At 48.2% G+C, this 137,102-nt stretch overlaps 3 protein-coding genes and 1 long non-coding RNA gene across 11 annotated transcripts; 2 read left to right on the top strand and 2 right to left on the bottom strand.

Moving 5' to 3' along the window:
* The first annotated feature begins 9,428 nt into the window (after positions 1-9,428).
* On the top strand, positions 9,429-21,186 carry CLNS1A (chloride nucleotide-sensitive channel 1A). Its single transcript, XM_062639214.1, has 7 exons — positions 9,429-9,611; positions 12,197-12,333; positions 14,793-14,906; positions 16,120-16,230; positions 16,654-16,827; positions 18,066-18,150; positions 20,563-21,186. Exons 1-6 carry the CDS (start codon positions 9,493-9,495, stop codon positions 18,131-18,133), a joined length of 723 nt encoding a protein of 240 aa, XP_062495198.1. The 5' UTR covers positions 9,429-9,492; the 3' UTR covers positions 18,134-18,150; positions 20,563-21,186.
* Positions 20,503-35,106, bottom strand: AQP11 (aquaporin 11). 4 transcript variants are annotated; one of them, XR_009968597.1, is made up of 5 exons: positions 34,753-35,106; positions 34,035-34,679; positions 27,673-27,789; positions 24,043-24,649; positions 20,503-21,304 (listed from the first exon to the last, which is right to left on the bottom strand). XR_009968597.1 is itself a non-coding variant. In XM_062639211.1 (3 exons), exons 1-3 carry the CDS (start codon positions 34,627-34,629, stop codon positions 24,597-24,599), a joined length of 765 nt encoding a protein of 254 aa, XP_062495195.1. In that variant the 5' UTR covers positions 34,630-35,106; the 3' UTR covers positions 23,322-24,596. The 4 variants fall into 4 exon arrangements, 1 of the variants encoding a protein (XP_062495195.1); XR_009968596.1 differs by having other exon boundaries at positions 34,784-35,106; XR_009968595.1 differs by having other exon boundaries at positions 34,035-35,106.
* A 20,224-nt stretch (positions 35,107-55,330) lies between these two features.
* LOC134174329 (uncharacterized) lies at positions 55,331-63,818 on the bottom strand. Its single transcript, XR_009968603.1, has 2 exons — positions 63,682-63,818; positions 55,331-55,678 (listed from the first exon to the last, which is right to left on the bottom strand). It is a non-coding gene; the product is annotated as an uncharacterized LOC134174329 (long non-coding RNA).
* Positions 62,001-131,962, top strand: PAK1 (p21 (RAC1) activated kinase 1). 5 transcript variants are annotated; one of them, XM_062639178.1, is made up of 16 exons: positions 62,001-62,249; positions 85,758-85,836; positions 102,240-102,450; positions 108,779-108,879; positions 110,446-110,593; positions 111,705-111,742; positions 113,354-113,470; positions 113,738-113,912; positions 117,258-117,321; positions 118,218-118,266; positions 120,005-120,117; positions 123,810-123,927; positions 124,403-124,502; positions 126,744-126,940; positions 128,327-128,464; positions 130,803-131,962. In XM_062639178.1, exons 3-16 carry the CDS (start codon positions 102,261-102,263, stop codon positions 130,887-130,889), a joined length of 1,635 nt encoding a protein of 544 aa, XP_062495162.1. In that variant the 5' UTR covers positions 62,001-62,249; positions 85,758-85,836; positions 102,240-102,260; the 3' UTR covers positions 130,890-131,962. The 5 variants fall into 5 exon arrangements, with proteins under 5 accessions (XP_062495162.1, XP_062495164.1, XP_062495160.1 ...); XM_062639177.1 differs by lacking the exon at positions 62,001-62,249 and adding an exon at positions 62,421-62,501; XM_062639180.1 differs by lacking the exon at positions 85,758-85,836.
* Positions 131,963-137,102: the final 5,140 nt, after the last annotated feature.

Below are 137,102 nucleotides of genomic sequence, written 5' to 3'. Positions count from 1 at the left end.
GCAGCTTCAGAGTCTTCTTTCATTTCTCTCTAAGGGAAATGTACATTCTCCTGTTTGGAAAGATGCCATTTTCAGGGTTCACCCTGTGATAGTGTGTGTATGTGATTCCAGAGTGGAAATGTCCTCCTGGGGTCCCCACAATCTGGTGCTCTTCTCTGTACTTACGAGATCAGAGGTTAAATGCTTTAGGTAATGATCTTCAGGTGGCTTTGGCCCAACAGAAGGCTCAAAACCCGTAAGAGAATTAGGGATTACTTTACCATAATGGATTTAAAAGTACAACAGCTCTCAGCTGAATGCACAAAGCATTTATTCCACACAGGTTGTCTACTAAAAGCTTTAACTACAAACTCTTTGTAGTGTAACCAAGGGGGGAGAAAGGGAATTGATGTCTCTGTGCAGGTTAAGTAGCACTGGTGAGGGGAAGAACCTGTACATTGAGTGGAGAAATGGACTTTTTTGTGTCACCAAGATAAACGATGGCCGTTCATGTGCAGCTCGTGTGACTGTGAGCAACAGTAATGAACGTGGTGTGTTCGTGTAACCAGAGGGTGGTAGAACAAGGAACTTGGTTTCACCACAGTTGCCTTCTAGTTATTGACTCTTCTAAACCTGAGCATCTTCTTGGTTTAAACATGGAGAGTGATGACACTGAACTACCAAAACCCCCCGTAGTGTTGGAATCCTATAGGAAGGTCAGTGCTGAACAATTAACTCGTTGCCAGTTGGACTTTGTACGGCTTGAATTGTGTTGTGAAATGACTGCATCTTCCTGGGGTTTATTCTTTAATGGAAGGGTTTGCTCTGTTCTGACAGCACCTGAGATGCTTTTCCCCTAAACTGCTTGCTTATGAAGTGTGCATTAACGTGTCTCAGTTCCTCTTCCTACACAGGGGGTAATGGCTGAGCTGGGCTTGTTTCCTGTTCGTTCCTGTTTCTGATGGCTGTGTCTAAACCCTTGGTTAGAGACCATACTCACAGAACCTCAAGGGGAAAACACTGTGTTCACAAAAGCATAAACCATATGGCAGAAGTGCTCTGCTTTGTCTTCACCTTGGTCATTTGGGCTACATCGGTATCCAGCTGCTGTTTAACAGCTTGGATAGTTCATTGTCAGGGTGTCCATTCTACACCTCTGCTTTCAGGTGCTTATAACTTGTGTTTTTCAGTGCTCTTCAATAGCAAATCCTGGTCTCAACTTTCAAATCATTGTTTCAAATGCCATTATTTTCACTCACTTCTTTTAGGAAAAGGAATTTTTTATGGCATCTGCTTTTTAAATTCACTCTGTACACAGGAATTCCAAGAAATGCTGGCAGTGATGCCAGCCTCAGCGTGCTCTGCTGAAGAGATTTGTATCATCTCATTCAAAAGGGCAATGCACAGGCCTTGAAAATGGGGTTTGGTACATGTGCAGGGACTACTGTTCACTATTGTCGTATGGATATGATGTGCAGTGAGCAGCCAAGGTGTGTATGTACATTTGACATAGGCTCCCAGTTCACTGGGTATAGGAAACCTTAACTATATATAAATATATATATATATAAAAGATCAAATATCTTCAACCAGAACAGTCACTTTCTGAATGTAGTAGGGGAAAACTCCAGCAATTCATGTGAAGGAGCCCAACTGCAATTCCTTCAGTGCTTAAAGGAAGGAATGCATTTAGGATGCATTCCTGCCTTAGGAAGAGAAGCATTTAGGATGTTGTGTGAAGGATTTGCAGGACCAAGCCCACATATCCCAGTAGCCTTTTCTTCCTCCCTTTCCCTAAAGCAATAGGGACCGTAGCTCACTTAGAATGTTGGAAGGCAGAAAACAGTAAATCCAGCAGAAGTTATCCTTATTTTTTTTCCATTATATACTGATGTAAGGAATTCTATGACTGATTTTTGGTGCTTCATAGTTGAGTACCCCAGTGTGAGACCTATTCTGGCTTCAGGAATAGTTCTCAGCTGAAGCTGGACATGCAGCAGTTGGGGTATGGAAGCTTACTAATCACTGCTGAAAACACTCATCACTTACGAAGCTCGCTCTTTAGGTGTAAGTAACTGAGATAGTTCCAAACAGCAAAACCCCCATGTGCTTGGGACTTGGTTGTCCCAGTGCTTGAGAGTAATTTAACTTATTTTGTATATTGCAAAAGATGTATATTGCTGTGTATGACACTTAGAAGATTGTGTACAGCTTCTGGGGGAAAGAATAGAACACTCTAAAGTAGAGAAGAGGGGTTTATAATTGACTATGTGGTGTAAAGGCTCCGGATTGAACTGCAATGAAAAGCAAGTCCTACACCTTGGGTTTATGACTATCATTTTGTAAGGGCTGGCACCCCACACCCCAGCTGAGGAGCAGGATTGGGGACAGTAGAGCAGTTGGAGGGGACACGTGCTCAAGGAAGGCACGTGTGTCTGTGGATAGATCTGCTACTGCTCCATAGAACCCCAAAGGTTTCTAAGGAGAGCTGAGCAGAGCTGCTCTGGCCGGTCAGTTGGTTTACTTGCGCACTTGGCAGCACTTTGTGTATAGTCAGTCTCACTGGTTCCCCAGGTGCAGACAGAGCTTGCTCCTGCTGTTGGACCAGCAGCAGGAGATGGGGAATGGATGGAGGGAAGTGGAATGGAAATATGTGTATGCAAACCCATGCCTTTTGCAAGACAGGTCTTGGATAGGCCTAACAATGACTTCTGACTCACCCTTTATAGACTGTGTTATCCACTGGAAGGTCTCTGTTTAGGAGAATCATCCCGATACCCTCCTTTTCTCATCCTGACCTTCACAGTAACAGGAAAATCTACTCGAGGTCTCCCTCCTTGTGGGAATCGGTGATGTCCCATCAGTGCAATGGGGATGTGGAAAAAACCAGGATCAGTCCACAGTGTGTTATGACAATGCTTGCCTCTGGGGACATGGTTGGAGTCTGCACAGTTTGCTTTGTTTGTTCTTCTTGCTGTGTCCCACACAACTAAACTTAGCTTAGTCTGTCAGAACTTCAGTGATTCAATGGGGATAAAGTCCTTCTACTAAAGCATACAATAGGCCTAATTACCAGTGCACCATTTGTTAGTTAGAGCAGTTAAAAGTCCTTAATGATAACTCATCTGCTACTCAAGGTAGTGGTAGAAAAGGAAATCAGCTCATAAAGCTATAAGCCTTGTTCAGTTTTCCACTTCATACTCGGTATATGGGCTCTAAACCTCTTGTACAGCATCTTACTCCTCTACTATACTTATTAAAGTGGTACTCCTCCCCCTAACTCACATGAAAACAGTCTGTTGGCAATGCCAATGTGGTTGCTTCTTCCTGCCTGTGTTTCACGACCCTCCTACAGCAGGCAGGAGATGGTGTGTGACACCGCTGTGGGTGCGTGCCACGGCTCTCACATCAGCACAGGTCCTGTACGTGACACACGGGGTATGTTCAATGTCCCCAGGTAACACGGGACAGGTTACTTGCTACTAACCCTTCTGTGAGAACTGGAGCAAACCTGCCAGAAAGGTCTCTTCAAACTTAAGATCTACTTACATGAAACATGCTTTTGTGTCATTCCTGTGTTTGCAAAGGAACCTGGAGCTGTTTAAACTAGTCTCACAGTTGGCCTCAGTTCTGTTTCCTTTAGGAGCGAACGTGTCAGGTGCCACTCTTTAGGTTGAGTTTAACCCTTGTGTTTCTTGAGTCCTGGAACCTTGGTTTTTCACAGTCTCTCTTTAATCATGACTACCTAAAGAGAAAGGACTGAGGGGACCCACGCTGTGTGTGTGTGTGTGTGTATGTGTGTGTGTGTGTGTGTGTGAGGAGGGGGAGATCCACTGAGCAAACTGGAAGCGTTATTCTTGTTGCACATAAATCGGGTGGTGCTTTCACTGTCTTTTCCCCCCTTGGCCACACCAGGGATACCACGTGCAGAACACGACGCGTTCCAACGCTTTCAGACGGAAGTCACGGCGGCCTCAGCACTCAAAGGGTTTAACTGCAGTCGATTAACAGCTCCTGGTTTGGGATTCGCAGCCCACCGCTGTTGAAATACTGTATTCCTTGTAAATGAAGTCAAAAGACATCCTCATGTTAAGGCTGGTGCCAATATTTTTGTTAATGACTCGTTCAGCGTTGTCTCTCACTACAGTCTGCTCAGAACTCTTTGTGTATAAGCTGGGCCTGAAGCCATTTTCTAGCTTGGGGGCCTCGTTGTGTAACTTTACTTTCATAATGGGTTGATTTTGTTTTGTTTTTTTTTTTGTTATAATCTCTACTGTCATTTCTTTCCTATAAATATGACATGTAAATTGTCATAATAAAACAAACGTTGAAATAACGCCGTGCAGAAAGTGTATTGAGGAAACAAGTGGGGTTTAGCGGTCACCGCACGAGTAGCTGCCCATTGCATCTCAGTCCTCTGCCTGCCATGGGAATGGGTCACTAACTCCTGGTTTATGTTGGGTTTGTTATGGCAGCTCAGTTGATGGAGCTTTCCCTTCTCTGACCAGCTCTGGGGAACAGCTGATGGATTTACTGCCGTTGTGATGACTTTTGTGTGTGTTCCATTCTCCTACACAGTTTTTACAGCTCATTTCATAGCGATGTTGCTCCAACCCAATAGCTTGACCGAGGTTCAGTGCTTGCCTTGTGCTACAGCATCCTTTATGCTTGCTGTTTGAGTTGTGTAATGGCTGAGTTAGTGGTGGGTTCTTACAACTAGGGAGGAATTCCACCTGGGTTGTTACCAGTGTTTGTTTGCAAGGGTCAGACCTGCAGCCAGCACCATCCCCAGCCATGCTGTTCCAGATACATTCATGTGGTGCTACTGGGAGAGGAGCGAGGTTCATTTGCTTAGGCTGAGATGTAAATCCATGATGTTTTAAGGCTTTAACAGGTAAAAAACAGGGAGAGAGAAATGAATCAAAGAAAATGTGCCCAGAGAAGCTGTGGGTGCCCCATCCCTGGCAGTGTTCAAGGCCAGGTTGGACACAGGGGCTTGGAGCAAGCTGCTCTAGTGGAAGGGGTCCCTGCATGTGGCAGGGGGTTGGAACTGGATGAGCTTTAAGGTCCCTTCCAACCCAAACCACTCTGATTCCATGACTATGAAAAGGGTGGCTTCACTCTTTATGTCTGTGGTCATAGTCAAGCTGCTGTGTGTTCCTGTAGTGATATTGCTGTGAAATCCATTTTACATTTGCTTTGCTGATGGATTCTGGGTGTTTCAGTCTGAATCAGCTCTGCGGTGGCATCACTGGAGAGAAACAAGCTCTCTTGGGTGGCAAGTCCTACCTCCTGTCCTGTGGTGACTCCTAACTCTGTGGAGGTACCTACTGCTCTGCTTTGCCTCTGAACACAGCTCTGGAGGACCACGTCGCTCTTGGACATCCAATATTCAGGCACTGGGGTGGATCCTAACTCACTGTTTAAAGCTCTTATAACTGAGGGAGAGAGCTTTGAAATGGTGCCGTTCTGTTCAGTTCATAAGCCCACCCCTCTAAACCTCTATGACATGCAACGCTCAGCACTGGGGGTGGAAGTATCTGGATCTTGTAAACAAGCTGGATGTGGATTTCTCCTCTCTAATCCCTCGGCCTCAAAACCAACTTCCCAGCCTGGGCTTAAACCACCTCTTTTCCTCTTCTCTTGCAGGAGTGGTATGTGACAGGAGGGATTCACTTCTGTGTGCAGTTGGGGCAATGAGCTCTGTATTGATTCACTGCAGCGGCTTAATTCATCTCCAACCACTTAAATCTTCATTTAGAACAACCCAAAGCAGCTGCTGCGTGATTTCCAGTGAGCTACAGAGATTGCGAGAGCTCTCCATGGCTGATACCACGCAGCCATGGGAGGTAACAGGGGCTGGAAATGAGCAGGAACAGCGAGTTCCCCCGCTAACTGGGGTGGGTGGGTGTTTCCGGGTGTTTCCATGTGTTTCCATCTCTTCCCACCCGCTGCTGTGGTCCAGTCTGTAATCATGGGTGAATTATGAATGCGGGTTTCCAGGTGAGCACTTGGTGTGGTGAACTTGGAAGGCAGTCAAGAAACTTCCTTTTTCTCATCTCCTCCTGATTAAGTGGATAAACTCCACAACTCGTTAAAGTTGTAAAGTAGGTATGCTTTATTCAGCGCTGAGGCGCATGGGGGATCGCTCCTCCAAAGCCATGTGCGCCTCAGTGTTGTTATACTTCTGTCGTGGTTTAAACCCAGCCAGACAGCTCATTCACTCACTCCCCCCCTTCTTTCCCTCCCCCTACTCCCGGAGGGACGGAGAGGAGAATCAAAAGAATGCAACTCCCATGGGTTAAGATAAGAACAGTTTAGTAACTAAGGTATAACACAAATCACTACTGCTACCACCAATAATAATAATGATAAAGGAAATAACAAAGGAAGAGAATACAACACCTCACCACCAGCCAACCGATAACTTGCCCCCCCCAGCAGGCATCAGCAAGGCACCTCAGGAGGACCAGGAGATTTTCCCCAAGGCTAGACAGTCATGAGTGGCAGGGTGTGTGGGACAGTATGGGCAAGTATCTAGTCCACTGGGCCCCTCCAGCACGCATCACCTCCTCCCTGGCAGAGCATGAGGCTCACAAAGTCCTTGACCAAACCAAAACATCATTGTTATCAGCTCTGTTCCCAGGCCGAAAGTCAAAACACTGCACTGCACCAGCTACCAAGAAGGAGAAAAATGACTACTACTGCTGAACCCAGAACAACTTCATATTTATCCTCTATTACATATTTATGAGGTTATGCAACACGCCTATACATATTCATGACCTATCCTCGCTTCATATTATAATGAGGTAAAAGGTCCTTGCTTGCGTAGTGTCTCCTGGTGGTCGTGGGCGAGGGTCTCAAGATGAAGTAAACGAGTCTTCCCTGACCTGTTCATCTCCAGTTGTCGCGCCTGTTCCCTGGTGATTCAGTCACTGTCCAAACCGCAAAGCTGATTTCAGCTCGTTTAGGGGTCCAGAGAACAGGAGTTCCTGTCCCTTCCTCCTATCAATAGCCTTGGTCCTCCCACCCTGTTACGGCAAGCAGGGTAAGTGTTGAGCATGCATTTGTTGAGCAAGCACCAGTAAGCAGTAACATTGTTAAGCAAGCGGCTTAACCCTAACCCCCTGTACATCAGTTAACCCTTCGCATCAGTCCTGCCTCTGCAATTCTTCCCAAGCTATTCCAGCAGTGTTTAAATACCACTTCCTTGTGGAATTCGCTTTGATTCTGGTCGGGGTGGTTATCTGTATGAATAATAGTTAACGTGCACAATTAAAACCCAAAATGGGATGGGTTTGAGGAGCTTCCTAAAGCCTTTTAGAAAGCTCAGCCTAAAAGAACCACTTCATCTTCTTGTTCCCCTGGTTTCTTCCCGTGTTTTCTATTCCCAATATGTGCTGCTTTGCTATTCAGGACCAGGAAGGAGAGATGAAGACCTCATTCTGTTAATACTCGGTTTATGGTTGTGAGAACCAACAGGTTTTACACACAGGTAGTGAATGACTCCGTAAGTGAATTCACACTGTTGAAAGGGAAGATTAAGAGCCATGGTGATACCCACTGGTGAGCATGGTGCTGCAGCAGGAGCACCTGTCAGCCTGGAAAGTCATGGAGAAGAGGTGTTTGCATTGAAGCTGATGGAGTTACTGGGAGCATCCCCTATGTACTTAACTTGCACAGACCGAACACTACCAGTTACTTACTCACCTTCTGGTGTGATCCCTGTTTCGTGGTGCACCAGCAGACGCCGTAAGAGAAACTCACTGCTCAAGTGGTGTCAATCCAGAGGGAGAAGCAGGAGCGGTGCTCAGGAGGGGACAGCAGTGTGCTGTCCCATGGCAGCTCACCGTCAGGATCAGCCCCCCGCTCCCACATCCATCCCTGCTGAGGGAAAACGGCCGGATGGCCCTTCAGGACCTGAGGTACTTCTGCCCTTCTGTTTCTTCCCCATGTGTAGCTCTCTGGACTTAGGGCCTGGCCATCCACCAGAACCCCCTTTCCAGCATCCCTTAATGGTCACCACAGAGCTGCTGCCTTCATCACCCCCAACAGAGCTCAAGGTGCCCGCACACGCTCACTGCTCCCCGCGGCCATCCCTTGGCGCTGTCCGCGCCCACCTCCGCGCTTTGCTGAGAACCAGGATCTCACCCGAAGCCCTCCGGAGGCAGCAGCGGCCGGAGCCAGCCCGCAGTGCTCTGAGGTAAACCCGCACGGACGCCATGGCCGCGGCGGGGCCGGGGCAGCGCGGCAGGGAGCAGGGGGATGGCGGTGGTGGCCTCTGCGCTCAGCCCCTTCCGGCTCCTCAGGCACGGGAGGGAACGGCCCCCGGCTGGGAAGAGTGAGGGGAGAGCTGGGGCGGCCATGGGGTGTGAGGGATGGCTGTGGGGGGAGATACTGAGGGGAGATGAGGGGCAGCCGTGAGGAGAGAGTATGAGGTGAAAGCAGGGGCAGCCATGGGGTGTGAGGGATGGCTGTGGGGGGAGATACTGAGGGGAGATGAGGGGCAGCCGTGAGGGGTGAGGAGAGAGTATGAGGGGAGAGCAGGGGTGGCCATGGGGTGTGAGAGATAGCCATGAGGGGAAGATACTGAGGGGAGATGAGGGGCAGCCATGAGGGGAGAGCAGGGGTGGCCATTGGGTGTGAGATATGGCTATGGGGGGAGATACTGAGGGGAGATGAGGGACAGCCGTGAGGAGAGAGCATGAGGTGAAAGCAGGGGTGGCCATGGGGTGTGAGGGATGGCTATGAGGGGAGACACTGAAGGGAGATGAGGGGCAGCCATGAGGGGAGAGCAGGGGCAGCCATAGGGTGTGAGGGATGGCCATGGGGGGAGATACTGAGGGGAGATGAGGGGCAGCCGTGAGGAGAGAGCATGAGGTGAAAGCAGGGGTGGCCATGGGGTGTGAGGGATGGCTATGGGGGGAGATACTGAGGGAGATGAGGGGTAGCCGTGAGGAGAGAGCATGAGGGGAGAGCAGGGGCAGCCATGGGGTGTGAGGGATGGCCATGGGGGGAGATACTGAGGGGAGATGAGGGGCAGCCATGAGGAAAGATCATGAGGGGCAGCCGTGAGGAGAGAGTATGAGGTGAAAGCAGGGGCAGCCATGGGGTGTGAGGGATGGCTATGAGGGGAGACACTGAAGGGAGATGAGGGGCGCGCAGGGGTGGCCATGAGGTGTGAGGTATGGCCATGAGGAGCGGCCATGAGGGGTAGGGGCAGCAGCTATACTATGGGGAGGGAGAAGCATGAGGGCTGTCTGTGAGCGGGAATCACGATGGAGAGCCATGAAGCGAGCTCAGTTCGCCCTCAGTGCCACGGGTCAGCGGCGGCCTTGGCAGCGCTGAGGAGCGGTTGGACCGGACGGGCTTAAAGGGCTTTCCCGCCACAGTAGGATCTAAGATGGCGGCGCCGCACCATCGAGACGCGCTCTAGAGAGGCGCCGGCAGCACGGGCGCTTCCGGTTCCGCCGCGGGCCGCTGGCGGAGGAGGGCGGCGGCGCCGCCATCATGAGCTTCCTCAAGCGGTTCCCGCCGCCGGCCGAGGGTGTCCGGCACCAGCAGCCCGACACCGAGGTGGTGCTGGCGGGGCGGTCGCTGGGCGCCGGCACCCTGTACATCGCCGAGAGGTGAGCGGGGGACTGGGGGTCTGTGGGGCGGGGGTGCGTGTGATGGTGCTCGGTACCCCCGTAGGCCGCGCCGTGAGGGGCCTCCCTGAGGGATGGTGGAGCACGGGGCGGGAGCGGTGTGCGTGTGTGTGTGTGTGTGTGTGTGTGTGTGGTGCGGGCGAGGCGCTGGAGGGAAAGGAAGGGATGCAGAGGGACGTGGACAGGGTGGAGAGATGGGAGCTTGTGAACCTCATGGAGTTCAACGAGGTCCTGCCCCTGGGTCGGGGCAATCCCAGCACAAACACAGGCGGGGGGAGACCAAATGGAGCAGCCTGAGAGAAGGACTTGGGGTGTTGGGTGAGGAGAAGCTCCCCATGACCCGGCTTCAGTGTGCGCTTGAGCCCAGAACCCCCCCGTGTGCTGGGCTGCACCCCCAGAGCGTGAGCAGCAGCTCAGGGAGGGGATCCTGCCCCTCTGCTGCGCGCTGGGGAGACCCCCCCTGCAGCCCTGATCCAGCTCTGGGGCAGCAGCACAAGAGGGACATGGAGCTGTTGGAGCGAGGCCAGAGGAGGCCATGGAGATGCTGCGAGGGCTGGAGCAGCTCTGCTCTGGAGCCAGGCTGGAGAAGAGAAGGCTCCTGAAGGGGAGACCTGAGAGCAGCTCCAGTGCCTAAAGGGGCTGCAGGAAAGCTGGAGAGGGGCTTTGGCCAAGGGCCTGTAGGGCCAGGCCAAGGGGAATGGCTTTAACCTGCCAGAGGGGAGACTGAGATGAGCTCTTAGGCAGAAGTTCTTCGCTGTGAGGGTGCTGAGGCGCTGGCACAGGGTGCCCAGAGAAGCTGTGGCTGCCCCATCCCTGGCAGTGTTCAAGGCCAGGTTGAAGGGGGGGTTCCACTGTTCCTGCTCTAAATGGTGTTTTAAACAACACAGGAGGGAACAACACAGCACGGAAGCCGATTGGCCAGTGCATCCAAACCACAGCACTCTTGTTCCCTTGACAGGGGAGCAGGTGGTGTGGCTGGGGGCTTTCTGCTGTTAGTAACTGCTGTGGTTCTGTCAAGTCTCTCTGGTCACATTAATCATGTGGACACTGAATGTTCTCAACATGCAGGAATCAGGCTGGTTATTCTGGAAAATGTTATCTGAGCACTTCAGAGTTTCCTTTAACTCCTCCTGCATTGTACAGTTGAAGAAGACGTTTTGTTGATTAAAGTAATTTTCCTTAATCATGGAAAACCACTCTAAATAGAATGTATTTCTGCAGCATAACAATGTTGTTAGAACAGAAACATTTAAAACATGCAGTGGGGACTGAATTGTCTTTTAGCACCTTTAGAATCCAAAGCATTTACACAATGTCTAATATTATTTGCGAGGCTTTTCCCCCACCTTAGCTTGTTGCTGATGTTCCTCTTGAGCAGGATCGCTCTGCGCTTGCAGTCTCTGTTCTGTTCAGTTGTTTGCTTGCAGTACAAGGGCTTCTGTTCATACAGCATCTCCTCTCACCATGTATAATGTTGAGCTGCCTTGTAACTTGCTTTCAGTGGAGTTTTGTGAGGCACACACGTCTGCCAGCTTCCTCCCAGCATGTTTCAGCACGTCACAGGGCTCTTACTGGAGGCATTTGCTGGTAATGAATAAAACCACTGGTGTTTGCAGGAGTGCTGTGCTGGAGGGGGAACTGGGCACCAGCACAAGAACTGGCCACCAGGGAGGACAATGTGGCTTTGAAGCTGTACTGACTCTGCATCAAGAGCTGTAAACACTGAGAGCTGCCCCATCGAGGCCAGGAAGGAAATTCCTTGCTCCCACTTCACTCTTGCTCTCAGTCTGACTTCCCGAGGCAAGGAATATTCTGTGATCTTTCCATGGGTTTTTGTCCTCAACAGAATCTTGTAAACACCAAGTTCTGCACATGGGGCAAGTCTCACTTCCTGCCCCTCAACACTTCCGTGCACTGTGTGAGTTCATCCATCACAGACACCCAGATTTAGATGGTGTTTGACTTCTGGGCTGCTGGAAGGACACTGATCTCTGGGATATGAAGGAAGAGGCAGCCCAGTTGTGACAACTTGTGCTGCCTCCTGCAGTGGTTAGAGTGAGAACAGGGGGAAGCACAGGCTATGGTACATAGGTTGTGAGGGGAGAAAACCCCATAGCCTGGCTATGTTAGCTCTGCTGATTATAGATCTGGTTGTGTTTCTACACACAGGCCATTGTAATCCTCCAGAAATTACACTAGTAATAGAAACCACAGAACATGTGGTAGTTTGAGTTACAAATCCCACTCTCAAGCTGCTGTAGTTCTCTTTGGAATGACAGATACCTACAGGGAGGAGAAAATGAAGTGGTGGGGGGGATATGCAGGGTTTAGTGCAAATGTGTTTTGGGTGCTGAGCTTCATGTCCTGTAAGAACAGGTTTCTTTTACCTCAGCCATCACTTACTGTATTAGGGCACGTCCAGGACCATGTGTTACCCAAGAGTGGACTAAATGGTGTGTCCATAATTACTCAGTGTTTTGGGGTTGCTTTGCAGGTATGACTCAGGTGCATCACCTTCCTCTGTTAGTTTCTAACTTGTCTCTTTTTTTCCCCTTTCTCCTTGTTAGTCGCCTGTCTTGGCTGGAAAACTCCGGAGTTGGCTTCTCCTTGGATTATCCCACCATAAGTTTACACGCTGTCTCCAGGGACCTGAGTGCCTTCCCATGGGAGCACTTGTACGTCATGGTGAATGCCAGATTTGAAGGTATGCCTGAAGCATTGCTTGGTGCTGCCACACGGTCCTGTATGGCATGATTTCCCCTTCAAAACCAGTGAATTTCAGGTTTAAAAATGTCATGCTGCGTTCAAGTATTTTCTGTTTCATTCTCTGAAGGATAAATGTTACAGTAGAGTTTTGCTCTTGTCGTGTCAGAGTCATGTTTTGCTCTCAGCACATGACTCTGTATGACTGGAGCTGCCTGGAATCTGTTCTCTGCTCCCTTACACTCACTTTAAACAGTTCATTTCCTCTGCCTTCCCCCTGTGATTCCAGCTTGAGTATCATTTCTGCTGTATTGAATGTATGTTAGTGGTGCTGCCAGCGCAAGGCTTGAGGAATTCCTACTGTTTCATGTTAGCCTGGAAGCTTTAACTCATTATCTCCCACAGCTTGCTTAAAAGCCATGGAATAGCTCATGTCACCAGGCTGAATGGATCTCTGTCTGTTTCCTCCAGAAGCATTGACTATTCTTGCTGTGAACTGGAGAAAACAAACTGTCTCTTTGATTATTTGTGTGAGGGTTTTCTATAGTTTTGATGTGTATTTGGTTTTTAATTGTCCTGGCAGACCTATTAATATCTTAAGTGTGTCATAAACTGCTGTGTCAATGGAAGAGTAATGAGTGTAGAGTCTTGAGCAGGTCTCTTTCCCCTTCATGCCTGTTAGTGATTATAGTTAAAGGTTCAAATCTGGCATTTTATTGTGCTTTAAATAATCTATATCCTGAAAGTTCTGCAATAGTGAGGAGGCAAAGGTGCTTTTACATTATTAATACTCTTCATTATTTCCTCCTCTTAGATTAATAATGTTCTCTGACAATCCATCACTGCAAATAATGAGGACTGCAACTAAGAGGACATTTATGTGTCCAACCTCGTGGTGGTTCTTCCCCATTTTCCTTTAACTGTGTTTAGTTTGAAGTAATCTGAGCCTAGTGTGACAGAAGATTTTGTTTTCTAGCTTTGAATTCATTCTGACAATGGTGGTTGAAAATATGGTTTCCTGAGACAGTTCGTATCTATAGATCATTAACAGTCTGATTATTGAGGGTGGGTTTTAAATATATGGGCTCTAGCTACAGTAAATCTTCTCCAGCAGGTAGATCTGTTTAGTTGTCAAGTCTGTGATCTTAAAGGTCTTTTCCATATGATTCCATCACTGCCCTGCAGTTCTCAACTGCTGAATCATCTCACACTCAAACCTCTCCACTTGTTTGGCTGCAGGAGTCTCCATTCTTTGTTGGACAGGGGACATTTAGTTCTTCCTCTGGAAGTTTTGGTTGTGCTCTGTATGTGTGTGTGCACACGCATCAGCCTCAGCCCTGGTTTGGGAAAAGGCACTCCGAGGTTGACTTCACTTGAGAACAAAGAGCTGGGCTCAGCTGTGACAAGCTGAGCCTGCGGGTGGCTGTTGGAAAAGGGTTGTGTAGCTTCCTTGGAGACTTCAGTTTTGGGGGCAGCTGCCTGGCAGCTTCTTGGCTTCTCCCTGGTCTTGGTGATGCCAGTTCTGTGTGGGATAAAAGCCACTCTCAGTGGAACAGCCTTGACTGTATTCCTCTTGTTCTGTAGCACATAATGCACTTCTGAGGCTGACAGTGCAGCGTCCCCAGCTTAGAGGGATCAGCTGCAGCCACATTTGTGAGGTTTATACTCGTGGAAAGTAAACTGTCAAGTTGTTGCTTACTTATCCATGTATGTAGTGCCCAGAGGCTGGGAAACAGGGTTTTGCACAGTTGGCATTGGCTCTGGGTGTATTTCCTACCTCTGACATCCTGCTGGCCTGCTAGGAGTGTCCGAAATCAAGTAGGGATGCTCTGTAAACCTCACAGTGCTCCAGGTGAGGCCATGCTGGGAGCTGTTGGTTTCATGACAGTGATGCTCAGGATCCCTCAAGTTCAGGTGATCTAGTATATGTACCTAGCATTGTGCAAGGAAATTATATAAGGAAGATATCCTTGGATACAAGGAAGAAGCTCTTCCCTGTGAGGGTGCTGAGGCGCTGGCACAGGGTGCCCAGAGAAGCTGTGGCTGCCCCATCCCTGGCAGTGTTCAAGGCCAGGTTGGACACAGGGGCTTGGAGCAAGCTGCTCTAGTGGAAGGTGTCCCTGCCTGTGGCAGCGGTTGGAACTGGATGAGCTTTAAGGCCCCTTCCAACCCAAACCAGTCTGAGATTCTGTGATAATCAGTGGGGATTGTGAGGGTTCAGAATCGGGCAGTTTTCCTGCAGTATGTGAATAATCCTGTGGCTATTCCCAAAATCTGAAATTGTAAGTGGAGAAGCTTCTGCATGACAAGTGGTGTTGAGGTGCTGTGGGAGGACCTTATGTATCATATCCATCCTGTGGGTGGGAGTGGGTTGGTTTGTGCCTCTCCAGGTTTCTGATGTGGTTATCTGTGTGTTTCAGAAATAAACATGTTTCTCTTAAATCTTTCCATTTCCTAAAGAGGCGGAGACAAAAGAGGCTTCTGTGGCTGAAGGGGAGGAGGAGGAAGAAGACAGCGATGATGATACTGAACCCATTGCAGAGTTCAGATTTGTACCTAGTGACAAATCAGCCTGTAAGTGAAGAGAAAACTGGTTTAATGTAAAGCCCTGGCTGTATGTGGAAGACAGTGGGGTACAGAGATGGGGATGATATCATCCTTCAGGGTCCTTCTCTAATAATTTGATTTCTGTGTGCTGAAAAGAGCAAAGTAAAGTGTTTTATCCTGCTTGAAGCTGGAATAATTCAGGCAGCTGCTTCTCAAGGAAAATTCCAATGCTCAGAAATAGAGACTTCAAATACACAACAAAGAACCTTATCGATGCACATTTGCAGAGAACCTGTATGGGAAACAGCTGATGAAATACAAATTCAGTGAGACTTGAGTCAGCAACAGTCTCATTAGGAACATGCTGATGCCCAGAGGCTCCCAGTGGGAAACAGTTGTGTCCCATCTGGTGTGGAGCATACCAGATCTAGGAGTCAAGAATCTTATGTGTTAAATATTGTGGGAATCTTGTGGTGGGTAACACGGACTGATTGTCCAGAGATACACCTTTATCAAGGTCTCCAACACAAGAGGGATGTGGAGCTGTTAGAGCCAGTCCAGAGGAGGCCATGGAGATGCTGTGAGGGCTGGAGCAGCTCTGCTCTGGAGCCAGGCTGAGAGAGCTGGGCTGGGTCAGCCTGAAGAAGAGAAGGCTCCTGAAGGGGAGACCTTAGAGCAGCTCCAGTGCCTAAAGGGGCTGCAGGAAAGCTGGAGAGGGGCTTTGGCCAAGGGCCTGTAGGGACAGGCCAAGGGGAATGGCTTTAACCTGCCCGAGGGGAGACTGAGATGAGCTCTTGGGCAGAAGCTCTTCCTTGTGAGGGTGCTGAGGCGCTGGCACAGGGTGCCCAGAGAAGCTGTGGCTGCCCCATCCCTGGCAGTGTTCAAGGCCAGGTTGGACACAGAGGCTTGGAGCAAGCTGCTCTAGTGGAAGATGTGCCTGCCTGTGGCAGGGGGTTGAGACTGGATGAGCTTTAAGTTCCCTTCCAGCACAAACCAGTCTGGGATTCTGTGAAATAACGGGAAAGTGCTGTTCAGAGGATAAAGCTCCAGGCTGGATCTGGAAAACCTGTTTTGTTTCTTGCCTGGCTGCAGCTTGTGGGGTGATGTTTCAAATACACATTCAGTGGGGTTCTCGTAAAGGAATGTTCTTAGTCTTTTTGCTCTTTCAGTCTCTCTTGCCTGCTGTGGTGGGTATTGATGGATAAACAAGGGAGTTTTGTGTGTGCTTGTGTCCCTGCAGTGGAAGCCATGTTTTCAGCTATGTGTGAATGCCAGGCTCTGCACCCAGACCCAGATGATGAAGATTCAGACAACGACTATGAAGGGGAGGAGTACGACGTTGAGGCCCATGGTTTGTAACACTTCTTCCTTTGAAATACCAGTCAGCACCTCCATACCTGCTGTCTGTGATGGTTTGGTCTCTTTAGAAGTTCCTTGTTTGTTGCTCCTCTTGCTGAAACATTAATTTGCGAGAGGCACATAAACCAACTTAAAATCTGAAGGAAATCTGTCACAAATCACTGGAATTCAGCAAAAACATTGTTCTCATGCTCAAAAGCCCCAAGACACCGATATCAGCCTTTGCTGGTCCCAGTGGATGTGTTTGCAGAGGTGTGTGCTCAATTCACATTGCCATGTATGTGCTGTAATTGATGTGAGCAGCCTTTTAGTCTCAGCTGGCTCATCTTAACATAATTTACCTGTCTTCTTGTTCCTCCTCCCCTGCTTGATGCAGGCTCCTGAACTCCTGATAAACACCAACTTGTCTCCACAGAGCTACAGCAAGGTGACATCCCCAGCTTCTACACCTATGAAGAAGGGTTGTCACATTTAACTGCAGAAGGACAGGCCACGCTGGAGAGGTTAGAAGGCATGTTAGCCCAGTCTGTCAGCAGCCAGTACAACATGGCTGGAGTCAGAACAGAAGACTCAATAAGGGAGTTTGAAGGTAAGAAATGCTTTTGTTTTCATACTATTGCAGAATTCCAGGTTGGAAGGGATCTGGAGGATTATCTGGTCCAATCTGTCTTAGGGAAAGCATGACCTAGACTAGATGGCCCAGCACCCTGTCCAGCCCTGTCTTAAGTGTCCAGTGTTGGGGAATCCACCACCTCCCTGGGGGGATTATTCCAATGGCTGGTTGGAATCTCCCCAGGAGTAACTTGTGCCCATCACCCCTGTCTTTTCCCTGAGACTCCGTGTAAAAAGGGAGTCTCCATTTCCTTAGTAGCCACCCTTTAAATACTGGAACATGGGGATAAGGTCCCCCCTGAGCCTTCTTTGCCACAGCTGCTCACTGTTCACTCCTATGGAGCTTGTTTCTGCCAGGTCCTTTTGCCAGAGCTGCTGTAGCCAGGCAGATCCCAGGCTGTGCTGCACTCTGGGACTGGGTTTTCCCAGGTGCCAGACCTGACACTTGGCCTTGCTGAGCTCCATCAGGTTCTTGTTATCCCACTCTTCAGCCTGTCCAGCTCATCCTGCAGGGTGGCTTCCCTTTTCCAAGTGTCTACTTCCTCACTTAGTTTGGTGTCATCAGCAGACTTCATCAGGGAACACTTGGTCCCATCACTCAGATCCCTTATGAAGACATTAAGCAGCATTGGACCCAATATCAGTCCCTGGGGTACCCCACTGGTGAGAGGTTCCCACTTGGAGAAGTAGCTGCTCATCACCACCCTTGGGGTGCAACCTATCAGCCAGATCCCACCCTCTGCATGGACCACTTGTCCAGACCATAACCCATCAGGTCCTTTAGGAGGAGGCTGTAGGAAACCCTGTCAAAAGCCTTGGAGAAGTCCAGGGAGACAACGTCCACCACTCACCCCACGTCAGCATTGTCATAGAAGTTCATGAGATTCATCAGGAAAGACAAACTGAAGCCTGTATGAGAGCAGTGGTTCTGCAGTCTGGCTCCTTCTGTTAGAGCACAATTAAAGCTATTCAAAGGAATCATGTAGCCATTTGCTACACCAAAACTTCATTTAAAGATGGAATAGTTTAACTCTGGGATTTAAGTCATTTTAGTAAGATGGGGTGAGATGAGGTGGTGGGAAGCAGCTATGGCTTTAATTGACCAGCCAGTTTCCTGTCCTGGCCATCTTCTGTCAACAGAGGGCCCTCGTTCCCTTTGCTGTTAATATCACCCGCTTGTGTGCAGTGTTGTGTAGCGTGGCTGTTCGTTTTCAGATGGGATGGAGGTGGACATAGCACCAGTAGTTGCGGGGCAGTTTGAAGATGCAGAAGTCGATCACTGAGGAGGCCACGTGCTGCTGTAAGTCCTGCTTTCCAATCCTTTTCAGTATGCAGAGCCTTCTGTCTTTGTGATGTATATAATGCATGTGATCCCAGATCTCCTGCAAGGAAGATATTGGGATGATGATGACTTAGAGAAGGAAAAGGTAGCTGTAGTTAGTGCAGATGTGGAAAGATGCTCAGTGATCTGTCCAAAATTGCCTGTTGGTGTAAACAGTCACCTGCATGGAGGTGCCTGTCTGGAAGTTCAGCCCTTCATTAAACTCTCCCATCTCAAAGGCTCTTAGATGCTGGAGTTGTTGCTAGGAAGTTATGTCTTTAGTGTCTATTATTTCACTCTGTGTGCAGGAATTCCGAGGCCTTCCAATGGGATGGAGCACTTGACAAGTGCTGTGAGTCCATCTCTTCCTTTACTGCAAGCAGAGCAGGAACAGTTGCTGCTAAAGCTACTGAGCAATCTGGATGGGGTTGTTGTTAGAGACAACACTCTGCTTAGGTGGCTGTGCCAGTGACCATCACCTGCACTGCTTTTCTCCTGTTGGTGGCATTACAAGACACGCCAGTGTTTCCTTGACACTGGGAGGAGATGGAGAGCAGCTCATTCTGGGACTGTATGGAGATGCACAGTCACAGCAGGATGGTGATTCCAGCCCTGCTGCAGCAGTGCTCACCAGTGCAGTGTTTGCCTGTGCTGCTGAAGCAGTGGTATGTTGTCCCAGTTCTTCTGCCTCTCTCAGGAGAGGCTGCTAGATCTTGCCTTGCAGCAGGCACAGAACTATCCCACTTGGAATGCTGGAGAAAATAGTTATGGGCAGTATCTGAAAGGTCAGGGAGGAAGAAGGAAAGGGCAGGGGAGGAAAGGGACACAGGAAAATGACATGCTGAAAAATTCAGTGGAAATTGGTTTGGGACTACGCTGGGAGAGAGGCTGCAGCCCCTAAGAGAGGCTGTTGTGGAGCAGTGATGCACATCTGCTTCCCTCCTCTGCTCTTCCTTTGCCTTTGCTGTTAATACTCATGCAGTAAGTCTGAGTAGCTCCGTGCTCACTGATCTCAACCACTGCTGTGGGTCCTGAGTTAGTGTTTATTGTTGAGTGCAAGAGCTCAAACCTTGCCCACCCTGGGAAGGACTTTGCAGTACAGGGAGTTCTCCCCATAAAAGTCAAGATACTTGTTGCCCCATTGGACTTAAGTTGATAAAGGAAAACTCTTCAGCTGTAGCTGAAGAGCCTCTTAGTGAATGGGAAGCTTGGCTCTGATAATTCCATCTCCAGGATGATTTTGGTTTGTGTTTTATGAAAAGAATAAGTAATTGTGCTGTTGAAAAGTCAAATTTGAATGTGTATTTGAATACTTGGCCAGGATTAAGGAGAGTTCATGGCTGGTGGCAGATCTCTAAGGAGCCTGAAGTGCTGGTGGAAGTGGTGTTGACTGATCTCCTAGCAAAGCACCAAATCCACTCTGTAAGAAGTTGTTTTGGTCAGAGAAGTTATTCCTGCTGCTTAATCTGTGCCTTCCGTGGGGCTGCAGGTGGCTGTGGGGGATTAATGCTGTGAGAGGTGACTGGATAGGGAGTCTGCTGTCCTGCTTGCCCTTGTCCTTACTGGTCAGAGCTGAGGAGCTGGTCCCTGCCAGGGCAGATCAAGTGATGTGCACGTGTAGTGATGCTGTTCCAGGTAGCAGCTCAGGAGCTGTGGGTGTGATGGGCCTTTCTAAACCAGCCTGAGTGCATTTATGATGTTATTTAAGTAAGTTCAGAACTCTGTGATGTACAGCAGCAATAAATAACTGAAGGTGCCAAGTGACAAGAACAGTTCTTAGAGACCTGTGCTAATGAGTTTGAGCATGAGGATGAGGGTAGCTTAGTTCTACACTCTGTAAACAGCAGAGAGGGAGCATGCTCTGATCTTCGTACTGAGTCACTGCTGTGATCTTGTCTATGGAGCAGCTGAGCCCATTTAACCTTCTGAACCACAAAACCACTGTGCAAGAACATGTTGTTGGTGACCTGTTATGGAGCAGAACACTGCCCTGCTGCTAAAGCGATGCCCTTGTGGGCTGCTCATGTTGCATATTCCTGCTCATTACCCAAATGAGATGTGGCAGTTGCCCACCAAAGCTCCTGGAGACGTGCTGCCGGTTCACGTGGGATGTTTCCACTGGTGTTTAACGAGCAGCTTTGTGTCTGGCACATCACGAGTTGCAGTTTGTTGTTCTGGAGTGGCTAGCATGGCTGTGTGTGGTGGTGCAGTGGGTTGTCCTTAGCTGACCCGAGCTTAGAGCTGCTGCCAAAGATGTTCAGCCCTTGTGAAGACCGGTGGGTTTGCAGTGAAGTGCTGTCCCCTGTGCTGCAAACAACGATTACCTATGACTTTGTAAAGATAAATAACCTTTATTTTAATCGTGTAAACTTGGTGTCTTGTATCTTTCAGATTCCTCTTGTGGCACTTGCAGAATAAGCTGTAAAACTGAAGGCATGGCAGTGACTATCAGGAGTTAACCTTTCTTTTAATGACCTAAGCTTCAGACATCTAAGGTCTAAAAATGCTTTTATAGATGTTTAAACCAGGGTTTGACATTTGTGACCACTATGGGGTTATTTAAGCAGCCAGAACCAACCAACCAACCCAATAAAACCTCTTTGCATCTAACACTTGAATGGGGCTAATCAGGGGGCATTCAGAGAAGCCTTTGTAGGAGTTCTGGGACTCGAGAAATCCAACTGTAAGTAGAACAATTTTAGATTGTCCTGGAATTCCCTGTATTTTTGTACCTGTTCATTGAGGTGGGTAAAATGGGACTAGAAACGTTTCAAAGCTGGACTAAAAGGACATAGGGTCAGCCAGGGACTGAAAGCAAAGCTACATGTAATGCCCCTTAAGTGACTGGGGTCAGTTCTGTGCTATCCCTTTTATTTCTCTGAGAGCAGGGTTTGGGTGGGAGAGGAGATGGACTAAGAGTGTAAAGTCCTGAAAGAGGGAACTGTTTTGTGTCTTTGTATCACACGTTAACAATGTTGTGAAATAAACTAAGATTTCTTTTGTATCTCACAACCAGCTCAGTGCTGCAGGTCTCAGTCCATTCCTTCAGCAACTGTGATTCTGAGCCCATGTCCTTTGGGTTTGGTGCATTCTTGTAGAGCACAAAGTCCAATGGAGCCATTTCCTGGGCCACCTGCATGTGAGGACAAAAAGGCAGAACATATTCAGAGGGCACCTGTAATACAGAATTAGTCTGACCCATCCCAAACTTGGGAACGCAGATTTAAATGGCCAAAGCTTGGTCCTGCTGCAGCTTTCCCTGCTTCATCTCTGGGTGCTGGTGGTTTTGCCATGGGGCAGTGTCAGCAAATTCAAGTGTTTCACCCCCCAGCATTCAAATGAAAGTTGTTCTTGATTTTCATTTGATTTGTTAGGTTGACTTGTGGATAGTTTTCAGTATTAATATGTTGGTAGATGAGCAGTTTTCTTTACCAGCCCTGCACTCTTGCAGTTAGTTACTTTGAATGGTCCTGCTCTGCTCAGCACATTAAGACATGGTGTGATTTCAAGGTACGTGAAAATTATAACTACCCTTGATGAGTATTCATTAAGAATTGCAGCCAAATTAGTGACGATTTAATAGTGGTGTGAACTTGACATTGCTGAATACATTGGGTATTAGTGTTATACAAGACATTCTAGAAGAATGTCTTCACTAGCCCCTTTGTATACATAAATTGGAATCATACAATGGTTTGGGTTGGAAGGGACCTTAAAGCTCATCCAGTTCCAACCTCCTGCCACGGGCAGGGACACCTTCCACTAGAGCAGCTTGCTCCAAGACCCTGTGTCCAACCTGGCCTTGAACACTGCCAGGGATGGGGCAGCCAAAGCTTCTCTGGGCACCCTGTGCCAGCGCCTCAGCACCCTCACAGGGAAGAGCTTCTGCTTAAGAGCTCATCTCAGTCTCCCCTCTGGCAGGTTAAAGCCATTCCCCTTGGTCTGTCCCTACAGGCCCTTGGCCAAAGCCCCTCTCCAGCTTTCTTGGAGCCCCTTTAGGCACTGGAGCTGCTCTAAGGTCTCCCCTTCAGGAGCCTTCTCTTCTTCAGGCTGACCCAGCCCAGCTCTCTCAGCCTGGCTCCAGAGCAGAGCTGCTCCAGCCCTTGCAGCATCTCCGTGGCCTCCTCTGGGCTCGCTCCAACAGCTCCACTTCCCTCTTGTGCTGCTGCCCCAGAGCTGGATCAGGGCTGCAGGGGGTTTTCCCCTTCACACAGCAGAGGGGCAGGATCCTCTCCCTGAGCTGCTGCTCACACTCTGGGGGTGCAGCCCAGCACACCAGGGGGGAGTTCTGGGCTCAAGCACACACTGAAGCCGGGTCATGGGGAGCTTCTCCTCACCCAACACCCCCAAGTCCTCCTCAGGGCTGCTTTCAGTCTGACTTCTGTGCTTTATGGACTTTGCTTTCACACGCTGTTATCAGTGAGGTGGAAGCTGGCCTCTAAGCCAGTAAATCCTGGCTGCCTGTGGGTTTGTATCTCTACTTTCTCTTTCCCCTGGCTGCCTGCTTTTATGCTTGATGACCTTTGTTCTCGAGACCTTTTCCCTGTGGGCCTCATGGGCTCAAGGGAGACATGCAAATCAGTTCATTATGTCAGGCCTATTTGTGCAAGAAATGAGGTTAATAACTGAGCCTGAGTAAGCCAATGAAGGCAAAGTCCCAGGGAGGGGGAAAAATTATGTCCAACGTATGGATCACTTTAAAATAGGTAAAAAAGCAGCAAAGCCATAGAGTGGGGAAGTAGAATCTTCCCAAAGCATCTGTTTAGAAGCCGTGGGTAATGTGTTAAAAGGACATGTTTTTTAGAGGTCTCACACGCTGGGTTCTGTTCTAGCATCTCTCCAGGGCTGAGCTACAAACAGGCAGATGAATGTAAAACCAGCTGAAAGATCGTGTCTGCTCGCGCTCACAGTGTGGTGTGTGTAGTCCCTGCTGTGAGGAGTTTTACTGAAGACAAGTAAGTCTCCTTTATTAGGCTTATGTTAGTACCCAAGAGCTGCTGACTGATCACCCAACAGTTGTCATCAGTGTATTAGCAGGCTGCTTTGGTTTAATGACTGAATACAGGGTTGTGGGTAAGACTCTTGTATGAAACCCAGTGTTTCAAGTTCAAACGGTTGATTTTGCAATACAACCTTAGAGGTACGTAGGATAATTAAAATGAGAGAAGATTTTATTGCCACAAGGAAGAAATGACATGAGAATGTTTACTTCCCCAGCTCTTGCCAGAAAAGGCAGCTGACAGCAGCAGCTGGTCAAGACTTGGTTCATCATTTGACTGCAGAATAAAACCCAACAAAGCCTGTCTGATTCCTTCCCTTTCTCTCAGGATCTGGGCTGTTACTACTGGTAGCTTTGTAGAACTGGTTAACCACCTCCCCTCTCAAACCTACTTCCTATAAAGTGAAGTCTTCAATTTAAAAACTATCAGCATATATAAGAATTAAGATGCTTTCAGAAGAATCCACCTCATGCTACAAAGACGACTTAAGGGGATGGTACCTATTGGTGGTGTTCTCCTCAGTGGAGGGTATAAAGGTTGTTTGTGGCAGTTTGTGTATGTAGCGCTTTAATTTCTTTACCTGTATTGCAAATTCATTTATTAAAGAAAAACATCTGGTAAGAGTTACATGAAATCAAGTTCCACATGATTCATCCCTATGTGCTGTGTCTATTTTACTGTGTGAAGAGGCAGCAGTGATCTCAGGTGAAGTAGTTTGGGTTGGTTTTTTTGCCCAAAATGCCCTTTTTTGTGAGTGTGACTACAGACCTTTATGGTACTTTATTACTGCTTTTTCCACCCAAGAGAAATATTCAGCCAGCTGCAGTGGGATGGGGCAGAGCCTTCCCAAAGTAAGTGAGGAATTACTTACCTGCATTCAGTTATTGGTAAAACAGTGCTGGTCCTACAGACTCTTAATATCGGTGTAAGGTGTCTCTAGAATAGAGCTATGGGGCCTCTTCTAGGGAGCAGTGTAGCCTTTCTTCCTCTCCTGTGTTGCAAGGAGGAGTATGATAAGATCAATAGAAGAATGAAATCTTCAGCTTTTTTTATGCAGGTGCCTTCTACGGGAAGAAATCCAGCAGTCGTTACAAGGACTGAGTATGTCTCTAAAATGAGCTTTGCAAACTGTTGTAATAAAGGTCAGCAAATGGCACTTCTGGCTAAAGTGACAAAGTTGCAGAGTTTTAACTGTCCTTCACATTCCTAGGGTTTAATGGTGGCACGTATCTCAAGATCCCAGTGTGCTATTACTAAAGAAGTGTTTGAATACCAAGTTGGAAGTCAAAGACTTCAAACATGAAGTCTGGAAATAGAGCTGAAAGGTGGTGCAGAAGTTGAGGTCAGCAGTTTTCTGGCAGCTTCACATCTGCAGATGTTGAAAGTGTATTTCAATGTCACTGCTTGGTGTCAGAATTTGATGGCTCAGGAGATCCGGGGAAGGATTTCACCCCATATAAAAGCCACAAGTATTGTACCTGAAAAAGAAATCACAAGGGTGAGTTTGTGAGCAGCATCTGTTTTGATAACCACATTGGTTTTAGGTGACATCAAGGGTATAGCACAGTGAATTGGGCTTTTTGAGGAGTATTTTTTGAAGGTCATTCTAGTTTAAAGTTTATTTTGAAGCTGAAAAATTATAGAGACTATGGGTTCTTATTAAGAAACATAGAATATCTCAAGTTGGAAAGGACCCAGAAGGATCACAGAGTCCAAAAAAGGGCACCTGGATACGGTTTAAGACCTTTTTGTTTCTCCTGGAAAAAACCTGTATTCTGTTTCAGAAATGAATGTCTGGTTGACAGCACTCCTCACCCAGAACTTGTACCTTATGAAGCTCCCTACATCACCAAAAAGCTTACTGGAAGGGATTATAGGCAAAAGTTCTTCCCTCTGAGGGTGGTGAGGTGTATTTTCTGTACTTTAATGACAAATCACTGTTGATGAATTGTTACAGACTGTAGCATCTCTCCCTAATCCCGTTCTAAATCCCTCAAAACATGGTTCCATTTGAGTTAACATCTGATGACTGTCTTAAGTCAAAAATCACCTGAAGGCTTGCTGCAGAGCAGGATACATCTTGCTAAGTGAGTAGGAGATGGTGTTTGAGAACACCTCCTGTTTGTTTAGATCACTTGCCAAAACCTTCAATCCCAAGTACTTAACAACCTGGAAAAGCTCCAAATGATTTCAGGTAGAAATCAGTCAACACACACAAAGCTAAACCTGGCTTTTGAGAAGTATGATGTGTTCTGTCAGGACCAGGTGATGCTCACACCAGCTTTGCCTACAACACTTCACTAGCTACCAACTGGAACAGCACACAGGCTTTTATCTTACTTATCAATAACCAAGCAGGATATGAACATAAACTATCTTAATATATCAAAATGATATTAAAGTGAATTTTAGTTAGCCTAAAACTTCTGTCTCCATTTTTGACTGAGAGTCAACACAAGCAGAAGATGCAGAGATAAAACCTCAGACAAGAAGTTCTTTCTTTTAACTGGTGCTCTTGGAGATGTTTCCTGTTTATGTTTCATGTCCTCTTGTACCTTCCTCACTGTGGTACCTCCCAATAGGATTAACAATCACGGAAGAACTAGGGATTAGCAGACAGCTTCTTTATATACCCTCTACACAGCAAGCTCAGGAGCTGTAGGAACTAACTGAACAACCAACAGCATGGAGCAGTTTCATTTGCACACAACTCAAAATCCACAGCTTCCAAATTAAAACTGTCATTTAAATTAGAGAAAATCTAGTTATTAATATTGCTTATTCTTGAATTGAGAAGAGATTGTTTCCAACCACAACTGGGGGAAAAAAAACACAGAATGGGAACTGCAAAGTTTAGACACTATGGAGATAAGAAAGATTTGGCATTATAATATAATTGGGAAAGCATTTTTTAAGCACTTGTGCTAATACCTATGGGTTTTTTAATTAATTAATTAATTAATAATTTTTAATTATGTTCTTGTATAGTGTCACAAAGCAAGACAGAAACTGTGCTAACCAGGATGTTTTTCTTTCTGAACTTAATCAGGCTAATATTCACTTCCAGGTGGCCTCTTCTCCTTTTAATACTCTGGTGGAATCTACAAGTGGGCCCTTGGTCAGTGGGAGCATTTGCAATGTACCTCAAACAGGCTGAACTGTAAGACCAAGGTATAAAGTCCCGAACGACAGGCAGCTCTGAAAGGATCCAGAGTAAATGGGTGTTGGTTTATAACTAACCAGTTAACCTTACCTAAACACTAACCTTTTCCCACATAGGACTGTGCTGGTGTGCTTGACTGGTAGGTACATTTTCTTGCTCAGAGTATCCCAGAAGTACTTAGACTTTGAACATAGAATCAGATGGGTTGGAAAAGACCTTTAAGATCAAGTCCAACTGTTCCCCAGCACTGCCAAGTCCAGCAATAAACCATGTCACTGAGGGCTTCATCTATGCATGGCATCTAAACTAAGCAATGATTTAACCTAATATGGTTGTTTCTTAAAATGAACTTACTGTAACAGCAGATACTATTTTGTCAATGAAACTGGTGTTTAAAACTCAGTTTCAGATGCTTGAGTCACAACAGAACACTACAGGTGCTCCACACAGAGCATTACACAGGTTTGAAATCCACAAGCCTGCATGTGCAGAGTGAACGCGATTGCAGCCCAGAAGGCCAACTGTATCCTGGGCTGCATCAAAAGGAGCGTGACCAGCAGGTCAAAGGAGGGGATCCTGTCCCTCTGCTCTGCTCTCATGAGACCTCACTTGCAGCATTGTGTGCAGTTCTGGTGTCCTCAACATAAAAAGGACATGGAACTGTTGGAACAAGTCCAGAGGAGGCCACAGGGATGATCAGGGGACTGGAGCAGCTCCTGTATGAAGATAGGCTGAGAAAGTTGGGGCTGTTCAGCCCGGAGAAGAGAAGCTGCGTGGAGACCTCATAGCAGCCTTCCAGTGTCTGAAGGGGGCCTACAGAGATGCTGGGGAGGGACTCTTCATTAGGGACTGTAGTAAGACAAGGGGTGATGGGTTTAAACTGAAACGGGAAGTTTAGACTGGATATAAGGAGGAAATTCTTTCGTGTTAGGGTGGTGAGGCACTGGAATGGGTTGCCAGGGGAAGATGTGAATGCTCCATCCCTGGCGGTGTTCAAGGCCAGGCCATGCCTTGGGTGCCATGGTTTAGTGTGAGGTGTCCCTGCCCAGGGCAGGGGGTTGGAACTGAATGAGCTTAAGGTCCTTTCCAACCCCAACCATTCTATGATTCTATGATTCTGAATGACTTCTACACAAATGCCTCCCATGGCAGGGGGTTAGAACTGGATGATCTTAAAGTCCTTTCCAAGCCAAACCAGTCTGTGATTCTATGATTCTGTGTTGTAATTGACTATGTTCTGGAATTCATTAAAGCAGACTATCAAATGAAGAAGTTCCTGATTTCTGAAGCAGGTATAGAATAAGACTACCTCAAATACATAAAGTATGAAGAACTTACCCAAGGACGGTGCTACCCAATATACTAGTGAGTAACTCAGAAACTTCTCATAGAAACAGTGTGGGTGTAATGACAAAGCCAATGCTGGGTTAAATATTGCTCCTGTGAGATTTCCACCTGCAGTAAAATGCAAACAATATGGAATCAAACAATGTGAAATCAAATCTTTATTAGTATTTATTCTAAGTTAATACTGAAACGCACATACACAATACTAAAAGCAATGTACACCCTGCAATAAAATGAATTAGCAGAAACCATGTGAATGGATAAACTCTTCTGTGTTACTTACCTGATGGCAGGGTTAAGAGATTAACTGTTTTCTAAAATGCTTCCAAATACCTGAAGTGTAGACTGTAACCTCTTTTATCTCTCCCTAGCAAATACTCTTTAAAGAGATGGGTTTGCCTCATGTTGAATGTTTCTGCTGATAAGCTCTTTTAGTCTGTAGCACACTGTTAGAAGAGAAGGGGGAATGGGTTTTATCCTGCCAGAGGGGAGACTGAGATGAGCTCTTAGGCAGAAGCTGTTCCCTGTAAGGGTGCTGAGGTGCTGGCACAGGGTGCCCAGAGAAGCTGTGGCTGCCCCATCCCTGGCAGTGTTCAAGGCCAGGTTGGACACAAGGGCTTGGAGCAAGCTGCTGTAGTAGAAGGTGTCCCTGCCCATGTCACAGGGTTAGAACTGGAGGTGCTTTAAGGTCCCTTCCAACCCAAACCAGTCTGGGATTCTATGAAGTTGTTCCCTGCCCCAGGCCAACCCCCCAGTTTCTATCCTGGGCATGACATGCTGTGGTATGGAATACCCCTTTGGCTAGTTCGGGTCAGGTGTCCTGTCTCTGCTCCCCTCCTGGCTTCTTGTGCCCCTCCTTGCTGGCAGAGCATGAGAGACTGAAAAGTCCTTGATTTAGATGTAAATGAAGTTGCCTCGACATTCTTTAAATAACTAGATCCAAACACATTACGTTGTGGGGACTAAACTGTAATTACACAGCAGATGAACCTGCAGCTGTTTTAATTCTGACATATGTTGTTCCTCTCATCACAATCTTGCAGGAAAAGCATTACTCACAGCAAAATCCTCTGTATTTCTGTATTATTTGTTACTAAACACCCCATATCTGTTTTATCTGTTAATCTGATCCCATCAAATCTAATTGTGTTTAGTTTCTTCAAGTTCCTTCTTAATTTTCCCTAAATAAGCTCTGCACTCCCCCTGCGTACAAATACTGTAACGTATTTGTAATGCTGTAACCCTCACTTGTATGAGCATCAGTTACCAAAAGCTTTAGTAAGGTCTTTGCCATTTTCTATTTCTCTATATAGAATATAGTCTCTCTATACAGATATTCCTCTATACAGAACAGTCTCCTTATGATTTCTTTTACTGTTATTCCACGTCAGGAAGATTTTAACCTTTGTTGATCTACTCAGTTTCCTCTGGTTTAAATGCGTTCTCCAGCACAACTCAAGATTTACTGCGCACACTTACACATTTAGTCTGTTACTGTGCACTCTTGACACATGAAGAACTTCCATGGTTGCCCGGGAGGCCATCTACAGTCATTCCATCTACTTCTGAACTCACTGCTTCTGCTTTTATAGCCACAAACAGACATTTAAGAGTACAATTTCATTATCAGGATGTAGCTGCTGTTTGTGAACATTAAACAGACGTTTAGCTGCTGTATTTCTTCAATATTCATTACTAATAACTACTGGAATATCAACCATGGGCCAGGGCCACTTGTATAATCTTATTTTAAAATGCTTTTTAGACATCTCAGTCTGTGCACCAGACTTATGGCAAAAGAAGTGTTAACATCTATGTCGTTGGACCCAGGAAAGCTTAAAAAGAGGAAGTAATTAGTGCTCCACACATGAGAGTCATTTTAACACTTGAGTTTACTAAACGCAAACCCAAAATTAGGAAGAAACTTGGAATTAAATATATATATGTAATTTCTACTGTGCTGTTTTAGGCTCAGAAAGATTTAACCAATTTCATGCAATTCTGACTTCACTGTAAAACTGCTTCTAAATGAAAAAGCCCTCAAAAAGGTGTATTTGCACTTGGGCCATGCCAAGTACAAGGTCCTACACCAGGGTTGGAGCAATCCCAGGCACGGCTACAGGTTGGGCAGAGAAGAGATTCAGAGCAGCCCTGCAGAGAAGGACTTGGGGGTGTTGTTGGTTGATGAGAAAATGAACATGAGCCGGCTCCAGTGTGCGCTCACAGCCCAGAAAGCAACCGTGTCCTGGGCTGCATTGAAAGGAGCATGACCAGCAGGTCAAAGGAGGGGATCCTGCCCCTCTGCTCTGCTCTTGTGAGACCTCACCTGGAATATTGTGTGCAGTTCTGGTGTCCTCAACATAAAAAGGACATGGAGCTGTTGGAAGAAGTCCAGAGGAGGCCACGAGGATGATCAGGGGCTGGAGCAGCTCCTGTATGGAGACAGGCTGAGAAAGTTGGGGCTGTTCAGCCTGGAGAAGAGAAGCTGCGTGGAGACCTCAGAGCAGCTTCCAGTGTCTGAAGGGGGCCTGTAGGGATGCTGGAGAGGGACTCTTCATTAGGGACTGTAGGAACAGGACAAGGGGTAACGGGTTTAAACTGAAACAGGGGAGGTTAAGACTGGATATAAGGAAGAAGTTCTTTACTGTGAGGGTGGTGAGGCACTGGAATGGGTTGCCCAGGGAAGTTGTGACTGCTCCATCCTTGGCAATGTTCAAGGCCAGGCTGGACAGAGCCCTCGGTGCCATGGTTTAGTGTGAGGTGTCCCTGCCCATAGCAAGGGGGTTGGAACTGGATGATCTTAAGGTCCTTTCCAACCCTAACTATTCCATGATTCTATGATTCTATTTTTACTCTTATCCGAATTAAATCATTTCCCAAAGGAAATATCCAAAGGTAGTCTTTAGCAATATGTATATGGTGTGCATCCTTAGCTTCTGAATCACTGCCTTCATATGCAAAGACATAATGTTCTCTTTTTCCTTCTATTTTGGAGAAGAAACAGCAAATGCAGAAATGGAGCTTTTCTGCACAAGTTGTGCTGTAAAAATTTGGTCTGTGGAAGACTGGATGTTAAAAAAGATCCAAATATTTTTAACTAGGAAAAAGTAGAAAAAAACCTAAAGGAATAGCTTGAAATTTTGAAGCTCCTGTATAATCTGACATTATTTGTTGCATACCCAATACCGATATGGGGTACACACAACAGTGACATGTCAACAGTTACTTCTTCTGAACACCTTCACTGTCACCATATAAATGTAACTGAATAGTTTTGAGCCCTGCATGTGTATCAATACACTTGGACTGGGATAAGCCATAGGGATATGGGTATCCTTCAAAATAACACCCAAAATAAACTGGAATTGGAGATACTCTTGCTTACAGCCCCTTTTTTTAGACAGCAATTCTTCCACCTACAGCTTTCAAACCCATAGTAGAACATAATTCATGGAATGAAATGTGATATATTATGGATGAGGTGTATTTTCTAATGTGTCTGGTTCATTCATAACTAATAAGCACAGGTCCTGAAGGCACAACTGATGGGGTTTTAAAATTGGAGTGTAAAACCCAAATCAGCATGGTTTTATATTGTAGATTTAAGGAGAATGGAGTGTATTCTGAGGAATGTGTGTGTAGATGTGGGCAAAGGGAAAGATCTACCAAGAAAGGTTTGAGAACCTCTTGGTGTCCTAAGTACCTACCTAACCTCCCACTGAAAAGAGATCTATTACACTCCAAGCCTGTGACAGGAAGAAATGCATAGCTGCAGCATTTTCCCACATTTGTTATAACAGCTCCATGATAGCAATCTCTGATTTTGTGCCTTCCTCTAATTCAAGAGGCTTCAATCAACATCTTAGGAGTGAAGAGGAAACACCCAAGTTCATGCCTACAACAGGGGAAGGACAGCACTTTTCACTGCACCAGTTAACACAAAGGAAAAACATGACTGCTACTGCTGAACCCAGGACAACCTTCCTTTTGAAGCTGAGTGTACAGCAAAGAGTGCAAACCTTAGGAAGCTTGGAGCAGAGTGAACAAGAAAGAATGAGATTCAAAAGAAGCATGGCCAGCAGGTCAGGGGAAGGGATCCTCCCCCTGTACTCTGCTCCTGTAAGATCCCCCTGCAGTCCTGATCCAGCTCTGGGGCAGCAGCACAAGAGGGATGTGGAGCTGTTGGAGCGAGGCCAGAGGAGGCCATGGAGATGCTGCAAGGGCTGGAGCAGCTCTGCTCTGGAGCCAGGCTGAGAGAGCTGGGCTGGGTCAGCCTGGAGAAGAGAAGGTTCCTGAAGGGGAGACCTGAGAGCAGCTCCAGTGCCTAAAGGGGCTGCAGGAAAGCTGGAGAGGGGCTTTGGACAAGGGCCTGTAGGGACAGGCCAAGGGGAATGGCTTTAACCTGCCTGAGGGGAGACTGAGCTGAGCTCTTAGGCAGAAGCTCTTCCCTGTGAGGGTGCTGAGGCACTGGCACAGGGTGCCCAGAGAAGCTGTGGCTGCCCCATCCCTGGCAGTGTTCAAGGCCAGGTTGGACACAGGGGCTTGGAGGAAGCTGCTCTAGTGGAAGGGGTCCCTGCCCGTGGCAGTGGTTGGAACTGGATGAGCTTTAAAGTCCCTTCCAACCCAAACCACTCTGGGGATTCCACTAAGTATGGGATAATACTAGCTTCAGGATCTACTCTCTGGAATGCACATGCATTTTTATAGTAGACTTAATGCTCAATTAAAAGAAATTGAAAGAAAACTGTCCATGTAGCACAGGGTGTTCTGTACACAAATACAGACAAACTGTGCTTGTTGAAGAGGGGAAAGGAGGTCTGATCATTCCTAGAAGTACATGGGGATCAACTGCACTCGACAGTCGTAACAAGTCCAAGTTTATGACAAGGAAGAGAAGGAAGTGCACAACCTTCTCCTGTTAGAGAAAGGTCTGAGTCCAGCCTGGCCAGTGACAGGGGCATGAACCCTTTTCATGTCCTGTCAAAAAGAAAGCCAGTGTGACACATATTATTGTGTATGACTATTTACTAAGTAATAAAAGAATGTTAAGAACCAGGAACTCAGCTTTTTATCCTTGTAAAAGAGGGAGAATGACTTTTAGCTACACTTCAAATGAGGAATTCAGAAATATATTTGATGTGCTAAAATGCACTGACACCTTCCCTCTGCCTTCAAAATTAGTATTAGGAAGTAGTTCAAACTGCCAAATTAATGCTTAGAATTCTCTATGGGCTTCTTTTAATCTTTCAGGTATTGGCTAATTTCAGGTAAATGTAATGAGTAACGGGTTTTTTTCATTAATACAGCTGAAAATTCGCCTCTTTTCTACTATATACTATTATGGTTGATAGCATAATACAGTTAAATCTTTTACACCAGATGTCAGGGTCATCCCAGATGTTTGCTGCTAAGAGAGTGATTTCCCTCTCTCATAACCAGATTTGATCATTTCCTAAATGACTGTGGTGGGGGTTGTAGCACAAGCACTTCTATAACCATCTCACCTCTCCGTATCCCAAACGACAGAATCTCCTTCCCAGTACAACCCTGCAGGGTGCCAAGTGACACAACAACTCTGGTACCTCCCTGGGGGCAACGGGGAGCATCAGCTGGGGAATGAAGTTCAAACTGACTCCCCTCACCACTTCCTTCCCACTCAACTGATACTGCCCAAGTGACAGTGTCCCTGCACTGGGAAGCCCTGAGGTGACAACCAGGCAGAGGCAAGGACATGGATACACAGGGCACTACAGAGACATCAAGCTCTTGTCAATGCCACGATACAACAGGCACCTGATATATTCCCTTTTCTACACTTGGTTTCATGAAGTATTTTATCATTACTGCATGTATGCTACAAATGACCATTCCTGCTTCTGCTGTGAGGATTTAACAGTTAAATAAACTGCACTGCTACGCATTATGCATTATTTAAATGCAGAACTTATGCCATATCACACCAATCTGTACCTTGCTGTTGCACAATCCGTGCTGTTTTCCTTTCGCAATGCCATTTAGGAATCAGAGCACACTGAAATCTCTCACGTTGTATCAAGTTGGGTTATGAAACGATCCTTCACTGTGCTATTTTAACAGTGTTGTGTGAAAACCTTTCCTTGTGGATTTGACACTATTTTACATTCAAAACTCATTTCATTTGTAGCCCCACACCTGCCTGGAATCTAAATCAGGGAAACTTTACATAAACTCTGCGTATGTTGGACCAAAGACTCTCCTTGATGCATTGTTTGTAGTGCAAGAACAATACTTTTACATCTTAATGCTTTTAAGTCAATAAACCCCCTCCTTCTGAAACAATTTCACTGCAGGAACAGAGAAGACCAAAGACTAACCTGCATACACGAGCATGGTGATGAGAAGAGCCATCAGATGGACTCTGTATTTGGGGTTAACTCTCTCCGCTCGCAGCAAGGTCAGCTGGAAAACGGCAGAAAAGAGCAGCTCTATGCAGAACGCCTGCATCACTGTAGTCTGCATGGGGCTGCTGCAGCCCTGCGAGAGGGCTCCAGAATGTGCCTCTGCCATCCCCAGGCTCCAGATACAACGCACGAACACCCTGGCAAGCACCGCAGCCACGAACTGAGCGGCGATCTTGAGCCCTCCCGTCTTGAGCGCTATCCCACCGCTCCACATGGGCTGCAGCGTGCCGCAGGGATTGCATGCGCTGCCGGTCAGAGTCAGGCCGTGAAGGACGGTGAAGCCGTAGGTGAGGCTGAGCGCGACGTGAGGCTTCGGCTCCACGTTGCCGAGCAGGCAGAGCTCGTTCGTGCAGGCACAGATCTGGAAGGTGCTCAACAGCTCCGTGAGGGCGGTGAAAAGGCGGCGGTCTGAGTACAGCCGGCGGCGGAGCAGCCTCTTGCACAGCCCCACGGCCACCACGACGCTGGTCATGAAGAGGAGCGAGACCCCAGCCCCACCGACAGCCATGGCGAGAGGCTGACAGGACGGAGGGCTTCACCCCGCTCCAGCCCCACCACCTATGGAGAGAAAGGCAGCAGGAGGAGGGAGGGAAAATGCCCACCCCTTTCCCTTGCCAGCTTCGGTCCCCACCTGCTCGGAGCCTGCGAGGCGCCTGACTCACCCGCCGCTTGCCGGGAGCAAAGGGCAGGGAGCCCGGCTGCACCGGGGGGGAAGGCAGGGGGATCCCTGAGTCCTCCTGGGAAGCGGCTGGGAGGAGAAAGGTCTCCCTTTGCGGTGCTAAAGGAGCACGGGGCGGGAAGAAGGGGGCTCCGCTCTCCCTCAGCGGTGAGGCGGGCGAGCTCCCCTCAGCCAGCCGGAGAGCGGAGAAGGTTAAAGCGGGCCCCCGCTGCCGGCGGACCCGGAGCCGAGCCCGAGCCCCAGCCCCTCAGTGGAGCCGGTGGCTCTGCCTCCCCGTCGGCAGCCGTTGGAAGGGAAGCTCCGTCCCCTCAGCGGGGTGAGGAGAAGCGGCGGCCGCCTCCTCCCCAACCGGGCCCGCCGGCGGCGAACGGGAGGGGTGAGGGAGCGCGCATGCGCGGGGCACGAAATGGCGGGGGGGGGGGACGGGACGCGGGGGTGTCCGTTCGTTCCCGCCCGCGGGACGATGGCGCTGAGGGGCGCTGTGGGTGTTAATTCACGTTAATGAGTAATTAATAGGTCAAGGGGAATGGGTTTAACCTGCCTGAGGGGAGACTGAGATGAGCTCTTAGGCAGAAGCTCTTCCCTGTGAGGGTGCTGAGGCGCTGGCACAGGGTGCCCAGAGAAGCTGTGGCTGCCCCATCCCTGGCAGTGTTCAAGGCCAGGTTGGACACAGGGGCTTGGAGCAAGCTGCTCTAGTGGAAGGGGTCCCTGCCCGTGGCATGGAGTTGGAGCTGAATGAGCTTTAAGGTCCCCTCCAACACAAACCACTCTGGATTCTATGACCCTATGAAATCTAGAACCAGCAACACGTCAGGACTTGGTAAGTTTGGGAGTAAAAGAGTATCGGGGAAGCCCATCTTCCAGGAGGATCATTTGGCTGTGAGAAACAGGGATGTTTTTACCAGGAGGGGTTAAAACCAGCACTTAAATAACGATAACGTAAGGAGAGGGAAGGAGAAACTGGCAGAGTTGTTCCTGTTTGGCTTTTTTGTTTATGCAAGATTAGATGTCAAGAAACGTGGCTGAGGCAAGGCAATGCACTTGATGGTGTTGGGTCATTATGAAAGTCCTGACGCACCTGAATTAAAGCAAGTGCTTCTCCCACTAAGGATGTTCTGTAGCTGTACTATGGAAGACCAGGTACATAGGATCATAGAATCACAGAATGGGTTGGGGTGGAAAGGACCTTAAGATCATCCAGTTCCAACCAGGCTGCCATGGGCAGAGACACCTCACACTAAACCATGATACATGTATTGAAGGTTTTGGATGAAATTAAGCAATGTCCTACTGGGAATAAGGACCAGAATAAGAAACCTGGCTTTAATAACGTATATGCAGAATCCTCTCCTGGTTTGGTTATTTTCTCTCTTACCACAGCTTTATCCACTCCGTTTTGAATTCCCTGGTGACAATGCACACAATCATGGACGTGCTCAGCATTAAGCTGGAAAAATCACCTCCTATTTTCCTTTCCTACAGGGGCTGTTGTAGTTTTTAGAGTCATAGAATCACAGAATGGTTTGGGTTGGAAAGGACCTTAAGATCATCCAGTTCCAACCCCCTGCCATGGGCAGGGACACCTCACACTAAATCGTATCACCCAAGGCTCTGTCCAGCCTGGCCTTGAACACTGCCAGGGATGGAGCATTCACAGCTTCCTTGGGGAATGCATTCCAGTGCCTCACCACCCTAACAGTAAAGAACTTCTTCCTTATATTTTGCAGAGAAGAGATTCAGAGCAGCCCTGCAGAGAAGGACTTGGGGGTGTTGTTGGTTGATGGGAAAATGAACATGAGCCAGCTTCAGTGTGCGCTCCCAGCCCAGAAAGCAACCGTATCCTGGGCTTCATCAAAAGGAGCGTGACCAGCAGGTCGAAGGAGGGGATCCTGTCCCTCTGCTCTGCTCTTGTGAGACCTCACCTGCAGCACTGTGTGCAGTTCTGGTGTCCTCAATATAAAAAGGACATGGAACTGTTGGAACAAGTCCAGAGGAGGCCACGAGGATGCTCAGGGGCTGGAGCAGCTCCTGTATGGAGACAGGCTGAGGAACTTGGGGCTGTTGATCCTGGAGAAGAGAAGCTGCATGGAGACCTCAGAGCAGCTTCCAGTGTCTGAAGGGGGCTACAAGGATGCTGGGGAGGGCCTCTTCTTTAGGGACTGCAGTGATAGGACAAGGGGTAATGGGTTCAAACTGAAACAGGGGACGTTCAGGTTGGAGATAAGGAAGAAGTTCTTTCCTGTTAGGGTGCTGAGGCACTGGAATGGGTTGCCCAGGGAGGCTGTGAATGCTCCATCCTTAGCAATGTTCAGGGCCAGGTTGGACAGAGCCTTGAGTACCATGGTTTAGTGTGAGGTGTCCCTGCCCATGGCACGGGGCTGGAACTTGATGGTCTTAAGGTCCTTTCCAACCCAAACCGTTCTACGATTCTATAATATGGGAATCCAGTGTGGTGTCACATAGTGAAGCACAGCCATTTGTGTTCTTCCTATTCTTGCAGGTTGCCAGAGAGCACAAGAGTTATTGCCAGCCTGTTTTGCACCTCAGACAGTTGCTTACAACCAGTCATCAATGTGTCATGTCCAAACAGAGCAATAGTGTGGATGTGCCATTTCAAGGCACGCTCTCAAGGTGGAACACTGAAGTGTGGGCTGGAATTGATTGTAGTTCTAGGTACTTTTTAAGTGTAGTTGGCACCAATGACATGATGGGGTCAAACAAACCCCCATTACCTGTACGAGCAGCTCCAGTGGGTATTTTACCTTGCTCGTGTACATATAACCGTGGTTTTGACCAGCAGAGGGTAGTGTCATTCCAAACAACTGCTGCTGCTGGGCTCCTAGAGCCGCCTCGTGTTTTGCCACCCATGGATTTTCTACATCAGTGCGAGCCTCTAAATGTGTAGCTTGTAAAAATGAATGTTAAAACCTGGAATGTCTTTTAAAATTCATTTTGCATTGATCTTCTTGAAACTAAGTAAGTTGGGCTCATCATTGTGTGGCTCTCATTCCAGGTTGTCCCGTCCATATACCAGATTCCCTCATTCTCCTGCCTGCTCCATACCAGGACATAATTTACCTTTTCTTTGATGCTCCCCACTTTCTTATCCCCTCATTTCAGAGTCCTTCCACATCCTTTCCCCTCATTTTCCCTTCCATGCATATCAGCGCTTGTATTTCCTTTCCTATTTGTATATTCCTACTTTCCTTCTCTGCCCAAGCCCTCATATTTCCTGCTTTTTTTCATAGCAGTTACGCAGTTAGTTGTTCTTAGCTCTGTGTACGGCTTCAGCCCCCTTCCTTCCGAAAATTCCCTGATCTACTTCCTTTTCCTATGGCAGGCTGAGTCATTCGGTGGGTACAACGTGCCAAGAATACTTGGATGGGTTTTGCAGGGGTGAAATTGGGCATTATCGTGCTGGAAGAGACTGGCAAACGCTTCCAACCACTTTAATGCTAATGAACACTTGCAGAGGAGTTGAATCTGTCTCAGGGAGTTCATGTGCTCCTGTTTTCCCTGCTGTGGTTTCCCCCCAAATTAAGCAGCTTTGCACTGACATTGAAAACTTCCCTTGAAATCATAGAATCATAAAATAGTTTGGGTTGGAAAGGACCTTAAGATCATCAAGTTCCAACCCCCCTGCCATGGGCAGGGACACCTCACACTAAACCATGGCACCCAAGGCCTCTTCCAATCTGGTCTTAAACATGGCCAGGGATGGAGCATTCGCAACATCCCTGGGCAACCCATTCCAGTACCTCACCACCCTAACAGGAAAGAATTTCCTCCTTATACCCAATCTAAACTTCCCTTGTTTCAGTCTGAACCCATCACCCCTTGTCCTGTCACTGCAGTCCCTAATGAAGAGTCCCTCCCCAGCATCCCTATGGGCCCCCTTCAGACACTGGAAGCTGCTCTGAGGTCTCCACGCAGCTTCTCTTCTCCAGGCTCAACAGCCCCAGTGTTCTCAGCCTGTCTTCATACAGGAGCTGCTCCAGCCCCTGATCATCCTCGTGGCCTCCTCTGGACTTGTTCCAACAGTTCCATGTCCTTTTTATGTTGAGGACACCAGAACTGCACACAATGCTCCAGGTGAGGTCTCACCAGAGCTGAGTAGAGGGATCGATTAGATACAGACACTAAAGGTACTCTTAGCGCCTCCAAACAGAAAAGCCTTGTCGAGCACAGGCCCTGGCAAGCTCGAGCACAGCTTTTCTTAGCAAGGGGCTGTGGAGGCTTAAGATGTTTTCCCTTTCTGGCTGCTCTTCACAGGGGTTGAAGGACGGTGCCAGACTTTGCCCTAGAGGGCACTCGGGAGCTCTGCTGCACCCACACCGCTGTGGGTCCTGGTGGGTGGATGATAGGAAGGAGCCAGGAATGATGGCACTGGGGGGTTGCTCACTACACATGTGAGCTTTTTGGATAATAGATCTAAAAGTGCTTGATATCAGCACAATAAATGCCCCTGCATGTGCAGACTATTGCTTTAAGGATCCGGGGAGGGTATTAGCGCAGATCAAAGCCTGAAAAATGTCCATGTTCCTTAAATCTCTGCTGATACCAGCAAGCTAAACAGCATCAGGGATGTTCCTGAGCACTGGAGCTCAATTGTTTCTACTGATTCTCATTAATCATTCCATGGTTTTAGCCTGGGGCAATGAGCAGCCTCCCAAAATACTCCAGGGCATGGTTTGGGGGATACATCCTGCCACCCCCAGTGTGCAGATTGTGTGTTTCTAATGACTTCTCCAGGCTTTCATAGAATCAATGTTAGACATCCTGTGCCAGTTGGCCCCAGGGGCAGAGACTGGTCCCAGACTTGTTTAATTTACCAGTGTGGGTGTAATGATAGCGATTAGGCCCAGCCTGAAAACTGGGATTTGCAAACCCTGTTGGGTTTAGGCAGCAGTAACAGGAGGGAGGTTATAGAATCACAGGATGGTTTTGGTTGGAAGGGACCTTAAAGCTTATCTAGTTCCTTAAAGCTCATCCAGTTCCAACCCGTGGCAGGCGTATTGGAACTAGATGAGCTTTAAGGTCCCTTCCAACCCAAACCATGCTGTAATTCCATGATTCAGGTATGTTTCTAAGTAGTTCTGCAGTGTCCTTTTCTGTTTCCTCTCGAGTAGCTTGCTACTCCTGCAAGGGCACCATTGGTTTGAAATGACATTTTAACATTAAATATAAGTTTATATTTAAATAAAAATGTAAAGTTGTCCTTAAGATCCATGCACAGGGTTTTATAGCTGCTTATAAACGTACGTTTCTTAATTAGAAAAGGTAACTTAGATCCATAGTTCCAAGATTTGTAAAGGCTAAAAAGCCAGTAGAAGAAGAGCAGGCTCAGGGGGAACCTGATGGCTCCCTACAAGTGCCTGACAGGAGGATGGAGCCAGGAGGGGCTGGGCTCTGCTCCCAAGGAACAAGGGATGGGACAAGAGGAAACAGCCTCAAGCTGCACCAGGGCAGGTTTAGATGGAGCTGAGGAACAATTCCTGCCCCAGAGGGTGCTCAGGCATTGGAACAGGCTGCCCAGGGCAGGGCTGCAGTCACCGGCCCTGCAAGGGTTCACACCCCGTGGAGACGAGGCCTCAGTGCCATGGGGCAGTGGTGGCCTTGACAGTGCTGGGGAATGGTTGGACTGGGTGAGCTTAAAGGGCTTTTCCAACCCAGTTGGTTCTGTGATTCTAAGGCCCTGAGGGGAGCTGACTGCCTTTCAAGCGTATTTAGAACAACAGTCTTCAAACCAACAAACTTGTACAAATCCAGTTTCAAGGCTAGAAAGAAGGTTAAGAGGGACTGTGTTGTCTCACATACCACTAACATCTATTTAAATATGTATGTATGTGTTGCCAGCTGAGTTAGAGCCTTGGACTCCACAGGCTTTTTAGCACCCTGCTTTTGCTTCTAGCAAAACACTTCAGCTCTGTGAAAACATCTTCAGCCTGGTTCATACTCACTTTGGACTTTGTCCTTCACAGATGTGGGGTGTGAGTGGCCCTCACTGTGTGAGCAGGAAGGTTTGTACCAGTTGTGTTTCCTTTTGCACTTGCTGGGGTTTGTTTCAGGTGAAGCAGTTCTTGAATTCAGGTTTCATTGTAGTAAGCTGTGGGTTGGGGTATAAATCATCTGAACCTGCTGTCAGACATGGCATTTGCTTGATGAGCATGAAAGCATTTATCAGCAAAGGTATGTTAGCAAATGTGCCAGGAACTTCCTTGTGGGAAAGAAGGGAGTTCATTTGTTCTCCTGCTCCCAATTGTTAGTGATAATGGCTCCGTGTTGCTTGCAACCTCGAAACACAATAGCAGTAGTTCAGAAAGCACATGGGAGCTCTGCTTTCCCTTATGAGCAGGTGATGAAAGATTTGAAGAGAAGAAAGGTTTGGATCAGAGAGCTGCAGGAGCAGCAAGCTTGACCAAAGGTGAGGGAAGAAACAGGTAAGACAGGGAATGATCACAGCTTCTAGCTGGCTCTGCTGTTGTCTGCTTCTGATGCCAAAGAGCTTGTAGAACTGTGGAAAAGGAGCATGACTCTGATTTATACCTGGTTTTAAGTTTCCATGTTCTGTACCATGACTGTGTCCTTTGTGGTTTCCTTCAGAGAGAGCATTTTGGAAGCTCATCCTTGCTGGGGTCCCTGTTGAGGTGTATTTGTTCATTGTATGCTTCTGATGCTGTGAAGCTGAAGCAGAGGGAAACTTCAGTGTTAGGCAGGAAGATCAACTTGAGTGAGTGGCTCCCTGTGGCAGAAGTTTATGTTAGTGAAGCTGGTGCTTCTAGGAAACATCTCATGCCTGTTTATCAGGACATTCCCAGGATTGCTTTGGAAGTTAAATAAGATTGGAACTTTATTAACACACCTGTGCATCCTTCATTTCACTCAAGCACATCGGTGCTTTTTTTCCATGGGGGTTTACCACATCTTTTGTTTGCTTATATTTTGTGCTTTAATATATGTCTATTTTCCAGTGTCAGAAGAGGTGCTGAGTGATCTTCTATATAGCAGTCATAATTTAGCTGTGAGATATGAGGTAATCTGGTAGCACAGCATGTATGTTAGTCAAGAGAGGTGCAGTCTAATCCTTTTTGCCTGATAATCTGTGTTGGTTGTGGTTTGATGCCTGCTCTGCTTGTCTGCATCCTTCTACTTGTCAAATTCCAGTGTTAACACATGGATGTCTGGATCCTCACCGCCGGGTGTTGTGTAGTCAGATCTCAGGTGGAATCTGTAACCCCAGTAACAGTAATAACAGTGAGCTTGGAATATTACATGAATGTTAGAAGTGTGTTTCACAGCACTGGTGCAAGAGGCAGTAAAAAATGACTCATTTTACTGGGCAGTAAATGAACAGATAGTTAAATGCCTCATCTGAGATGGCAGCAAGGCTGTGGGTTATGTAGAGCAGCACCTAGGCCTCTGCATTCCCACGTTTGTACCATGATCACAAGGTCAAGGTAAAGTATGGACCTTCCCCAGATGCTCCTCTTGATAAACCTGAGGCCTGTGATAGCCCAGGTATAGAGAACACACAGGCTGTGCTCTAGTGACTGGGTGTGATTTGGTTGGTTCTTCTTTCCCTTCAGCTGCTGCTGCTGGCTTATTTCTGGCCCAAAACAAGGACAGCATCTTTGCTGTGGGGACGTGTTGAGCCCAAGCTGAATCAAATGGAGCTTTGCAAGTTTGCATCTGGGTGAGATGAGGGCACTGAGCATCGAGAGAATTCCTTTCCTCAGCAAGACGTTAGCATCATCCTTCAGGACAGATAAGAAGAGGTAACTTGAAGGAGAGCATTGAGACATCAAATCTCTGAGCCAACTTCTGTGTCAAGCTGCCACCTCTCAGTTATTGTGTTTCTACCTTTGCATGAGTTTTAGTCTGCCCAGAGGTGCCGTGTTAAAGTCTCTGAAGCCTGAACTTCCTTCTGTCACCTTTAAACAAAGCTTGGTGTGGGGTCACATTCAGCCAGCACAATTGCTGTAATGCCATTAGTATCCCAGGAGAGAAACTTTAGTTCTGAACACTCCTTTTCTCCCACCTTCTCCCATTTCTACCCTCAGGATTTCAGGACACAATTCAGCGTGTGACTGAAAGGGCTTTCCACAGGTCAGAGAAACATGGATTTAAGAACGTAAATGTGGTTTATGTTCTCAGTGGGTGACGTTTCTGAACTGAACAAATGGGAGGGTTTCAGTTGAGTTGGAATATCACTGAAGTATATCATCACCAGTTCCCAGCCTGCCCGGTGGCCAAGCAACACTGAGCTATGGCAGTTTAAAAGGTGATTGATAGAAAATCTTCAGTGGGAAAAGTGACAGGAGCAATCCCAACTATGCTGCTTAAACACACACATTGTTCCGATTACATCTGTGTGGTTCCTGGCTTGTCAAGTGTGTGGAATGAAGCCAAAGGGCAGTAAGACAACACAAACATAACATGAAAACAAGAAATGAATGATATTGTCAGGGCTAATTTTCAGGCAAGACAGAATCTGCTGAGTAAACTTACTGGTGACATGAAATTGGAAAAATATATCAAACCAAAGGAGAACTGGAACATCTTATACGAAGCACTGCATAACATAGAATCATAGAATCAAAGACAGCTTTGGGTTGGAAAAGACCTTAAGATCATCCAGTTCCAACCCCCTGCCATGGGCAGGGACACCTCATGCTAGACTATATCATCCAAGACTCCATCCAACCTGGCTTTGAACACGGCCAGGGATGGAGCATTTAACATTTCTCTGGGCACCCTGTGCCTGTGCCTCAGCACCCTCACAGTAAAGGACTCCCTTCTGTACAACCTGAACTTCCTCTGTGTCAGTTTGAACCCATCATCCCTTGTCCTGTCACTACAGTCCCTCATGAAGAGGCCCTCTTCAGCATCCTTGTAGCCCCCTTCAAACACTGGAAGCTGCTCTGAGGTCTCCACACAGCTTCTCTTCTCCAGGCTCAACACCCCCAGTGTTTTCAGCAGGTCTCCATATGGGAGCTGCTCCAGCCCCTGATCATCCTCGTGGCCTCCTCTGGACTTGTTCCAACAGTTCCATGTCCTTTTTATGTTGAGGACACCAGAACTGCACACAATGCTCCAAGTGAGGTCTCACGAGAGCAGAGCAGAGGGGCAGGATCACCTCCTTTGCCCTGCTGGTCACGCTCCTTTTGATGCAGCCCAGGATATGGTTGAATCTTAAAACATCTCTGGGTGCTCATGGAGAATACATGGATCAATCCAATGCTCCACAGAGAAATGACCTGTTTAATGTAAAAGGCAATGTAGACACAAGAACAAATGGAAAGATGTAAGCATAAACTGCTAAGTAGGAGAAGATTGCTAAGCAAAAACTCAAACACATTTAGTTTAAGCTTTGATTCCCATGATTCCTGTAGCAGAGGACACGAATTCATGATTCAAGGCTTTCCTGCCAGTCATCTTATCAGTTTTGTTCCTAGAATCACAGCTAAAAAATGCATGGGCTCAGTTACTGTCAGTAATACTTTTCTCTGCTAAAATCTAACAACCTCCAAGCAACGGGGGAAGCAAATAGAGGCTGTGTGGAAAATGGATTGAGAGCAGCTCTGAGGAGAAGGACTTGGGGTGCTGGCTGAGGAGAAGCTCCCCATGGCTCAGCTTCAGTGTGCGCTTGAGCCCAGAACCCCCCTGTGTGGGCTGCACCCCCAGAGCGTGAGCAGCAGCTCAGGGAGGGGATCCTGCCCCTCTGCTGTGCTCTGGGGAGACCCCCCCTGCAGCCCTGAAGGTCAGCAAAGGGAGAAGGATGCATCTTTTCTTTCATAGGTATCTCTACATTAACAAGACTGAGTCTGAGCTTTTATATTATGAGCTCGGGCTTACCTGAAACCTTGGTTCTATAGGATTCTGCATCAGTGTTCGCAGAAGTGTCCTCTCCAGACCAAATCTCCCATCTCAACGTGGTAAACCACCAGTAACAAGGATAATAAATGCTTCAGATTCCAGGATACAGGCTTGACCCAAGGAACTAGAGTTGGTAATGTTAAACAGAGAATGAATCCTGCACGTTCTGATGAAATGAGAGTGTGGAGGGCAAAAAGAAAGGCAGCTAAAGGATGCAATGCATTCGAAACACATTTAAAACATAATCATTAGCTGCATGGATCCCCTTGGGTGAGGATTCAGCACGAAAGGTGAAAACTCAATTCCCCCTTTCAGAGTTTACAGTCTGAGATGAATGTAATGAACTGATGTCAAGAGTCAGCAGACTATAACTTTGCATGAGGGGCCTGTAGGGATGCTGGGGAGGGACTCTTCATCAGGGACTGTAGTGACAGGACAAGGGGTGATGGGTTCAAAATGAAACAGGGGAAGTTTAGATTGGATATAAGGCAGAAGTTCTCTCCTGTGAGGGTGGTGAGGCACTGGAATGGGTTGCCCAGGGAGGTTGTGAATGTTCCATCCCTGGCAGAGTTCAAGGCCAGGCTGGACAGAGCCTTGGGTGCCATGGTTTAGTGCGAGGTGTCCCTGCCCATGGCAGGAGGGTTGGAACTGGATGATCTTAAGGTCCTTTCCAACCCAAACTATTCTATGATTCTATGACCTGATATCTCACCAGGGCGATCTCAGCTCATAAGACTATGGAAAAAGCATAATTTGCAATAAAAATAATTACTTTCCCTTTAACCAGTTATAATGGGGCCTCTGTTTGAGGCTATCTATGTAGTTTTGATCAACACTAATGTTTTTCAGCCAAAGGTCTATTTTGGCCTGACTCATCCTCATTTCCCCCTGACATTTCAGTCTGAGCTGTTCAGTCATTTCCCAGTATGAAAAGAGAAGAATAGATTGGTTTTCAGTCTTAAAACATCTTAGAAGTTCTTTTTTGTCCTTTTCACTTTGGCAAGAGGATGGACAATGTGTCTGTGCCTCCAAAAACTGACCTACATTGGGCCAAGTCAGAAGCCTTTGAAGAAAGAATCTCACTTCTTGTGTTGAGGGGAGATGTGCTGAGCTTCAACAGCAGCATAAAACAGTGGGTGGGAGAGTGACAGAGCCTGCATGAGAAGGTGGTGGGAGAAAGGGGACACGATCAGGGAACTAGGACTGGCCTTACGGAGGTGTTGGATCAGCTGAGGGGGAGTAGAGACACTTAGACCTAAACAGTCTGGTATGCGTGGGGACAGAGACTTTGGACAGACAAAATGGGAATGACAGGATGTATGGGAAGTGAGAAACTGAGACTGAGCAAGAGCTGTTCCCTATAAGACTGCAGAGATCACTTCCCTCCCCTTCGAGGGTATTATAAAACCAAGAAAGGAATGCTGAAGGTTCTATAATGATGGAAAACTAGAAAGCTATAGAATAAACTAATATTTCTTGTACTCATCTTACAGTGAATAGCGCATTGCAACATGCATGAAATAAGATGAAAAGGAATTGGGCTGCTAACTGCTTTAAAGGGTGGATTAGTGCCACATCCTTGTACCTTCATCATGGTAAGATGTGGATTTCAAAAGGAGATTCAGTTTGCTTAAGACTCAGGCTACCTAAATTTGGGACACAAATGACACCATTCTCCCCTTGAGTGAGTGGTGTTCTGTGAACCAAATGGGAAGGCTGTGGAAAACCAGTGCCAACTCAGACATTAAAACCCATTATAAGGTGCATATGCAAAGAGGATTAATGGAGGTGGTGCAGCTTTGGCATTTCACAGCCTTCCAATGCTTAGATTTGCTAATTTCATTAGTGTTCTTTTAGCATCCTTCTTGTGTCTGTCATTAATGTGCTGTATTGTTGGGACAGAGGTAGAGCCTGGAAGCCCTGGGCAAGTGTTCTGAGGCTTTGCAGTCACAACACATTGTCAGAAGCTCAGACTTTTCAGTTCCTACTGACTTGGACTTAATTTGGAAACCTGAGCTGCATGAACTTTGTTTTGGGAACATGACTAGCAGGGTGCAGTCTCTGCCTTGTCTATTTAGACTGTGTGCTTTGCAGAACAAGAGACGTGTTATCTTTGTCCCGTTTCTCCTGTCCTTTGTTACCACCTTAGGACTATTCTGTGGTGATGAAGATGCTCAGGAATAATCTGTAATATAAACCCTTTTAAAATCCTAAATACTGCAGTTAATATGCTGCAGTTAACAGAGTGCTGTTAACAGACAATAGAGATTGCAATAGTGTTTTGTTGTAAATGCTTGTGGTTTTGAAGACATCCTTTCTTCTCCTTCCCGCAGAGCTCAGCGTGATTTGGACATGCAGAAGTGACCATGGAAGTTTCTGTCTTCTCTGCATTTCTTACAGCATTAGGTAAGCTGCTTGGTTTTGTCACACATGAAACAGCTACAGTGGTCTTCCCAGAGAATGCCTGAGTGACCATCGCTCACCAGCTCAGGCAGGCAGGAGGCCAAGGACAGTCTGGCTGCCTTGTTCTTCATGCTGCAGTCCCCTCTGAGGGAGCTGGGAGACCAGGGCTTTCACAGGTCAGGAGCTTGTCAGAGGAGCTCATTCCATGTGGATGCCAACACTGGTTCTGCTCCAGCTGCCTTCAGGCCTCCAGGTGCAGCTCTTCAAAGTCAGCACAGTGTTTGGCAGCTCTGACTCCCCCTGCTTCTTGAAGCTTATTTGGTGTGTTTAATACATTGCATCAAAAGGAGTGTGAGCAGCAGGTCGAGGGAGGGGGTTCTCTCTCTCTGCTGTGCTCTGGGAAGAACCCCCCGTCACCCCCCCACCCCCCACCCCCCCCCCCGTTCTGATCCAGCTCTGATCCAGCACAAGAAGGGCATGGAGCTGTTGGAGTGAGGCCAGAGGAGGCCATGGAGATGCTGTGAGGGCTGGAGCTGGGCTTGGTTCAGCCTGGAGAAGAGAAGGCGCCTTAAGGGGAGACCTTAGAGCAGCTCCAGTGCCTAAAGGGGCTGCAGGAAAGCTGGAGAGGGGCTTGGGACAAGGGCCTGTAGGGACAGGCCAAGGGGAATGGCTTTAACCTGCCTGAGGGGAGACTGAGATGAGCTCTTAGGCAGAAGCTCTTCCCTGTGAGGGTGCTGAGGCGCTGGCACAGGGTGCCCAGAGAAGCTGTGGCTGCCCCATCCCTGGCAGTGTTCAAGGCCAGGTTGGACACAGGGGCTTGGAGCAAGCTGCTCTAGTGGAAGGGGTCCCTGCCTGTGGCAGGGGTTGGAACTAGATGAGCTTTAAGGCCCCTTCCAACCCAAACCATTCTGTGATGGTATAAACACAGCGAGGTTATGATGTCCACTGAAGTTTTAGAAAGCTTGGCTAAAAACTTTGTTAAAAGCAAAAAAAAAAATACAATGGTACATTACATCTTAACAGCAGGTTAAAGGGAGAATGGAGAAGTCCTCATAGAGTTTTTGAGGCCTGGGGGTTGCTTCTTGAGCTGATTTATATTTTGAAGGAACTTATGTGTGGAGAGCTGTAGGGTTACACCTGGAATGATTTTGGTCTAATGCTTGCAGCAAACTTGTGAGTGACAGGAGGATTTGGCTCTGCTTGCAGGCGTGTGGATGAACCGTGGGCTCAAAACTTTCAATCCCAGTTGAAGCAACACAAAAAGTCATCTCATGTGCTCAGACAAACCTGTTTTCATCAGCTGCCTTCTTTTGATCTGCAGTAAGTACCAGCGATCATGCTTTAAATGATTACTTGGGTTATATAAAGGAGATGTTTGTGATGACATCCCCTCCCTGCCACAGGTGACACCACAGCAAACACAAGCAGTGGGCACAGGCAGCAGAGCTGTTCTCTTGCAGTCAAAGTGTAACCCACACTTTGACATTGTGACTTCACTGCTAGAGAATGCTTGCTTTGGGGTTGCATTGCAAGCAAAAAGGCAACTTACTTTGTAAGAAAACCCAAATCTCTGTGGAATAGAGGTCTTGAGTGTGCTGGTTCTTTGTTGGCCTTACTACAGAGGAACAGCAAACTGCAGCTTAGCCACTAAACCTCTCGGACCCATTACTCTAGCCCTGATGGAAGTGGGGGCTTTGCAAGAGATCTGGAGAATATAGAGGCAAGTGGAGATGAGGTAAAAGGCTGAAGGGGTGAATGAAAATAGTATCAGAACAAGGGCACATGTTTATTGTGTAAAGTAACTGCTTTTTGACAAGAAAAATAGGATCTTTGGACTTGATGATCTTAAAGGTCTTTTCCAACCTAGTTAATTCTATGATTCTATCTCTTGGGACTTCAGTGAAGTAGTTGGTGTGTTGCCCCAAGGAAAACTGAGTCAAATAGGCAAAACTGAGGATTATGGCCAGAATGGTGACATAAACAAGTGAGTTCAAATTTCCCCACTTATCTGGGCTAGTGCAGGATTACATCCCATGCACCCATTAAACTGATTTTGTGCCACGTTATCTACATCAAACCAACAGGTTGGGAAGGGAAGGCTCATGGAAAACATGCAGTAAACAGCAAAGGTGGGGGGGGAACCATAGGCTGGGTGTGCCAAGCTCCACCTGGGTCAGTGATCAGTGGATGTCAGGATGTTATCACTGTGTGTTTTGAGCCCTCTGTGATTTGGATGCACTAAAAAGTCTATGATGGGATGAAGTGACTGATGGCTTGACACAGACTCCTGCTAAGGTCTGTGCCAGTGAAAACTCCACTCTTATATAGTGCTTCTAAGCTTACAAGAGGTCAGTTTTCAGTATTATATGAAGTAGATCAAGACTTGGTCAGCTTGTTTGGAGAGTGGAGCTAAAAGGGAAATATCTGTGTCAGCCTTGGTTTTATCCATCTGATTTGTACACCAGTATCTAGATGTGCTTGGAAAAATGCTCTGGGAAGGAGGTGGAATATCTGGGCTCCTTGTTTGTCCCAGGTGGGCTCCTGCCAGCCTTTGCAGTGGATGAAGAGCAGGACAGGTAGGATGGGAAATCAGGAGGGAAAGGGTCAGTCTGGGAAGAGAAGGAAGTTTTGGCAGCAGCTCCACACTGTTTGTTAGAGAAAGCAGCTCTTTTCCTTTGGCACTGACTGGGCAGACAGGAGGCTTGTTCAGCAGCTGGAATGTGCTAGAAGCATTCCTTACACCGTACAAAGCAGGAATTCAGCTGCATTTCTGCTCCCCCTGAACACCTGCACATAATTCTGCTGCTAAAAACCCCCACAAAACTAGGAGGCTGCTGTTTGTGTGATCCTCTTAGTCATCACATTAACATCCAGGGTTTGGAGAAGAAAACAAGGAAAAGCTACAGCCACTGCAATCCGATCTGAATTGGTTTAATACCAGCATCCTGTTTGCTTCTCATTCATGTTTCCCCACAAATCTTCTGTTCCACCTTTCATTATTATGCATGAGGACTAAAGGAAATTTAGCTGCTGAAATTCAGTTGCTTCCTGTAGGAAGGAACCACATGCAGTTCCTACGCAGGCTAACAAAAGCTTAAGAGGACTTACTAGTGAATATATATATAGCATATATATTACATATATATAAAATATATACTATATATAGTGTGGCTATAGTAGCATATACTCTGAAGCTGTTTTTTTTAACTAGTTCTAATTCTGTATGTGGACATGTATAGGGACTGTCACTGGTCTCAATGGCTCAATATCCAAGTGGAGACCAGTGACGACTGGTGTTCCTCAGGGGTTGGTATTGGGACTGGCACTGTTCAACAACTTTGTCAGTAACGTTGACAGTGGGATTGAGTTCTGTGGGTTTTCATTGTGTTGTCTCTCTTCACAAACAGAAGAAGACAGAAATCAGCCTTTCTGCTCTCACCCTGTGTATGCACTGCGTAGACACAAGGGATGCCACAAACTCTTTCTGATGCATTTCAGATTTAAAACACTAAGCAGACAAAACATGCACTGAGCCAAGGCCACAGAGTCATTATAATGCTGATAAACCCTACCTGAACCCTGTGCATTGTACAGACCAAGGCCAAGTTCCCACTCAGTGCTTTTATCAGTACCCCCAGTGGCAAGGCCATGGCTTGGCAGCATCACCAGAACACTAACTATGAGTAAGAATTTCCAACCTACATGTTTCTCTACTAGTTTGCCAAGCTGGGACTCAGACCCCCCCTACACACACACACACACTTCCCCACTTCCCAGCTGAAGAAAGCAGGAGTTATTTTCTGTTTATTTCCACTGGGAGCAGCACATCCTTGTGCACCAGTGGAGGAAAAGCATCCAGCATCACAAACCCATGAGTAATCTCTGTAACAAACAGGCATCATAAATATACTCAGGAAAAAGACCTAATAAGCTGCGTGGGCCTGACGCTCATCTGCTCAGTATCCTTCATAGCCATTTATGTTCTGACAGGGCATAGGATGCAAACAGTTCATCATCTCTTTTTTTTAAATTCTATTTTGTTCTGCACTACATCATAGAATCCCAGACTGGTTTGTGCTGGAAGGGACCTTAAAGCTCATCCAGTTCCAACCCCCTGCCACAGGCAGGGACCCCTTCCACTAGAGCAGCTTGCTCCAAGCCCCTGTGTCCAACCTGGCCTTGAACACTGCCAGGGATGGGGCAGCCACAGCTTCTCTGGGCACCCTGTGCCAGCACCTCAGCACCCTCACAGGGAAGAGCTTCTGCCTAAGAGCTCAGCTCAGTCTCCCCTCGGGCAGGTTCAAGCCATTCCCCTTGGCCTGTCCCTACAGGCCCTTGTCCCAAGCCCCTCTCCAGCTTTCCTGCAGCCCCTTTAGGCACTGGAGCTGCTCTAAGGTCTCCCCTTCAGGAGCCTTCTCTTCTCCAGGCTGACCCAGCCCAGCTCTCTCAGCCTAGCTCCAGAGCAGAGCTGCTCCAGCCCTCGCAGCATCTTGGTCTGTTTCATCCTTATTCACAATTCTACTTTCATCTTAACTTGAGGCATTGACGGGCACACTCTGTGAGTATTGCTGTGGCAGCTGAAGATCTGACTGACTTCTTCTGTCACTTGGATGTGTTACTGCATCAGAGCTGTCAGAATGAACACATGCTGAGGCTTCTACCCGACAACACAGCCAGGCTGGTAGAGAGCTCATAAAGATGCATCGGAGTGAAGACACTGGTTGTTGGAGAGGAGCAAAATGTAGGCACACCTTCCCTTCTGCTGACTTTGCTGGGGGGATGGGAGCTCCAGCCTGAGGTGACAGCTTACAGCTGGGGAATGGAAACATCTTGAACTGGTGCAGATGTTGCTAAGTGACAGAGCCCCATTTAGCATTTGAATTCCCCAAATTCAACTAATTTAGCATACAGGTGGTAATTTCTTACCTTAACTATAGATGCATTTTATGTTCCTGTTTGCATTTGAGCCTGACAATAATGGGAGAAATGAATCTAAATCCCTAATATTACCTGGTTTCACCATTCTTTAGTGCATCCTGTAGCCAGATACACAATCATGTCCCTTCTTGAGCAGCCTGCTGTAGTGGAAGGTGTCCCTGCCCATGGCAGGGGATTGGAACTGGATGAGCTTTAAAGTCCCTTCCAACCCAAACCATTCCATGCTTTACATCTGTTACTTTAATTGCAGCTTGCCATGAAACAACCCATCTAACACTTGAACTGCAAGCTAGTCTCTTTTAGAAGCAACTGAAATAATTCTTTGGAAAGCCAATCAGGAAGCATTCAACTCTTCCTTGCTGCTTTACTTGTAGAGCTTGCTTCCTTCTAGCTTGCAAACATCAGCATTTAAGATCAGCCTGGCACCGTGAAAGTGCTTACTCGGCATTTCATCACCGGCCTGAGTCCTGCTGGGTTTTGTGATACTGCTCCTGTGCCAGTGTCAGATGGATTTAAGCACAGCAACCCTCACATGCTCATGCTGAAACCTGGTGGGTCCTGAAGCTGCGTGTTAAAACAAGAGCTTCCACTTGGATGCACTTTGCTTCGGGGATCGGCTGAGAAGTCAGAGCCTGATACAGATACCTTGCAACTGGATACCCATGAGAATGAGAGAGCTCAACTGAAAGAGATTAAGCAGCTCTTTGTACCTCCTCCCCTGTGAAGTACAGAGAACTGAGAGCTTCATTGTGTTCTAACGGCTCAAAGCTTAAAGGGGAAAACCAAGTCCTTCAGCAGGGTCCTCTTCAACCTGGTTTTATTACATCTGCTGTTCCCAGCAGTCGAGGCTTATGTGCACCGAATAAAGACACAGATTTCACAACAGAGCATCGTCCACCCCAGAGCTCCAGTGTTCCCAACCCCTGTGAGCAAGTAGCTTTCCCAGCCTGTTTCAAACACATCAGCGCTCGGCTCCCTTTCTGTTCCTTGAAAACCATTTACTTTACAGCTCTAGGCCCTTCTGCTCCATACCCCCATTTGCATCTTCCTGTCTGGGTGGGGTAAAGGCCACCAACAACAGAGGGGGAGTTTCAGTTTCATGTTTTATTGCAAGGCTGCTCTCTGCTAACACAAAGCCTTTGGGCAGAGGTTGGAATCTGATGCACAGGGTGATTCTGTTTCTTCCCTGCCTGCTGAAGGTTAGGTGTCTGGATGACTGCATTGAGTGAACTCTGTTCCACCAGGTTTCTATTTGCTGCAGCTGGGAGCATCCAGAGGCAGTTTAAAGGATTGAGCTGGTCTGAGAACAGACCTGGAGACAGGAATGCCTGAATTCAGGCAGCATAATTGCAGTAGCTTTGCTGCACGGCCTGAGGCTACTGCTTGAGCTCTTACCTCATCTTCCCCATCTGCAGTGCTGCTCACAGCATGGTTTGGTGATTAATTTCTGCTGATGCAGTGAATTATTTGGGAAGAACTGAATAATTCGATAAGAATCTCTGCGTATCCCAGAAAACGTGGCAAAAAGAAAACCCAAGGAGCCAGCCCTATTAAAACAAACCCAGACAAGATGGTGAGTTCAGCACAGAAACCTCATCACAGGCATTATCACCAGTTACAACCAGTGCAACTTGAGGTTCCTCTGATTCCAGGGGCAGCTTGACAGCAATGCAAAGTGTGAGGATGCCGTGTTCCTGAAACCTTAGCTTACAACTCTTCAGCATTCTTGGTTCTGTTATAGAAGAACTTCATCCTCTGCTCCTTTATATTCCTCAGGGGACCTTGAGCAACCTGGTCTAGTGGAAGATGTCCCTGCTTGTGGTACTGGATGAGCTTTAAAGTCCCTTTAACCCAAACCATTCTATGATCTATGTATTGTGCTAAGGCAGCCGGTGACAAAGCTCAAGGGGATTTATGTTGTTAGCTTGCAGTTCCTGCAGGTACATACAAGGAAGCAATTGGAAAGGATTCTGCAGTATAATTTATGAAGATTTCCTGTGTCCTGCAGAACCATCCGTGACTCATCAGCGATTTGGACAGCACTGAGATGTACATCATATCAAAGGAATTCTGCAGGGCCAGCTCTCTTGGCAGCCTCACAGTGATCTATATCTCCAGTGCAACTTTGGTTTGAGTGTGACCAACCAGTATAATTGAATTACCAGTGTCACTGTCCTCAGCCAAACTGCCTCTGAGCTTTTATAGCTCCCTCTGTTGAATTAACCATCCAAGCTGCTTTTTACCTGACAACACGGGTTCTCCATCTCTCCAGCTTTTTGATGAGTTAATAATTAGAACCTTGCTTGGTTTATGACACTTTGCATGCTCCAGGTCAATCACAGAATGGTTTGGGTTGGAAGGGACCTTAAAGCTCATCCAGCTCCAGCCCCTGCCACGAGCAGGGACCCCTTCCACTAGAGCAGCTTGCTCCAAGCCCCTGTGTCCAACCTGGCCTTGAACACTGCCAGGGATGAGGCAGCCACAGCTTCTCTGGGCATCTTATGTTGCTGAAAACCTTTCCTTTGCGCTTTAAGAGGCTTTAACTGTATCGATATTTGAAGCTGCATGAACTATCCCAAATTCAGTATAGGTTTTTCAGCTGCTCTATAGTATTTGTGTTATAATCCACTTACTCCACCTTGGACACAACACAAGCAGGCAGGAGTGAAGGGTGGTGGTTTCCTATTTTCACAGCTTGGAACACCCGGAGAGCCCGTGTCTGTCAGTGCTCTGCAGTTCTGGGTTGCTATTCATGTAACCCAGTGAGGCAGAAGAGCAGTGATAAGGGAAAGAGCAGGGAAGATTTCTCCCTGCAGTTCATTCTCCAGGGTTTTGTTCGGCCCAGTTTTAAATGGCTCAAGCTGCTGAAGTGATTCAGGCTCTGACATTCTGGCAGGGTGTGAAACAGAATCTGGCAGAGGTGCTGGGACTGAAGGGCTGGTTTTGTTCCCGTTGAAACCTGTCACAAATCTCCCCCTGCTTTCAGTCAGAACAGGATCAGCTCCTCAGACTCATTCTGTTTGAACCCGCTCAGCAAAACCAGCAGAAGAATCTAACTTTGTTGTACTCTCTTACAATCCCTTTTGGGTTCACCCTCCTCTGTTTCAGTGTCCTCCAGTGCAGCCAAGGCTTTCTATGCAGGGAAAGGAGCTGCTTTTGTTAGGCTCTGAGTAATAGCCCTGGATTAGCAGTCCCTGTCTGATGTCTCATTCAGACTCTTGCATTGCCTAGTTGGTTTCTCTTAACCCTGATACTGGAAGTGAAAGCCCTCCAGAGCCATACTTTAAAAATCAATGAAGAGAGGAAAAGCTAATTGATTTTTGTATTCTTTTTATGATTAGTTCCTTTATAAGGGAGCCCATTAAACTTGGGCACTCCCTGATGAGAGGGAAGTTTACTGCAGTCTGCTTTACCCCACTTTCAGGCTCGGCTCCCTTCTTGCCTTGATCTTACAGCTTTCTTTTCTCTCTTCCCACTCGTAGGTAGAGGGATGTGTTAAGAATGACACAGTTCGGGACAATCTGGATTCATTTCACTTTCAGAAGTGGTGTTCTGGATTTCTTACTGTTTCAGCAGTTGTTGAGTTCAAGTTACATGTAAATCCGTTTCTGCCCTGTTCTTCCACCCGCCCCCAGACAAGGATTTATCTCATCGTAGGTCTCTAGTAAAATAGAGAGAAGGAAAAGACAAGTGATTCTGATTTATATCATCTGTGTGATATAAACCCATCACCTCTGCAAGCTGGATCTTGGAAAGAAAACCTGTCACAGAGTGCTCTGGTGGGAGCACTGTTCTGGGCAGCAAATGGACATTTTGGCTAACATCAAATTAGTGTTTTTCTGAGTTCTGTGTATTGAAGAGAGATTAAAACCACAGTTCTGGGGCAGCCCAGAGATCCTGTTGCCACCTGAGGCCAGGAGAGTGACCTAAACGGCTCCAAGAAGACCCTGCCATACAACACCACAGACCAGGACCACTTCCTTATACCAGCAGCCAGCCTGGTGCCAGCCTGGAAGCAGCAACCATCACTTGTGTGCTTTGATTTCTGCAGGTATTTTGCAGTCTGGAGACATGTTCTCATGTGCTTGAGATGTTTGTCTGCCTTTACCATGCTGTTCTCCACACTTCCTGCACTGTCAGCAAGTTCCTTCATGCTTCAAAGGCCCAAGTGAATAAGCACCATTTACCACCTCCCCTTTCCCCCCCCTTCATCTCTCAGTGGTGCCCCTCCAGCTCTCCCTGGCTGCCTCCTTTGTCTGCAGCACTGCCATGAAACACTGCCTGTGTTTTACAAAGCAGAGTTGCTGCCATGAGTTCCAGTCAAGGCTGAACACTGATCACTAAAGGAGCATCTAGACTGTATGTGTACCCTTGTCTTAGCTGGTAGGATTGGGAAAGGACTTTGGGAAATGAAGGGAAAAATGAAGTAAGGTTGGGGGGATGGAGGGAAGGGGAAATGGAAGGAAGTGGGACTACATGTTTCAAGAAAGGGAGGAATAGGGGCAGGGATGGATAGGGGCTTTCTGGACTGCAGACAGAGGGGGAGTTCTGATACAGGGAAGTATCGCTAGCACATTAAAAGAGGAAACTGTGACTCTATTTTCATGCCTGCTTTTGGAGCACATCAGTATTGGGTTTACTACCTGAAAGCAGACCTTGCCGTCATGGCACTCCTCTCGCACAATGGAGGATTAAAATGCAAGTGGTCAGACCCTGGTGTGAATTCACATAGCTCCAGTGGCTGACCCAATGGGTTTGAAGCTTATGCTCCATAGCCCCCCGCAAAAAGAAGCTTATGGCATTTGAATATGTCTTTTAGCTGAGGTTACCTGTGCTGGTTGTATCTTTTCAAGAACCAAAGCTCTTCAGATCAGTGAGAAAACATCCAAAATCTGAGTCAAACCCAGGATCCAGTACAGCTCCATAGGGAATTACAGTGGAGGATTCATCTTCTTAAGCTCAAATTAGCAGCATGCCTCAAAACTGGGCTATATGTGCTTAGGTTCAGCTGTTAACCGATGAATCGAAGACTGACCTCACTGTTAAGCCATTACCCATCTGTATTTTAGGACTTCCAGAGATACACAAGGCTTCCAGAATCAGTCACTTGTGGCTTCCCTAGTACTCACTGCTCCCCAAAGCTCTCAGTGCTCCTAGCTGTCTCTCTGCAATTTCCTGGCTAAAGGAGACCTGGAATGTAGAAGTGAATTCACCACCAGAGGCTCTGCCAGATTCCAGGGCTTCAGTGAAGCAATAAGAGATGTTTTAAAGTTGGAATGGCATGAAGATTGCTCTGAGTTCCCAATCAACTGTAGGGTAACTTAACCAACACGAACGTAACCCTTAAGGAGAAGCTGAATGATTTGGGTTTGAAGCATCAAAAACATGTACCAGGTTGTAATTACTGTTATACATGAACCAGGCAGATACCAAGTCTACTTTGAGCCTTTGATCCAGAAATGCAGGACCAAGAAGCAACAGGGAATGTGCCCAGTATGATGCTCTAACCATTTATCTAGAATGAAACAATTGGATAGAGGCAAATCCTTAGAAATGGTAATTCATATTCTGGATTTTAAACTTCACACAGTGCTAAAATCAAACAAATTCAGAGCCAGCTTTGCTAAATACAGGTTCTTACCCCTGTATTTGAACTCATTCTGGGCAGAGAGATCATAGAATGGTTTGGAAGGGACCTTAAGCTCACCCAGTTCCAACCCCTGCCACGGGCAGGGACCCCTTCCACTAGAGCAGGGTGCTCCAAGCCCCTGTGTCCAACCTGGCCTTGAACACTGCCAGGGATGGGGCAGCCACAGCTTCTCTGGGCACCCTGTGCCAGCGCCTCAGCACCCTCCCAGGGAAGAGCTTCTGCCTAAGAGCTCATCTCAGTCTCCCCTCTGGCAGGTTAAAGCCATTCCCCTTGGCCTGTCCCTAGAGGCCCTTGTCCAAAGCTCTCTCCAGGGACTTAGCAAACCCCTCTCCACTATGGCAGGCAGTGCACATCCATGTTAAATACACAGCAGATGCAATGTGCAGCTTGCAGGCGTTTTGCTGCTCGTTTCTAGCTTCTTTTGTGATGGGTCTCACACACCATCTAACATCAGGATATGTACGATAGGAACCAGATGCTGCTCTCCACCACTCAGGTGTCCTGGCCCTTTAGTTATTTTGCTTTCCTGGCACTAGAACACTCTCAATCTTACTGAGGAAATGAAAGATTGTGGCTGACCTGCTTTTGTGTGGTTGCTTGGAGAAAACACGTACTCATGTGCATCCCAGATCTGTGTCCAGAAACGCTCTCCCTGCTCCTTGAGTCTCTTGTTTTCTCTGGACAAAGCAGAATGAAAAGGACACAGTTCTGATGTGGGAATGGTTTAGGAATACTTTGCAGAGCTGTACAAGCTTCTGCCATATGTAGGGCAGCGATGAATCATTGTCTTCTCCATGGCTTCACACCACACAAACAACATTAGTTTGCTGGACTGACTGCTGATTTACTGGGTGAGAAACCTCCAGGCAGTAAAACGCTGACCCACCATCACTGTCAGCTTTGCTTGCTGGTGCTTGCTGCTTCCGCATCTTCACAGGGAGATCTCTGGCTGAGGAACCTTGGAATTGTGTATTGCATGACTATAGGGATCCTTTCCTCTGTTCCTCTTTTTCCACTCCTTGCCTGACTACTGAAGACTTGGAGCCAATTAAAGTTCAAGTCATTCATGAACTCTGGTTTCTTCCTTGTAGGCTGAGGCCAATTTGTCTGTAATTGCTGGAGCAGATGAAAGGAGAGGATGGATGATTGCAGGTGACTAAGCTGGTATGTCATAACAAGTTATGTCCCTCAGCTGAGATTTACCTGCTGTGATTTCACTCTCTGAAGTTCACTTTTCTGTGTTCCCTCTGCATTGTGTCAGCCAAGACAGGTGGGAATTTGAGCTGGCTGAAGAAACACCCAGGACAAATCTTATGTGGACCAGTCCCTGGATCCCTCCCGCACAAATAGCTGTGCTTGTGCAGTGCAGGGAGTAGCTCAGGAGCAGAGATGCACAGGAGAGTAAGAACTATTGATAGGGGTACTGCTGACAGAGAAGGAATCTGGACTGCCCCTTGTGCTGGATGTCTGATGGGGAGGAAACTGTGGTTCTGACATGATCACTGTAAAACTGATTGTGCAACAGAGTTGGTCTTTGAGGCTGGGGCCTGGTGCCAGGCTTCTTCCCACAGGACACAAGAGATCCTTTGGAGGAGTAAGAAATCCTCTTTTCAACCCATACTGGAAAAGGGTCACCTGGCTTATCCTGAGTACAAGGCCCATGGCAGGGGCTTGGAACTAGGCGGTCTTTAAGGTCCCTTCCAGTCCAAACCAGTCTGTGATTCTATATCTCACTCATTCCTCTCTCAAATACCAGACTGGTTTGCAGTCGTAACTCTCTATCCCTTTCTGATGATGTTCATGGACATCCCTAATGCCTTTTCCTCCTTTTGTTTGGGAACACCCTCTGAAATATCCAGCAATATTTCAGGCAAAAGAGTCTTAAAATTTGGGTAGTTTCAGAAAATGGTAAGAATTGTATTCCCAGGATATTCCTTCAGGAGATCTCTTTGTGGCTCCAAGTTACTACAGAGTAGGATAATAACAAAACATAATGCAGTTCTGAATATTCTGGTGAGATCCCTTGGCAGTAAGCTTTAATTGAAACAATTTCTGAACTGAGTTAATCTGTGTGTACACAGTCTTTCCTCAGCTTCAAGCAGCTTTAAAAGCAGTTATAACTAAAGTCCTGGTTATTTCGTGCTGCTTTATACATAGAATCAATGCACAGTTTGGGTTGGAAGGGACCTTAAAGCTCATCCAGTTCCAACCCCCTGCCACAGGCAAGGACACCTTCTACTAGAGCAGCTTGCTCCAAGCCCCTGTGTCCAACCTGGCCTTGAACACTGCCAGGGATGGGGCAGCCACAGCTTCTCTGGGCACCCTGTGCCAGTGCCTCAGCACCCTCACAGGGAAGAGCTTCTGCCTAAGAGCTCAGCTCAGTCTCCCCTCGGGCAGGTTCAAGCCATTCCCCTTGGCCTGTCCCTACATCCCTTGTCCAAAGCCCCTCTCCAGCTTTCCTGCAGCCCCTTTAGGCACTGGAGCTGCTCTCAGGTCTCCCCTTCAGGAGCCTTCTCTTCTCCAGGCTGACCCAGCCCAGCTCTCTCAGCCTGGCTCCAGAGCAGAGCTGCTCCAGCCCTTGCAGCATCTCCATGGCCTCCTCTGGCCTCGCTCCAACAGCTCCACATCCCTCTTGTGCTGCTGCCCCAGAGCTGGATCAGGGCTGCAGGGGGGGTCTCCCCAGAGCGCAGCAGAGGGGCAGGATCCCCTCCCTGAGCTGCTGCTCATGCTGAGCGTACAAGTGCAGCTGTAGCAGGGCTGGTGGATCAATGCACCCACTGTGTATGGATCAGGCCTTTGGTCAACCACTGCAATTACCTCACCCATCTGTTATCCATGTGGTTGAATGAATGCGTTTGGTAAAATATCTTATCAAACAAGGCATGTTTATGAGTATTTTGGACCAATCCCTCCCCTGGCTTCAAGAGTTCATTTTTTGTATTATCAGGATGCATCCATGTTTCTGAAAAGGCTAAATTGTGGCCATCTTCAAAGTGAAGTGGCTGATCCACTGCCTTATACTGGCATGAGCATCTTCCTGTTGCCACCAGATGACAGACATCAGACAGGCCACACTCCAGGGAGCTCAGGTAATCTGTCTGTGTGGTTTTAAATCCAGTTAAATACACCCAACAGAGGGAAGTAATTCCCAAAGTGCAATTCCCCACCGGGTTCCACTGGCTGGGATCAGCCCCATTGCAGCCTGCTCACACTCATCGCAATCCCACACTCACATTCTCACTTCCTCCATCGGTTTATTTTTGCCCTGTTCCTTTTTCTGCTGGTTCAGCTCCCAAACAAACTTATCACAGGAACTGATAAATGTTGGGACAAGGGGGAAGGGCAGGACTGTGGCAGCGCTGCCCTAATCTGTCCTCCATGGGCTATCCACTGGGTCTAAAAGGCAGCTCAGGGGTGGTGACCTGTGTTATTTGTGTCTCTTTTGTCTCTGTCTACCTAATGTTTTACTTGTAGACAGCATGTTCCATGCCCACAACCTCATGCTCTGTTCTTGTCAGTGGTGCAGCTGTACGATCATAGAGTCATGAAATGGTTTGGGTTAGAATGATAGAATCACAGAATGGTTTGGGTTGGAAAGGACCTTAAGATCATCCAGTTCCAACCTCCTGCCATGGGCAGGGACACCTCACACTAATCTCACCCAAGGCTCTGTCTAACCTGGCCTTGAACACTGCCAGGGATGGAGCATTCACAACCTCCCTGGGCAACCCATTCCAGTGCCTCACCACCCTTACAGTAAAGAACTTCTTCCTTATATCCAATCTAAACTTCCCCTGTTTCAGTTTTAACCCGTTACCCCTTGTCCTATTCCTACAGTCCCTAATGAAGAGTCCCTCCCCACCATCCTTGTAGCCCCCCTTCAGACACTGGAAGCTGCTCTGAGGTCTCCACGCAGCTTCTCTTTTCCAGGCTGAAGAGCCCCAACTTTTGCATCCTGTCTCCATACAGGAGCTGCTCCAGCCCCTGATCATCCTCGTGGCCTCCTCTGGACTTGTTCCAACAGCTCCATGTCCTTTTTATGTTGAAGGGACCTTAAAGCTCATCCAGTTCCACCCCCCTGCCACGGGCAGGGCCACCTTCCCTCACATGGGAAGCGCTTCTTCCCATTCGAATTCAATCAAATCCCTCCTCTCTTTCCCTCAGTAGAGCACAAGCACTGAGCCCGAACTCCTGCGAGCAGGCTGACAAGTTCCCAGCAAGCTTTGGATCCGCATCCCTGCACTCCACACAGCGCAACCCCTCAGCCTGTGCAGCTCGGCAGCAGGGCAGGGCCCGGCTTAGTTCCTGCCTTTTGGGGATCACCCAGCCCTCACCGGAGCCGGCTCTGCGATAGCACAGCGCCATAGGGCCAACAGCATAGAGTCACTGCAGCGCTGCACGCCAAGGGTGTGATCACCGGTGATCCGCTCCCCGCCTTGTGCCTCCCGTGATGGCGTGAGCCACAAGCGCTTTGCCTTCCCTTCCTCCTTCCTTCCTTCCTTCACTCCACCAAGGTGCGGGCTCCCCGGGGCACCACAGCGGCGAGACAAGCGCCGAACCGCGGATCTGCTGCCCCGAGAAGGTACCACAAGCCCTTAAAACTTTCCATCCCGTATCCGCATCCGATACCTCCCCCCCCTCCCCGCTTCACCGTCCGATGCTCCCCCTTCCCCGGTCCCGCCCCACCGCGCCCCGGTGCCCACCTTGGCGGCCGCCTGGAGCCAATGGCTGCGGCAAGGCGGGGAGCGGAGGGGAGGGAAGGGAAGGGAAGGGAAAGGGAAGGAGAAGGAAGGCGGTGCTGGGGAGCTGGGCAGCACCTTGCGGCGGGCGGAAGGTGAGTCCCGCCGGGCCGGGGAAAGGGCATTTCCTCGTCGCTTGTTGTTGTGGAGCCGGGAAGTTTGCGCAGGGGTTGAGCTGCTGGGGTTTTGCTGCTTCTCTTCATCCTTTTTTTTTCTCCTCCTTTTCTTATCGGAGGGGGTTTCTGAGCCTGGCTCCCTCCTGCCTCCCCCCTCCTGCTCATTCATTTAACAAAGGGTTATCTTTAGCCGCGGTTCTGGGGTCCCAGAGCTAAAGGTTGGGGTGAGAATCGGGGCTCAGCCCGTAGTTTGTGCTGCGCACCCCGCGCTGCCTTCGGCTGGAGGAGCGGGTGCTGTGGGCAGACACAAAGAGTTAAGGAGCTGGACCCTTGCTGGGCGATGGGGTGATGCAGCCCCGGGGCTTTGTGTTGCTGGTGCGAAGGGATGGGATGGTTTTTAACCCCCCTCGCCCGTGTGTGTGGATGAAGCCCTGGCTTTTGGCTAAGAAAGTACTTAAAAGGAAAGCTGAACTTGGGATCGTGGGATAATTCAGATTGGGAGCGAGCTCAGGAGCTCTCTAGCCCAGCCCCGAAAGCAGGGGCTTCAGCCGAGGGTAGCATTGAATGGCCACCGTCAGATGGTGGCACCTCTGGGTGCTCCTCAGTGGGAGCCCGAGGGAGAGGCAGCACCCCAAGAACGAGCTCTGCGGGGCAGCAGCGCTTCTCTCCTCCACCCTGCATGGAAATGCCCCTCTCCACACCTCCCCCGTGCCTCCAATCCCTGTCCCTGCTCCTTTTGTTATCCAGAGGGCTTCGCATTCAGGAGAGCCGGCTCCATCCGTGTGTGTGTGTGTGCGTCGTGGTGCATCGGCTCCTGCTGAGCACTACTCGATCCTCAGTCCGACATTAACTCCAGGAGTTCTTCAGGAGCAGGATTTATAAATAGATGTCAAAACCGGGCTCATTGCTGGGACTTGTTACGTGCTGTAAGCCATGTGCTTTGTGGGCTGATTAAATATGGTATATAGATATATATGTGTGTTTAAGAACAGCTGTAAAAGCTCAGTGAGCCAGGCTTTACAAAGTGAAAGCAGGTATTGCACTGGATGAAATGGCTGTGCCAGGCACAGACGGAAGAGGGTTTGTTCTCTTTGCTTGCACTTACTCTTTGTACAGTGCCTCATGGATGCCTCTCCCTGTACCGCCTCCCCCTTCTTACCTGGAGTTTCCTGGTGTTGCACACATTACACAGGAGCATCTTCCTGCCTGCTGCTCCAACACCTCTCCGTGTGTTAATGCACTCACTTATTAGGATAAGGCTGGAAAACCTCCTCTTTGGGGGTGTGTGTGTCTGCTGGATGCATAGAAATTGCTTTTCCCTGCCTATTTTCTGTGGGTAAGTCAGCAGAGTGAAGCTCTGCACAGAGAACAGAAGGTACAGTGAGAATCTAAATGGGTCTGAATACTGCATGTGTTTAACCATGGATTGCCCCTGTCTTGTGCCACGGGATGGAATTTGTTCTTGGCTGTACTGGAGAACAAAGCTGGAGTTTGAGGCTGGATAAGCTGGGTGGGTATTCAGCCGTTCTGAGCCCTGTGGGGAGGGCCCAGCTGCTTTCAATGAGGTGATATAACTGCTGTTCATTGACTTGGAAATGAAAGCTGAAAATAAAATTGAAGAGGAAAGCGCTCTTGTAGCGTGACAGCGGGAATGCCTTGACTGGTTGTAGGGAATATTGTGTGCTCTGGAGGTTGCTCAGAAAAGAAAGGGGAGGGAATGGCTTTAACCTGCCCGAGGGGAGACTGAGCTGAGCTCTTAGGCAGAAGCTCTTCCCTGTGAGGGTGCTGAGGCGCTGGCACAGGGTGCCCAGAGAAGCTGTGGCTGCCCCATCCCTGGCAGTGTTCAAGGCCAGGTTGGACACAGAGGCTTGGAGCAAGCTGCTCTGGTGGAAGGGGTCCCTGCCTGTGGCAGGGGTTGGGACTGGAGGAGCTTTGAGGTCCCTTCCAACACAAACCGTTCTATGAAATGTAAGCTTTTATCCATGCTTTTCCATGCAGCACGGGGATACTGGAGGAAACATGTGACAGGTCCAGTGGAACTTGCACAGGTGGAAATGCTTTGCTTGTTTTTTGTGTCTCTGCATTGCTCCCCCTGGATTAAACCCTCTTCTTGCCCAAGAAGCCAAAGAACTGTTTGATTACTGCTGATTCCTGTGTAGCCTTTTCCAGGTCCATGCAGACCTTTTCCCTCAGCTTTGACCACCAGTGCATGAAATCCACCTACTTCACTAAGTAGGGTTTTGGTTCTGTCTTGCTTTCTGAATGAGTGAGCTGCAGGGCTGCTTCTTCCCTTCTTTTCCCTTTTGTGCACCTGTGCCACTTCCTCCATGTGGGAAGTTCTGTCATTTCAGAAGTCAGTTGTTCAGCTCCAGTTCCCTTCTATTTACCGGAGTCTGCACAACCACCGAGAGCTGCAATGGGCTTTTCTCAGCAGCAAAATACAGAAATGCCCCAGAGCTCCACCCTGAAAGGGCTCTGGTTTTACAGCTCATCCTGTCTGCAGCAGACAACAGAAGCAAACAGGCTTTGTGAAGGATGCGGCCACTCGTTGTGAGGAGGTGCAAGAAACGGACTGAAACCAGGCGACTAAAACCAAAAGTCACACTTTTTAAGTCAATTGTTAGCCCTTTGACAGGTACAAGAATATCTTTTGTTGGTGTTTTCCTCTGTGGGAAGGTGAAAGAATATTGTGTGTCAAAATTGTATTGGGTGAAACAATCATCATAAAATCCCAGAGTGGTTTGGGTTGGAAGGGACCTTAAAGCTCACCCAGTCCCAACCCCTGCCATGGGCAGGGACCCCTTCCACTAGAGCAGCTTGCTCCAAGCCCCTGTGTCCAACCTGGCCTTGAACACTGCCAGGGATGGGGCAGCCACAGCTTCTCTGGGCACCCTGTGCCAGCGCCTCAGCACCCCACAGGGAAGAGCTTGTGCCTAAGAGCTCAGCTCAGTCTCCCCTCGAGCAGGTTCAAGCCATTCCCCTTGGCCTGTCCCTACAGGCCCTTGTCCAAAGCCCCTCTCCAGCTTTCCTGCAGCCCCTTTAAGGTATTGAAGGAGCCTTTTTCTATGCCTGTCAAGGAGCTGAACTCGTTCTCAACCTGATGTCTTGGTCTGTGTCAGAGTTGGGAGGATGTGGGAGTGCTCTGCTTGATGCTGAGGGCTTGCTCTTACAGAGAAATTAGTTTGTGTAGCGTGTGGCTCTTGTTAAGCACTTGCACAGCTCCCACCTGGGAGGACCCTCTTTGCACCCCTGTTCCCAGAGATGGGAATGGCTGGTCCTTTCCCTTCGGTGGCAGCAGAACTTGGACTGTCAGCAGCTGCTCACTCATGCGGCACACAAGTCACTGTGATCAGTTCTTCCCGTCTGAGCATAAGGCATGTGATGCTCTTCAGGAATGAATAGCTTAAAAACATCTGATGCTGCTCATGCTAACCAGGATGTACTCAAGTTTAAGCTTGAAATTCCTGACTTTGGGAGCAGTGTGCGTGGCTCATGTGGCTGTGAGGGATAACACTCAATGACTGCTCCTTTGTGCAGGAGAGGAAGACTTTACTCCTGTCCCTCCTGAGGCACATCCTTGGAGCTTTAGGCAGGGGTGTTTGAGTCCTCCCATGCTCTCTCCTGTGCAGCACTGGTGGTGGGGTGATTGTCGCAGGTTCAGAGCCCTTGAAGGGGTTCACATGATGCAAACAGGGATGCTCAGAGCTGAACGGGTCTCCCCAAGCTCTCAGTATGATCAGGAGAGAGTTAAAGGCCCTTTCAGGATGTGGTACGTGGAGCCCTTCAGTAGGCGTTTTAATATAGGTCAGAAAGTTGCACTCTAAAAATGCTGATTCCTCTTTGTAGCCACCCTGATTTCCTCTGTCTCCCATGCAGTGTGCTCCTATGTGGTAGCAAGTATCTGAGAGGAGCTTCGCTTACTCCTTGCTGTAGGGATGCAGGCAGACAGCAGTGCAACCAAATCATGGAATCCAGAATGGTTTGGGTTGGATGGGACCTTAAAGCTCCTCCAGCTCCAACCCCTGCCACAGGCAGGGACCCCTTCCACTAGAGCAGCTTGCTCCAAGCCCCTGTGTCCAACCTGGCCTTGAACACTGCCAGGGATGGGGCAGCCACAGCTTCTCTGGGCACCCTGTGCCAGCACCTCAGCACCCTCCCAGGGAAGAGCTTCTGCCTAAGAGCTCAGCTCAGTCTCCCCTCTGGCAGGTTCAAGCCATTCCCCTTGGCCTGTCCCTACAGACCCTTGTCCAAAGCCCCTCTCCAGCTTTCCTGCAGCCCCTTTAGTAGCACAGCTTGTACCAGTTCCCTTCATTTTAGCACTTGTCTGTTGGGGTTGAGGGAAGAGGAAACTCAAGAGTGATCTGATTAAGTGCATTTCCAGGGGAATTTGAAGAAAAAGTGGAAGTTTTCTGTTCTGCTTTATGCACTAATACACCCCTGGTGAATTGTTTGGGCTCTGGAGTATCTGCTTAAACCGGTAATCCAAAAGTTCCTGATTCCAGATGTGTATTTGATGATGGCCTTTCTCTATCTCCCCCACCTAGTCTGAGACGCAGGTTAAACAGTAACTTTCCTGCCATGATTTCTTTCCTTCTTGCAGGCTGTGCTCTTTGGACCTGCTGTATAGGTGGTTTATTTCACTCTTAAGCTGATTTAACTGCTTTAAAGTCATTCTGTTCCCTACTTCCTGTCTAGAATTGGTCAGGTAATGTGGTGGCAAATCGGGCATCCTTTTATCACCTTAGGCTTAGAAAAAGGAGGAGAAAAAACAAGTTAATGGTATAGCAGAAAGACCCTAATTTGGAAGAACCAGGCCAGCTCAGAAGGCTGCAGAAATAGCAACCAAATGTACTTCGTGCAATGAAACCATTTCTCCTGCAGTGGCCCTTTGTGATCCCAATTACCAATGTGTGTGATACCCTGTGACTGCCTGGAAGTGCAGGATGCCCTGCTGAAACACCTCCTTCACCTGGGTAACTGTGGGACCACAGGGATGTCGAGTGGTGCATGCAAGTGGGGCCCAAATCTTGTTTCGTGCCTTATTTCCCCTCTTCTTTTTCCATCATCAGTCCATACCTGTAATCTAAATGGAGAATGGGGAGGAAAATAACTGCTGTACATAGAACCCCAGACTGGTTTGGGTTGGAAGGGACCTTAAAGCTCATCCAGTTCCAATCCCCTGCAACGGGCAGGGACCCCTTCCACTAGAGCAGCTTGCTCCAAGCTCCCTGTGTCCAACCTGGCCTTGAACACTGCCAGGGATGGGGCAGCCACAGCTTCTCTGGGCACCCTGTGCCAGTGCCTCAGCACCCTCACAGGGAAGAGCTTCTGCCTAAGAGCTCAGCTCAGTCTCCCCTCGGGCAGGTTAAAGGCAGGTTAAAGCTGGAGTGAGAAATAGTTCACTTTGAACTGATGGCTTGTTTCATGTGGGTTTTCTCCTCATTCACATATAGAACCTTAGTGTAATGTGAAATACCATATCACTCCTTTAGCATAAAGCTTTTCCAATGGAGATTATTTTGTGCATCTACGTATTCCCAGTTGCACGTTCTCTGCTGATCTTAAAATGTTTTTGGCTTGGCCACTTAACCCAAACTCCTCCATAGCAAGAGAAGCGATTCCTTTTGTAGAACTTGGGTTTAATCTCTGTGAGTGAACATCCTGCAGTTTCAACAATGAATTCAACTTAAAGGCCTTGTGCCAGGTTGCATCTCTCCTTTGCCTTTAGTAGGTGTCCCAAGAATGTCTTATCTCAGTCGTGCTTTGGAGAGGCTGGAAGTCACAGCTGCACGTAGAATCCATGTGCTTCCAGAGTTCAGGCTTGTTTGGGATGAAGGGAAAGCTGATTTCCTTCAGCAGCAGAAGGGAGGAATATTCCAATCTCCCCTTTCCCAATCCCATCTATATTGAACCTGGGTTTATTTCAGCTCCAGGCCCTGTGCTAACCCCTGTGTAAGGTGCAGTGTGTGTTTGAGCTTATTCCTGAGCTCTATAACCCAGTGTGTATGGAGCCAGGCTGAGAAAGTTGGGGCTGTTCAGCCTGGAGAAGAGAAGCTGCATGGAGACCTCAGAGCAGCTTCCAGTGTCTGAAGGGGGCTACAAGGATGCTGGAGAGGGACTCTTCATTAGGGACTGGAGTGATAGGACAAGGGGTGATGGGTTCAAACTGAAACAGGGGAAGTTTAGATTGGATATAAGGAAGAAGTTCTCTCTTGTGAGGGTGGTGAGGCACTGGAATGTGTTGCCCAGGGAGGTTGTGAATGCTCCATCCCTGGCAGTGTTCAAGGCCAGGTTGGACAGAGCCTTGGGTGTCCTGGTTTAGTGTGAGGTGTCCCTGTCCATGGCAGGGGGTTGGAACTGGATGATCTTCAGGTCCTTTCCAACCCAAACCTTTCTGTGATTCTATGATAGAGGGGATAAAACCCAAATGAGGCCAGGCTCCTGATGTGTCCTTTGTTTTTCTAGTTCATTCAGCTGCGCACCTGAGCCTCAACTCTGGTGTCCCTTCATAATACAAGGTACATTTAACAATCAGGTGGCAGCTGCAGAGACCAGCGAGTGCCCAGCACAGAAAGGAGTTAACCAAGGGCCACATCAGGATTTGAAATACAATATTGATTAGCTCATTAAAATTAATAAGACACTTAATTAGAAAACTCCCATTACATTTTGCACTTCTGCTGGAAATAGAACCATTTATCTGTCCTTATCCTTTCAGGAATAGCTCGTTCCAGACAAATTTGAATGTCATTTTCTGTTACAAACCACAGAGTATGTTAACTGTTAGTGGAGCCCAAGTGTTTGATGCAGTACAACATCGGTTTTAACAGCCTGGAAGACGCAGTCATAGTATAATGTGCTTACAAGCTGCTTTGACTGAGTGTCATCCCAATTAGTGTATAACTGGACTAATGTCATTGTGGTTGGGGTCAAAAATGGAAAGGCAGATGCTCACATAGAATCATGGAATGGTTTGGGTTGGAAAGAACCCTAAAGCTCACCCAGTTCCAACCCCTGCCACAGGCAGGGACCCCTTCCACTAGAGCAGCTTGCTCCAAGCCCCTGTGTCCAACCTGGCCTTGAACACTGCCAGGGATGGGGCAGCCACAGCTTCTCTGGGCACCCTGTGCCAGCGCCTCAGCACCCTCAATGTAAAGAATTTCTTCCTTATATCTAATGGGAATCCTCCCTTTTGCTGCTCATCTCCTGGATGTGGTCACTCCCAACTCATTTTTCCATATAAGTTTGAATTCTCTTGCCATAATGCCCAGACCATCCCCCTCTTCTGTTTCACCACCAAACATTAACCACAGGCTTATAGTTCCCACCTCTGCTTTGCCCTGCCATTGCGCTCATCTTCAGTCCCACTTGGGAACAATTGGAACAGCTTTGGGAATACTGGATAACCTTTGGGAGCTGAACTCAAAGGAGCAGCCTAGAAATGAGTGGTGCTAATGCCACGTGGCCCTTCCTCAAACCCATCCACTTGCCTGATAATCCAAGGAATCGGTGTGGTTCTTTAGGGAAAAGCATGCGTGTTGTGGGGGTGTGGTAAGGTGTTTGATGCTTTCTGCTCAGCTCCAAGACTGTGGAGATGTGAGAGCTGTGCAGAAATCTGTGTCATGTAAAAGAGGCTTCTCCCACTCTCCTCTGCAGAGGGAAATGTCAGGATTTGATCCATGTGTGCCTCAGAGGCTTAAAAAAGGAGATTTAAGCACACAGAGGCTTTGGTTTGAGCCTCAAATCCCTCCTTTTTTGGGGGGGAAGTGAGGGTATGGACTGCATCTTCACACCAACATTAACCTTATGAGTAAATGAACCCAAATCAATGAAATCTGCACTTACAGAAAAGCAGAGAAGTTGGGAGGGGAGGGAACTGCAGCACCAGTGACAAGTATTGTGTCACCCTTCTGCTCATCTCTTACAAAAGAATCTGTCTTTTAATTTCTGGCTCATCATATTTCTTGTTCTTGCCTCAGCTTCTATGCCTTGGTAATGAGGTGTCTGCTAAAAATTGCTGTCTCTTACGTTTGTCTGTCTTATAAATTCTACATGGTTTTGACTTCTTTGGTAGCAGAGAGGATGATGGAAGAGGCTGTACCAGACTCGCAGAGAGGATGATGGAAGAGGCTGTACCAGGCTCACAGAGAGCAGCAGGAGCCTCATCCACCAGCGGGCCAGTGCCAAAACAGTCTGAAAGGGCAGGACTAGGACTTTTCTGGGTCTGCTTGAAGCCCTTCCTTATGTTCCTAAACCAGATTTTGAAGAGTATGAACCAAATTAAGCTGACACTTCACCTTGTTGAAGCTGCAGATGAGTCAGAGCAGTTCCTGTCCCTCTTTCCGTATTGGGGAGCCACAGAATCATGGAATCAAAGAGGTTGGAAAAGCCCTTTAAGCTCATCCAGTCCAACCATTCCCCAGCACTGCCAAGGCCACCACTGCCCCATGGCACTGAGGCCTCGTCTCCATGGGGTGTGAACACTTGCAGGGCCGGTGACTGCAGCCCTGCCCTGGGCAGCCTGTTCCAATGCCTGAGCACCCTCTGGGGCAGGAATTGTTCCTCAGCTCCATCTAAACCTGCCCTGGTGCAGCTTGAGGCCGTTTCCTCTTGTCCCATCCCTTGTTCCTTGGGGGCAGAGCTCAGCCCCTCCTGGCTCCATCCTCCTCTCAGGCACTTGTAGGGAGCCATCAGGTTCCCCCTGAGCCTTCTCCACACTGAACCCCCCAGCTCCCTCAGCCCTTCCCCATCACACTTGGGCTCCAGGCCCTGCACCAACTCCATTGCCCTTCTCTGGCCCCGCTCCAGCACCTCAGTGTCTCTCCCGTAGTGAGGGGCTCAGAGATGAACACAGGATTCGAGGTGCAGCCTCACCAGTGCAGAGGAGGTGAGGGTAGGGTGGGAAGGCCAAAAGCAGCACTTTCTTCAAGAAGAAAAAGCAAAGAGATTCTTTCAGCCCGCTCCTGAAAGCCAGGAAGCAGAGCCCAAGCAGCGTAAATCAGCGTCTCCCTCTGTGTAGGCTGTCTGTAAATGGAGGCAGACGGTCACAGGCGGTGTTTGAATCCTAGGTTCAATAAAGGCCCATCCTTTCGGTTAGACGAGGCAAAGCAGTGTCAGCTGTTGGGAGTTCAAACCCAGGATCTAAATACCTCCACAACTTGTCAGCAAGTGACTCACTGCACCGTCAGAGTCAGACTTCTGGCTCTCACATCAAAGTTCTGCTTGCTGAAACAGCGTCCTGCCAGCTCATGTTAACAGTTCCCCCCTCCCTGACTTGCCTCCAGTATACTCACGGTAAAGAAGAGGGGATGTGGGGGGACAGGGTGGGAGAAGGCAGCAAGGGGATGTTAAACCATCAGAAATCTCATTACCCCTTCCTTATAGGCAGCTTTTCATTAGGTCTCTGTGTCTCTAAATGGGTCCTCGAGTTGCAAAAGACAAACATACACAAGGGACGAGCTGGCCACAGTTAGGAGAATTTAGTCATTTACTTGGTCCAACCAAAAACGTTGTGTGTGCAATGTCTTCTTTTAAAAGCATTGGCTACTTTAAACAAATGCCAACGTTGAAATGATCTCAGCTTGATTTCCTTGGCCTCCTGCAGCATCTTGGGTTTGCTTTCTGTTGAATTCACATCATCAGCTTTATTTTAGATGCTCTTTGCTTTTTTTTTTTTAAGAGCCAGTCCTCTCCAAAACTAGGTACATCCTGCAAGAGCCCTTCCTGCCTTCTGGTCCAATACTTACTCATCCTGGGACCTAGTCCAAATGCCACCAGCAGGGCTTGTGTGGGCTTCTTCTGCTTGCTTTTAAACCATTTCATCACCTGCTTACATGTGGCAGCATTGAATGCATAAGCGTGCAGTTCGGGAGGTGATGGGCATGGAGATTAGAAGCTCATCTGAGCAGCAAGTGGCTTTCTGCTCTTCACATCAGACCTGCTTCTGTCATCAAGGCTTAAGCTGGGCATTACAGAAGATGCCTTGTGTACCTGATTGTGCTCAGGTGCTCTCTGCATCCCACCCTCTTCTGGCTCAGTGTGGAGCAGCAGTGACCTCAGCAAGGTGATCTCATCCAACGTGCGGTGTGTTTGGGTTTGCTTTTGAAGACGTGAGGCTCTGTTCCATCTGCCCGTCCTGCAGCTATAGGTAAATCCTCAGAAATCCAGCAGGGTGAGTGTGCTGTCTTCCTGCCTCCTGAATTCACACACTTCCCTTCTGTGGTGGGGCTCTTGTGAGCGTTGTTTTAGTTATAACAGGGTGCGCAGTGAAAGGCTTCTCTATAAAGCATAACCGGCGCTAGTTTCAACGTCAAGCCTGTTTGACCTCTCTGGGAGGGCTCTGATCCTGCATTCCTAATGAACTCACTACAAATCTGGATGGAAAGAGCCTGTGGTTGACTTTGCATTCTTCTCGTCTAACAGATGAGAACCTGGTGGTTTGCTTTCTTCCCCCAAACCAGTTCCTCCGCTCCCATCACAAGACTATAAGGCAGGGATGTGGCTCTTGGCAGCTCTTTTCCTTTTGATGTGGTCCACTCAAAATTGCTATTAAAAGTATGATTCTGAACTTGCATTTTCTTGGAGACTCAATGTGTGATGAAAGGATGGGAGGGTTCTCTCTATACCTGCTGGGAGCGTGCTCCTCACTTGGGGTGTTTTGGAGGATCAGGGGATGAAGCTTGACCCAGCTGAGCTGTGGTGGCACGCAGCCATGCAAAGGCAAGGGTGCTTCTGCCTTTCAGCATGTGGCTGGGAGGTGACCTGGAGGAAACCTGAAAGAGCAATTGGAGTGAATGCAGCTGTAGTGTGGTACTGAAGATCCTAGAGCTGTCTGTAGGATTGGAACCTGGCTGTAAGGACTGGAAGACAGCTGGTGGCTGCTTGGGATTAGCTCACAAGTAAGTGCCTTTTTACTCTTGAGAGACCTGTCTGGCATTGTGGTACCTGCTGCATAGAGTGCTTAGTTTGGTTATTATGTTCTTACCTTCCTCTGTCCCCAAGTGATGTGAACCCCTAGCATCTGCCCAGTCAGCTCCTGCTGGAGCTGCTTATGCTCCGTATCTTGGAAGTCCTTGGTCCAAGATGGATTTTGACTCCTCTTGAACTAGTTCTGTCTTTAATAAATGTATTTGAGAGGCAGAGCCTGACAGAATGTCACAGAATCCCAGACTGGTTTGGGTTGAAGGGACCTTAAAGCTCATCCAGCTCCAACCCCTGCCATGGGCAGGGACCCCTTCCACTAGAGCAGCTTGCTCCAAGCCCCTGTGTCCAACCTGGCCTTGAACACTGCCAGGGATGAGGCAGTCACAGCTTCTCTGGGCACCCTGTGCCAGCTCCTCAGCACCCTTACAGGGAAGAACTTCTGCCTAAGAGCTCAGCTCAGTCTCTCCTCTGGCAGGTTAAAGCCATTCCCCTTGGCCTGTGCCTACAGGCCCTTGTCCAAAGCCCCTCTGATACAGCATCACGTTGCTTTATCTCTGAACAACCTGGAATGCGTACAGAAAGACTTGGGCAGCATTTGTGTCTCCAAATTCACACAGCCAAGATGAAACCAAGCTGAGATCCTTTCATGTTGTCAGGACCTGTGCAGCAGGTATTCAGTAAGATCTGCTGGGCATGAAGGAACCAAACAAAGCTGGAGGTTTATTTTCCTTCTTTCCCTTTGTTTTTCCCTAACCTGGGGCCATAACTCTCTCAGTAGCCCATGGGTTCCAGTGGGAACAGTCAGGGACTGTCTTAGCAGCACTTGGGAGAGCCTAACCTCAAGAACAAAAGTAGTGTTTCATGTGGTTACGTACCGAAAGATGTGGGTAGGCTTCTAGTGGGAATCCAGCGAGCGCGTGGGAGCTTGATGCCCTCGGAAACTGTTGGGATTTGGCACCTAAGATGATGGAAAGGTATTTTTAAAACCTCTTAATTCTGCCAATTGGCTCTGATGCTGCTCATTGGAGTGAGGGGGGAGGGCTGGGGGGATTTTGGGGTTTGCTGCCTCTGATCCTTATTACTTTCCAGCGGAAACAGGAGGAAAGCAACAGAACTGACTTCGGGGCTGGAGGGATTGATGCAGAAGGCAGATAAAAGAGCTCTGTGCTTGTGTTGCTCTATTCACCAAGGAGAGCGGACCTGTTTATGGGCTTCTGAAGGGTATAAACACCAAGGAACGGAGGGTGGGGAAGAAGGAAGCTGTTTGAGTCTGCTCTGCAAGTGCCTGTGCAGGCAGGTAGATTCACACAGCCCCATCTGAACGGAGCATTGAACTCGAGTGTCACAGGGATGTGCTGGTGAGGAACAGAAGCGCTTTGGGTGGCAGCAAGGAAGGTGCCTGCTTTAGTGCTTCAGTCAGGGTGAACCGCTTCAATGTGCAGCTGTTTGGACCTCATGTTAACCTGGTGTCTGTCAGCGTCATCCCATTGCACAGGAGTGACTTTCCATTTGGGCCAGGTCAGGAGGAACCCAGACTGAAACCCCACTTCAGGCCACGATAGCTCCAGTCCCAAACTTGCGTTGTTAATGCTTGGATCTCAACCCTGTGTTAGTTAAAGTGGAGCTGGCTGCCATGGTGACACAGTTTAATCATATCAATCCCTTTGTGGTACCTAAAAAGTAAAGGAGGAAGGAAAGGATGGGAACCAGCTGTGCAGGGAGCAGGTTGGTGTGAGGAGGAGAGCAGGGACAGCAGGTAGGTGAAGCAATCTTGGGATTGCTCTTCTGAGAGAAAATCAAACTGGTTTGGGTTGGAAGGGACCTTAACTAGTTCTATCTTTAATAAATGTATTTGGGAGACAGCCTGACAGAATATAATAGAATCCCAGACTGGTTTGGGTTGAAGGGACCTTAAAGCTCCTCCAGCTCCAACCCCTGCCACAGGCAGGGACACCTTCCACCGGAGCAGCTTGCTCCAAGCCCCTGTGTCCAACCTGGCCTTGAACACTGCCAGGGATGGGGCAGCCACAGCTTCTCTGGGCACCCTGTGCCAGCGCCTCAGCACCCTCACAGGGAAGAGCTTCTGCCTAAGAGCTCATCTCAGTCTCCCCTCGGGCAGGTTCAAGCCATTCCCCTTGGCCTGTCCCTACAGGCCCTTGGCCAAAGCCCCTGTCCAGCTTTCCTGCAGCCCCTTTAGGCACTGGAGCTGCTCTCAGGTCTCCCCTTCAGGAGCCTTCTCTTCTCCAGGCTGACCCAGCCCAGTTCTCCCAGCCTGGCTCCAGAGCAGAGCTGCTCCAGCCCTCGCAGCATCTCCGTGGCCTCCTCTGGCCTCGCTCCAACAGCTCCACGTCCCTCTTGTGCTGCTGCCCCAGAGCTGGATCAGGACTGCAGGGGGTTTCTCCCCAGAGCACAGCAGAGGGGCAGGATCCCCTCCCTGAGCTGCTGCTCACGCTCTGGGGGTGCAGCCCAGCCCATGGCGTGGTTCTGGACCTTTATTTTCCTGGGCTGGATGTTAAGATTTGCTTTTTATATTCATTAGGACATAAATATCCCATACATTAGGATATAATCCATTGCAATTAGGGTATTTTGGGGAGTGCTTGATAACAAAGGTATTGAAATGTTACTTGCAGTTGATAAAACCATAGCAAAGAACATCAAGTCTCAACTGTTGAAGGTGCTGGGGACATGAGGGCAATCTTGGTAACCAATAGATCAGAGGAACTGATTTGAGATCAATACAAAAAGAAAACTTAGACCAGATAGGTAATTTAGGTATTAATAAATATAACTATTAATAAGTCACCAGAGCTGGATGCTGTTCAACCAAGAGTCCTGAGGAGCTTGAATGTGGAGCTGCTGGCCAAGCTGTATCATTTGTCACTATGGACAGCCGCTGTGCCAGGGGACTGGGCAGTTGCCAGTGTAATTCCCATCTATAAAAAGGTCTCCAGAGGGGATTCTGGGAGCAGCAGAGGAGAGCAGGAATGGGAAGGTCTGTAATAAGGATCTCTGAATGTACAAATAAATGTTAACTGTTGGGAAGGGGTCAGTGTGGCAACTGAACATGAAAATCCTGCTGCCTATCCCAGCAGGAAAATCCCAGCCCGTGATGTTCTGTGGGATGCCACTAAGAAAGGATGGAATGTATTTGGGTTTTCAGAAAGCTTCTTTCAAGATCTTAAGCCCCTGCAAGCTTGGAGGAAAGGTTATTTTGTAGGTTGAATGTTGCATGAATAATAGGAAGTAAAAATTGGGGATGATGTAACTTTTCAGGATGGAGAATGAAACATCCCTGCAGGAGCAGCCAAAAAAGCCACCGTCATCCTCAGGAAAGCGATGAACAGTATTGCTTCAGTGTAAATGCTGGGTGCACCTGTGTTTTGTGTGTGATGTGCAGTTCTGGTCTCCACACTGCCAGGAGGACACGGAGGCATTGCATAAAGGCAGCTAAAAGGGTCAGAGAAATGGGCTGCCATCCAAGATGAAGCTAAAATGGGACTCTTTCCTTTTGGGAATGAGGTGAGGAACATGGGTGAGGTGATAAAGTCAGCAGGTAAAGATGAATATGCAGCATCCATCTCATCGCATGCTGAGGATGTTCCTCTCACATCCAGGGATCTTTTGATAAAACAACCTGGACTTTGATTTTAAAGTAGATAAAAGCAGCTCCAGTGCCTAAAGGGGCTACAAGAAACCTGGAGAGGGGCTTTGGACAAGGGCCTGTAGGGACAGGCCAAGGGGAATGGCTTTAACCTGCCAGAGGGGAGACTGAGCTGAGCTCTTAGGGCTATAGGGATGCTGGGGAGGGACTGTTCGTTAGGGACTGTAGTGATAGGACAAGGGGTAACGGGTTAAAACTTAAATGGGGGAAGTTTAGATTGGATATAAGGAAGAAGTTCTTTACTGTGAGGGTGCTGAGGCACTGGAATGGGTTGCCCAAGGAAGTTGTGAATGCCCCATCCCTGGCAGTGTTCAAGGCCAGGTTGGACACAGGGGCTTGGAACAAGCTGCTCTAGTGGAAGGTGTCCCTGCCCATGGCAGGGGGGTTGGAACTGGATGAGCTTTAAGGTCCCTTCTAACCCAAACCAGTCTGGGATTCTATGGAAGAGCCTGCTTGTGCCATGGCGAGGAACTGGTCCTTGTGGCATTGCAATAGGTGGAATTTGGTGATGGGCTTTGCAGTGCTCCCCCATGCAGGGCAGATCCCTTTGCAGGACAGTCTGCATCACCTGTCCTTTCCCCAGGAAGGGGAAACTCTCTTGCATGTTTCCAGAGGAAGTGATAATCCCAGTTGTTGCTGGCGAGTGTGGGACACTCCCCTGTGTGCATGCTTAGGTGCTTGGTTGCTTTAATTATAGCTGACTTCTCCTGCATGGAAGTGATGCTTTCAATGCTGCCTTCAGCAGGGTGTGCATGTGAACCTCGCTTTAATGAACCTGTTTTACATAACTGTATCCCAGGTTCTCATGAGAGAGTGAAAACAGCCCGGGGGGACTGGTGAAGAGTCATTGGTTGCCTCACCGAGGAGAGGCCTGATTCCGCTCTCTCTTAGGTGCTCTGTACCTGTGGGACTTGCTCCAGGCTGGCTGGCATCCAGAGGGTGAACCAATGCAGAGGCATTGCCTCCTCATGGCTTTATTTTGGGGCAACTAATTTGGGGTTCTGGGCAGATACAGGGGGGGAGGCTGCAGCTCTGCCTGCAGTTGTTGTTCATGTAGTGGGAATAGAATCAGAGAATGGTTTGGGTTGGAAAGGACCTTAAGATCATCCAGTTCCAGCCCCCTGCCATGGGCAGGGACACCTCACACTGGAGCAGCTTGCTCTGAGCCCCTGTGTCCAACCTGGCCTTGAACACTGCCAGGGATGGAGCATTCACAGCTTCCCTGGGCAACCCATTCCAGTGCCTCAGCACCCTCACAGTAAAGAACTTCTTCCTTACCTCCAACCTGAACTTCCCCTGTTTCAGTTTGAACCCATCACCCCTTGTCCTATCACTACAGTCCCTGATGAAGAGCTGAATGGGATATGAATCTGCTCCCAAGCCCTTTCAGCCATGGCTTGATGTTGGCTCAGACAACTTCTTCCACTATGCCCAATGTCAGGGTATTACTTTGCTACGCTCTCTTCACCCATCTCCTTGGAACAGGAGTGCCTGTTGCCCACAAAGTCCTCATCATCCAGTCAGATGCAATGGCAACGCCAGTGGGATTGGGTCCTGGTGGATCTCTGACTCTTTGAGAATGAAAACAAATCACACTGTAGGTCACAAACCAACCATTTAGCTGTGAACGCGTGTTTCTGGGTTTGCTTTTGAAAATGCCATCGAACTGAAGTTTTCTTTGGGTTATGAAACCTCAGGGAGCAGCTGAGTAAAATGTTTCTGTGCAGTTAAGGAGGTAAAATCCAAGGGGTGTTTTGTTCCCTTGCTTTTATTATCTTTTAAGAAGATGAAGCTCTGGCTGCCCCATCCCTGTCAGTGTTCAGTGATCCTGCCCCTCTACTCTGCTCTTGTGAGACCTCACCTGGAGTACTGTGTGCAGTTCTGGTGTCCTCAACATAAAAAGGACATGGAGCTGTTGGAACAAGTCCAGAGGAGGCCACGGGGATGATCAGGGGCTGGAGCAGCTCCTGTATGGAGACAGGCTGAGAAAGTTGGGGCTGTTGAGCCTGGAGAAGAGAAGCTGCGTGGAGACCTCAGAGCAGCTTCCAGGGTCTGAAGGGGGCCTATAGGGATGCTGGGGAGGGACTTTTTATTAGGGACTGTAGTAATAAGACAAGGGGTGATGGGTTCAAACTGAAATGGGGGAGGTTTAGATTAGATATAAGGAAGAAATTCTTTCCTGTGAGGGTGGTGAGGCACTGGAATGGGTTGCCCAGGGAAGTTGTGAATGCTCCATCCCTGGCAGTGTTCAAGACCAGGCTGGATGAGGCCTTGGGTGCCATGGTTTAGTGTGAGGTGTCCCTGCCCATGGCAGGGCGTTTGGAACTGGATGATCTTAAGGTCCTTTCCAACCCAAACCATTCTATGATTCTATGAGTGTTCAAGGCCGGGTTGGACACAGGGGCTTGGAGCAAGCTGCTCTAGTGGAAGGTGTCCCTGCCCATGACAGGGGTTGGAGCTGGATGAGCTTTAAGGTCCCTTCCAACCCAAACCACTCTGGGATTCTATGAATACAAAGCCATAAGCAAAGAAATAAGAACATCCTAAGGAACAATATAAAGTGGTGCTCTCTGGGCTGCTGCTCAGCTCTAAAGCAATGGGTGAAGGAAGATTTAAGGCCAGGTTGGACACAAGGGCTTGGAGCAAGCTGCTCTAGTGGAAGATGTCCCTGCCCATGGCAGGGGGCTGGAACTGGATGAGCTTTAAGGTCACGTCCAACCCAAACTATTCTATGATTTTTGCCCATAAAGATCTCCTAAACTTCAGTACTTCGAGTTTTACTCTTTTTTCTTTGGCTTCAGCCTGTGTCTGGAGCTGAGCCCCTTTGGGGGGGCTTTAACATCCCCAAAAGACCTGCAAACTTAGCCAAGCCTTTGGGCTTGAAGAGATGAGCTGTGAGGCTTGAATTGTGACCGGGTGATTCTAGCTCGGGGGGGCTATAATGATGGTGACCTTTGAAACCTTGTTCTCACTGTTTTTGTTGCACTCAGAAAGGAATGCCATGTTCTTTGTTCCACCTCCTCAAAAGCAAACCTTTCTGTATAGGCTGCTTGCAGCTTTTATAGTTTGATATATATGGGTCAGGGGAGGAAGCAGGCAAAGCCTGTTACATGTTCTCAAGCTGCAGAAGGGAACATGAGGGAGGTTTTAACATCCCAGCTGACTTTTGACAAGCAACCTCTGTTTGGCTTAGGAATAGAAATAAAGCCCCAGATTTGAATTGCTTCCAACCTCTGTGCATACAAGCAAGTGGTCCAGCTCTTCTCTGAGACAGACCTGTGTGTGGAGGGTTCCCTGTTTAATCCTGAACTCTTCCTTCCCCTGCAAATAAACCAGAATAAGACCATACATTCAGTAGTTAAGGTCTGCACTGCCTCTTGTAACCATTGCAAGGGTTCTTTGTGCCTACACACCTTTAGGTCTTCACAGCCGCATCCAACCTGGCCTTGAACACTGCCATGGATGGAGCAGCCACAGCTTCCCTTTAATGCGTCCTTAAAGCCAGGGAGACCTCTGTTACAAAGGTTTTCCTGCTGTGTGGAGCTTCTCTTGAGGTGATGTCCTGCATGTGTGCAACTTAGTGTGTGTAACCTGTGGTGAATGTTCCATCCCTGGCAGTGTTCAAGGCCAGGTTGGGCACAGGGGCTTGGAGCAAGCTGCTCTAGTGGAAGGGGTCCCTGCCCATGGCAGGGGTTGGAACTGGATGATCTTAAGGTCCTTTCCAACCCAAAGCCCTCTATGAGTCTCTGTTATGCCTGGCTGAGGATGTAAGTCTGCTGCGAGGACTGACTGTGATTTCAGCTTAGCTATTTGCTTTGGAAATGAGAGTTTCAGCTGGGGCTGCTGAGCCAGCGGATGGTTCTGTTCCACTTTTAGCACTTTTATTTTTAGTTCTTTCCTTGATTCCTGCTGTAAATAGTTTTAGAAGACTTTGCATTTGTCTGGGAGAAGCTGGGCCCTGAGACTAGCAGCAGGTGCTGGAAGTCATCACTCTCCTAAACTCAGCAGCACTTTGCAAGGCAGTAGGTTAATTTTGGGGTAAGCGACTTGCATACAGATTCTTAGAATCAGCTGGATCGGGACCCAGCGAGTGACTCAAGTCTCTGTGTGGCTTTCAGGGCCTGAAGTGTTGTACTGAAGACTTTCATTTGCAGAGGAGACCGGGGCTGTGCTTGAACTTGTGTTGCAATCCCAGGCACAGGTTGGGGAGAGAAGTGAGTGAGAGCAGCCCTGAGGAGAAGGACTTGGGGTGCTGGGTGAAGAGAAGCTCCCCATAACCTGGCTTCAGTGTGTGCTTGAGCCCAGAACCCCCCCGTGTGCTGGGCTGCACCCCCAGAGCGTGAGCAGCAGCTCAGGGAGGGGATCCTGCCCCTCTGCTGTGCTCTGGGGAGACCCCCCCTGCAGCCCTGATCCAGCTCTGGGGCAGCAGCACAAGAGGGACGTGGAGCTGTTGGAGCGAGGCCAGAGGAGGCCATGGAGATGCTGCGAGGGCTGGAGCAGCTCCCACATGAAGACAGGCTGAGAGAGCTGGGGCTGCTTAGCCTGGAGAAGAGAAGCTGCGTGGAGACATCAGAGCAGGTTCCCGTGTCTGAAGGGGGCTACAAGGATGCTGGAGAGGGACTCTTCATTAGGGACTGTAGGGGCAGGATAAGGGGGAATGGGTTTCAACATAAATAGGGAAGATTTGGGTTAGATATAAGAAAGAAGGTCTTGGAACTGGACGAGCTTTAAGGTCCCTTCCAACCCAAACCAGTCTGGGATTCTATGATGCTTCCCCAGTCTTTACCGATCTTCTGACAGTGTTAAACCCGTGTGGGTTTAACAGATGGTCCGAACGCACGTTGATGCCCTCAGGTCATCTGAGTGTGTTCTCTTTGATGCTGTGAGATCCTTGCAAGGTTTGGAAACAGTTGCACTGAGGAAGGGTTGTGTGGATGGCGGTGACAGGAGCACAGAAACGTGCTCATCTTGCACTTGTTTTTCTGGGCAGTGTTTTCAAAAGGGGTCCGAATGTGACCTCTGTCAAATACTGTGAGGTTGGAGGCAGGGAAGTCTTGCTCCCCAGATGATGTGGCTCTGGGTGGGCTGCAGGAATTGAAAGCATCAGGTGATGCAGACACCACGTCCTCAGCGAATGTCTTGCAAGCTGGTTGTCTGCATGGACTTCTGGAGGAGAAACCAGAGGACCAAGCATCCTCTGCTCCAAGTCTGTGGATGTGGGGAGGGAGTAGGTCTCTTAAGCATCCTGCTGTGCATCTTTCTCACTGCCTGCCGTAAGCTCAGTCTCTCCAAATCTCTTTTCCAGGCTGCACAAAGAATGTGTAATGCTTTCTGTTATCAGAAACAGAACATGAAGGAGAAGGAATCCCATCCCTTATGATATAAACGCTGCATTAGGGAACGTGGACACATTAATAAGACTCTACCAGTCTGTCCTCTGAAATAAAACATGTCGAGCAAATTGCTGTAACGTTAGACTGAAACTTGGAAGTGATGTTGTGGGGCAATTTGATTCTGTTCTCCTAAAATATCCCTGGAATGCATCCAACTGTAGCTCTGCCCTGATCCCAAGACGATGCTGTGGATGCCCTGAACGCTCACACGTGAGCAGCACGCTCTGCCAGCATGGTCTATGGAGTTGTTAGGAAGCTGTCATGTCTGGTTTGCTTTCAGAGGGTTTTCCCTTTGGGAGAGAAGAACTGGTGCTGTCCCAAAATTAACTCTGTAAGTGGAAGGAAAAAGAGAAAGCTTCAGAGAACCAAGCTTTGGTCCAGTCTGTGGAGCCAGTTGGGTGCCTGGGTCTGTTTTGCCAACTTACCTTCTTATTTGGGGCTCTTCTGAGAGGTTATCAACTGAACTCCCTCAGTGAAGATAAAATCATTTGGTATGGCCTGTGAATGCCTTTTAGATTGGATATAAGGAAGAAGTTCTTTACTGTGAGGGTGCTGAGGCACTGGAATGGGTTGCCCAGGGAGGTTGTGAATGCTCCATCCCTGGCAGTGTTCAAGGCCAGGTTGGACAGAGCCTTGGGTGCCATGGTTTAGTGTGAGGTGTCCCTGCCCGTGGGAGGGGGGTTGGAACTGGATGATCTTAAGGTCCTTTCCAACCCAAACCATTCTATGATTCTAACCCTGGTCTCCCATGACCAGCCTCGGGCACAGTTGTCAGTGACCAATATAAATGCACAATCTTCCCCCTTTGTCCTTTCACAGTCATCATTTGAAAAGCTTTCTCTGCTGCTTTCGCCTTCAGAAATGCTTTTGAAGTTAAAAGTCCCTTTTGTTCTGTTGACTGTAAATCCTGTGTGATAATTCTAGGACAATTCCTGTGTTAGCTGAGATACTGCTGTTTGTCTGGAGGACAAAGCCCTGCTCCCAGCAGGAGCAGATAAACTTCAGCCTGGAGAAGAGAAGGCTCCTGAAGGGGAGACCTGAGAGCAGCTCCTGCAGGAAAGCTGGAGAGGGGCTTTGGACAAGGGCCTGTAGGGACAGGCCAAGAGGAATGGCTTGAACCTGCCTGAGGGGAGACTGAGCTGAGCTCTTAGGCAGAAGCTCTTCCCTGTGAGGGTGCTGAGGCACTGGCACAGGGTGCCCAGAGAAGCTGTGGCTGCCCCATCCCTGGCAGTGTTCAAGGCCAGGTTGGACACAGGGGCTTGGAGCAAGCTGCTCTAGTGGAAGGGGTCCCTGCCTGTGGCAGGGGTTGGAGCTGGATGAGCTTTAAGGTCCCTTCCAACACAACCCATCCTATGATTCTGTGATTTACAGGGATAGGATTTGACTTGCACCACAGGTGTTGATTCTTTTGTGTACAAGCCCCTGCTGCCTCCAGGGATCCAAATAAAGGGTCCATTGAAGATTTAGATCCTGCAAACTACACCGTCATCAATAAACTGGTGACCAGTTTGGACATGATCCAGGCTTCCTGTTCAGAGCAGGGATACTCTATGAAGCCCTTGGCTCATTGAATACATGGACTGGATGTTGCTTGGCTCCCTAGAGGACGAAGGTCAGATTGGGTTGAATAGGGCTTGTAGCCATGTTCCCTCAGGGGAAGTGTTCAACTCCGGCATTTACTTAACTAAGCAAATATTGAGCAGATAAGAATCATAGAACCATACAATGGTTTGTGTTGGAAGGGACCTTCAAGCTCTTCCAGTTCCATCCCCTGCCACAGGCAGGGACACCTTCCACTTGCTCCAAGCCCTGTCCAAGCTGGCCTTGAACACCGCCAGGGATGGAGGCAGAGAGAATGTGGACCAGAATGGGAAAGACCATCAACCAGCAGCACACCAGTTTCCTGAGCATCCCTGATGTTAGATCGGGGCACAAAGACATCGTGTGGATAGCAGTTGGCTCTCAGACCTCGATGCTTCCTGGCTGCAAACCCATCCACCTTGTCCCAGGTCACACTGGGGGTGGCAGCAGTTATTGTATGGATGATCTGGAGGTGTTTCTGGGCAATGATGACAATCTGGTGCTGGAAAGAGGCTCTAGAAAAGGACTTTGGGGTGTTGATCGATGAGAAAATGACCATGGGCCAGCTGCAGTGTGCGCTTGCAGCCCAGAAAGCAACCGTATCCTGGGCTGCATCAAAAGGAGCGTGACCAGCAGGTCGAAGGAGGTGATCCTGCCCCTTTACTCTGCTCTTGTGAGACCTCACCTGGAGTATTGTGTGCAGTTCTGGTGTCCTCAACATAAAAAGGACATGGAACTGTTGGAACAAGTCCAGAGGAGGCCACGAGGATGATCAGGGGCTGGAGCACCTCCTGTATGGAGACAGGCTGAGAAAGTTGGGGCTGTTGAGCCTGGAGAAGAGAAGCTGCGTGGAGACCTCATAGCAGCCTTCCAGTGTCTGAAGGGGGCCTATAGGGATGCTGGAGAGGGACTCTTCATTGTTTTCCCATCAGGATTGCATATGTAGTTCTCTTTTCCCCTTCGTTTTTTAACTGAGAATGTGTTTCTTGTGGTAACTGAAGCTGCAGAAGCACCCGGGAAGGGTTTTATTCATGCTGTGCATGCTCTTTAACTACCTGAATTGCCTTTACTTTAGAGAGGTGGTTGACTGGAGGAGGGCAGAGCAAACACTACTACACTTCTCTCCCTGCTCATGTGCCACCAACATCACAAGAGGTCTGCGTGAGGACTGGGAGGAAAGCTTGCATCTCCCAAGTACCAGGCCTGTACTCCACTCATTAAAACTCAAAATGAGGCTGTTGGATCACTGATCCCAACTCTTCCACCTCATTTTCTGCTCAAGGTTATCACTTATCACCTCTTGTCATTTGTTTCATCGCTAAACTGGGGCCTTGGATGCAGTTGACCGAAACACTTGAATCAGAAAAGTAGCTGGAATGATGCTGTGTCTCTCTCCTTTACAGCCTCCCTGCCACTCTGTGCCCTGTAATTGCAGGATTGGTGTGGTTGGCAGGAATCTCCATGGATAATCGAGTCCAACCCCCCCCTGAAAGTGGTGGCAGCTGGAACAGTTTGGTCAGGGGCATGTCCAGTGGGGCTCTGAGCATCCCCAAGGATGGAAACTCCATGTTCTGTGGTTTGGTTCTTCCCTCAGGGAGCAAGCTTTTAGTTTTGGTGTTTCTTTTTTTTCCCCTCCTTCCCTCTTGCATTGAAATGGAATTTCCTGTATTTCAGTTTGTGCCTGTTGCCTCTTGTCCTGTTGCTGGATACCACCAAGAGGAGCCTGGTTTCAACTTCTGTACACCTCCATCAGGTATTTATGCACCTTGATAAGACCCCCCCTGAGCTTTTCCTTCTGCCCTCTTGGCCTCTCATTGTACATCAGATGCTCTGGTGCCTTAATCATCTTTGTGGCCCTTTACTGGCCTCTGACCAGTATATCTATGTCTCTCTTGTAGTGGGGAGGCCAGCACTTGATCCAGCACTCCAGATGTGCCTCACCACCCTGAGCAGAGGGGAAGGATCCCCTCCCTTTACCTAATGGCAGTGTCTTTCTTAATGCAGCCTAAATGCTGCACAGGCACTCTGGAGGCTTATGGTCATCTTGATGTCCACCAGTCTGCACAGCTTCTTTTGTGCCAGTTGGCTCCCATTCTATGCTGGTCTCTGGGGTTATTCCTCATGAGCATCATGGCTTCACAACTTCCTTTGTTCATGAGGTTGGTGTAGCCCAATTTCTCCAGCCTGTCCATATCCCTGTGAGTAGCAGCACATCCATCACCCCTCCCAGTCCTCCATCATCTCCAAGCTTCCTGTAAGTGTACCGTGTTCTCTGTGTCATCACCCATAATCCTTCCTTTGGGAAGAATCCAGAGCCTTGGGTGAAGTCTTTAATGAATCAAATCTCTCAACGCTTCTTGAGAGCACACTGCTGTTCATTGGGAAAGTCAGGCAGAGATGAGGTGGCTTCCCTAGCACTACAGGAACATTAAATACTGCACCTTGTAGGGAAGGACTTCATCATTATCACCTAAGACTTTAATTCCTTGAATCTCTGACACTTCCTGCAATACCAGCTCATGCCCTATGCTAACACCATAGCAACCTGCTGCAAGCATCACTATGTAATTGCTGCTTGTTGGCCAAAAGCTGGACAAGGAATGCTTTCTAGGGTAGGAAATCCAGGGGGTGAGTAGGAAAAGTGCAGCAGAATGAGAGGAAAATCCTATTGGAATTGAATAGTATTGCAAAGTGATATTTTCTCTTACCCTGAACCATGCCTCAGAGGAAACGGGGGCATCAACTGGGATACTCTCCATGCTTTAGCTATATCCCCATCCCCCAAAACCTACCCCATAGGCACAGTCTGAACCTCTGGGCTAACAGATGGTGTTGAAAGGGGGAGGAAAGGGGACCAATTTGCATCTAAATAGCTGAAATAAAGAAGGGTCACGTCCCACAGCCCAGCCCCACTCACCTGCTGTTTAAATCCCTCTGAGAACCAGCCAACCAGCTTAGGTTTGTGATGTCTGTGTCAGCTGTACTGCCTTTCTGAAGCATTCTGCCCCGGAAAAGCTGCAGGCCCATGTGTCTCCCTGCATGGATTGTGGTTCTGGCCCCAAAATGGGGCACTCTTAAGGATTTGACTGCAGTTGACAGCTGTGGCACTTGTGTTCAGCCCTCCCATCAAAGCCACGGCTGCTGTTGCGATGAGTGCAAGCGCTAACGGTATAGAGAAGGTTCAATCAAAACATCACCTCTTCTGTCAGCTTCAGGCTCACATGGTGGCATGAGTCAGGCTTTGCAGGTGCTCTTGCCATACATTAGAATCACAGAATGGTTTGGGTTGGAAGGGACCTTAAAGACTTTGGTTTAGGGGTCTGTGATCTCTTTAAATGAATCTCTTCTGTCTTCTCACGTTCTAGATTAAAGCCTAACTGAATTGTTTGCTCTGAAACCTCGAAGGGGCAAACAGTGCACATGCTAGTGCGTGTCAACTAAACTCAGTATTCTAATAAACCAGACTCATGCACTATAAGCAAAAATATTCTTTCAGTCATTGTTCCTAGAGGTCACTGCTTTTATTTTGATGAACGCCATGGACAAATCAAAAATAAGGGTTGATTCATAGAATCCCAGAATCCCAGAGTGGTTTGGCCTGGAAGGGACCTTAAAGCTCATCCAGTCCCAACCCTTGCTACAGGCAGGGACCCCTTCCACTAGAGCAGCTTGCTCCAAGCCCCTGTGTCCAACCTGGCCTTGAACACTGCCAGGGATGGGGCAGCCACAGCTTCTCTGGGCACCCTGTGCCAGCGCCTCAGCACCCTCACAGGGAAGAGCTTCTGCCTAAGAGCTCAGCTCAGTCTCCCCTCTGGCAGGTTAAAGCCATTCCCCTTGGCCTGTCCCTACAAGCCCTTGTCCAAAGCCCCTCTCCAGCTTTCCTGCAGCCCCTTCAGGCACTGGAGCTGCTCTCAGGTCTCCCCTTCAGGAGCCTTCTCTTCTCCAGGCTGACCCAGCCCAGCTCTCTCAGCCTGGCTCCAGAGCAGAGCTGCTCCAGCCCTCGCAGCATCTCCATGGCCTCCTCTGCCCTCACTCCAACAGCTCCGCATCCCTTTTGTGCTGCTGCCCCAGACCTGGATCAGGGCTGCAGAGGGGGTGTCCCCATAGTGAAGTAGGGGGTAACCAGTTTGAAGTAACTGGGCAGTGTGTAATCCCAAACTCCATTAACTGGGAGCTCTCTATTGCACTTTTCACAGCCTCTTTTTTTGAGTACTTCCTATCACTTGAGGACAATTACATAGTTTTATAATTGCTCATGTGATGCATAATCACTGTCTGGGGGTAAACAAAGCAGGGGAGTTACTTGGGTGGTGGAGGTTACATACACACATGTGTAGGTGTATGTGTGTTGTGTACATACCTTTATACATTCACACTCTATGGTGGTACATACTCTATCTCTACTCAGCTCCTGCTATCTCCCTTTGGACCCCCATTCACAGAGGTAGATAGCTCTGGCAGCAGTGCTGGCTTGTCCTGCTGCTGTCTCTTATGGATAGAATGCTTGTTATGCAGCAGGGCCCCACAGGGCATGTGAGAACAAATCCAGAAATGAAAGGTGAATTGGAAATATTTCTTTTCCCCTTTTTTTTTTACCCCAAAATCATGTAATTTGTGCAGCTATAGAAGAGGCGCTTGCTTCTCTCTGACAGAGGAGGTGAAGAGTGGAAATACAAGGAAATAAGAGGTGCCTTTGAGGCAGTGTTTGCAGGTAGTGAGAAAGCCATTTATTGGCTTGAGATATGTTTCTTTTACTGTTTTGCTTTTAACTTCTTTGTTTAAGCTGTTTAGCACGTGCCTGACTGACATCAGAACATGCATTTCTCTATCCTCCTGCACTTTCCACTTGGGAGAGGAACCTGATGTGCAGCAAGGACCATTCTGGTTCTTTACAGTGGGTTTTTAATCACTTTCTGGGTGTGGGGCTAAAAGATTAAGAAGTGATGTGCTGGATTGGATCCATGCCTTGGGATAATAGGATTATATGAGTGATTTTTCATTAAAATAGGATCCTAACTAGGTTATTTTGAGCATACGTTGAGCTCTGCTTTGTTGTTATTGGTCTAATGGCCTCCTAAGCTAGAGATACCAATATTCTAATTCACCCTTTCCCTCTGAGGGCACTGACATGAAAAGGGAGTGTGAAATGCAATAGAAATGATATACAGGAATGCAAGATAGAGAATGGTCTTTAAGGACATTAGGCAAAAGTTAGGTCTTCTCTTTACCTGTGATGGCTTGACAGAGAGAATGATGAAGTGCTGGTTTCTGTATTTATTCATTTCTGTGTCCTGACAGGTCTTTTAAATGCTTGAGACATGTAGCCTGAGGAAAATGCCAATGATTTCAGCCTTTAAGGAAGGAGCAGTTAATGAATCTCTCAGGGAATATCCAGAATACAGATGCTCCTTTGGGGGGGAGAAGGTTAGGAGCCAGCGGAGCAGGGGCTGGAGGTACTGCATCACCTCGGATCTGGGATAGAAGCTGTTTGCTCATAACATAAGGTACTAAAATGATGCAAAATCACTTGTGGGCTGATTTTCTGAGGCTGCTTTTTGAGAATCCATGTGAAAAGGTTGTGATCTGGGATATGACCGCTTGTGTTTGAGGTATCTCGGTTCAGCTTTGACAGAAACCAAGCAGATTTTGAATTGCAGTTTAATTGTATTGAGGCTTCCCCTCAGGGGAAATGTGGAGATGTAAATTCAACCAAAATGTAAAGAATATATATTAGGCTCAAATCCAACTTCTATTTTTAAAGGTAAAAGAGACCTAGTACAATGGCAGGCCATGAATTTGGTTATGTGATTTATGATACTTTAACAGAACAACAGACTGATAAAACTGTGAGGCTTTTGTTGAAGTAGAATATTTAGAATCATAGAATCACAGAATGGTTTGGGTTGGAAAGGACCTTAAGACCATCCAGTTCCAACCGCCTCCCGTGGGCAGGGACACCTCACACTAAACCATGGCACCCAAGGCTCTGTCCAACCTGGCCTTGGGCACTGCCAGGGATGGAGCATTCACAACCTCCCTGGGCAACCCATTCCAGTGCCTCAGCACCCTCACAGTAAAGAACTTCTTCCTTATATCCTATCTAAACTTCCCCTGTTTCAGTTTTAACCTGTTACCCCTTGTCCTATCACTACAGTCCCTAATGAAGAGTCCATCCCCAGCATCCCTATAGCCCCCCTTCGTATACTGGAAGGCTGCTGTGAGGTCTCCAAGCAAATACCAGGTATGAGAATAACCAGGAATGAAGGAAATCTCAGCTGAGAGGAAACAACTAGAAAGAAAGGTGGGACCGTGCGAACCTCATGGAGCTCAACCAGGCCAAGGGCAAGGTCCTGCCCCTGGGTCGGGGCAATCCCAGCACAAACCCAGGCTGGGGGAGACTGAATGGAGCAGCCTGAGGAGAAGGACTTGGGGTGTTGGGTGAGGAGAAGCTCCCCATGTCCCAGCTTCAGTGTGCGCTTGAGCCCAGAACCCCCCTGTGTGCTGGGCTGCACCCCCAGAGCGTGAGCAGCAGCTCAGGGAGGGGATCCTGCCCCTCTGCTGTGCTCTGGGTTTGGGAAGTGCAGCTCCATTCATTCCTCTTGGGGTACTCAGGGACCAGCACTGAGATTTCCTGTGGGCTGTGAAATAGCTGGTTCCAAATGGGGCTGCCTCGCTTGTGTCTGGGTTTTATAGCGAGCAGAGCTGTCACTGTAAAGGTGAGGGGTGAAATTACAGCGTGTTAGCTATGGAATTTAAACTGTCTCATTTTACACTCTTGGATTTGCGATAGAGGGACTGTGGTCGGGTAACCTGGGGTGGACGCTGAAGTGAGGATCGGTTTGAGTGCCTGAACACTGAGGAAGCTTTGGGGTTTTGGGCAGGTAGCAGGAACCTCTGTGAGCGTGTGCTTATAGTGAACGTCCTTGAATCTTAATTATTGGAATTGAGGATGATCAGGAAACTTTGCATCCTGATCTGCTGCCCCCTGTGATCTCACAGGGACGCTAATTCACATGCTGATGATCTTAGTTGGAAGTAGCTGTGGGACTTGAGCAAGATGACTTACAGCAATGGGAGGGAACATGATACTGAACAAAATGCCTTGATTCCTACAGCTTCCTGGAACATCAGTCTTTGGTTGATATCTTCATTTGGAAACCAAGTGAGTTTTGGCTGCTAGCACTTAGCAAAGGTACAACACTGTCTGCAGAGCTTCTTGGCTGCTCAGTAGTGACCCTAAAATGACTTTAAGCACTTTAACTACAGAGGGCAGATGTAACCAACCTGACAAAGCATCCCTGAGATGAATAAAACATGCACGCTGGCAATCCATCCATCAGTGCAGCCCAAGTTGTGCTCAATCTGCAGTTCATGTTGTTGCCAATTTCGTGATGTAGATGCTCATCCCCTGGGAACTGGATTGGAAGGAGCAAGTCACTTGCTGCAGACACTGACAGGCCTGTGCTAGGAGCTTGATCCATCTCCACTGGATTGGGTTTTGCCACCATAGTCAATGTTGCTGCTTCAGGAGAAGGAAAGAGTTTTAAATAGGTAGTAATGAAAGATCCACACATCCCACTTAGAGCTGCTTAGGTGGTTGTAGGAGGAACATGGGATAAGAAGATCCATGCCCCAGAAAGGCTTGCACAAAGGTGTTAAAGAAAACCTTGCCTATGAATCCTGGTCCTGTTATTAACTCCTACCCCTAATTACACCGTGCCTTAAAATGGGCCTGCTGCCACAATAAGTGATGTTCTTGTATTTCCCTTTATTCAGTGGAGTAAAAATACTTCACTTGGCTCATAGACTTTATTTAACTGAGTGCTAATGTAGAGTTGTGTCATAATGTACTGCAGAAACAGCAGTTCCTTTGGACCAGTCCTGTAGAGCTTTCTTTTCCCTGCTGACATACAATAAGTATGATTGGGATCTGAGTAAATGATGCACTAAAAGGCCTGATGGCACCTCCTAAAGCCAAACTCCTCATTAATTTAAATGATGATGATTCTTAATGGACTGGTGAATGCTCTGCAGTCCATTTGGTACAAGGAAGGAAGTTAGGAGTGTGAGAAAGAGGGGAGATGGAGATGAGATCTTAGGCAGTTCTTCCCTTTAAGGTCCCTTCCAACCCAAACCGCTCTGATTCTATGAGGCATTGCCACAGTGTACTCACCACAGCTGCTTCTGCTCATACTGAGGTTATGAAGCAGGTACAATAGAGTGTTTTCCTAGATGGCATAGACTAATAAACACGGAGCTGATGCTCCAAGAGCAAAGAAGGCTCTACTGTGAAAACTCAATTAGGTGGAAACCCAAAGCTCCCCTTTGGCTGTTTCATTTTGCTTGTTAAATGAACTGCTTTTAGAACATTACATGTATCATAATTGAAGGAGTATTCATGGCAAACGTGAAGCAGGTTTATGTATGGTTCTCATGTTGTTTGTCTTTACTGATGCTAAATTGGCTCCTTCAGTTCTGGGTGTCTGACCGTGCTTTCCTTGTCCCTTAATTCAGTTTGTCTACACCGAGCTCGTGTTTGATGCAGAGCACAATCTGCCTTGGGGGAATTATTCATTCTCCATCCTTGCCCAGCTTTGAAGAAGAACCAAACCTTCAGTGAAGCAACGCGAGACTGGAGCAATCTTTGTCATTTCCTTTCACTGAACACTGCTGCCAGGAGGAAAACCCTGGCTAACCATTAAGGGAATGTGACAGCTTTCCCAGTCATTACCTAAATACCAGGGAGCACAGGGCTTCCTACTGTCATTAGCTGCACTGAGCACAATGGAGCTACACACAGCAGCTATGCTCTGCTGATAAATATTTGCATTTCCAATTAGCACTGAGCTCCTGGGGCATCTCCCTCTCAGTCTAATTGAGGCTCTTGGATGGCTTCACCCTCTAATGAGGCTTCTGTTGTCACCTTGCTCTTTAGTTTCCCAGCGAGGGAGGAGCTGAATGCATTTGGTTCTGAAGAACATCGCTTTCCTCTTTGCAGGTTTGTCTCCTCCTTAGAAAACCTCACCTTTTACAGCTTAATGCAAACTTTCATGCTGTGGTTTTCTGCAGCCAGTGCATGACTAGGTCCTTTGTGCATGTGGGGTGTTGTTCCTTGACCTGACAATGTTTTCTGACACAACCGTGTCCTGGGCTGCATCAAAAGGAACGTGACCAGCAGGTTGAAGGAGGTGATCCTGCCCCTCTGCTCTGCTCTCGTGAGAACCCATTTGCAGCACTGTGTGCAGTTCTGGTGTCCTCAGCATAAAAAGGACATGGAACTGTTGGAACAAGTCCAGAGGAGGCCATGAGGATGATCAAGGGCTGGAGCAGCTCCTGTATGGAGCCAGGCTGAGAACATTGGGGCTGTTGATCCTGGAGAAGAGAAGCTGCATGGAGACCTCAGAGCAGCTTCCAGTGTCTGAATGGGGCTACAGGGATGCTGGGGAGGGACTCTTCATTAGGGACTGTAGTGATAGGACAAGGGGTAATGGGTTCAAATTGAAACAGGGGAAGTTTAGATTGGATCTAAGGAAGAAGTTCTTTACTGTGAGGGTGCTGAGGCACTGGAATGGGTTGCCCAAGGAAGTTGTGAATGCTCCATCCCTGGCAGTGTTCAAGGCCAGGTTGGACAGAGCCTTGGGTGCCATGGTTTAGTGTGAGGTGTCCCTGCCCATGGCAGGGGGTTGGAACTGGATGATCTTAAGGTCCTTTCCAACCCTAACTATTCTATGGTTCTATGATTTCTTACCCCTATTGCTTTTTAAATGGCAAAAGTGCATTTAGCAAAGTGCAGTTTTTACTAATACCTGTGTGTGTTTAAAAAGTGAGTCGGTTTTACTATGAATTTCCCACATTAGGGGACAGAGGGGCTCAATTCTGAGCCCTGTGCTCGCTGTTCATCTTCTGGATTGGGAACGTCTCAATGGAAAAATGATGAATGATTTGGCTGCTGCTAATCCGCAGCTTGGACTGGGAGCCAAGTAACTTCTGTGCAGGGCAGCAGGGGGGTGTTCAACCGTGTGTGTTAATATATTTGCTTTATGCTGCATCTGGTCATTTCCTCTGGAACACACATTTCCTCCAGGAAACCTGCTCGTATAGCTTTGGGTTCTGCTTTAACATAAGAGGCCTTTATTTTACCCACCCTGCTTAACACGCTCCGACTCCAGGGGCTACTTTGCCTCGGTCCTGCCTTCCTGTGAGCTGGAGCCAAGGCTGCTCCGTTCAGTGCTGACATCTGCAATGGGGAACGTGCTTGTGCAGGCATGTAGCTGGAGGAGGGGAGGCAGCACTTTGGAGGGGAGGAGGTAAGGAGGATGATTTGTGGGCTGAGAGCTTTTAAAAACGATAGATACTCCTGGTTCCTTCTGTCTCAGCTTGGATTTGCTCGCTTTAAATATGGATGCAGTCTGTTTCTCTGGGGCTGTTTAAAAGCGCTGTTAGACTGGGGGTAAGTGCTCAGTTCAAACGAGCAGGATGCTGCCCAGGGATGCAGCAGATCCATAGCTTAAGCTTGAGTTCATTGTGTCCTCCACGTACTCGGGCAGAGCTGGCGTTGATCTTAGAATCGGAGAACCTCAATCATAGAACCAACCAGGTTGGAAATGACCTTTAAGAGCATCACATCTTGAGCGTGGAACGGTTTCACACTACCACTTACTTGTGAAACAGCCAAAGCTAAGTTGAAACACAGCAGTTGAAGCTGGAGTTGCCTCTCTGCAGTTTTGGATCCAAGCCTAACCTGGTGGGAAGGGCTTGACTTGTTTCATTGCTCCCGAAACCTGCAGTGTGGCTGTGTTACTGTCACAGCAGTTGTGCACGGACCCACACTGGACAAACTGGGCTTGATTATTTAAAACAAAACTGACAGAAGCTTCCTTGAGTGAAAGGAGAGCTCTGTTGCTAGGAGTTAAGTGGTTATAATTAGTCTGCTCTTCTTTAGAAGTGTATCTGTGTGATACAATGGGTTAGCACGTGTATATCTGCCCAGGAAGAGATTTTGCAGCTCTCCTACACAGAAGTCTTCCAGTACATAAAGGGGACCAACAAGAAAGCTGGAGAGGGGCTTTGACCAAGGGCCTGTAGGGACAGGCCAAGGGGAATGGCTTGAACCTGCCTGAGGGGAGACTGAGCTGAGCTCTTAGGCAGAAGCTCTTCCCTGTGAGGGTGCTGAGGCGCTGGCACAGGGTGCCCAGAGAAGCTGTGGCTGCCCCATCCCTGGCAGTGTTCAAGGCCAGGTTGGACACGGGGGCTTGGAGCAAGCTGCTCTAGTGGAAGATGTCCCTGCCTGTGGCAGGGGACTGGAACTGGATGAGCTTTAAGGTCCCTTCAACCCAAACCAGTCTGGGATTCTATGAAGTCACCCCCCTGCAGTGATGGTCCATGTCCTCCTGCACAATACAGGCTGGAGAATCCCACCCTAAGCAGCTGAGGTTGAGTTAAAAGCTTGTTTTAAAAGGACCCTGCAGTCTTTTGCCCTGTAAAATTCCAAGCCCACGGAGCCCTCCAGCATTCCCGTTGGCTGTAACTGCTCAGCCATCCTTTATGTCTAAGCGCTATGGAAATAATACTGGCAGCGGAGCAAGACTGCAACTAGTAGTTGGCCATCTGCCATGAGAACGTGTCCCTTCCCCTCCTCGCACCCACCCGCTCCGGGTGCAGCGGTGGAGACATCCTCCTCTAAACGTGTCCTTATCCTTAGGTATTTATTGTTTCATTCCCTTTAGCAATTCCATTTGCATCTCTGTGTCGGCAGCACCTGCAGGGCTCTAGCAGGTAAATTCTAAAGAACAAACACTGCTGGTTTCTAATTCTTTATTAGAGCTTCATGAGAACCTGGAGGGTGTTTTAATTCACATGTAAACGGTGGCTCTGTGCCGATGCATCGATGGCCCTTGCCTTCAGTTGGGTTCAGTGGCCCGCTTGCACAGCTCTGGGATGTGCAGTGAGTGGCTGGGAAGCAGCTGGATGCTAGATCCTGGGGGTTCTTCCTCACCTCTAAATGTGACAATCCGTCTGTCCTCCCTCGGGGGGGTGTGTTGCTGCTGCCCTTTCCTGTGACAGCATGTGTCCCAGATCCCATCTGCTCTGTGTGGAGGGAAAGGACACCTCTTCCCTCTTGTTCAGGTGGAACATGGTGTGTGGGGGTGTTCTCCCTTCAGTGTGAGACTTCATCTCAAAGTAATAAACTCAACCAAAGGAGAGTCTTTTCGTCCTGTATGGAAACCCAGCTGGATAAACTCTGCCCTTCGTTTTCTGCTGGGATTTGGATGGAAGCGTGACACAGGGGAGGGAATCTGCTGCTTTCAATGTGTTTGAGCAGAGCAGGGGACAGCCCATGCGCCTTCCCACAGGCGCCAGGAGGAGGAAGGAGGTTTTAGCTGTGTGTATGTGTGCACCAGCGATGTCTCACCATGGGGTTGAAGGGTGCCCTTGTTCTGATCAGGATCAACTCAGTTAAAGGTCAGTCCTCCTCCAATCTGTTGTTTCTGTGGGCAAAACACCCTTTCCTCACCCTGGCAACAAGAGAAATAGATCCTCTTGGAAGAACGTGAGACTTCCTTCTGGTAGGCAGAGAGGGAGGAATGGTTGCCGAGAGCTCTTGTTTAACATAGTTTATTCATCTGTAAGTTGTACTGAGTAACTCACAGCCTCTGTCTTGCCAGACTGCATGAGTTATAGATGGCTCTTTTATGAGGTTTTGTGTTGACTCCTGTGATTAGTATGCGTTGGACATAGTTATCTTTATGGCATCTACTGTAGTGGAGGTTTTCATGCTCCTCTGACTTTTTAATTGCTTTCTGTTCCAGCAATCACTCAGCTGCCTGTCTTGCTAAGGAAGGCAAAGAAAACACAACCGGCGTGATAGAAACATATAGCTCAGTGTGGAGGATCAGGTTCGAAACGATGGGGTTTGCAAGAAGGAAAAATGATATAAAGGGAGGATCTATGTTCTCTTTCTCTTTTCTTTCCGGTGTGTGTGTTACACACAGGAGTGCTGGAAAGCTCCGGTATGTTGGGGCTCCATTCTGCTCCCACTTAGGAGCCTGTGCCTGTATTACAGGAAAGCTGCAGGTATATAGAGTCATAGAATCCCAGATTGGTTTGGATTGGAAGGGACCTTAAGGCTCATCCAGTTCCAACCCCGTGCCCTTGGCAGGGACACCTTCCAGCTTTGGTGGAAGTTGTAAGTACCAACTTCATGGTTTGGAGCCATAGGTGCTGAATGCAGATCTCACATCTGTGTGCTGTGAACTCTTGAACGCTGCTGTTGGCACCTGGGGTTGCCACCTTCTGTTCAGCACCTCCTCTTGTTCCATCCTGAGCTGCCAAGTGGTTTCCTGTGTCTCTTGTCCCTTTGCTTGTGGCTGTCTGTCACCCCTTCCTGTCTGCAGAAGAGTTCTGTAGGCGTGAAAGGAGAGTTTGTCGGGTCTGCTGTTCAGCTAATGGGCTTCAAAAGTTGATGAGGAGGGGCAGGGAGCATTTGAAGGCCCCTGTAATTTGAGTTATGGCAGTCATGGTTTACTGCATGTAATAAAACTTGTCATAGGTTTTGTGTGCTGAAACAACTGGAACTTCCAGTGCTCCCAGATGGCTGCAGAAATAATAGCCCCACATCATTAGTATATCATAGTCCTACATCCTACTTCATACATTACATTAGTATGTTGTTGGTGCATCATAGTCCTGCATTCTACTTCATACCTTAGTACATCATAGTCCTGCATCCTACTTCATATATTACATTAGTACATCATTAGTATATCATAGTCCTACATTCTACTTCATACATTACATTAGTACATCATTGGTGCATCATAGTCCTGCATCCTTCTTCATATATTACATTAGTACATTATTAGTATATCATAGTCCTGCATCCTACTTCATACATTAGTACATCATAGTGCTGCATCCTACTTCATACATTACATTAGTACATCGTTGGTGCATCATAGTCCTGCATCCTTCTTCATATATTACATTAGTACATCATTAGTATATCACAGTCCTGCATCCTACTTCATACATTACATTAGTACATCATTAGTATATCACAGTCCTGCATCCTACTTCATACATTAGTACATCATAGTGCTGCATCCTACTCCATACATTACATTAGTACATCATTAGTATATCATTTAGTCCTACATCCTACAGGGTGCCAGAGAAGCTGTGGCTGCCCCATCCCTGGCAGTGTTCAAGGCCAGGTTGGCAACAGGGGCTTGGAGCAAGCTGCTCTAGTGGAAGGGGTCCCTGCCTGTGGCAGGGGGTTGGAACTGGAGGAGCTTTAAGGTCCCTTCCAATGCAGACCAGTCTGGGATTCTATGATGACGGCTGCACCTTCCTAGTGATGCCTGTGGGGTTTGGTTTGAGTGCTGGTACCTTAATAGATATAGTAGTTGAGAGTAATTGTGTCTGCAGTTGAAAAGTTCATGTGCTGTTTTATTGCTTCCCCTGTTCACTTAATCATACTGAGGGAGACCTAAGATGAATTTCCCAAAGCAAGTTTGTGCTGGTGTGAAGCAGGAAGGAACTCAGTCTGGTGACGCTTTGCATTCCTTTAGGATGGATGAAGCAGAGCCACTCACTTCAGTGATGCAGCACTGGTGCTATGCTGGCTGGGGAAGCAATTGCCTTGTGCTCTGAACTTGAGGGGTGTTTAAAGCCTCATTCCATGTGAATTGTCAAGAGATTATTTTGGGATAGAAGGAATCTGGACAGTCAGCTAGGCTAGCATGAGAGGGATGAGCACCACTCGCTATGGCTCCATGCTCTCAGCTCTGCTGTAAGGACGTGGAGAGGTGGGTCTAATTCTATCAGAACAGGGTTGCATCCACATACACTAAAGCCATCAAAAGGTTAAAGTATAACAGTGTTGAGTTTGGGTTAGTCTGTGTCTCTACATCACAATAGGAGGACTCATGTAAGCAGGTTTTTAGTTTTCCCTTTAAATATGTAGTGGGAAAATACTTGTGGATAATGCTGCTATTATAGGGACAACATCTGTGGAACCAGTCTGTTAATGTGGGGGGCTGAAGGATTTCTCTCACCCCCCATCTCCAAACAGACTAAATAGCTCTTGTAACGCCACACATTTAAGTGGTGAGGGGAAAGGTCTGAGCTTGAGTGATGGAGAAGAAGGGAGAGGATGTGCTATAGGCTTTGCCCATATGAAAGCTGCAGTTTTCAGATAGGTGTGAACCAATATTGTGTGTTAAACTGTGCAACTTCTCATCAGTTACTTGCTCATTCAGGGAATGAGGCAAGATAAACAAGAGCTTGTACTGCCAGTGCTTCTAGCCCTGCAGTAAACCAGTAATTCACTTGTGCTCTGCCTTTTCTGACAGAGGGATTTTGAACAACCCTCTTATATTGAATAAACTGTGAGCAGATGTCCCTGGGGTTTGGCATGGGTGGAATTGAGAGTGAGGATGTTTGACATCCAGAAGGTTCTTCTTACGTTTTCATGCCCTTTTTGTGTGCTCATGTTCTTTTTCCTTCCCCCAGCCCTAAGCCAGCCTCTGCCTGGAATCTGGGCAGGCCTTTCTTCTTCTTCTCACTTCTTTTCCTCCAGCCTGGAGCCCCATGGTGCTCTATTCTCTTCCTTGTATCACCCTTTGGTCTAATGTTGATCCCATTGCCCAGGACAGTATTCTTTACACTGGCCCCTTTTTAGTCCTATGCATTGGATAGGAGGTAGCAAGCACCGATTCTCACCTCTCTGCTTGGTGGGCTCAGGACCCAGCAACGAGGCTGTATCCCACCATCTGCAGCTCCAGACAATCTGGCCAGTGGGGGAATCTCAATGCACCATTATTCAACTCCCTGTGTGAGGGTAAACCCGGGCGTTACAGCAGCAAATGTGGTGCCTGCCCCTTAGGGAAGGCTGTTTGGCAGGCACAGAGCTGCTAACACTCTTTTTCCTTCTGTTTCCCTATTTGCAGCATATTCCCAGCACCCTCCCAGCAATTTGCTTTCTCATGGTTAAATAACCATTAATGCAAAGACTGCAGCGTTTATATGGCACGACTGCTTGTGTTGTGCTTTGATGCTTTAGCTGTGCCATTTCAGTCCCAACCACTGACACGGGGATGCGCAAAGCCTCAATGTCTTCATGTTGCACAAGGTGTTTCCCATGTGGGGTTTAGTTTAGACTATTGTCCACTGCTTGGATAGAGAGAGGAGATGTTTGCACCACTTCATGGCTGGCACTTCAGCTGTCACTTGGTTCTGCTCTGTTTTACACTGGAGAATGGCATGAGGATGGGAGATGCCCAGGGCACGTGCCAGAACACACCCAGACAAATGCACATCTAATTCCCCCGCTCCTCCCAAATGCCACATCTGTCCCACCATTAAAATCACTGCTCCAAATGCTAGTGATAGAAAATTCCATTGCACAGTTGTGTTGGGAAGAGGCGGGGCTGTGGTCTAAGCTCTTGGAAAGCTCCTTGTGTGTGAAAGCTTATCTAGAGCATTAAGGGCTGTGCAGTGCTGCCAGCCCTCCTATATCAGAACAAGTGTGAAGAAACCAGGAACCAAGTAAGTGTAGGAGAAGGTAGAGCTGCAGACATGCTTGGCAGGTAACAGCTTGGGCATCACTGCTTTAAGTGAGGTCTAACACAGAGTCCTGCATCAACACAAGAGGGACGTGGAGCTGTTGGAGTGAGTCCAGAAGAGGCCATGGAGATGCTGCGAGGTCCTGCTTTAAGGTCCCATCCAATCCAAACCATTCCATGATTCTGTATTGCTGCAGAGTGCCTTCTGTGGGCAGCATTTGCCTTTCTCTGCTACCCACAGCTGCAAGAGCAGCGTGTGCCCTGGGGCTTAATCATTTCAGTGATGCTCAGCATCACTAGCTTTGCCAGAGAAGGCTCTGAAAGCTGGCTGGGTGGTGTGTGGTCATAGGGCCATGGTACGGTTGTGGGATCGATCTGGACTGTAACCCACTGTTGTTCCTCTGGGTCCATCCTATGGAGGAGCAGCTCCATGGAAGCCAGCAGTGATCTCAGCTCTGTAACTGCGCTTGCAGAGAGCAAAACCTCTTTTGACCTTCTGCCACCCAATAATTCTCCCTGAGCAAAGCATCTTCCCGCGCTGCTTGTGAAGTTCATCAAGCAGCTGAACTGCTTTTCCCACCCAAACAGGCACTGGTCCTGCTTTGCTCTTTGTTCTGCACTTAACTCCCAAATTCCATTTGAGAGCATAACACAGACAAATTCCAGCTTCCAGAAGGATTTGGCTGTAGCCAGGCTGTGTCTGCAGCAGCGCTGAGCTCATTTGGGTGGAACAAGCTGGTTGTTGCAGAATAAACCCGTTACCCTGTTCCAAAGCTTCCGTCTCTAAATCCGCACAGCGGGGATTATTTGCTTAAGGATTTATGTGTGTGTTGGGGATCTAGTTTTGTTTGACCCATCCAAACAAGAACAAAATGCAGTCAACTTGCTGGTAGTTTGAATGGTGGCTGCAGCGTGCTGCTACCACTGGAAGGCTGGGAATGGCTTGGGACCAGCCAGGGCTCTGACATGGAGATGATGTGGGTAGAGCTCTGGGACCAGCAGGTCAAGGGAGGGGGTTCTCCCCCTCAACTCTGCTCTGGGGAGACACCCCCCCTGCAGTTCTGATCCAGCTCTGGGGCAGCAGCACAAGAGGGACGTGGAGCTGTTGGAGCGAGGCCAGAGGAGGCCATGGAGATGCTGCAAGGGCTGGAGCAGCTCTGCTCTGGAGCCAGGCTGAGAGAGCTGGGCTGGGTCAGCCTGGAGAAGAGAAGGCTCCTGAAGGGGAGACCTGAGAGCAGCTCCAGTGCCTAAAGGGGCTGCAGGAAAGCTGGAGAGAGGCTTTGGACAAGGGCCTGTAGGGCCAGGCCAAGGGGAATGGCTTTAACCTGCCCGAGGGGAGACTGAGCTGAGCTCTTAGGCAGAAGCTCTTCCCTGTGAGGGTGCTGAGGCTCTGGCACAGGGTGCCCAGAGAAGCTGTGGCTGCCCCATCCTTGGCAGTGATGATGGTGAATTCAAGCCACCATGTGTGTGTTTAATATGAGGTTCCAGGTTGGTCTGCAAATAGCTATTGTGGTTCATTTGGCAGTGTGTGATTCTAGTTTACAAAGCAATAAATCAAGCTTGTTGTTTCTTCTCTTTTTCCTACTCCTAGTAACGGCCTCCCCAGCTGAAGATGTCGAACAATGGAGTTGAGACAGAAGACAAACCACCTGCTCCTCCAATGAGAAATACCAGCACTATGATTGGATCGGGAAGCAAAGATCCTGGGACTCTAAACCATGGCTCCAAACCTTTGCCTCCCAACCCGGAGGAGAAGAAAAGGAAGGACCGATTTTACCGATCTATTTTACCAGGAGATAAAAGTACAGTATTTTGTCTCTTCTTCTAAACCTTGTGTTTGAATGTTGCTCTGAATGACCTTAGTTGAGCACCTGATGCTTAGTGATGGTTTAGGTGTTAGAATATGTGTGTGTTTGTTTCCTGCAGAACTGTCTTGGTCATTTTGGGGTTTATAAGGTGCTGTCTGTAGATCTGGTTTTAATAATCATAGGATCGTAGAATGGATTGGGTTGGAAAGGATCTTAAGATCATCCAGTTCCAACCCCCTGCCACGGGCAGGGACCCCTTCCACTAGAGCAGCTTGCTCCAAGCCCCTGTGTCCAACCTGGCCTTGAACACTGCCAGGGATGGGGCAGCCACAGCTTCTCTGGGCAACCTGTGCCAGCGCCTCAGCACCTTCACAGGGAAGAACTTCTTCCTTATCTCCAACCTGAACTTCCCCTGTTTCACTTTGAACCCGTCACCCCTTGTCCTATCACTACGGTCCCTAATGAAGAGTCCCTCTCCAGCATCCTTGTAGCCCCCTTCAGACCCTGGAAGCTGCTCTGAGTTCTCCACGCAGCTTCTCTTCTCCAGGCTGAACAGCATTCTCAGCCTGTTTAGTAATGATTATCCCTGCCACATTTAATCCATCCCATTTACTCTCTTTTGGGCTTCTCTTTTAATTTCTTGGTTTTCCCTCTTCTCTTTAAACTATGAGAACTGGGACAAGCTCTGCCACTTCCCAGCCCAACTTGTGCAGGATGGTCTTTAAGATCATCTCTTTTGTACCGATTACAAGCAGGTCAATTAAATCTGGTATTGGCAAACCCTTTGATGGGGAGCAGTGGGAGGTCTTTTTGCTTGTTTTGCTGTTTTAAACAACAAATAACATGAGTTCAGCATGACCAACAGGCCATCTCCTGCTAGGCCTGTCATATGTCACTCCATGGTCATTAACTGTTGAGTGTTTGGGTCAGGCATTGCCTGCTTGCTGTTAAGAATAACCCATTACTGCAGATTCTTGCACATTTCTTGTGAACCAAAGGCATTTTCTGGTGTTAGAGGGACTGTAACAGATGGGAATGGAGAGAGGAGCTGTGAACTGTACGTGAAACTCTTATTTTTAAGACCAGGGTATTTAAAAAACCCCTCACATGAATCTTTCGAAGGGATGTAAAGAAAATGAAACTCCATCCCCTAATTCCTGCTTCCTTTTTATATCTGACCTATTTTTTGGAGTTTCAAATACATCAGCTTTCTGTAGAGTCTGCATTGCAATGGTATCTGGACAGAGGGTAAAGTGAAGGCAAGCCTATGTATCTTTATCTTCCTGGGCTTCAGAAGGGAGGTTGCTTCCTTCATTTTTATGAGTGAAAAGACAAATTGGTGTCATTACTTCAAACAAGCAAGATGTAGGTTCATTTTCTACAAAATACCACAGCACTCATAGAATCATAGGATGGTTTGGGTTGGAAAGGACCTTAAGGTCATCCAGTTCCAACCCCCTGCCATGGACAGGGACACCTCACACTAAACCATGGCACCCAAGGCTCTGTCCAACCTGGCCTTGAACACTGCCAGGGATGGGGCAGCCACAGCTTCTCTGGGCACCCTGTGGCAGCGCCTCAGCACCCTCACAGGTTCTTCCTTATATCCAGCTTAGACCCAACGTTCTCAGCTTGTACCTTTGGCAACTTCTGATTGAATCTGCAGTCCATGAACTCGATGTTAAATGTTTGCCAGATCTTGGGTAGAACTTGCCCTTAGGAGTATAAATCCTAAAAAGCTGCAGGATTTTTGTGTTGGCCTACTTAAAGGATTGAGGGGCTTAAATTTCTAAGCCCAGCAGTTCCAGATAACTAAGGGGGCTGGAGCAGCTCCTGTATGGAGGCAGGCTGAGAAAGTTGGGGCTGTTCAGCCTGGAGAAGAGAAGCTGCGTGGAGACCTCAGAGCAGCTTCCAGTGTCTGAAGGGGGCTACAAGGATGCTGGGGAGGGACTCTTCATCAGGGACTGTAGTGATAGGGCAAGGGGTAATGGGTTCAAACTGGAACAGGGGAAGTTCAGGTTGGAGATAAGGCAAAAGCTCTTCCCTGTGAAGGTGCTGAGGTGCTGGCACAGGGTGCCCAGAGAAGTTTTGAATTCCTCCATCCCTGGCAGTGTTCAAGGCCAGGTTGGACAGAGCCTTGGGTGCCATGGTTTAGTGTGAGGTGTCCCTGTCCATGGCAGGGGGTTGGAAGTGGATGATCTTAAGGTCCTTTCCAACCCAAACCATTCTGCAATTACCTGAAATATATTAAGGAGTCGAAGAAATGGAACCCAAAGAACTGGATTGGAGGAGAGAGCTGCAGAAGTGAACGGTTTGGGTAAAATCAGCACAGACTGCCACTGAAGATGCCTGCGTTTGCTGAAGATTGGCCAATGTGGCAGATGCTTCGGGATATGAGAGGGTTTTGTTTAGCCAAGCTCAGCAGAGCCTTCTGTTGCAATACACCTGCCCCAATGAGAGTGATTGCTTCTGTCCTCTAATTCCTGTCAAGCAAAAAAAACCCTGAACACTGTCACCTTCGCTTCACATGGGTTGGTTTTCATCTTACGAAAGCTTCTTCCAATCTCATGAGGACAGCTGAATTCCCAGTGCTTTCTGCTGCTTTAATGTTAGTGAGATTCCCAGGTTTTCAGACACCTCTTTGGTTTATGCCTGAAACAATTTGGGTGCTGTGTGTTAGTTTGGCTGGACTCAAAGGGGAGTTGGTTTCCATTCAGTTAGAGGCATGTAATTGGGGCAAATCCATGACCTCTGGATCTTTTCCCCAGGGAAGCAGTGATTTGGGTTTAACCTCTGCTGGGGTTGCAAAGAGCCTGTGAAGAACTGAAATGCTCTGTGGTTTATTCTGCTAGTGAAGATGGATGTTGAGTTTTATGCCATAGCCTAAGTGCTGCTAAAGTTGATGCTGTCAATCCCTTTGGAGAAGTGGTAGCTCTTTGGGCAGGAGGCAGTACTGGAGCGGGCACTTAATGAAGGATGGGTGGGAAAGAAGGTGAAGGGGTTGTGCTTTCTGTAGAGGTGCAGCTCAAATAAAGTGGGGTCCTGCTGTGGAACCAGGCAACAGATCTGCTGTGGGCCCAGATCAGAGGGGAGGCCAACAAGGGGAGACATCCTGAGGGTTATCTTCTACAGGTCGCTGGGTCAAGAAGGCAATTCTAGTTGAAGGCTCTTTGGAAAGTGTCTTTTCCATTGTGCTGCCCCTGTGCATGGTCAGAGCCCTGGTTAAAGGGCTCATAGGAGCTTAAATCCTGGGACTCAGACATGTTTGCACGCTTCCATTTAGCTATGGAAGAGCTTCTGCCTAAGAGCTCATCTCAATCTCCCCTCTGGCAGGTTAAAGCCATCCCCTTGGCCTGTCCCTATAGACCCTTGTAAAAAGTCCCTCTCCAAACACAAGAATCTCTTCCTGCTTCTATCCTGCAGTGTGTGTGTTGAACACAAACAGAGAGCTGGACTGACAAAGGCCATTATGCTATTTAATCAGGCCCTCCAGAACTGCTTTTATTGCTCTGTGTAGCTGAGGCTCGCTCAGGCCATCATCTCCTGCTCGGGATAAATTAGCAGTCAGCAGTGATTTCAGTTTCCTGCTTCAACAGCTACTGGAGCAGTTGGTTGCAGAGACATTTATTGGCATTTGGATGTGTGGCAGGAGCTCAGGCTGCCTGAATGTAGAAATAGAAACCACCAAAGTGGGTTGATTTCTGGGTAGCACCTTAATGCCCTTGAGCTTTTTTAGGGATACTTTCAAATCTACTGTGGCAGTTATTCTGGACCACATGTGGTTGTGCATCACCCATGCAGCACTGCATAGCAGTGCTAGTACAGGCTCCCTCTTCTTCCTCACCTGAATGATGGGCTTCCAGGCTGAGCTGACACCTTACTCGTTAGCATGCAGGAATGGGTTGAACCTGTAGAGAGGGCTGCAGCCTATGGTGCCTCTGATGGCTCTCTCTGCATCTCTTTTCCTCTTGCTTTCCATCCATCACTAGCACGTGCAGCTTTTTCTGTGTACCTGCTGGATGCAGCTGCTTGTCCCGTATCTGGCAGGGCTTTGTGCTGCAGATGCTCACCGTCTGCTAACCAGCAGCTGCTCTGTCTCCTTCTAGCTCCCACTCTGTGATGGCTCCTCCAGCCTGGCAGCTTTCTCTTCTCCCTCTCCTTGCCAACTCCACTGCTTTTCTGTGATTCAGCTTCCCCCATCCCATTTGTTTGAAAGAGGGATCCAAAACAATCTGTTCCATCTTCGTGTCCCACATGGAGCATCTGATCCTCTTCTTTCTCCAAAATTACTCCGTGCAGCAGGAATGACACACAGAACAGTGCCAGAGCTGGAGCTGAAGGAAACGGGATGCCCCATCCCTAGCAGTGTTCAAGGCCAGGTTGGACGCAGGGGCTTGGAGCAAGCTGCTCCAGTGGAAGGTGTCCCTGCCTGTGGCAGGGGTTGGAACTGGATGAGCTTTAAGGTCCCTTCCAACCCAAACCACTCTGGGATTCTATGATTCAGTCCTTTGGGGTGAGTCCTGACCATCTCTGCACAACTCACCACCAGCAGTGCCTTAAATAAGTGCAATATTGAGTGTTAGCCTCAGAGGTTTCCGACATACCTGGGCTTTGGCATTCCTGCTGCCAAAAATGCACTGAGGAATGTCAGCCACGACACAAATCCTCTTTGGCTTGCGATAAAAAGGTAGCAGCTGGGAAGCAGAAGTGGTTTAGTCACTTCTCCTGGCTCTGCTCGGTTTGTAGCTTCAAGCAGCAGCAAATCCGTGTAGAACGTGGCTCTTTCTCAATCTGATCTCAAGTTCTTGAACACAGTAACTATGAAAAGGGAAGTGGAGTCCTTAATATGTGGTGGATCTCCTTTTCGGGCCCATGGCAGGGGGTTGGAACTGGATGATCTTAAGGTCCTTTCCAACCCAAACCATTCTATGATTCTATGGCTGAACTTAATCCAAGGCATGATGATAACCTCATTTGTAGACCTGACTTTAAAGTGCATCTGCTTTGATTTATTGCCTTTCCTGTTTCTTCTGCTCCTCACCTGGCCCATTCTGCCGTCTTGCTCTGCATCTTCAAAGCTGCTTGTTGAAACCACATCTAGTTCATTTTGTGAGCTGGAAAATATAACTGGCTTTGCTCATATAAGATTTGTAGGGGATACGTGCTGTATTTGGGGAACTTCATAAGAAGTAGCTTGAAGGAAGCAATTAAAAAACAGTGTTTGTAGTTAATTTTGACCCTGTCTTAATATGAGGCGAGTGCATATTTAACAGCCCATAATATTTTGGTTTCTTAAAGTAGCTTTAGACAACATACCAAGAAATGTGTTCAAAACTGCATGGCTTCCACTTATGCCACTGTAGTGCTATTGACTCTGACCTGTGTAAGTCTGAGTGAATGTTTTAGGTACATAGCGCTTGTGCTGTTGAGTTTAGCCCAGCTGATTGATGCTTGACATACTCAAAGTACAGTTGCCTTGTCTTGTGCTTGTTCTGTGTTCATTCATAGAATCATAGGATGGTTTGGGTTGGAAAGGACCTTAAGATCATCCAGTTCCAACCCCCTGCCATGGGCAGGGACACCTCACACTAAACCATGGCACCCAAGGCTCTGTCCAACCTGGCCTTGAACACTGCCAGGGATGGAGCAATTATCACGTCTCTCGGCACCCTGTGCCAGTGCCTCAGCACCCTTACAGTAAAGAACTTCTTCCTTATATCCAGTCTAAACTTCCCTTAAGTTTGAACCTGTTACTTCATGTCCTATCACTGCAGTCCCTAATGAAGAGTCCCTCCCCAGCATCCTTGTAGCCCCCTTCAGACACTGGAAGCTGCTCTGAGGTCTCCATGCAGCTTCTCTTCTCCAGGCTGAACAGCCCCAACTTTCTCAGCTTGTCTCCATACAGGAGCTGCTCCAGCCCCTGATCATCCTCGTGGCCTCCTCTGGACTTGTTCCAACAGTTCCATGTCCTTTTTATGTTGAGGACACCAGAACTGCACACAATGCTCCAAGTGAGGTCTCAGGAGAGCAGAGCAGAGGGGCAGGATCACCTCCTTCGACCTGCTGGTCACGCTCCTCTTGATGCAGAACTTTGCATTAAAAACCCTGTTGTTTTGTGTCGCAGAACTTTGATTTTTGTTGTCCATTTGCTGTGGCTGCTCTGAAGTGAGGTGACAAAGTTCTTAAACTTGCTGTTTGCCTGCCCCAAATCAAATCCTATGACTAGCAAAAAGGGGGGGATCATTGGGTTGGTGAATTGGAAGCTATGGGGAAGGTTTTAATTCCTGCTGCATTTATGGCTTGTTCTTCTTGTCTCTTCCAGCTAATAAAAAGAAAGAGAAAGAGCGGCCCGAGATCTCCCTCCCTTCAGACTTTGAACACACGATTCATGTGGGGTTTGATGCAGTCACGGGAGAATTCACAGTAAGTGAATGTGGAGGAAAAGAGAGCTCTGTGGTTTGGCTTATTGCTGGGAGGAGCCATTAATCTTTGATGTAGTGATGCTGGAAAGGCTATTACCATCGTGCATTTGATCTCCTTTGAAACACATCTGCAGAGGTTACCCACTAATTCCTGCTGAGAGACTGTTTGTCAAACTTGGCACATCCCAGGAGCCCAGGCTGCCAGCCAGCTTCACCTTTCCTGTTGTTTTGGCTCGTGTGGACAGCAAAACATGGTATAGCTCTCCTCCCTTTGCCTCCCTTCCTCTTACAGAGCTGCATTAGGTCCACAGCATACTCTGTGTCCCCCAAGTGGGGCTCTGAGAGTTCCCCTTTGGGAGACACACAGCCATGTGTAACTGCTGATGACAAAATGTGTGTGTGTGCTGGCCTAAGGCAATGTCACATGCTTTTATGGCTGGTTTTATTGACATGAAAAACACTATGACCACCGAGTTGTATTTCATCATCTTATGCTTCTTAATTTCATTATGAGATAGTATTTTATAGCAGCAGCAGTTGTTTGTGAGCAAGCTGGTTTTACATGGCTTTAATATGCTTCTTTTCAGGGACTTTGCTCTCCTCACCTCTTTCATATGTACAGTTGTTTTTCATGCCAGCCTCTAGACTTGCCCAGGTTAACCTAGATGTACCCAAGTGGTGCATCCAGCATCCTTTTGAACAGGGAGGGTAACTTTATGCCGGTCACTTGCCACTTCATCTCTACAGACTTATTCTTGCTGCTGAAAGGGCACAAGTCTGCTTGTACTTCAGATGTGTTTGTTTTCTGGCTGAAATGATGTCTCTGTAATGAAATTCTGAGCTTCATATGTGAAGTTAACATCTCTGCATTCCCAGCTCTGGTTACAATAGGCACCAAACCACTGAGCTCTAGTGCTACGAGAAGACCTAAATGAATGTTGCATGTCCATTGTGCTAGGTGCTACACAGTGTATGTTCTATAGACTTCCTTGGATATATGTAAATCTGTGTGTTTAGGATGTGTGTAAAGGTTTGGGGTTTTTTTGGGTTTCATGCTCTTCCTGAAGTGCAGCATTTGGGTCTGCTCCTTTCTGGGTTTTGAGTTTTGGTCTTCAAAGGACGTGGGACTTGTCCACAGCCTTGTGAGCAGAGTTGTGTTTGCATGTCTGTGTAAGAAACGTGTGACTTGTAACTCCTTCTCTTCCTTCTCTTCCTTCTCCTCTCCTTCTCCTCTCCTTCTCCTCTCCTTCTCCTCTCCTTCTCCTCTCCTTCTCCTCTCCTTCTCCTCTCCTTCTCCTCTCCTTCTCCTCTCCTTCTCCTCTCCTTCTCCTCTCCTTCTCCTCTCCTTCTCCTCTCCTTCTCCTCTCCTTCTCCTCTCCTTCTCCTCTCCTTCTCCTCTCCTTCTCCTCTCCTTCTCCTCTCCTTCTCCTCTCCTTCTCCTCTCCTTCTCCATTTTCCCTGTTTCCCTCACAGCACAGTGTAGCTGTGGTACTACTCTAGTGGGTATCTGTGTGCTGCGAACATGTTGGTCACTATGAGCTAACAAGGTCCATCAATCTCCCCCCAGGGAATGCCAGAGCAATGGGCACGTTTACTGCAGACTTCCAACATCACCAAGTCGGAGCAGAAGAAGAACCCTCAGGCAGTGCTGGATGTGTTGGAGTTTTACAACTCCAAGAAGATTTCCAACAGCCAGAAGTACATGAGTTTCACAGGTACATGCTGATTGTCTCATATGGCTGCTTTGTCCAGCTTTCCATTAGTCACTATGTGTGGGGTTTCCTTCCTTTAATCAACAAGTACATCTGTCTTACCAAGGAAGATGTGAGTGAGTGGCTGCTCAAGCATCCCTCTTTCTTCAACATGTTGTTTTATTGATCCTGATGCCTAGCATAGCTGCAAAAGAGGAGTCAGTCAGCTGGCCAAATCCCCAAACCACACAGGTTTTTGGAAGCTTCCAGCTGGAAGGCAGATCCCAGAGTGGTGGCATTGTGTTCCCAGTGATCCCTGGACAAACAGGCAGCTACATTTTGCACCAGTTCTGCTTTCCCAGCATTGTGTGTGGATGTTGCTTCATGCATGCTTGGGATGAGGGTCTCTTTCCTCCCATGTTTCATGATTGAGGAATACTCTTCAGCTGCCAAGTGCTTGTTTATTGCTGGCTGGATTCCTCTAAAAATCAGAGCTGCCAAGGTTCTGTGCCTTCTTTGCACGGATTACCTGCCCAATGGAGAACATCTCCACCCACCACTCCTTTTCTCTTTCAACTGTAACTCACTCCCTTTATATTAAGCCCTGCTTTGGCTCTTCCAGGAGGATAGAGCCATGCCACCAGAACTGGTATTAGGAAGACTCCAGGCAGGGTTAAAAGCACAAATCTTCCCTGTATGTGTGTGAATAGTCAAACAAGAAGCCCATCAGTTGACTCGTGGGTTCCTCTCATTCTATTCCAGGAAGCTGAGGTGGCTGAGAGTGAGCATCTTGCAGGTCTCAGGCTAGCTGCAGTGCCTCAGCTGGTGATCTAGCCCATTGGCAAGATTTTGCATATATGGATGGAGACAGTATTCATTCAGGTGTTGCTCTGGGAAGTTACACCCTCCTGCAGCAGGGATTTGGAGCTCCTGCGTTTATCTATCAGTTCTTTACCCTCTATTCCCATTTTTTTTACCCTCTATTCCCGTATCTGCCTGGTGTCAGCTGGAGGTAATGCCAAGGTTTCAGAGCAGCCTTTTTTCCTTCCTCTTCCAAAGGGAGCTTGTCCTTTTCTCCTCTCCCCACTGCTACTGCATGACAACTCATTTATAATGGCTTTACTATCTCTTTCAGATAAATCAGCAGAGGATTACAATTCATCAAATACATTGGTAAGCCTGATATTCACATTCTGTCTCGAGCCTGGGGATGAAAACCTTGCAGAGAGTAGTTAACTACATGTAAACTTCCAGTTTGCTTGGTGTTTTAAAATCTGAACTATACACATTTGTATAGCAAAGACACGTTTATAAACCAAGGCATGCTCCTTGCACCTTTTCTAACAACAACTGGGGGAGAACCGAGTAAGCAGAAGCAGCTTTTATTAGTGAATAATGAATAGAAATTAGGCAATTAATGAATAGAAATAGTTGTGTTTCCATAGAAGTCAGTCTGGTTTTGTAGCTCGAATTTGACAACCACTGTGTCAGGTTTTATAAGTCTCTATAAACATCTCTGATATAAAACCCAATTAATTACTAACTCACTGTATCTGATTGACCATAACTGATGTTGGTTACTGTGGATTAACCAAACTAATCTCCAGCAGATCAGGAAATAAAAGGTTCTCCTTCTCTCTGCTCGACCTTTACTCTGCCCGTACCAGGGCAGGCACCACTCCTGTTTGCTTTGTTAGGTGCAATATGTTTCTCTAGGTGCGTGTGAGATGGAAGAAACCAAACCTAATCAGATGAGTCATAAACCCCCACAATTACCTCATCTCTTGCTTTCTCACTGCCATGCCATTGCCTGGAGTTGACTGGTTCTGCTCCCTTCCACAGGCAGCGTGTTCAGATCTGACCATTTGGGACTCTCTATGAACAGGAGAGTTTTTGCTGTTGTTCATTCATTGCACATCCACCCTGGGGAGTTTACAATAGCTGAGGCTGTTGGATTTTATAGTCAACCCTGAAAAAAGCAGTAGTTGCCAATCTGCTAAGATTGGTTTTGGAGGACACTGGATAAACTTTAGTTTTGGGTCTATACTGGTAGAAGGTGTCCCTGTGCATGGCAGGGGGTTGGAACTGGATGGGCTTTAAGGTCCCTTCCAACCCAAACCATTCTGTGACATTCAGGAAATAGGTTGTTTTTCTTGTTGCTTTTAACAGGCAAAGCTTTTGCGTTATGTTATATATCATTAACACAAAGCTTTTGTTGTGTGAATGATGTATCAGGGTGCTGGTGACACCAAGTATTATAGGTTCAGTGAAATACTGTTGCTTTACCCCTCTTATACAGAGAACTTAATTTTGACACTCTTTCCCCCTGCCACTCTTAGGGAACTGGTGATGCATGAGCAGAAAGGGTCTAGTGGGCTGAGGATCTCACCAAGTGTATTTTGAGATGTTGATAGTGTAAAGATGCCATGAACTTCAAATCCAGCTTCAAATTTAGAAGGTTAAAAGTGACTTTTGTTTCTAATCACAGCATTGCAAAAAAAAAAAAAATCCAGATAATTTTCTAGACCACTTACAAAGCTTTAAAAAAAAATTAGAATTCTTCATGTTTTTCGTGAAATTTTCTTTTAGAAAGCAATTTTAAAAGGGATTTGGAAAGATTTTACCAGGTTTTGCTTCCAGTATCTCTCCTTAGCTCCGTCGCCATCCCAAAGCTGATGATCACTCAACCTCCCAACTTGTACAGAACACATGAATATTTTAATGCTAATTCAAGCAGTTAAAGATTTCTTTTTCCTTTTTTGCTGTTTGTGTGACCACGTGCAGAATGTGAAAGCTGTCTCCGAGACCCCTGCAGTGCCCTCAGTGTCTGAAGATGAAGATGATGAAGATGATGCAGCTCCACCCCCTGTGATAGCTCCGCGACCTGAACACACGAAATCTGTGAGCAGAAATATTTCCTTCAGCCCCCACCACTGCAGTCAGAGACGTGTCCTGACTGTGTTCCCTCATCCATGGTGCTGAGCCCTTCTTGGGAGCAGGAGGGAGGAGGTTGGAGCCATTCCTTCTGGCTCAGCACCTTTGTTTTATCACCTATTTGTGGGGGACAAAGTAGCTAGAGAAATGCAGCCCTGACAGCATCAAGAACAAGAACAATGTGAATAGAAGTGTTTAAGTCTTCATCTAACATGTTTCTCTCGACAAAACTAGATCTACACCCGCTCTGTGATAGACCCTCTGCCTCCTCCTACCAGAGATGTGGCCACCTCTCCTATTTCTTCTCCCTCGGAAAACAGCACAGCGGCACCCGATGCGCTGGTCAGGAACATGGAGAAACAAAAGAAAAAGCCAAAAATGTCAGATGAGGAGATCTTGGAAAAACTAAGTACGTTCCTCCCTTTAAATTCCAGGTCCTGCTGTGTTGGTTTCTCAGAACTTTCATAAGCTGCAATGTTTTGACAGTCCCATTTTGAGATCCCTGACTGATGCCGTTGCGTTGTGACTGCGTGCCAAAACTGGGGGCAGATGTAAGGAGGGAGCATAAATGTAAGCTGAGCACCTGTGATGCCAACTGAAATCCCCAGGGAGTCACAGCTCCTCAGGCTCTGCAAAACAAGCCCTGAATAAGTAACATCTACTTAACTGTGAGGTCTGAGTTTGCTCCTCATGATATTCTGTAGCTCTGGAGTGTGGATATTGCAGTGTTAGACAAAGTGTCTAAAAGATGGAGAGAAAACGCATCCCTATGTTCACCTTCCACAATACCATGGTGTAAAGGCACTTGGTTATTCTTAAGTGCCTTGACATTGTGTGGGCACCCAAATTAGTGGTGGTTTTTAAGACAAATCCATCATGTTTCTCTGTCGTAGTGTCTTTAACAGTTCAAGTGCTGCCTAGTATTTCAGGGTTATGCTGTAGCATATACAACAGCTTAACCAGCTCTTCTGTGCAGCTGATTGCTGTCCTCAGCCTGGGCCAGTTTCTGTTAGGGTAGAGCATTTCTAATCCTTTGAACTACTAATCCTGCATTAATTGCAGCCGTGCCTTGCTTGTCAGTTGATGTAAATTGTGTTAGCACCTCTATGGTCGGGCTGATCTCCTGGGTTGAGGGTATAGCCCTGAAGGTCAGTATTATATGAAGCAAAGACTAACTGCTAGATGAAGGAGAATTTAATCTGAGGGTATAACTTAAAAGTAAACCAGCACCTGAGTACCTCATTCCTCTAAAGAAAGCTTCAGTTGAATTGATGGCATGTTAACTGGACCTACTGGAAAACTCACACACAGCGTTTCTAAGTATTGACTTCACAATCAGAACCCAGGCACCATTAAGGATTCAAGCCATTTTTGTGACCAGGTAGGACAAGCAGGGCCTATGGCAGGAGAAAAAGTGCAATCCTAATGCAACTACACTCACTTCTGTAAGGAAGAGGAGTGCAAGTGCTGCTCCTAGGAGTGTTGGGAGGCAGATGTAACTTGTGACACCCTCCTTGCTCCAGCAAGTGGTGTTCAGTGCTGAACTGGTGATTCTTCAGCATTGAGGATACGGAACTGTTGGAACAAGTCCAGAGGAGGCCACGAGGATGCTCAGGGACTGGAGCAGCTCCTGTATGGAGACAGGCTGAGAAAGTTGGGGCTGTTCAGCCTGGGGAAGAGAAGGCTGCATGGAGACCTCAGAGCAGCTTCCAGTATCGGAAGGGGGCCTGTAGGGATGCTGGGGAGGGACTCTTCATTAGGGACTGTAGTGGTAGGGCAAGAGGTAATGGGTTAAAACTGAAACAGGGGAAGTTTAGATTGGATATAAGGAAGAAGGTCTTTACTGTGAGGGTGCTGAGGCACTGGAATGGGTTGCCCAGGGAAGTTGTGAATGCTCCATCCCTGGCAGTGTTCAAGACCAGGTTGGACAGAGACTTGGGTGCCATGGTTTAGTGTGAGGTGTCCCTGCCCATGGCAGGAGGCTGGAATGGGACGATCTTAAGGTCCTTTCCAACCCAAACCATTCTGTGATGCTATGATTGAGGGATTTCGCTGTAGATACCCATGTGTGTGTGAAGTTCAGTGGTTGCTGTTAAGTGTCAGCTTTTGGGTATGGGCTGGTCAGAAAGAAGCAATGAGGTTTTAATCCTGTTGTCGACTGGTGTTTTTCCACTGAGGGCAGTGGCGCTGTACTTGTGCAGACGTGCAACCTTCACATCTTTTGGTTTGACATGTAACTACAATGATTAAAATCTTAAAGCACATATGTATTTACACATACTGAAGATGTACAAAGGTTAAAAGGAAGCTGATAAAACTCTCCGCATTATCACAGCATTGGTGCAAGCATTACTGAATCCTCGCCTGGCTCTTTGGAAGGTAGGAAACGTTGCCCCATTTGAGGGATGAGAGCATTAAACAGGGCAAGATTAGCAACTGCCTCTTGTCACTGCAGCATTCTGTGCTGTCACTGCCTTGGGGAAGCATTTCCCTGTCTCACAGTCTGTACTTGGAGCCTGTGTCAGGCTTTGATGGAGAGTTTATGAATATTTGCCCAGGAATTCTTGTCCTCAGGGCAGACAGCATTGCTTCCCTAATTGTACAGTGGGTTTATAAAGCCAGATTGCTCTTCTCTCACTCCTTTCCAAACATGGGCCCTATTCCCTTCCTTTACCTCTGTCTGCCCTAAACCCTGTAGGTTTGGCTGCTCTCCAGTGCTGTCTGAAAATAGCCTGCTCTTACTCTGCTTGCTACTGCATTTCTTGGCCTGATGACCACGAGCAGTTCCTTTGCCAATATACATCTGGTTAGGCTCAGCCCTTGGAAAGCAGCACCATATGTTGGCAGCTTGGGTGACTTGCAAACAGCAGCTCGGATGCAGCTCAGCATCCCTTGATCCTATTAGCCACCAGGGTGCTGTTAGAGAAGAGGCTTGCTCCCAGCTGAGCTCTAGGGAGTTGTTGGCTGCGATTTCTTCAGCCTAGAAAGGGTGTGATTCCTGCGTGCCTCAGGGGAGTTGTGAATATCAGTTAATGTTTGCAGGGGGTGTTGAGCTGCAGCGATGCTCCTTTTGACAGCTTCTTCAGTTCACCCCTTGGCAACTCACCATGTGATTTGCAGGTCCCTGGCACATCAAGCTGAGAGAGCTGGGCTGGGGCAGCCTGGAGAAGAGAAGGCTCCTGAAGGGGAGAGCTGAGAGCAGCTCCAGTGCCTAAAGGGGCTCCAGGAAAGCTGGAGAGGGGCTTGGGACAAGGGCCTGTAGGGACAGGCCAAGGGGAATGGCTTTAACCTGCCCGAGGGGAGACTGAGCTGAGCTCTTGGGCAGAAGCTCTTCCCTGGGAGGGTGCTGAGGCGCTGGCACAGGGTGCCCAGAGAAGCTGTGGCTGCCCCATCCCTAGAACTAGATCAGGGATGCAGATCTGTTATTCCTGGTGTGCAGTTACCACTTTCAAGGGGAATACACCCACCTCCGAAGCCTGGAAACAGAATATCATAGAATCATAGAATGGTTTGGGTTGGAAAGGACCTTAACCTCATCCAGTTCCAACCCCCTGCCATGGGCAGGGACACCTCACACTAAACCATGGCACCCAAGGCTTCCTCCAACCTGGCCTTATGTGCCTCTGGATTCCTGATGGGTGGTTCACAATGCTCAGCAGAGCCCACTGTGGCCAAGGGGGTGCTCTTAAAGTACAGCTAGTTCTTAAAGCTGTTCCACAAAGTCCTTATAAAAGCCTCTTATTCTCTTTTGTAGGAAGCATTGTGAGTGTGGGTGACCCCAAAAAGAAGTACACGTGTTTCGAGAAGATTGGACAAGGGTTAGTACATCCTCCTCTTCTCTCCTATGCCTTTCCTTATGCTAAGAAGGAAGTGCTGAAACCAGTGAGTTTGCTGTCAAAGCTGTTGGTGATGCTTTGGAGAGTTTCTTGTGTTTGATTGGGGCTTTTTTGCTTTCTTGCATGTTTTTGGTTGTTTGGGGAGGGGGGGGTTCACAGCTCCTCTCCCTTTCCTGGCAGTGTCTTGAGTCACAGGGACTGTTGGGGTTTTTTTTGTGTGTGTGTGGTTGTGTTTTAATAGGAGAAAACACATCATTAGATGATCAGGTTGCTAAATATAGCAGCAAGCAGGGAAGGAACTGCTTGTTTTCAGTGTGCAAGATGATATTCCGAGTCAACTCTCCTGGACCATGGGTCTTGTGCCCCTCTTGGCACAGGGGTTAGGGCAAAGCAGGGGTTGTAGGAGAGGTTATAGTGAGGCAATGAGTGCAGGTCACTGAGATCTGCTGTCGGCTCCCTGTGCTGAGGCTCAGACTCCCATTTCCCTCACTACAAAGGCCTCATTTTGTTTGCTTTAGCTGATGCCGGTTGCTCTGTAATCACGTTGGGCAGTCTGCAAGCTGGGGCCATGCCAGCTTAAATGGGATCAACTCATGGTCCTACAAGCCGCGTTAAGTTGCTGGTTTAGCAGCAAAGGTTTGGGTGATCACAGTGCCCCTTATTAAGAGCTTTGTTCCCCCTAAGTTCTTTGGCTTCTGCTCCAACAGCAGCCTTGGCTCAGAACTATTTCAGATGTTATTTACCATTGGAATTATTGCATGAGAAGGAATGAGAGTGAGAGCACTTCAGAGACAAGGGAGAAGGGGCATGTTTTAGGCTCTCAGTCTTGCTATGAGGCACTAATAAGTGTTTGTTTCTTTCTCTTCTCTCTGATTTAGAGCCTCAGGTACAGTTTACACAGCAATGGATGTAGCTACAGGGCAGGAGGTAAGTGCTGCCAGGATACCACAGCAGCGGAGTTTGGATCGTGTGCTAACAGTTCGAGTTGATGCTGCAAGACAAAGATGGTCTGTCAGGGCTCTGTGGCTTCTTATGTTTAATGAAGTATTTATGAGGCAGAGAACTGGGAAAGAAAGGATTTCCCAAGTGTTGGTTCCTGAATCATTTTATATTTGTAAAGAAGCTTTCTGTGACCACGAAGGCTAAAAGCAAACGTTCAGACTGGGTAGTTCCTCTCTTCATCCCCAAGATTCCTGCCTGTCCCCACTTAAACTCTTTATGTGCTTTATTGCTTCCTACACTTACAGTAGTTGACTTACATAGAAATAGCTCCTCTCCCACCCTTTGCCCACTTGCTTTCTGCCCTTGAATTGAGAGACAAGGAATGTCTTTCTATGGTTTTCTGCCCCTTCTGCATATTGAAAAGCGCCCTGCATGTTGGGTGCATGCATAATAAAGTAGTGAGGGATACTCAGCATCTGTGGAAATCATTAATGCTAGATGGAGGACTTTTAAAGAGGAAAGCGTATGCATTATTCCAGATATATTTATGGAAGTCTGCAGCAAAGTGTGTCTGCTTTGCATTGGTACAGCAGCAGGGTCATGCACCAGTAAATGTCACAACTGTGCTTTTGCTGAAGCTCCTTCACCCCCTTTTCCAGTTCCTGAAGCATTCAGACAGTTTAATCACAGCCCTTGAGGAAAGAGCATTGCAGTTAGTTGGAAGCAATGAGGAATTTTACAGGAAGAGGAGGAACTCTTTTGATGGTTTTCTGCCTTCTTGCTGGATCCCTTCAGTGACTCCCTCTGAACAGGAGTGAGGAAGCACAGGAGCCTCTCTGAAGCATCCTTAGTGTCGCTGTGGTCTTCCTTCATCTGCATCCTATGCCTTCCCTCTCCTCTTCTGCCTCCTGCCGTGCTGAGTAGTCTGATTGATTTGAAGGCTGGCTGAGAGCCAGGTGCTCTCATGACACAGTGGAACATAGGAGTTAAAACATGCTGTTAAAACCCTCCTGCTTTCTGCATCTATACATGCAGAGTAGATACCCTGAAGCAGGCAGAAAGCTACTCAGCCAAAGGGCTACAACAGGCAAATCCATCCCTAATGCCTTTGTATGTAAATAACTGGGAACAAAGGTGAATCTTGATTCGGTTCTTCTCAGCCTTTTATCTAAACACTGATGCTTCTTTCCCCCAGGTCTTGCTGGGAGAGAAAGAAACAGATTCACCACCTCAAAGTACTAAACTACCAGTACTCAAACTACTAACTCTTCCTAGTGTTACTTACACCCTCCATGCATGGCTGCCCTGCTGTAGAGTTCTAGAAGCAGAAATGTGCATGGAAGCAGGGAAAACACCAAAAACCTTCCATAAACTTCCAATCCAAACTAAAATTAATAGGAATCCTTTAAGAAATAAAAGGTTTCTGTCACACCAGTCCATATTAGAGTAGGAGATCTCTCTCTTGTTATCAAGAAGCTGTAGATGGAGGTGGCCATCCAGATGTGACATAGAGGTCCAGTATGAAAGTTTTAATTCCCCTCATCCTTTTTGGCTTTAAGTATCTTCCATCATGTGTGGAAATGAGCTGGCTGCAGGAATTGAGTTACTGAATGGCTGAGGAACCCATGATGGACAAAGTGTTTGGGACTACAATCATCCAACACTGGGCAGGTTTCGAGGGGACTCCTGTGATAATGCTCTCTTTGGTCTTTGTTCACTGCAGGTTGCAATCAAACAGATGAATCTGCAGCAGCAGCCCAAAAAGGAACTGATTATTAATGAAATCCTTGTGATGAGGGAAAACAAAAACCCCAACATTGTCAACTACTTGGACAGGTAAGTCATGGTTTGAAGTGCTCACAAAGGGACTTGTCACTGTCTTGAGTGATGCTGTCTCAGCTTAAGGCTGGTATATGACAACCTTGCATTGCTTAATGCACATGGCAGTGCTGGGGTGGCTTGGTGGTCTCCCTCCATATCCCAAGAGAAACAGGTATCTGAATCAGTTCTCATGGAGTATTTAGGTTCTCTTTAAAGACGCTGGCAGCAAAAGCATTAGCAATATGCTCCTCTGGGCACCCTGAGAGCATCGCCACCCTCATAGGGAAGAACTGCCTAAGATCTCATCTCAGCCTCCCCTCTGTCAGGTTAAAGCCATTATCAACACAGCTTTGGTGCATTGTGTCAAGCCTGTGCCATTCACCTTATGTTTCAGAGATAGCTAATTCCAGTAGGGCTGCAGCCTGATTTTCAGGCAGCACCAGAATCTCACAGTCCTGATGAACTGCAGGTTTGCTCATTTTAGGGTAAAGAGAGAGCCTGCATAGGGCGAGCTGCAAGCTTGGCAGCTCTTTTGGAAGATGCACTGGAGAGATGTGACCTAGAATCTCTTTTGGGAATCTGAGAGAGTATTTGCACATTTGCTTGCTCTCTGTGTGCATCAAAATCTTATCAGCTGTTGCTTTTAACAGATTTCTTTAACAGGCTTTTAATGTCTTATTTCTTGTGTACTGCAGCAGTTGTGTCCTGTGCAGAGCGGTGAAGAGAGGCTTTGCTGGAGGGACAGAGAGTCTGCTCCTGAAATTCTGGGGTGGGATGTGTGTGTGCAGGGAAGTGATGCTGGGCAGGGGCTGTCTTCTTTCAGAAAGGAGATTACCTGTGTAAGATGAAGCAAATGGTAAAGAAGAGCTAGGAATTATAGAATCACAGAATGGTTTGGGACCGTGATCACGAGACCTCTCAGATCCATGCTAGTTCCACTAAAACTGATGTCAAAAGGTTTGCATCTGTCCCCAGCACAGCATAAAATTATAGCATGGGTTTGGATTGGAAGGACTGAACTCATCCAGTTCCAACTTCCCTAAGAGCTCATCTCAGTCTCCCCTCGGGCAGGTTCAAGCCATTCCCCTTGGCCTGGCCCTACAGGCCCTTGTCCCAAGCCCCTCTCCAGCTTTCCTGCAGCCCCTTCAGGCACTGGAGCTGCTCTCAGGTCTCCCCTTCAGGAGCCTTCTCTTCTCCAGGCTCACCCAGCCCAGCTCTCTCAGCCTGGCTCCAGAGCAGAGCTGCTCCAGCCCTCGCAGCATCTTCATGGCCTCCTCTGGCCTCGCTCCAACAGCTCCACGTCCCTCTTGTGCTGCTGCCCCAGAGCTGGATCAGGGCTTCAGGGGGGGGTCCCCAGCAGAATGAATTGCATCTGAGCTGAAACTGTTTATTTCCCCTGCCTGATCTGAGGCTTTGTTTTGGCAAAGCTGTTTGAGAGATGTGCTCTTCCCATTAGAGAGCATGGCTGAGTACATGCACTTGCCTTGTCTGGCTGGCACATCCCAGCTGCTCACTCTGCTCTCTTGTTCAAACTTCCAGCAACAAAAGCTTCTGCTTTTGTCCTCCACTTTCTCTCCCTAATCTTTCTCAGAGGGATTAGCTGTTCTTTGAGTGCTGCAATTGGACAGAGTGGCAACTAGGATGAACGGGGGGATTCTTGCCCCTATTATGCCAGGATCCTGTTGCTGGGGAGCTTGGTCCCTCCTGCCTGGTCTATTGTGCCTGTTTGAATTAAGCTGCTGTTTGAATGCTGCTTACTGGCTTCTGCCTATTGCTGTTGCAGAAGAAAGTACAAGGAAGGATGTACTGACCATTGCAGGACCTGTTCTTGACATTGTCTCCACTTCTAAGTCCTCAATAGGGATGCAAGAGAGTCATTGGCATAAACCATCTCTCTTGCTTCTCTTTGCCTCAGCTCCTGTCCTTATGCCAGGGTTTCCTAATCTTTATTCTCTCACCTGCTTGTCCCACTTGCTCGTGGTAAAGAGAGCATTTCTGCTGCAGTGTAAGCAGCCAGTGTGGCACAAAGGTGTGCTGTGACATTTAAGGTAGTGACATGGCCTAATTCAGCTGTACTGAGGAGCTGAATTTAGAAGCATCTGGCTCTGAAGCATGGGACACCAGTATTCCTGTGCAGACAAGCAGCTGTTTATGCTGGTTTACTTTGTGGAGGTGTCAGTGTCTACTGCATGGAGGCCCTCAGAGTCCTGCTTCCAACCACAGGCAGCAGATCCCCAGTGTCACCCAAAGCAAAGTGCTGCTTTTTGGTTTCTTCCTTCTCACTGAACTCTCCTTAACCCAAGAAACCCCACAAATCCTCTACTTTAAGTGGTAGCCACTGTTACCATCACCCCATCCCTGAACTCAGCTAGGGCTGGAAGGTCAGGGGATAAAGCTGAAGGTATATGACAGTCATACAGCAGAGCACACTGATTTCTTTCCAGGCTGACTCGTGTTTGCATATTGCTGGTGTAGAAATCTATAAAGGATGATCTTGCACCTCTGAAACCATAGTTCATGAAGTCGGTCAATAAGAAAGGACTACAAGTGAGTGGTGTGTGTGATAGGAAGGGCTTGGTGGACACCTTCCTAAGGCATCTAAGCCTAGGAACACCTTCCAGGAGTAGACACTACCTGCTCTTGCAGACGGATGGCAAGAAAGCTGTAGGCCACCTCCTCCTTCCTCAAAGGCTTTCATCAGCTTGTTTTTACTGCCAGCCTTGATTTGGAAGCTGTGGGTGCCAAGGTGCAGCACCGTGCTGTGCCTGACAGCGCATGGGGAGCAGCATGTAGGTGTATGGGCTTCCTGGTGGTGTCAGCAGCACTGCTGAGAGGGTGGGTTTGAGTCACGCCAACAGTGACGGGCAGCTCAGTGACTAAAAGTGGCCTCTGCTGCAGCAGGAGAGTGAAAACATCCCTGAGACAGCATCACCCAGGCTTGTGAAACGACGTTTGCTTGGCAGCAGCTTGCAGGAGCCACTGTTAGTTCCACCTCCCTGCGTGCTGCATCAACTTGATCAATTATTGGGGTGCCTGGGTCTTGGCATGTGCCTTTGGCTGCTCATGGCACAGCTTTGGTTCCCAGTGTGATTCTTGGCTTGCTCCATCCCTTCTGGCTGCAGAAAGATTCCAGCTTGCTAACAGCACAGTCAGCCTGGAGGAACGTGGGAGTGATGGAGCCCCTTCTGCCTGTTTTGTAGGGATAGAACGAGGGGGAATGGCTTTAAACTGTCAGAGGGGAGACTGAGATTAGACATTAGGAAGAAGTTCTTCCCTGGCCTCATTCAAAGCCCCTCTCCAGCTTTCCTGCAGCCCCTTTAGGCACTGGAGCTGCTCTCAGGTCTCCCCTTCAGGAGCCTTCTCTTCTCCAGGCTGACCCAGCCCAGCTTTCTCAGCCTGTCCCCATAGCAAACCTGCTCCAGCCCAATTTTATGGCCAGGAAACTTGTAGCCTGCTCTTCCATTACCTTTCTCATTGACTTTCTGCACTCACCCTTCTCTCTGCTCGTTCAGGTTTTGATCAGATCCTCCCCTGTACAGAAAGTACAACAAGTACCTGATGCCCCAGTGCTGTTAAAAGCACTTCCCAAGCCTCATGATTCCTCTGTGTTTCTAAGACAGCTTTAAAACCCAGTGTGTTCTGGCTAGGTAAATGGTGGCATGCTCACACTTGCTGATTTTAAAACCTGGTTTTGCCTCTTTCTTCAGTTACCTTGTAGGAGAAGAGCTCTGGGTGGTCATGGAGTACTTGGCAGGAGGCTCCCTAACAGATGTTGTGACTGAGACCTGCATGGATGAAGGACAGATCGCAGCCGTGTGCCGAGAGGTAAAGCAGCACTTGTGCTTGGAAGGAGCCACAACTGGGAAAGGGACATGGGCCTTCCATGAGCTATCACTGCCTCCAAGGGAATAGCTGTCTTCAGCTCCTGTAATGCAACAGTCATTGCAATAGCTCCTGCAGTAGCTCAGAGGATGGGTTTCATCCGGGAGGTTGCAGCATACAGTCCTAATACATTTCACCACAGAGGGAGGACTAGAATGCAAAATGGGCTTGGAATCCTTGGGTTCTCTTATGCCTGCTCTTCAGGACTTCTGGGACTAACTCGTCCTCCTAATCCCAGTGGGATATCTCTCTGTAGCCTCGCACACACTGAGGATATGAAAGTCTCTAAGACACCATGCCCTTGCTCCTCAAAATGCACGTTCTTAGACCGTGAGTTGGCTAATTGCGACTGGTGAATGATTTCATGCACAGTCAGAATATCTCCATTCTTTTATGTTTCATTTTGGGTTTTTTCCAGTGTCTCCAAGCTCTGGAATTCCTCCATTCAAACCAAGTTATTCACAGAGACATCAAGAGTGACAACATCCTGCTGGGAATGGACGGCTCTGTCAAACTAAGTATGTGGGGACCATCGCTGGTGATGACTTGAGTTGTCAACCCAAGTCTCTTATCTGCTCTGAGACAGGCCCGTTAGGGAGATGGGTGTTGGAGATGCTTGATGTGGTGGTGAAGAGGCTGTGGAGATGCTCCTGTAGGGATTTTGTGGCACTGGCTTTAAGGGAGATGGGCAATCATGAATCCTTGAGAATGGATACCAGACTCCAAGTGAGATTTGGGGTTTGTTCATCTGGTTTTGTGGGCTAAGATAACTGTATTTTAATGCTACTCCAGTCTAGAAAAGGAGTGGATTGAAAACTGTGTAACTAGAAAACACTTCATCTTCCAACTCCAACCCAGACTGACCTCTAAACATTGTTTCCTCCTTGTGTTATCACCACTCATGAAGACCTTGAGACCCTTTCTGCCCCTCGGGTGCTAAGGTGGCTGTTGTTCTTATCCTTGCCCATGTGGAGATAAGGCTGGAAAGCAGTGAATGATTATCTTCCACCTCTCACTTTAACAGAACTGTGCTCCTTTTCTCCTGCTCTCACTTCTGTTGGCTGGCACCCAACAGGCATAAATACATCTATTTTTGTCAGCACTGACAGCAGATATGACTCAAAATTCACACAGTGCAGATATGCTGAGTAAGAAGGTGGGGGATTTTTTTTTGCACATAATTGCTTTTTGGACTAAAGCTGTACTTTGGAGCAGTCACATCTCTGGAGTGTTAGCAGTGAATCAGGGCCAAAGTGCTCTGTTCTTATGGAACAACTTCTTTGAGCACACTCTGCAGGTACTGGGCTGTGGTTTAGAGAGCTAAGTCCCTGTGGATATGATGCAGTAACCTTCTGGACCTGAGCTGCTTATTGGCTCTGCTGGCCATTTCCTCTCGTCATGAACCATATGTACCTTCCCTGGTTGTTACCCTTGATGAAACCTCAGTGAGGGATCGGGATAATTTCCATCATCCTGCCTAAAATTAGAGCCGTGGTGCCACAGGGGGTCAGGATGGGCAGTGCCTCTCGCTGGGTGCAGTCTGCTGGGCTCGCAGGAACAGAAGGAGTTTTCTCTTGGTAAGTCAAATACAAGTAGGAGACAGGACCCAGCAATCTCTGTGTGAGGGCTCCTCATCTTTCTGTCTATTCAAGTTAAAAATCAGTATAAATTTAGGTACTTTAAATTTAGTTTGGATACTGTTTGCTCTGTAAAGCAAATCCTGTTTGAGGGATGATGCATCTACTGGGGAAGTGCTGTCTCTGGGACTGCAATATCACAGAACCATAGGATGGTTTGTGTTAGAAGGGACCTTAAAGCTCATCCAGTTCCAACCTCCTGCCACAGGCAAGGACCCCTTCCACTAGAGCAGCTTGCTCCAAGCCCCTGTGTCCAACCTGGCCTTCAACACTGCCAGGGATGGGGCAGCCACAGCTTCTCTGGGCAGCCATGAACAAATACCACCAGGCAATGCAGTATGTGGGTTGGGGGATGTATCTAGGTCAGACTGTACATTCATTTCTTTTTTAACACACCCAGAAGCAGTCTTTAAGCCATATATTACATAGTGTGTTACAGCTGCATAATGCTGCAAGCACAGTCAAGGGTTTCAGCATCTTATTTACTAATCTCCATCATCCACATAAGCAAGTCTGTGATCCTCATGGCCTTGCTGGGTCAGATTGAGAACCCTACCTCTCAATGCCATTTTCTGTATTAGAATCATAGAATCAAGGTTGGAAAAGCCCTTTAAGCTCATCCAGTCCAACCATTCCTCAGCACTGCCAAGGCCATCACTAACCCATGGCACTGAGGCCTCGTCTCCACAGGGTGTGAACCCTTGCAGGGCCGGTGACTGCAGCCCTGCCCTGGGCAGCCTGTTCCAATGCCTGAGCACCCTCTGGGGCAGGAATTGTTCCTCAGCTCCATCTAAACCTGCCCTGGTGCAGCTTGAGGCCGTTTCCTCTTGTCCCATCCCTTGTTCCTTGGGAGCAGAGCCCAGCCCCTCCTGGCTCCATCCTCCTCTCAGGCACTTGTAGGCAGCCATCAGGTCCCCCCTGAGCCTTCTCTTCTCCAGACTGAACCCCCCAGGTCCCTCAGCCCTTCCCCATCACACTTGGGCTCCAGGCCCTGCACAAAACCACCCCTCCTTGCACAGTTGCAGCAGGGTAACCACAGCTCTAGCATCTGTAAGCATTGTTTTGGAGAAACTTGCTGATTTTTGTGTCTCTTTCTTTCCCCCCCTACTCTTTATTTTCCAGCTGACTTTGGGTTCTGTGCCCAGATCACTCCTGAGCAGAGCAAACGCAGCACCATGGTGGGGACCCCGTACTGGATGGCACCTGAAGTGGTGACACGGAAAGCCTATGGCCCCAAAGTGGATATCTGGTCGCTGGGGATAATGGCCATCGAGATGATCGAAGGAGAGCCCCCCTACCTCAATGAGAACCCCTTAAGAGTAAGCGAGTATCTGTTGTCCTCAGGTCTTTGCTAAGTGACTCCTCCAGCCCCCTATCTCCTTATATGCCATAATGAAAAGATGGAGTACTTGTAGTTATAACCCATAGTTTGCTCTGAAGCAGAGGTGTGGGTTCTTCCTGTGCAGACCCTCTGGTCAGCTCTGGTGAGTTAGGTCATGCACACTCATCATCTTCCACTTTCTGGAGATGCTGATAGAGGCAGAAAGAGAACCTGATGGCACCAAAGCAGCTGACTTCTTGAATCCTTGTGCATTCAGTAGGGAAGAGTTGTCCTTAAGTTCAGGAATATGACATTACTGTTCTATAAATGGAGCTTTTTCTTCCTGATGATTGTTCCTCCTTGCATGTCCCAAATAAAGCGACAAGATTAATACACCTTTGGCAGGGCTTAAGCCTCCTGATATCATTCCCTTGCTTAGTTTGTAATGAAAGGGGTGATGCTGTCAGTTTGTAGGGGTGTAACTGCTCTTAACACAAGCCAGGTTTATGGCTTCTCCCTCAGCTACACAGGATCTAGAGAGATTCTGTTTAACTTTTGTCTCCATCTCTTGCTCTGGAACTGATTTTGGGGAGAGAAGAGCAGCAGCAAAGAGCGAAAGGAACTGGGTGTTGAGTTAAGGGAAGGTGGCTGTGTAACAGGGCTTTGGCCTCGTTTAACTCGTGCCAATTCCCAGGCTATCAGCCTGCTCCCATGGGATGTGCTGAGTGATGTGCTCAAAGGGGCTGATTTCCGTTCCTTTTGAAAATTCATCCAGGAATTTTCTTGCATGAAATGCAGGACTGGATGGAATTCCGAGTCCCTTCATTCTCAGAGGGGGTGTGTGTGTCGATCCTACAGCCCCAGACAGTAGCAAAGCTACTTGTTTCTGGAGGATGTTCAAAGCTGCTTGAGGATCTGCCTATTGTGAGGAACCAACTGCATCTTCCTCATGGTGAAGTTTTAGGCCTGGTGCACTGGGGCAAAGTACTGAGAGGAAAATAACCCTGTTTATTCAGGGGTACTTTCCCATGAGGATATAGTTATTGCAGGAGTCTAGCACTGCTAGAGTCATGCCAGTTAACTTCCCTCTATAAACACAGTCTGGAATGTTGGTTTTGTCCTCCTAATCCCTTGAGAGGACTGCAGGATGCAAACCCAGATTAGGAGGGTGAAACAATAAAGGATTGGATCCCATCCATGTTAAAACAGGGCTGGCAGCTATTCTGTTTGCTGAAACTGAAGCATTGATTAGTCACCCTGATAAGGTGGGATTTTCTTCCTCTCCATTGAACAGAGACAGAGGAGAAATGGGTGTCTCTGTAATCCAGAGATGGAATTTGACCTTCATAACCTCCTGTCTCTTTGGTGCTTGTTTTTGCTTTAGGCCCTGTATCTCATTGCCACTAATGGGACTCCGGAACTGCAGAACCCAGAGAAGCTTTCCCCCATCTTCAGAGACTTCTTAAACCGTTGTCTTGAAATGGATGTGGAAAAGAGAGGTTCTGCCAAAGAGCTGCTGCAGGTAGGTGATGGGGAACAGGAATCACTGTAATCCTGCAACCACAGACTCATAGAATGGTTTGGGTTGGAAAGGACCTTAAGACCATCCAGTTCCACCCTCGTGGCATGGGCAGGGACAGCTGAGTGAGGCCAGGCTTACAGCAAGATCTTGTTTGGGGTCTGAAATACTGCATCAGCAGAGCTAAGGAAACCTACTAGAAAAAAGACCAGCAAAACCCAACCTCAAACCTAGATCTCTAATGAAGTGTTAGCAAACTACTCCCTTTCTATGCTGTGCTTGCTACTAGTGGCAGCTGTGCAGTGTGTTCTGTAACCAATGTGCAGTAATAGCTGTGCCCCGGGCCTGCCAGATGCTGAGCCCCTTAAATCCTGTGGCTTCTTCATACATCTGGCCATGACATGTGTATGTGTTGTCGTGATCTTGATGTGCTGTTCTGATTTGGACAGCAGGAGGGCTTCAAGCTATTGGTTGCTTTGGTTGTCTCCCTCCTGGTGGAGGGATCATGAAGCTCTTTGGATTATTCACAGCTTGCATTACCTGGGGCAGTTTGGTGATACCACATTTTGCCAGACACTACTCCATAAAGAGGTGATGGAATGAAGTTTGTGATGTAGCTTAACCACAGAATGGTTTGGGCTGGAAAGGACCCTAAAGCTCATCCAGCTCCAACCCCTGCCATGGGCAGGGACCCCTTCCACTAGAGCTGCTTGCTCCAAGCCCCTGTGTCCAACCTGGCCTTGAACACTGCCAGGGATGGGGCAGCCACAGCTTCTCTGGGCACCCTGTGCCAGTGTCCCGTCATCCCATCATCAGTTACTTCACTGAAAACCTGGGGTCTTTAGTCTGGCCTCCTGGTGAAAGAGGAGGGCCAGGCTGCCAGGCTTCCTGCTGACACGGATGTGAGGAGTGGTTCATGCCTTCCTTCTGTCAAAATTTGCTCTGGGGGTGGAAAATGCAGCTCTTTGTAAAATGAATCTGGGATCGGGGGCACCCAGACCTCAGCTGTGAGACAGTTCCCATTTTTGTTTTCCTTCTTTTCAGCTGCTTTGGTGCACCCAGTTTTGGGTGTGTTGCTGCCTTCTGAGGCTGTAATGAAGCATTAATCATGGTCAGAATGGCAGTAGTTGAAAGATGGCTTTTTCTACTGGACTTTCCAGCCCCAAAATACCAGGGAGTGGTAACGTTCTGTTCCTTGGAGCAGAACACTTTGACCATAACATTTCAGCCCAGTTTGAAGTACTTTGTAGTCTCTGATGGTTTTTTTCCCTTCCATCTTTGAAGCATGTTGCCTGGGGTGGTTGTTCCCTCTTGATGCTCAGAAGTCCTGTGGGATAGAGTTGCTTTTTGTTCTCACCACAGTTGGTGGGCTTGCCCTACATGGGCTCGCTGTCATCTGAGAGGTGTTGTGATGATCAATATTGTTTTACTTAACAGAGCACCTTGTGTAGGAGACTGAATGGGTTCTGTGCTGCTCTCCGAAATTCCAGCTGCTTTGCACAGTGCAGGGATGGTAGCGATAGGACGAGGGGCAATGGGTTCAGACTGAAACAGGGGAGATTTAGGTTGGAGATAAGGAAGAAGCTCTTTCCTATGAGGGTGCTGAGGCGCTGGCACAGGGTGCCCAGAGAAGCTGTGGCTGCCCCATCCCTGGCAGTGTTCAAGGCCAGGTTGGACACAGGGGCTTGGAGCAAGCTGCTCTAGTGGAAGGGGTCCCTGCCCGTGGCAGGGGTTGGAGCTGGAGGAGCTTTAAGGTCCCTTCCAACACAAACCAGTCTGGGGTTCTAATATCTGTAAAAGACTAAGGCAATGCTTTTACCAGACCTGCGATAACAAGGAAGAGAGGAATGAGAGGTGATTCCTGCAGGGAGCCCTGTGCCTTGTGTTTGAAACCAGCAGGGTTTTTTTTAGCACACCTTTGTTCCACACTGTCTTTCACTATAGAATCTTAGAACCTGAATCATAGAATCAGCTAGGTCGGAAAAGACCTGTGGGATCATCAAGTCCAACATTTACCCCAGGACTACCAAGACCACCACTAAACCATCACTGAGGAAGATAGATTATTGCAAGACTTTATAATTCCCCAGGGGAATTCACTGAGTTTTGGCTGGTTTTGAACATGTACAAACACCAGAGAATTTACCTTGTGTTGGGTGCAAACCTGGCCATCACTTCAGGCAAGCCCCAGAAGTTTATGGTGGTATCAAGACCTTTTGGTTTCTCCTGTCCAGAGGTCAGAGTAAGCTGCTCAACTCACCTGGGTCTAAGTGCCAATACTTTGAATAGCCACAAGACTTCTGGGTCACATTTAACCCTTTCTCTTTATTCTTTCTCCTAGCACCAGTTCCTGAAACTCGCCAAGCCTCTCTCTAGCCTCACTCCTCTGATTATTGCAGCTAAAGAGGCAGCCAAGAACAACCATTAAAGTGATGGACTCAACACAAGTCGTCGTGTCAACGACTTTGAGATGCTCATTTCAGAGACTGGATTACTGCTCCCTCTCCCTTTCTGCTCCTTCTTCACAGGGGGCTTCTTACAACTGATCTGCCCTCAAGGGTGCCAGTGCTATTGTCACTGAATGTGGAAGGGCACCCAGCAGGGACATCTTAAAGAGTGAACTGCCTTCCCATCCGTGTGATGGGAGAGGGGAAGAGTATTTTGTATGGTTGAGAAGATCTGAGAACGTCTGATCCTGACCTACATGTAGCGAAGCCAGTTTGCTTCCATAGTTCTTACTGGGTTTATTTGTAAGAATCATGTGGAGCCTTAGACCATGCTTATTGTAATAAAGGATATCTTTTGCTGCCTGGACTTTGCCTGCTTCTGCCAAGCTGCTGTTACCCCGCTGAGGCTGCTTTGGAGGACTGGAGGAGAGAAGGAAGGAAGCAGCAGCCATGTGAAGAGTGCAACAACCAAAGGGGGAATGAGGATGTGAATGCGCATCCCTCCTTCGGCACCGCTGGATCCTTAGAGGGAGGATGGAAAAGCCTCTGTGTGCTTCCTGCAGCCATTGGAGTATCTAATTCATGGATGATCTTTCTGCCAAATTGTGTGGATTGGGGGTTCCCTCCCCTTTTAGTTTCAACTCAACAACATTTCTGTGTCCTAGAAGGTGAATCACAGGAAGAACTGTCAGCCAGCTCTATTTTATCAGCGCTACGAGGCTTCTTAGAGGACCCTTGCCCTGTGTTCTGAAGCAAACAGAGCAATTACTGCGATAAAGATAAGCTTTGCCAGCAAAATGATGTGGAAAACTCTTGGTTCTTAGAGCAAGTCCAACGGAAACCAAACTGATCATGGATGCTGCTGTCTTGGAGACATTAATTTTTGGGGAAATGAGAGTGGTTTCTTTACGCTACTGATTCCTTCGGTGTCCAATAGTCTGCAAACCAGGGAACCCGGACCTGTGAGAGGGGTTGGTTGGAAACACTGGGCCCATGTTCAGCTGTATACTGATTTTTTTTTTATCTTCAATAAAATGACTGCTGAGTTTCTTAATGTGGGGCTGAGGGAGGTTTGGAGAGGTCACTGTCAGCAGGCTGGGCTGTTGGATGCTCTTCGCATCGACACCAGGTATTTGAATGCATTGGATGAAGCAGTATAACCTTGCCTCTTACCCCTTCTCCTGTAGTCCTTTGGGAGAGCAAGTGGCTCTCAAAGGAGTAACTTTACCCATAGAGAAATCTTCTGTATTATGTGTCTATGTGTAACTTTACACATACAACGTTGCCTCTTACTCCTTCTCCTCTAGTCCTTTGGGAAAGCAAATGGCTCTCAAGGGAGTAACTTTACACATAGAAATCTTCTGTATTATGTATCTGTGTGTAACTTCACACATAGATAAAAGGATCTGTGTTATCACTTTGGGGAGGTGCTTTCTCTGTGCTGCATTGGTCACTAATGGGGTGAGTATAAACTGATCCTGGAGCAACCTCTCATCTCTCTCCAAAGCACTTGTGTGGCACAGAAACCCACTCCTGCTGCTTGCTGAGGCCTCTTCCTGCCTCAGCCCGTTCCTCCCTGTACCTGGGTTTAATTCAGGTGTGTTTTCCTATTTGCTCCCCAGTGCGCTCACACTAGTTCTGCCGGGTGTAGGTACTTTGTGAGTTTGCTTCTGTGGTGCCTTCTCCTGTTCTTTGTGCTCCAGGGTGGTCACGGTCTAAAGGCCATTGCCAAAAGCTGCAGCATCCCTTTGTCCCCCTCTGTATTTCATCTCTGTGTAATACCAGAGAGTTTCCCCTTGCAGAGCTTGGATCCAAGGATAAATTCCTTGGGCAAAACAGTAACAGCCAGCCTGGGGAGGGATGTGATCTATTGATGAGCTCTGCTTGGAGCTTAGGTGGGGATTGTGGAATAGAAGGCCACTCTTCATGAATGATCCCCTTGGATAAGGGCTTCCTTTGTGTTTTGCCTGGAAGACTCCAGATGGCATACGTGGGAAGAAAGGGATTAGGGGCTAGATCTCACTTGATCTAACACCTCATAGAGCTCTGCTCTTAACGGATTTGCCAGTTGACTTTTTGGACAGCACAGGACCACAATGTGTTTAATGTCTCTGCCTTCCCTCTTACTTCATTCCCCACTCCATCCCCTGCATTCCATGGAGATGAGAACCTTAATGCAGATGCACCCTACATCTGAGCACACACAGGAGCTTGTTTTTCCACAGCAAGATCTCTGCTAAGTCACCCCGAAGAAAGTAGAGCAGGTGATTTGTATGGGCTTCCAGTGCTCTTGTGGGTTCTCTATTGCATAACGGGAAGGAATCAACACAACTGACTGTTCATTCCTCTTAGTCTTGTGATCACAGCCCAAGTGTGATGGGGAAGGGCTGAGGGACCTGGGGGGTTCAGTGGAGAAGAGAAGGCTCGGGGGGGACCTGATGGCTGCCTACAAGTGCCTGAGAGGAGGATGGAGCCAGGAGGGGCTGGGCTCTGCTCCCAAGGAACAAGGGATGGGACAAGAGGAACCGGCCTCAAGCTGCACCAGGGCAGGTTTAGATGGAGCTGAGGAACAATTCCTGCCCCAGAGGGTGCTCAGGCATTGGAACAGGCTGCCCAGGGCAGGGCTGCAGTCACCGGCCCTGCAAGTGTTCACACCCCATGGAGATGAGGCCTCAGTGCCATGGGGCAGTGGTGGCCTTGGCAGTGCTGGGGAACGGTTGGACTGGGTGAGCTTAAAGGGCTTTTCCAACCTTGATCCTATGATGTGCTTCTGTGTCACTGATTTCCACTTTGGATCAGTCCTGCCTGGTTTCTGTTGAGAGGTTTTGCCAAAAGCCTTTTGTCCTCCACTGGAAAGCTGCAGGACTGTGACCACAGAGGTGGGTCATCTTGTCCTAGGCTTTTGTGCTCCCCAGGAAAAGAAGGTGACTCCTGCAGTGTGCCCGGACCTCATTTCAGGTGAGCAGACACGTTATGGGTTCATGCTCCCAGAAACACTGAACAATTTTTGTAACTGCCCTAATTTAGGATTTGGGGATTATTTTGTTGTTCCGAAGGACTTTTCCTCCACTCGCCCTTCATCTGCGTCCTCCAGCATCAGCACCCGTGTTACCTTTCACATAGCCATTTGCAGCAGCTTCCTGTCATAGAATCCCAGCCTGGCTTGGGTTGGAGAGGGCCTCTTCCATCAGGGACCGTAGTCATACGACAAGGGGTGATGGGTTCAAACTGAAACAGGGGAAGTTCAGGTTGGAGATAAGGAAGAAGTTCTTTATTGTGCCCAGAGAAGCTGTGGCTGCCCCATCCCTGGCAGTGTTCAAGGCCAGGTTGGACACAGGGGCTTGGAGCAAGCTGCTCTAGTGAAAGGGGTCCCTGCCCATGGCAGGGGTTGGAGCTGGAGGAGCTTTAAGGTCCCTTCCAACCCAGACCAGCCTGGGATTCTGATTTGGAGTTCACCATGGCCAAGAGTTTGTGTGTGAGAGGGGTATTTGGATTCCATGCATCCTGATGAGGACAGGTTGTGATGCTGGGAGCAACGAGCCAGGGCAGGGATGCAGGAGCCAGCAGAACGTCCTGGTTTAGTCACAGCAGTGATAACACAGCTTTAGCATCCCTAAAACCTCTTAATAGAACGAGTGTGTTTTTAAGGGACATAAATCTGCCTGAGTAGTCGCTGCAGGCTTTATGCTCCTACCCAACTGCAGTCCCCTTTGAAACAAAAGGGGAGCACAGTTTCCACCAACAGGGAGGTTTCCATGGAGACACTTGACTTAAAACCGCTCTGCTTTGGGCTTGAGAAGAGGCTTTGGGGAGGGGGGGAAACCCCACAGGGCCACAAAGCCTCTGTTTCACCAAGCAGCTGGGGTCAGGGCAGTGATTTGTGTGACCTGATGGCCCTGTTCATGGGTCTGGTTTGAAAGCCTGCCAGAACTTGCCTGCTCAGAAGCAGGAGGTGTGTCAAGGGCTCTCGCTTCTCAGCTGAGATCTCTGTTAGCATCCAAAGCCATCTGTCCCTGTGAGCGCTGCAGGCTGGTGTAAGTAGGGCACGTTTGCAGCAAGAATAGATTGCAGTGGTCTCTAAGGAGGAGTTTGCTTCCCGAAAGCCACCCGTCCTTGGCTGATAGGACAATTGGTCCAGACTAATAGTGCTTTGAAGCTTGCACCATCCATCTGTACGGTGGATGGGAGCATCCTCAGTGTTAAAACTCTTCAAGGTGAAGCCCGCTTCTCCATCTTCCCACCATAAGACAACATATACATGTTATTTTATAATGGCTTCCCATTTGAGCAGTAACAGAGAGCCTGTGGATGTATTTTGGGGTCGTTAGCCCAACTGGATCAAGCATATGTTGTATTCCAAGGAAGTTGTGAATGCTCCATCCCTGGCAGAGAGCCTTGGGTGCCATGGTTTAGTGTGAGGTGTCCCTGCCCATGGCAGGGGGTTGGAACTGGATGATCTTAAGGTCCTTTCCAACCCTATTCCATGATTCTATCTGGATACTGAATGCTCTAGATGTCCCCATTGGTTGCCAATGACAGCTCACAATGTCAAAGATGGGATTTATGAGAAGCAGATGCCAACACTGACAGTGAATAGCCAACGGAAATGAACTGCAGCAGAGATGGGAGCTGGGCAGAAACTTGCTGCCAAGGTGGATGCTGCAAAGAAGTGGACGCAACAGAAGAAGATGGAGCTGTTCCTGCAGGGAAGAACTACAGGAGAAGATGGAGCTGGTCCAAGGTGTGCCGGGGTGGGATGAAGCAAAGGTTAGAGCTTTGATTACAGGGTTGCTGAGGGTATTCAGGGCATCATTCTCAATGCATCTTTCTCAGTGCAGCAACGTCCATGGAGGAGGAGGTAAGAAAGGAGCCCAGGAAAGAGGTGCTGGAAGTGGGCACTGGAGCAGCTTTGAGTCACAGCCCATGGGGAGAGCTGGAGCTGATCCAGGAGGTTCACTGACAAGGGAAGGTGGGAGCTGGAATGGAGGAGGTGGCCCTGACGTGCCAAGGAGCTGAAGAGAGAGGCCACGTTTTGTGGGTACCTGAAGTGGAGGAAGCAAACTGAACACAGGTGGGTGATGAGCAGCTCCTTCCCTCTTGCCTTGCAGCATCTGCACCTGGTCTTTCCACGTGTCAGCAGAGCCATGGCAAAGGAGATGAGCACCTGCAGTGCTCCTGGTCAAGATGCCCTGGCTCTAAAACACATCCAAGCCCTGGTTTTTATTCCCAATGTAACCTTATTTTCTTCCATCTGCACAGGAGGGAACCCCCATGTGGCGATCCCAAAGGGATGTCCTGAGGCTACGGGTGCAATTCCTGCTTTTTCTGTGGTACCCACCCCAGATCTTTCATCCCTACATGTGGTGCCTTGCCCCCTTAGCTCCTGGTTTGCAGGGGAGGGGATGCCTTGTGTTAGAGCAGCTGATCTACAGAGGGCAAGAGGGCTGGAAAGACAGGGGCAAGCTTTGGGGAGCACAGAGCTGCAAGTCTGAGCCAGACCCAGCAGATAAATCCTGGTGGGAACAGGGCTGGTCTGTGTGTAACAGCAGGGCATTAATTTATTTGGGAGGATGGGGGAATTAACAGTAACAGAAGCAATTGCTGGTCAGTGCAATGGGTCATAGAATCCAGACTGGTTTGTGTTGGAAGGGACCTTAAAGCTCATCCAGCTCCAACCCCTGCCACGGGCTGGGACCCCTTCCACTAGAGCAGCTTGCTCCAAGCCCCTGTGTCCAACCTGGCCTTGAACACTGCCAGGGATGGGGCAGCCACAGCTTCTCTGGGCACCCTGTGCCAGCGCCTCAGCACCCTCACAGGGAAGAGCTTCTGCCTAAGAGCTCAGCTCAGTCTCCCCTCTGGCAGGTTCAAGCCATTCCCCTTGGCCTGTCCCTCCAGGCCCTTGTCCCAAGCCCCTCTCCAGCTTTCCTGCAGCCCCTTCAGGCACTGGAGATGCTCTCAGGTCTCCCCTTCAGGAGCCTTCTCTTCTCCAGGCTCACCCAGCCCAGCTCTCTCAGCCTGGCTCCAGAGCAGAGCTGCTCCAGCCCTCGCAGCATCTCCATGGCCTCCTCTGGCCTCGCTCCAACAGCTCCACGTCCCTCTTGTGCTGCTGCCCCAGAGCTGGATCAGGGCTGCAAGGGGGGTCTCTCCAGAGCACAGCAGAGGGGCAGGATCCCCTCCCTGAGCTGCTGCTCACG

Source organism: Pezoporus occidentalis, unplaced genomic scaffold (genome assembly GCF_034315485.1).
Source record: "Pezoporus occidentalis ecotype Australia unplaced genomic scaffold, CSIRO_AGI_Poc_V1 ctg6, whole genome shotgun sequence".
In the NCBI taxonomy this organism is placed as follows: Eukaryota; Metazoa; Chordata; class Aves; order Psittaciformes; family Psittacidae; genus Pezoporus; species Pezoporus occidentalis.
Note: the sequence above shows the minus strand (reverse complement) of the source record. Positions and strands in the feature narration are given on the sequence as shown.

Coding starts and splice junctions, on each gene's coding strand:
- CLNS1A (XM_062639214.1), top strand. CDS start 9,493: ATGAGCTTCCTCAAGCGGTTCCCGCCGCCGGCCGAGGGTGTCCGGCAC. Junction 14,907..16,119: donor ACCTAGTGACAAATCAGCCT/GTAAGTGAAGAG, acceptor GTGTCCCTGCAG/TGGAAGCCATGTTTTCAGCT. Junction 16,231..16,653: donor GTACGACGTTGAGGCCCATG/GTTTGTAACACT, acceptor TTGTCTCCACAG/AGCTACAGCAAGGTGACATC.
- AQP11 (XM_062639211.1), bottom strand. CDS start 34,629: ATGGCTGTCGGTGGGGCTGGGGTCTCGCTCCTCTTCATGACCAGCGTC. Junction 27,790..34,034: donor CACCATGCTCGTGTATGCAG/GTTAGTCTTTGG, acceptor ATTTTACTGCAG/GTGGAAATCTCACAGGAGCA. Junction 24,650..27,672: donor TTGGGTAGCACCGTCCTTGG/GTAAGTTCTTCA, acceptor TTTCTTTTTCAG/GTACAATACTTGTGGCTTTT.
- PAK1 (XM_062639180.1), top strand. CDS start 102,261: ATGTCGAACAATGGAGTTGAGACAGAAGACAAACCACCTGCTCCTCCA. Junction 110,594..111,704: donor GAAGTACATGAGTTTCACAG/GTACATGCTGAT, acceptor TATCTCTTTCAG/ATAAATCAGCAGAGGATTAC. Junction 113,471..113,737: donor GACCTGAACACACGAAATCT/GTGAGCAGAAAT, acceptor CGACAAAACTAG/ATCTACACCCGCTCTGTGAT.